General features: G+C 44.8%; 1 protein-coding gene across 1 annotated transcript; it reads right to left on the reverse strand.

Moving 5' to 3' along the window:
* Positions 1-636: 636 nt before the first annotated feature.
* On the reverse strand, positions 637-2,363 carry LOC123152588 (protein DETOXIFICATION 49-like). Its single transcript, XM_044572095.1, has one exon. The coding sequence runs from the start codon at positions 2,297-2,299 to the stop codon at positions 731-733; it is 1,569 nt and encodes a 522-aa protein (XP_044428030.1). The 5' UTR covers positions 2,300-2,363; the 3' UTR covers positions 637-730.
* Positions 2,364-144,179: the final 141,816 nt, after the last annotated feature.

Below are 144,179 nucleotides of genomic sequence, written 5' to 3' on the forward strand. Positions count from 1 at the left end.
ACTGGAGACTTTGGAACCTTGTTGACACTTTTTGTCATTTGGTTAATAAGATGGCCGTATGCATCACTCTGATGCAGAGGCCGAGGAGCCCCCTTTTAAAAAAAGTGGATTTCCTAGATTATTTTTAGTTTTTTTGGTCCAGTCCATTTTTAAAGGTTTTTTGTTTTTCTATATACTTGCCGGGAGAGGCAGGAGCACACAACATTGCAATTATTTGTTATTTTACATTCTTCACGGGGTAATGACATTTTTTGGGCTTGTCCGATGGGAGGCATTTGGCTGGCCCACTGCAGGCCATCTTTTTTTATTTGACTTCACTGCAGGCCATCTGGCTGCACGTGGTTACCTAAAAAAAAGAACTGGCTGCACGTGGAGTATTGTATATATATACTTCCTCTGTAAACTAATATAAGAGTGTTTAGATAACTAAAGTAGTGATCTAAACGCTCTTATATTAGTTTACGGAGGGAGTATATATAGCAAACTAATAAATCGTTCGTTCGCTCGAACCAATCGTTCGATCTGCCGAACGTCAGTTCGTTATCGGGGACCAATATAAAAGCAAAGGAACCCAGGCAATTGTGCATTATGCTCCCTCAATTCAACGAGATAATTCTGCTGCCTATTGTTCCAAATCCTAAAAATGCCAATGGACAACTGAAAATTAAAGGTGAAAACGAAAAAAAATACTAATATATAGGAGTATAAATGTAAAGTACTCTATGCATATTCAACTTAGCACAGTCACCACGAGCAAGCCGTTGCCCGCCATCACTCTGTCTGCGTCTGCATGGCAGCTTTTGACGTCGCCATGGGCCTCCGCGCCGGTCAGCTCGCGCGCGCGAACGGCCTGATCTTCCCAGTCCGTGCGCTGCACCGCTCGCAGCATCAGGGCCGCGCACACCAGCTGCGCCGCCAGCATGCCGGCCCACATGCCCCGGAAGTCGAGCCGTGCCGGCCAGAACGCCAGCGCCAGAGCGGCCGGCATGCCGACGCCATAGAAGGCTGAGGCGTTGATCCTCGCGGCCTTTCCCGGCCGCGCGCTGCCGCGGAGCACCCCGCAACCCGCTGTCTGCGGGCAGTTGCCCAGCTCGGCGGCGCCGAGAATGGGCAGCGCCACGGACGTCAGCCGCAGGATGGCCGCATCTGCGGTGAACATCCGCGCCCATACGCCCCTCACGGACGCCGCGAATGCGCACGCCACGAGGCCCAGCGCGGCGCCACAGGCGAGGCCGACACGTGCCGCAAGGCGCGCACGCTCCGGCCGACCCGCGCCGAGCTCATGCCCGACGCGCGTGGACACGGCGCAGCTGAGGGAATGAGGGAAGATATACACCAGTGACGTGGTCTGTATGAGTATTCCCATAGCTGCCACCGCCGCTTTCGGGTCGGCGAGCACGCCGCAAAGCATGACCATGATCTCGTACCACCACCACTCCAGGCATACCGACATGCAGCTGTGAATGGAGAGCCTCACCAAGCGGCCCCATTCCAGAGCAGGTTCCTCCATCGGTGACAAACATGCGCCATCTTTGCCATCGCTGCCGCCATTGCCATGCGTTAGTCCGGAGAAGTACACGTAGGTCACGAGGAACAGCAAGAAGTTCAGGTTGGTGCAGACGGCTCCGAGGGCGACGCCGCGGATACCGAGGTGGAGACCCTGCACGAGGATGCAGTTGATGGGAACGTGGAGCAGGAGCGCGGCGGCGGCTGCGTACGTGATTGGGAGCGTGATGGCCTGCGCGCGGAGGTACACGCGGATCGGGTGGAGGAAGGACTGCACGAGGAGGTCTGGCAGCGAGCACATGATGAAGTCGTAAGCAGCGGCCGCAATGTCGGGGTCCTGCCCTGTAGCGACGAGGATGCGGTGCATGGCGACCCAGAGCAGGCTGACGGGGATGGACGCGACCAGGAGCAGCGAGACGGTGCGGCGGAGCGCCGCGGCGAGGACAGACGTGCGGCCGGCACCGAACGCCTGGCCGCACACCGGGTCCATACCGGCAGCCAGCCCGGAGAGCACCGAGTAGCCGGTGATGTTGGCGAAGCCGAGCGCGAGGGAGCCGCCAGCGAGTGGCAGGCGGCCGAGCCGGCCAAGAAAGATCATGGACACTAGGGAGCGCGCGTACATGAGCAGCCCCGCGCCGACCATCGGCACGGCGAGCCGCACGATGGAGGCCACCTCGGCACTCGCGCCGCCGCCACCGCCGCCTCGCGCTTTCTTTGGCCGGTCATGCAGCACGGGTGGCTGGAGCAGAGCCTCGTGGACGCATCGTGCTTGCTGCTGGGAGCAATGGCACATTGCAAATTTGCAGTGTGTTGCGTGCGTGCGTGTTGTTTTGGCAGCAGGGTGCGTGCCAGATGCTAGCTCAGTCAGGGCTTTGCTTGCGTACCTATCCATGGTGGCTTTGGATCGTATATATAAACCGTTGTGCTGACATCCTTTGAAAACTTTCGGTGTGTTTCCGTCCCATATTTTTGTGTGGGGCCTACAATATTACGGTTTGCTAAATCTCAATCGAGCGAGACTTAGCCATCGAATTTCATTAACCTGTGGGTCATCGAGGTTTCCATGTGTTAGTTTCTTCTTTTCTTTGAGGGGTAATGCGTGTTTCTTTAGGGGTCGAATGGTATGCTTATGACTAGTATGTTTTTTTTTCGAGAATCGTGACTAGCTTGTCTAGGGCTGTTTCTATCGTAGCAGATGGTGGGCTATCGCTTGGGGTCATTGTCCATCCATCCTGGCCTTTTTTATGTGGGCTATAGGTTGTGGCTTGCTGTGTTATTTTTATTTTATTTTTCATTTTCGTTTTTCTCATAGTTTATCCGCGTAACTGTTTGGATTCTCTAATGTAAATGTTTACTCTCCTTTTGCTAAAAAAAATGTTTATTCTCCTCTAAAATTATATTTAAATGTTTACTCAAAAACTAAGGTTTTCCCCTATGAATTAATATAAGGAGGAAAAGCAGGAAAAAAATATAGCGGTTGGTAGTTCGTAGGGCATCTCTGATATTGTTTTTAGGTGGCATTTTCTTTGTTCTTTTTATTTTTTAGACGCATAATATTTGATATATTGAAACTGCACTAACCTTTTTGTGCAACTAACCATATTAGAATGTCATCTTGTATTTTATTTTATGATAATTTATCAAAATACAACTAATCTATGATACTCCTACATGTTTTTCTTGTATCTTTTTTTTGCAACTCTATTTTTTATGCATTGTATACTTACATATTTACTATGTACCCCCTCCATTCACAAATATAAGATGTTCTTAAATGTATTTGTTCACTCATTTTAGTCCATATGTTCTATTCAAAATATCCAAAACATCTTATATTTATTTGAGTATACCAAATTAGTTTATCTATCTGTTGTTTCTTAAGTAGGGAATTCCTTCATCTCGGGTGAGGTAGGTAATCTGCCATAATTTATTTCCTTTTACTTATACTCCCGTTATGATGGAAATAGAAAAAATTGATGATAGGAATACTCGAGAGCCAGTTGTTAATGTCTTATAGCCCACAATGTGAACAATCGGAGTATTATTTATAAAATTCTAAATAAGACTAACATATAATGTGTGTGTGTGTGCTAGCAGCGTTTGATGCTAGGGGTGGCTGGATGATGGCATTTTAATTTATTTTTGATTTTTTGTCTTCTTTGTACTGTTGCATGAGAACAATATGCAAGACGATCTTCAGGAGGAAATGTTTCTAGTTGCATGTCCACCTCTCGACATGCAGTTGCCCTCAATGGCTTTGAGTTACATATTCGTCCTCGACACGCAACTGCCCTTGATGGTCGCCAGTTGCATGTCCGCCCCCTTGACACACAACTACAACTGGCACAACACAACTGTAACTTATGTGCGAGGGGGTGGTGGTGCATTTTTTCTCAATTTGCATGTCCTCCCTCTTGATAGGCAACTTCCCTTGCTGGCATCTAGTCGGATGTCCACACTTTACACGTAGCTACATCCGATGGTAGCCAGTTGAATGTCCACCCTCGCACGCAACTGCTTCCAACTGTGTGCGTGCAGCATGTGGCCCTAAGGGAAGGCCCAATGCACACCTACAAACTCACAACAAGGCTATATATGGAGCTTGGTGGGATTAGTGGCACAAAATATCAAGAACATTGAAATCCAAGATATTGTAAATGTTGAGATCAATCCAAAGGACTCAAAATGCAAAGCAAGTGATCACAAATATAGAGGAGGGCATTAAAGAAACACACGTGGTGGGATAGTGGGGCTTGTGCAACAACAGAGATGAGCAATATAAAATTGCCTAATGAATACTAACTTGTGTTGCACAAACACAAGGAGAGACTCTAGCTTGATTGCACATTTGGGCATGATTCACCACTTGGCAGCAACCTACATATGCAAGCAAAATGTTTTCCTATACCATGTATCCTCATGCACAAGTATATCTTTTCATGCTCAACTCTTTGCTTATAAGATTGACCATTCTTTCTTGCTTAAAAGTTTTTTTTTGCTTTTTCTCTCCCATTCCAATATTCTTATTGAGCCTCAATCAAATATACAAGATAAGTATCACAAGATATGCACATGAGTAAGCTGTCGTATGATATATCAAATGATGCAACAATATGTTATCATATCTATGGTGCTCAAGTTTTCGTGAAGCCCGGAATACTCGAAGATTTAGTCTCAATAGGTATAATAGTGATCGGAAATATGGTGGGGCTGTCATAATGGAAAGGAAGGAAAACTTTGTGACGGTATGGATACCTTCCTCACACTTAACCTTTCACGAAATCGGGGGTAATCGACCTTGCTTCCGGTTGAAGGTGGTCTCAAAGGATGGAGCGGCCGTCGATGGTTGTGGAAGTTCGTGTGTTGATGTAGTCAATGGCGTAATAAAAGTTAATGAAGATTTGACCCAATGGTCACTTTTGATGAAGTGGCGTTGGTGATTCGGTGGCACGAATGTGATGGCGGCTGGAGGGGTTGCGATGTCGATGGAGAACCTCAAAATGTTTTCGGCCAAAAGATGTGGAAACCTAGATGAGGGTCTCGGGCACGTCAATAGCTTCAAACCAAGCCAAAGAGCGTTCAAATCAGAGTCTGGAGCGAAAAGTTAGGGCCTAAACGGTGAAGAAGGGCAATGCTGAAATTTCGTTCACACTCTTTGTTTGCGTGGAAGTTCTGGGGGTAGGGGCGGAAGTTTTGGGGGTCGCGGATGATGTCTGGGTTTGACCAGGAAATTTTAGTGTCAACTCTCTGTTTAGCCGAGAAATTCCTGGGTCTGGAAGTTCCGGGAGTGCATGGAAGTTTCGGGGTTCGCGGAAATACGTCTGAGACGAACCCCAAATTTCATATCTAAGAATGGGGTCGGGAAAACGTGATTCAAGGGAAAATTGAAGGGGGTAAAGGAAAATTTGGGGCTAAGGAATGCCAACGGAGGTAGATCCACTTGCTAAACACTACACCCACCGAAAGGAATCAACAACAACTCACTAGAACATCAAATTACAAGAATTTTTTTGGGCCTATTTATGGGAATTTTTTTGAATTGGGAAGAAAAATTCGAACAACAGGCTAGAAAAGTGGGCAGCTAGGGGTCCAAATTCGTGGCAACCTTGCTCTTTTCCAAGATGATGTAGGGCAAGCCTCTAGGGTGGCCCGTTCTTCATTAATTGGAGTGGATTCGAGGAAGAAAATGAAGAACATGAGGATAAACATGAAAATCAACACACATAGATGCAAATAAAGGCACACGTAGATTGATCCATGACCCAAGTCATCCAAACAATGAGATTGAACAATATAGTTCTTCTCCAAGTCCTAGAACAAGGAGGGCTTGATGATTCTATGATGGGAATCCTTATCCAGAAGTGGAGGTCTTGTGTGTACATAATTATGCTACTGTTATGATTGTGTTATCATTTTTCTATTTTCTTGTGTGTACACAATTATGCTACTGTTATGATTGTGTTTTAGTGTTTCAATTAGTGTTTGTGCCAAGCAAAGCCTTTGAGGTGATTTGGGTGATAGTTGCTTTGATTCTATGCATTAACAGAAACTTTTGCGTCCAGTAGCAGAAGTGATGTGTTCTGCTGGAACGTTTAAAATTCTGAATTTTTTACACATAATTAATATAAAAATTGCCCATGTTGTCCTAATTTTTCAGAATTTTTGGAGTGACAGAAGTATGGTCAATTTTCAGATTACTACGGACCGTTCTGTTTTTGATAGATTTTGTTTTCGTTGCGTTGTGTGCTTTGATACGCCTCCTCGTATCTACTTTTCCAAACTCTTTTGTCCTTGTTTTGGACTCTAATTTGCATGATTTGAATGGAACTAACCCGGACTGATGTTGTTTTCAGCAGAATTGCCTTGGTGTTATTTCTGTGCAGAAATAAAAGTTCTCAGAATGACCTGGAAATTCACGGAGAACATTTTTCGAATAAAAAAATATTGGCGAAAGAATCAACCAGAGGGGACCCGCCAGCTGTCCACAAGGGTGGGGGGCATGCCCCCTGCCTTGTGGCTCCCCTGGACCTCCACCGACCTCAACTCCAACTCTATATATTCACGTTCGGAGAAAAAAAATCAAAGAGAAGGATTCATCGCGTTTTATGATATAGAGCCGCTGTCACCCCTTGTTCTTCATCGGGAGGGCAGATCTGGAGTCTGTTCGGGGCTCCGGAGAGGGAAAATCATCGCCATCGTCATCACCAACCTTTCTCCATCACCAATTTCATGATGCTCACCGCTGTGCGTGTGTAATTCCATGGTAGGCTTGCTGGATGGTGATGGATTGGATGAGATTTATCATGTAATTGAGTTAGTTTTGTTAGGGTTTGATCCCTAGTATCCACTATGTTCTGAGATTGATGTTGCTATGACTTTGCTATGCTTAATCCTTGTCACTAGGGCCCGAGTGCCATGATTTCAGATCTGAACCTATTATGTTTTCATGAATATATTTGTGTTCTTGATCTGATCTTGCAAGTTGTAGACACCTATTATGAGTTATGATCTGCATACCCCAAGGTGACAATAATTGGGATTCTTTCCGGTGATTACCGTAGTTTGAGGAGTTCATGTATTAACTAAGTGCTAATGCTTTGTTCCGATTCTCTACTAAAAGGAGGCCTTAATATCCCTTAGTTTCCATTAGGACCCCGCTACCACGGAAGGGTAGGACAAAATATGTCATGCAAGTTCTTTTCCATAAGCACGTATGACTATATACGGAATGCATGCCTACATTATATTGATGAATTGGAGCTAGTTCTGTGTGACCCTAGGTTTAACTGTTGCATGATGAATGCCATCCGACATAATTATCCATCACTGATCCACTCCCTACGAGTTTGTTTCTGTTGGGGAACGCAGTATTTCAAAAAAATTCCTATGATCACGCAAGATCTATCTAGGAGATGCATAGCAACAAGACGGGAGAGTGTGTCCGCGTACCCTCGTAGACCGAAAGTGGAAGCGTCCAGTAACACGGTTGATGTAGTCGAACGTCTTCACGATCCAACCGATCCAAGTACCGAACGTACGGCACCTCCGTGTTCAGCACACGTTTAGCACGATGACGTCCCTCGAGCTATTGATCCAGTTGAGGACGAGGGAGAGATCTGCCAGCACGACGGCGTGGTGACGGTGATGATGAAGTTACCGGCGCAGGGCTTCGCCTAAGCACTATGATGATATGACCGAGGTGTTAAACTGTGGAGGGGGGCACCACACACGGCTAAGAGATTGTCTGTTGTGCCTTTGGGGTGCCCCCTCGCCTCCGTATATAAAGGGGGAGGAGGAGGAGGTGGCCGGCCAAGGGGGGCGTGCCATGGGGGGAGTCCTACTAGGACTCCGTTCCTAGTAGGATTCGCCCACGTTTCCTATTCTGAGAAGGGTAAGGAGGGAAGGAGAGGGATAGGGAAAGGAAGGGGGGCCGCGCCCCGACCCCCTAGTCCAATTCATACTGCCCTTGGGGGGAGCGCGTGCCACCTTCTGGCCTTCCCTCTCCTACTCCCTTAAGGCCCATTAGGGCCCATAACTTCCCCTGGGGGTTCCGGTAACCCCTCCCCGATAAATATCCGAAACGTATCGAAACCTTTTCAGTGTCCGAATACCTTCGTCCAATATATCAATCTTTACCTCTCGACCATTTCGAGACTCCTCGTCTTGTCCGCGATCTCATCCGGGACTCTGACAAACTTCGGTCATCAAATCACATAACTCACAGTACAAATCGTCATCGAACGTTAAGCGTGCGGACCCTACGTGTTCGAACGTAGACATGACCGAGACACATCTCTGGTCAATAACCAATAGCGGAACCTGGATGCTCATATTGGCTCCTACATATTCTACGAAGATCTTTATCGGTTAAACCGCATAACGACATACGTTATTCCCTTTGTCATCAGTATGTTACTTGCCTGAGATTCGATCGTCAGTATCATCATACCTAGTTCTATCTCATTACTGGTAAGTCTATTTACTCATTCCGTAATGCATCATCCCGTAACTAACTCATTAGTCACATTGCTTGCAAGGCTTATAGTGATGTGTGATACGTCTCCAACGTATCTATAATTTTTGATTGCTCCATGCTATATTATCTACTGTTTTGGATGTTTATGGGGTTTATTATACGCTTTTATATCATTTTTGGGACTAACCTATTAACCCAGAGCCTAGTGCCAGTTTCTGTTTTTACCTTGTTTTAGGGTTTCGAAGAAAAGAAAAATCAAACGGAGTCCAATTGACCTGAAACTTCACGGAACTCATTTTTGGAAGGAAAGCATCCCGGGGGACTTGGAGTCTACGTCAAGGAAGCTTCAAGGAGGCCATGAGGTAGGGGGGCGCGCCCACCCCCTCTGGGCACGCCCTCCACCCTAGTGGGCCCCTCGTGGCCCCCCTGACGTACTTCTTCCGCCTATATATCTCCATATACCCTAAAACTACTGGGAAGCATAATAGATCGGGAGTTCCGCCGCCAGAAGCCTCCGTAGCCACCGAAAGCCAATCTAGACCCGTTTCGGCACCCTGCCGGAGGGGGAATCCTTCTCCGGTGGACATCTTAATCATCCCGATGCTCTCCATGACGAGGAGGGAGTAGTTCTCCCTCGGGGCTGAGGGTATGTATCAGTAGCTATGTTTTTGATCTCTCTCTCCTGTTCTTGAGGTGATACGATCTTGATGTATCGCGAGCTTTTCTATTATAGTTGGATCTCATGTTTCCCCTCCCCCTCCACTCTCTTGTAATGAATTGAGTTTCCCCTTTGAAGTTATCTTATCGGATTTTGTCTTTAAAGATTTGAGAACACTTGATGTATATCTTGCCGTGCGTATCTGTGGTGACAATGGGATACCATGTGATTCACTTGATGTATGTTTTGGTGATCAACTTGCGGGTTCCGCCCATGAACCTATGCATAGGGGTTGGCACACGTTTTCGTCGTGATTCTCTGGTAGAAACTTTGGGGTACTCTTTGAGGTTCTATGTGTTGGTTGAATAGATGAATCTGAGATTTTGTGATGCATATCGTATAATCATACCCACGGATACTTGAGGTGACACTGGAGTATCTAGGTGACATTAGGGTTTTGGTTGATTTGTGTCTTAAGGTGTTATTCTAGTATGAACTCTAGGGCTGCTTGTGACACTTATAGGAATAGCCCAACGGATTGATTGGAAAGAATAACTTTAAGGTGGTTTCGTACCCTACCATAATCTCTTCGTTCGTTCTCCGCTATTAGTGACTTTGGAGTGACTCTTTGTTGCATGTTGAGGGATGGTTATGTGATCCATTTATGTTAGTATTGTTGAGGGAACTTGCACTAGCGAAAGTATGAACCCTAGGCCTTGTTTCAACACATTGCAATACCGTTTATGTTCACTTTTATCACTTGTTACCTTGCTGTTTTTATATTTTCAGATTACAAAAACTATTATCTATCCATATACCACTTGTATCAGCATCTCTTCACCGAACTAGTGCACCTATACAATTCACCATTGTATTGGGTGTGTTGGGGACACAAGAGACTCTTTGTTATTTGGTTGCAGGGTTTCTTGAGAGAGACCATCTTCATCCTACGCCTCCTATTGATTGATAAACCTTAGGTCATCCACTTGAGGGAAGTTTGCTACTGTCCTACAAACCTCTGCACTTGGAGGCCCAACAACGTCTACAAGAAGAAGGTTGTGTAGTAGACATCAAGCTCTTTTCTGGCGCCGTTGCCAGGGAGGTTAGCGCTTGAAGGTATATCTTTAGATCTTGCAATAGAGTCTTGTAGTTTCTTGTTTTATCACTAGTTTAGTGTATAATAGAAAACTACAAAAAAATGGAATTAAGGTTACCTCATATGCTTCAACTATTTAATATCTATCATGAAAATAAGGATTCCGATAATTGTGCTCAAGTGCTAGAAGAAGAATGCATTAGAATGTTTGGCATTAAATATTTGAATGATGAGCATGATTGAAATGTTGTTAGTATGAATTCCTTGAATATCCATGATGCTAATGATATGCAAAGCCACAAGCTTGGGGAAGCTATGTTTGATGAAGATGATATTTTTTGTCCCCCAAGTTTTGATGAGGAAATTTATTATGATGAAAGAATGCCTCCTATCTATGATGATTATTGTGATGACACGTATGCTTTAAAGAATAATAATAACCATGAAACTTGTCATATTGATCTTAATTTTCAATCACATGATAGTTATTTTGTTGAGTTTGCTCCCACTATTATTCATAAGAAGAATTTTGCTTGTGTGGAGAGTAGTAAATTTTCTATGCTTGTAGATCATGAAAAGAATGCTTTAGGTGCTGGTTATATAGTTGAATTCATTCATGATACTACTGAAAATTATTATGAGGGAGGAATATATGCTGGTAGGAATTGCAATAATATCAAGTTTCCTCTCTATGTGCTTAAAGTTTTGAAGTTATGCTTGTTTTACCTTCCTATGCAAGTTGATTCTTGTTCCCACAAGTTGTTTGTTCACAAAATCCCTATGCATAGGAAGTGGGTTAGGCTTAAATGTGATAGTCATATTCTTCATGATGCTCTCTTTATGTGAGCATCATTGAAATCACCATGCCTAGCTAGGGGCGTTAAACGATAGCGCTTGTTGGGAGGCAACCCAACTTTATTTTTGTTCCTTGCTTTTTGTTCCTGTTTAGTAATAAATAATTCATCTAGCCTCTGTTTAGATGTGGTTTTATGCTTTTAATTAGTGTTTGTGCCAGGTAGAACCTTTGGGAAGACTTGGGGAAAGTCTTGTTGATCATGCTATAAAAAACAGAAACTTTAGCGCTCACAAGAACTGCTGCCATTTTTTATTGGAGAGTTCTATTTAGTTAATTCTTTTTGCAGATGATTAATAGATAAATTAATCAGGTCCAGAAATTTATTTGAGAACTTTATGAGTTCAATAAGTATACGTTTGATCCAAATTACTACAGACTGTTCTGTTTTTGACAGATTCTGTTTTTCATGTGTTGTTTACTTATTTTGATGAATCTATGTCTAGTAAAATAGTTTATAAACCATATAGAAGTTGGAATACAGTAGTTTTAAAACCAATATAAATAAATAATGAGTTCATTACAGTACCTTGAAGTGGTGTTTTGTTTTCTTTCGCTAACGGAGCTCACGAGTTTTCTGTTAAGTTTTGTGTTGTGAAGTTTTCAAGTTTTGGGTAAAGATTCAATGGACTATGGAATAAGGAGTGGCAAGAGCCTAAGCTTGGGGATTTCCAAGGCACCCCAAGGTAATATTCAAGGACAACCAAGAGCCTAAGCTTGGGGATGCCCCGGAAGGCATCCCCTCTTTCGTCTTCGTTCATCGGTAACTTTACTTGGAGCTATATTTTTATTCACCACATGATATGTGTTTTGCTTGGAGCGTCAATTTTATTTTGTTACGATTTGCTTTCTGTTATTTAGAACAATGTTTTGCATCTTTTATTTCAATAAAAGTGGCATTAATAGTCTTTACTATGCCTATGTTACAAGTCTTCATGTTGCTGTTTGAAAACAGGAAGTTTACCGCTGTTGCAATAATTCCCTAGAAAAGTCAGAATGTTATAAACTGTTGAAACCTTTTGAATATTAAGCTATGATAAATTTTCTACAGTGGAAATTTTCTTTCATAATTTTTGGAGTTAGGGAAGTATGGATCTTGCTGCACTCTTTACAGACTATCCTGTTTAGGCAGATTGCTGTTATGTTTGCATTGTTTGCATATGTTTGCTTATTTAATGATTCTATTTGAGGATAGGACTATTAAATATGCACAGGCATTTAGTATGAAATGTTGAATAATAATTTTAGTGATTTTCTGTAGTATAGTATGATAAGGTTTTTGCAATGGTTTATACTAACTTATCTCACGAGTCCTTGTTGAGTTTTGTGTGGATGAAGCTTTTGAGATTTAGGGAGACCATGATATGAGAGGAATTAAGGAGACACAAAAGCTCAAGCTTGGGGATGCCCAAGGCACCCCAAGATAATATTTGAAGAATTCTCAAGCGTCTAAGCTTGGGGATGCCCCGGTTGGCATCACACCTTTCTTCTCCAACAACTATCGGTTAGTATCGATTGATCCTAAGTTTTTGCTTCTTCACATGATGTTTGCTGTTCTTAGATATCATTTTATTTTGTTTTGCTTGCTGTTTGAATAAAGTATCAAGATCTGAAATCCTTAAATGTTAGAGAGTCTTCACATAGTTTCATAATTATTCAACTACTCATTGATCTTCACTGATATCTTTCGGAGTAGTTTGTTGTTGCTGTAGTGCTTCACTTATATCTTTTTAGACCACGGTGGTGGTTCTGTTTTATAGAAACTATTGATCTCTCATGCTTCACTTAGATTATTTTGAGATTCTTAATAGCATGGTAATTTGCTTAAAATCCTAATATGCTAGGTATTCAAAGTTAGTAAAATTTTCTTAAGAGTGTTTTGAATACAAAGAGAAGTTTGATGCTTGATGATTGTTTTGAGATATGGAGGTAATAATATCAAAGTCGTGCTAGTTGAGTAGTTGTGAAATTGAGAAATGCTTGTGTTGAAGTTTGCAAGTGCCGTAGCATGCACGTATGGTAAACGTTATGTAACAAATTTGAAACATGAGGTGTTATTTGATTGTCCTCCTTATGAGTGGCGGTCGGGGACGAGCGATGGTCTTTTCCTACCAATCTACCCCCCTAGGAGCATGCGCGTAGTGCCGAGGTTTTTGATGACTTGTAGATTTTTGCAATAAGTATGTGAGTTCTTTATGACTAATGTTGACTCCATGGATTATACGCACTCTCGCCCTTCCATCCTTGCTAGCCTCTTCGGTACCGTGCATTGCCCTTTCTCACATTGAGAGTTGGTGCAAACTTCGCTGGTGCATCCAAACCCCGTGATATAATACGCTCTTTCACACATAAACCTCCTTATGTCTTCCTCAAAACTACCACCATACCTACCTATTATGGCATTTCCATAGCTATTCTGAGATATATTGCCATGCAACTTTCCACCATTCCGTTTATCATGACACATTCATCATTGTCATATTGCTTAGCATGATCATGTAGTTGACATAGTATTTGTGGCAAAGCCACCGTTCATAATTATTTCATAAATGTCACTCTTGGTTCATTGCATATCCCGGTACACCGCCGGAGGCATTCATATAGAGTCATACTTTGTTCTAGTATCGAGTTGTAATCATTGAGTTGTAAATAAATAGAAGTGTGATGATCATCATTTTCTAGAGCATTGTCCCAAGTGAGGAATAAAAAAAGGCCATAAAAAAGAGAAGGCCCAAGAAAAGAGAAAGACCATAAAAAAGAGAGAGAGAAGGCCCAAAAAAATGAAAAATGAAAAAGAGAGAAAAATAGAGAAGGGACAATGCTATTATCCTTTGCCACACTTGTGCTTCAAAGTAGCACCATAATCCTCATGATAGAGAGTCTCTTGTTTTGTCACTTTCATATACTAGTGGGAATTTTTCATTATAGAACTTGGCTTGTATATTCCAACAATGGGCCTCCTCAAGTGCCCTAGGTCTTCGTGAGCAAGCAAGTTGGATGCACACCCACTTAGTTTCTTTTGTTGAGCTTTCATACATTTATAGCTCTAGTGCATCCGTTGCATGGCAATCCCTACTCCTTGCATTAACATCAATCGATGGGCATCTCCATAGCCCATTGATTAGCCTCGTTGATGTGAGACTATCTCCTTTTTGTCTTCTCCACATAACCCCCTCATCATATTCTATTCCACCCATAGTGCTATATCCATGGCTCGCGCTCATATATTGCATGAAAGTTTATGAGTTTGAGATTACTAAAGTATGAAACAATTGCTTGGCTTGTCATTGAGGTTGTGCATGATGAGAGCATTCTTGTGTGACGAAAATGGAGCATGACCAAACTATATGATTCTGTAGGGATGAACTTTCTTTGGCCATGTTATTTTGAGAAGACATAATTGCTTAGTTAGTATGCTTGAAGTATTATTATTTTTATGTCAATATGAAATTTTGTCTTGAATCTTTTGGATCTGAATATTCATGCCATAATTAAGAAGAATTACATTGAAATTATGACAAGTAGCATTCCACATCAAAAATTCTATTTTTATCATTTACCTACTCGAGGACGAGCAGGATTAAGCTTGGGGATGCTGATACATCTCCAACGTATCTATAATTTTTGATTGCTCCATGCTAAATTATCTACTGCTTTGGATGTTTATGGGCTTTATTATACACTTTTATATCATTTTTAGGACTAACCTATTAACCCAGAGCCCAGTGCCAGTTTCTGTTTTTACCTTGTTTTAGGGTTTCGAAGAAAAGGAAAATCAAACGGAGTCCAATTGACCTGAAACTTCACGGAACTCATTTTTGGAAGTAAAGCATCCCGGGAGACTTGGAGTCTATGTCAAGGAAGCTTCAAGGAGGCCACGAGGTAGGGGGCGCCCCCTCCACCCTCGTGGGCCCCTCGTGGCCCCCCTGACGTACTTCTTCCGCCTATATATCTCCATATACCCTAAAACTACCGGGGAGCACAATAGATCGGGAGTTCCGCCGCCAGAAGCCTCCGTAGCCACCGAAAGCCAATCTAGACCCGTTTCGGCACCCTGCCGGAGGGGGAATCCTTCTCCGGTGGCCATCTTCATCATCCCAGTGCTCTCCATGACGAGGAGGGAGTAGTTCTCCCTCGGGGCTGAGGGTATGTACCAGTAGTTATGTGTTTGATCTCTCTCTCTCTCTCTCTCTCTCTCTCTCTCGTGTTCCTGAGGTGATACAATCTTGATGTATCGCGAGCTTTGCTGTTATAGTTGGATCTTATGTTTCTCCTCCCCCTCTACTCTCTTGTAATGAATTGAGTCTCCCCTTTGAAGTTATCTTATCGGATTGAGTCTTTAAAGATTTGAGAACACTTGATGTATGTCTTGCCGTGCGTATCTGTGGTGACAGTGGGATACCACGTGATTCACTTGATGTATGTTTTGGTGATCAACTTGCTGGTTCCGCCCATGAACCTATGCATAGGGGTTGGCACACGTTTTCGTCGTGATTCTCCGGTAGAAACTTTGGGGCACTCTTTGAGGTTCTATGTGTTGGTTGAATAGATGAATCTGAGATTGTGTGATGCATATCGTATAATCATACCCACGGATACTTGAGGTGACATTGGAGTATCTAGGTGACATTAGGGTTTTGGTTGATTTGTGTCTTAAGGTGTTATTCTAGTACGAACTCTAGGGCTGTTTGTGACACTTATAGGAATAGCCCAACGGATTGATTGGAAAGAATAACTTTGAGGTGGTTTCGTACCCTACCATAATCTCTTCGTTCGTTCTCTGCTATTAGTGACTTTGGAGTGACTCTTTGTTGCATGTTGAGGGATGGTTATGTGATCCAATTATGTTAGTATTGTTGAGGGAACTTGCACTAGCGAAAGTATGAACCCTAGTCCTTGTTTCAACACATTGCAATACCGTTTATGTTCACTTTTATCACTTGCTACCTTGCTGTTTTTATATTTTCAGATTACAAAAACTATTATCTACTATCCATATACCACTTGTATCACCATCTCTTCACCGAACTAGTGCACCTATACAATTTACCATTGTATTGGGTGTGTTGGGGACATAAGAGACTCTTTGTTATTTGGTTGCAGGGTTTCTTGAGAAAGACCATCTTCATCCTACGCCTCCTACGGATTGATAAACCTTAGGTCATCCACTTGAGGGAAATTTGCTACTGTCCTACAAACCTCTACACTTGGAGGCCCAACAACATCTACAAGAAGAAGGTTGTGTAGTAGACATCAATGTGCATTACCGAGAGGGCCCAGAGATACCTCTCCGATACACGGAGTGACAAATCCTAATCTCAATCTATGCCAACTCAACAAACACCATCAGACACACCTGTAGAGCATCTTTATAATCACCCAGTTACGTTGTGATGTTTGATAGCACACAAGGTGTTCCTCCAGTATTCGGGAGTTGCATAATCTCATAGTCAAAGGAACATGTATAAGTGATGAAGAAAGCAATAGCAATAAAACTAAATGATCATTAAGCTAAGCTAACGGATGGGTCTTGTCCATCACATCATTATCTAATGATGTGATCCCGTTCATCAAATGACAACACATGTCTACAGTCAGGAAAGTTAACCATCTTTGATTAACGATCTATTCAAGTAGAGGCATACTAGGGACACTCTGTTTGTCTATGTATTCACACATGTACTAATTTCCGGTTAATACAATTGTAGCATGAATAATAAACATTTTTCATGATATAAGGAAATATAAATAACAACTTTATTATTGCCTCTGTGTCATATTTCCTTTAGTCTCCCACTTGCACTAGAGTCAATAATCTAGATTACATAGTAATGATTCTAACACCCATGGAGTCTTGGTGCTGATCATGTTTTGCTCATGAGGGAGGCTTAGTTAATGGGTCTGCAACATTTAGATCCTTATGTATCTTGCAAATCTTTATGACTCCCTCCTTGACTTGATCACAGATGGAATTTAAGCGTCTCTTGATGTGTTTGGTTCTCTTGTGAAATCTGGATTCCTTCGCCAAGGCAATTGCTCCAGTATTGTCACAACAGATTTTCATTGGACCCGATGCACTAGGTTTTACACCTAGATCGGATATGAACTCCTTCATCCAGACTCCTTCATTTGCTGCTTCCGAAGCAGCTATGTACTCTGCTTCACACGTAGATCCCGCCACGATGCTCTACTTGGAACTGCACCAACTTACAGCTCCACCATTCAATATAAACACGTATCCGGTTTGTGACTTAGAGTCATCCGGATCAGTGTCAAAGCTTGCATCGACGTAACCATTTACGACGAGCTCTTTGTCACCTCCATATACAAGAAACATATCCTTAGTCCTTTTCAGGTATTTCAGGATATTCTTGACTGCTGTCCAGTGATCCACTCCTGGATTACTTTGGTAACTCCCTGCTAAACTTATAACAAGGCACACATCAGGTCTGGTACACAACATTGCATACATGATTGAGCCTATGGATGAGGCATAGGGAATGAATTTCATTTTCTCTCTATCTTCTGAAGTGGTCGGGCATTGAGTCTGACTCAACTTCACACCTTGTAACACAGGCGAGAACCCTTTCTTTGATTGATGCATTTTGAACTTCTTCAAAACTTTATCAAGGTATGTGCTTTGTGAAAGTCCAATTAAGTGTCTTGATCTATCTCTTTAGATCTTGATGCCCAATGTATAAGCAACTTCACCGAGGTCTTTCATTGAAAAATTCTTATTCGAGTATCCTTTTATGCTATCCAGAAATTCTATATTATTTCCAATGAACAATATGTCATCCACATATAATATTACAAATGCTACAGAGCTCCCACTCACTTTCTTGTAAATACAGGCTCCTCCAAAAGTCTGTATAAAACCATATGCTTTGATTTTACTATCAAAGCATATATTCCAACTCCGAGAGGCTTGCACCAGTCCATAAATGGATCGCTGTAGCTTGCACACTTTGTTAGCACCTTTTGGATCGACAAAACCTTCTGGTTGCATCATATACAACTCTTCTTTAAGACATCCATTAAGGAATGCAGTTTTGACATCCATTTGCCAAATTTCATTATCATAAAATGCGGCAATTGCTAACATGATTCGAACAGACTTAAGCATCACTACCGGTGAGAAGGTCCCATCGTAGTCAACTCCTTAAACTTGCCAAAAACCTTTCGCAACTAGTCGAGCTTTGTAGACAGTAACATTACTGTCAGCGTCAGTCTTCTTCTTGAAAATCCATGGCTTGCTGATCATCGGGCAAGTCAACCAAAGTCCACACTTTGTTCTCATACATGGATCCCATCTCAGATTTCATGGCCTCAAGCCATTTTGTGGAATCTGGGCTCATCATCGCTTCCTCATAGTTCGTAGGTTCGTCATGGTCAAGTAACATGACCTCTAGAACAGGATTACCGTACCACTCTGGTGCGGATCGTACTCTAGTTGACCTACGAGGTTGGGAGTAACCTGATCTGAAGTTTCATGGTCATCATCATTAGCTTCCTCACTGATTGGTGTAGGAATCACCGGAACTGATTTCTGTGATGAACTACTTTCCAATTTGGTAGAAGGTACAATTACCTCATCAAGTTCTATTTTCCTCCCACTCACTTCTTTCGAGAGAAACTCCTTCTCTAGAAAGGACCCATTCTTAGCAACGAATATCTTGCCTTCGGATCTGTGATAGAAGGTGTACCCAATAGTCTCCTTTGGGTATCCTATGAAGACACATTTCTCCGATTTGGGTTCGAGCTTATCAGGTTGAAGCCTTTTCACATAAGCATCGCAGCCCCAAACTTTAAGAAACGACAACTTAGGTTTCTTTCCAAACCACAGTTCATATGGTGTCATCTCAATGGATTTAGATGGTGCCCTATTTAACGTGAATGCAGCCGTCTCTAAAGCATAAACCCAAAACGATAGCGGTAAATCAGTAAGAGACATCATAGATCGCACCATATCTAATAAAGTACGGTTATGACGTTCGGACACACCATTACGCTGTGGTGTTCCAGCTGGCGTGAGTTGCGAAAATATTCCACATTGTTTCAAATGAAGACCAAACTCATAACTCAAATATTCACCTCCATGATCAGATCATAGAAACTTTATTTTCTTGTTACGATGATTTTCCATTTCACTCTGAAATTCGTTGAACTTTTCAAATGTTTTAGACTTATGTTTCATTAAGTAGATATACCCATATCCGCTCAAATCATTTGTGAAGGTCAGAAAATAACGATACCCGCCATGAGCCTCAACACTCATCGTACCGCAGACATCAGTATGCATTATTTCCAATAAGTCAGTTGCTCGCTCCATTGTTCCGGAGAACGGAGTCTTAGTCATCTTGCCCATGAGGCATGGTTTGCAAGCATCAAGTGACTCATAATCAAGTGATTCCAAAAGCCCATCAGCATGGTGTTTCTTCATGCACTTTACACCAATATGACCTACACGACAGTGCCACAAATACGTTGCACGATCATTATTAACTCTGCATCTTTTGGCTTCAGTATTATGAATATGTGTATCACTACAATCAAGATTCAACAAAAATAGACCACTCATCAAGGGTGCATGACCATAAAAGATATTACTCATATAAATAGAACAACCATAATCTCTGATTTAAATGAATAACCGTCTCGCATTAAACAAGATCCAGATATAATGTTCATGCTCATCCCTGGCACCAAATAACAATTATTTAGGTCTAAAACTAATTCCGACGGTAGATGTAGAGGTAGCGTGCCGATGGCAATCACATCGACTTTGGAACCATTTCCCACGTGCATCGTCACCTCGTCCTTAGCCAATCTTCGTTTAATCCATAGCCCCTGTTTCGAGATGCAAATATGAGCAACAGAACCAGTATCAAATACCCAGGTGCTACTACGAGCATTAGTAAGGTACACATCAATAACATGCATATCAAATATACCTTTCACTTTGCCATCCTTCTTATCCGCGAAATACTTGGGGCAGTTCCACTTGCAGTGACCAGTCCCTTTGCAGTAGAAGCACTCAGTCTCAGGCTTAGGTCTAGAATTGGGCTTCTTCCCTTGAGCAGCAACCAGATTACTGTTCTTCTTGAAGTTCCCTTTCTTCCCTTTTCCCTTTTTCTTGAAACTAGTGGTCTTGTTAACCATCAACACTTGATGGTCCTTCTTGATTTCTACCTCTACAACCTTTTGCATTGTGAAGAGCTCGGGAATTGTCTTTTCCATCCCTTGCATATTATAGTTCATCACGAAGCCTTTATAGCTTGGTGGCAGTGATTGAAGAACTCTGTCAATGATACTATCATCAGGAAGATTAACTCCCAGCTAAGTCAAGTGGTTGTGGTACCCAGACATTCTGAGTATGTGTTCACTGACAGAACTATTCTCCTCCATTTTGCAGCTATAGAACTTGTTGGAGACTTCATATATCTCAACTCGGGCATTTGCTTGAAATATTAACTTCAACTCCTGGAACATCTCATATGCTCCATGACGTTTAGAACGTCTTTGAAGTCCCGGTTCTAAGCCGTAAAGCATGGCACACTGAACTATCGAGTAGTCATCAGCTTTGCTCCACCAGAAGTTCATAACTTCCGGAGTTGCTCCTGCAGCGGGTCTTGCACCTAGCAGTGCTTCCAGGACGTAATTCTTCTATGCAGCAATGAGGATAATCCTCAAGTTACGGACCCAGTCCGTGTAGTTGCCACCATCATCTTTCAACCTAGCTTTCTCTAGGAACACATCAAAATTCAAAGGAATAGTAGCACAAGCCATTGATCTACAACAACATAGACATGCAAATACTACAGGTACTAAGTTCATGATAAATTAAAGTTCAATTAATCATATTACTTAAGAACTCCCACTTAGATAGACATCCCTCTAGTCATCTAAATGACCACGTGATCCATATCAACTAAACCATGTCCGATCATCACGTGAGATGGAGTAGTTTTCAATGGTGAACATCACTATGTTGATCATATCTACTATATGATTCACGTTTGACCTTTTGGTCTCAGTGTTTCGAGGCTATATCTGCATATGCTAGGCTCGTCAAGTTTAACCCGAGTATTCTGCACGTGCAAAATTGGCTTGCACCCGTTGTATGTGAACGTAGAGCTTATCACACCCGATCATCACGTGGTGTCTCAGCATGACAAACTGTAGCAATGGTGCATACTCAAGGAGAAAACTTGTACCTTGAAATTTAGTGAGGGATCATCTTATAATGCTACCACCGTACTAAGAAAAATAAGATGCATAAAGGATAAACATCACATGCAATCAAAATATGTGACATGATATGGCCATCATCATATTGTGCCTTTGATCTCCATCTCTGTCGGTGTCAAAACCGGCGGATCTCGGGTAGGGGGTCCCGAACTGTGCGTCTAAGGCGGATGGTAACATGAGGCAGGGGACACGATGTTTTACCCAGGTTCGGGCCCTCTTGATGGAGGTAAAACCCTACGTCCTGCTTGATTTATTCTTGATGATATGAGTATTACAAGAGTTGATCTACCACGAGATCGGAGAGGCTAAACCCTAGAAGCTAGCCTATGGTATGATTGTATGTTGTCCTACGGACTAAAACCCTCCAGTTTATATAGACACCAGAGGGGGCTAGGGTTACACAAGGTCGGTTACAAAGGAGGAGATATCCATATCCGTACTGCCTAGCTTGCCTTCCACGCCAAGTAGAGTCCTATCCGGACACGAGATGAAGTCTTCAATCTTGTATCTTCATAGTCCAACAGTCCGGCCAAAGGATATAGTCCGGCTGTCCAGAGACCCCCTAATCCAGGACTCCCTCAGTAGCCCCTGAACCAGGCTTCAATGACGATGAGTCCGGCGTGCAGTGTTTTCTTCGGCATTGCAAGGCGGGTTCCCCCTCCGGATACACCACAGAAGAGTTTGGATACAAGGATAGTATCCGACCCTGCAAAATACGTTCCACATACCACCGTAGAGAGAATAATATTTCCACAAATCTAATCTGCTGACACGTTTTGGCAACATGACATCATGCCATGGCTCGGTGATTATTCGAACCGTTTTTCTTTAACTAGCCCCGCACATAACGCGAGGCAGTTTCTTGACACGTCTTGTCAAAGCAGAGATCGTGTCCCCCTTATTACGGGATTCTCATCAATACGGGCGTGGGTAACCTAACCGCACCATCAATTACGACACTTGGGGGATAAGCGAGTTTTACTAGGCTAGTGGGGGCGCATAGTTTCGGCCGCCCTTATAAGGGGATAAGGTTTAACCTTTCTCTACCCACGCCTTCTTCCTCCTTGCTCATCCATTCTTGCACACTCTAGCTCCAATGCCCAAGTACACATCCTTCCCCTCAACCTTCTCCAAACATGTCCAGAGCGGGAGGCAAATGGATGGCTTCCTCCGTTACGAAGGGACACATCAAGAAGCTGCGCGGAGCCGGATACTTAGCCGTGAATATCGCGCATCGGCTGCCCGGTGCGGGGCAGATTGTTACTACCCCGGAACCTCACGAGAGGGTAGTTTTCCTCCACCACTTCCTCCGTGGACTGGGGTTTCCCCTCCATCCATTCATCCGTGGTCTTATGTTCTACTACGGGCTGGACTTTCATGATCTAGCCCCGAACTTCATCCTCAACATTTCGGCGTTCATCATCGTGTGTGAGGCTTTCCTCCGCATCCGGGCCCATTTCGGCCTATGGCTGAAGACCTTCAATATCAAGCCGAAGGTGGTGGGAGGCCAATAAGCAAAATGCGGTGGAGCCATGGTGGGCAAGATGCCCAATGTTATATGGCTTGAAGGCTCCTTCGTGGAGACCATAAAGGGGTGGCAATCGGCGTGGTTCTACATCACCGAGCCGCGTGACACCAACTGGGTGGTGATACGTCCATTTTGCATCATGCTTTTATATCGATATTTATTGCATTATGGGCTGTTATTTCACTTTATGTCACAATACTTATGGCTATTCTCTCTTATTTTACAAGGTTTACATGAAGAGGGAGAATGCCGGCAGCTGGAATTCTGGGCTGGAAAAGGAGCAAATATTAGAGACCTATTCTGCGCAACTCCAAAAGTCCTGAAACTCCACGGAACATCTTAAAATAAATAAAGAAAAATCCTCGCCAAAGATGAAGGCCAAGGGGCCCACACCCTACTCACGAGGGTGGGGGGCGCCCCCCCTCCTAGGGCGCGCCCCCTACCTCGTGGGCCCCCTGGTGGCTCTCCGACGTCCATCTTCTCCTATATGAAGTCTTTTGATGAGAAAAAAAGAAGGAACCTTTCGGCGAGACTCCGCCGCCACGAGGCGGAACCTTGGCAGATCCAATCTAGAGCTCCGGTAGAGCTGTTCTGCCGGGGATACTTCCCTCCCGGAGGGGGAAATCATCACCATCGTCATCACCAACGTTCCTCTCATTGGGAGAGGGCAATCTCCATCAACATCTTCACCAGCACCATCTCATCTCCAAACCCTAGTTCATCTCTTGTATCCAATTCTTGTCTCAAAGTCCGGGATTGGTGCTAGTAGGTTGCTAGTAGTGTTGATTACTCCTTGTAGTTGATGCTAGTTGGTTTATTTGGTGGAAGATCATATGTTCAGATCCTATATGCATATTATTACCCCTCTGATTATGAACATGAATATGCTTTGTGAGTAATTACGTTTGTTCCTGAGGACAAGGGAGAAGTCTTGCTATTAGTAGTCATGTGAATTTGGTATTCGTTTGATATTTTGATAAGATGTATGTTGTCTAGCCTCTAGTGGTGTTATGTGAACATCGACTACATAACACTTCACCATTATTTGGGCCTAGAGGAAGGCATTGGGAAGTAATAAGTAGATGATTGGTTGCTAGAGTGACAGAAGCTTAAACCCTAGTTTATGCGTTGCTTCGTAAGGGGTTGATTTGGATCCATATGTTTCATGCTATGGTTAGGTTTACCTTAATACTTTTGTTGTAGTTGTGGATGCTTGCAATAGAGGTTAATCATAAGTGGGATGCTTGTTCAAGTAAGAACAGCACCCAAGCACCGACCCACCCACATATCAAATTATCAAAGTATCGAACGCGAATCATATGAATGTGATGAAAACTAGCTTGACGATATTCCCATGTGTCCTCGGGAGCACTTTTCCTATTATAAGAGTTTGTTCCGGCTTGTCCTTTGCTACAAAAAGGATTGGGCCACCTTGTTGCACTTTATTTACTCTTGTTACTTGTTACAATTTATCTTATCACGAAACTATCTGTTACCACTTATTTCAGTACTTGTAGAGAACACCTTGCTGAAAACCGCTTATCATTTCCTTTTGCTCCTCGTTGGGTTCGACACTCTTACTTATCGAAAGGACTACGATAGATCCCCTATACTTGTGGGTCATCAAGACTCTTTTCTGGCGCTGTTGCCGGGGAGTGTAGCGCCTTTGGTAGGTGGAATTTGGTAAGGAAAAATTTATATAGTGTGCTGAAATTTACTGTCACTTGCTACTATGGAAAGTAATTCTCTGAGGGGCTTGTTCGGGGTATCTTCACCCCATCCAGTAGAGCAAAGAGTTGATCCTCAACCTACTGAACCTATTGAAAATGAAACTACTTTTGAATTTCCTTCGGGTATGATGGAAAAACTGCTAGCTAACCCTTTTACAGGAGATGGAACAAAGCATCCTGATGAGCACTTAATATATGTGGATGAAGTTTGTGGATTATTTAAGCTTGCAGGTATACCCGATGATGTTTCTAATAAGAAGGTCTTCCCTTTATCTTTGAAGGGAGACGCATTGATATGGTATAAGCTATGTGATGATATGAGATCATGGAACTATAAAGGATTGAAATTGGAATTTCATCAAAAGTATTACCCTATGCATCTTGTTCATCGTGATCGCAATTATATATATAATTTCTAGCCTCGCGAAGGAGAAATCATCGCTCAAGCTTGGGGGAGGCTTAAATCAATGTAATATTCATGCCCCAATCATGAGCTCTCAAGAGAAATGATTATTCAAAATTTATATGCTCGGCTTTCTGATAATAATCGCACCATGCTCGATACTTCTTGTGCTGGCCCTTTTATGATGAAGACTACTGAATTCAGATGGAAATTATTGGATAGAATTAAACACAACTCTAAAGATTGGGACCTCGACGAAGGTAAGGAGTTAGGTATGACACCTAAGTTTGATTGTGTTAAATCTTTTATGGACACCGATATTTTCCGTAAGTTTAGCACTAAATATGGACTTGACTCTGAGATAGTAGCTTCTTTCTGTGAATCTTTTGCTACTTATGTTGATCTCCCTAAGGATAAGTGGTTTAAATATCATCCTCCCATAGAAGTAAAAGTAGCTGCACCTATTAAAGTTGAAGAAAAGACTGTCACTTATAATGATCCTATTGTTCCTACTTCTTATGTTGAGAAACCACCTTTCCCTGTTAGAGTAAAGGATCATGCTAAAGCTTCAACTGTTGTTCATAAAAGCAATATTAGAACTTATACACCTCCTGAGCAAGTTAAAGTAGAACCTAATATTGCTATTGTTAAAGATCTCTTGTCTGATAATATTGATGGGCATGTTATTCAGTTCGAAGGTGAAACTGCTAGAATTGCTAAACCTTGCGCTAAAGATAAACATAGACCTGTGGTAGGCGTGCCTGTTATTTCTGTTAAAATAGGATATCATTGTGTCGGATTTCGAGTTCCGGCAGACCCTTGAGGTTCGAACACTGGGGTGCGCGCGGAGATTTCGCCTCCTACCTACCTGCACCCCTCCGCCATGCTAGGATCTAAACTAAGGAAAGAACAACACAAGAGACACAGGGTTTATACTGGTTCGGGCCACCATTGTGGTGTAATACCCTACTCCAGTGTGTGGTGTGTGGATTTCCTCTTGGGCTGATGATGATGAACAATACAAGGAAGAACAACCTCACGAGGGTCTGTTCTTGGCTGAGGCGATGAACTGCTGGGAGGAGTTCAGCCACCTTTCTCTCTCTCTCTCTGCTCTCCTTTGGCCGACCCCTTTGCTGTGTGGGTGGTTGGTCCTATTTATAGAGGCCCCGGTCCTCTTCCCAAATATTGAGCGGGAAGGGAGCCAACAATGGCGGGCTAATTTGAAGGGGGACAGCAAGTATCAGGTATCCTGACAAAAGTAGTCTTCGCCTGCGCAAAGCTCTGGTGATGACGCCGTCTTGGGCTCCACGGTGACCTCCGTCTCGTAGTCCTCCTGGTCTTGGTCTCATTGCACCGAAATGGCAACCTTTTCCTGATGCCTCGGTACTCCGCGGCTGTGATTGCCCCCTTTGCACCAAAGAGGAAAGGAGGACGCTGCGCCGGCTGGCACCCGCCTGGCGCCCTGAGTTGTCACGGCTTGCGTCATGGGCACCTCGTGAGGTACCCCGCCTCGATCTCTCCGCCTCCTCGTGAGCCATCCTGACGAGGCCGTGCTTGAGGAAGCTTTGCGTCATCCGCCCCGCAAGGCTTGGCCCCTCGCGAGGGTCTTGGGTTTGTGTTGGTGAAGATGGGCCGTGCTGGGCCCCCCTTTGAGCCACGCCACAGGCCGCAGGCAGGCAAGTCTGGGGACCCCCGTTCCCAGAACGCCGACAGTAGCCCCCGGGCCCAAGGCGCGCCCGGACTTGGCCGTGCAGGGAGGCGGAAGGGCAAGAGCGAAGTGCCGCGGGCCCTAACAGCCTGCGGCCTTGGGCGCCGCGTGGCGGTTGACTGGACGTGGGCGCCTCAGCAACCGCGCGAGTTGATAAAGGAGTGGCATCTGCCTAGGCCCTGCTTCTTGCTTTCTCCGGTTGCTGCTCAGATCCCCTTTCTTGCGCCTCTCCTTCCTTCCTCCGAGATTTCCAGACATGCTCTGACCGCGCGGCCTAGGGAGCCATGGCACCTCGTCAGCCCCCGGCCGCAGCTTGGTACTCGTCTGCCCTGGACTCGCCGAACGTGTCAGAGGCGGGCCCTGCCCGGTTGCGCCGGATGGCGACGGCGTGGGGCATCGACGTGGAGAAGGTGTTCAAGGCCGGCTCCACCACCCCTGAGGGTCAAAGGAGCACCTTATATCCGCTCTTCGTAAGTGCCATTATTGCTGGCCTGGTGCCTCCCTTCTCCAAGTTCTTATTCTCTGTCCTCCGCCATTACAAGCTACAGGCTCTGCATCTCCATCCCAACTCCGTCCTCCTCCTGGCAATCTTTTCTTATTATTGCGAAGCACATGTTGGGGTGCAGCCCTCAGTGGCCTTGCTGCGCCACTACTTCTACCTCTGGACCTTTCGTGGGACCGCTTCCGCGTGCGCGAGCTTTGTCGCGTCTGGCTGCGCCATTACCATCTCGAACTCTGGGAAGAGGATTGAGGGCTTCAGGAGCAAGTGGATCTTGGTGGATGCTGGGCGCATCCACCCTCGGCTGATCCTGCCCATGGAGCAGCCCACGAGCTCCAGCGACTGGGGTCGAGCGGAACTCACGGATCCCCGCGCGAAGATGGTGTTGGAGAAGATGGACGCAGATCTGAGGCCGACCGACATGGCGGCGGCGAAGCTGACCGGCGCGTCGCTGCTGAGGGAGTTCCTGGAGCACCGGCTGGCTCTGCTTCGGCAGTACTCGCTTCCAATGTGGAGGCCCCGTCCGAACCCCGCGGCCTTGGCCGACGGAGACCTGGCTGCGGTTCTCCAATCTCTGGTTGGGGGCAATGTGGCGAGGCTGGAGGGCGCTCCTAGGCCCTTGTTCCTCTGCAACGACTGGGAGCGGGTGGTGAAGTCCATGCCCGTCTTCAACGGGGATGGGCCAGTGCCCCTGGAAGCTCCGAGGAACCGGTGGACGTGCCCTCTGGCGACTCCAGCGAAGAGGAAGAGGGAGGGGAGTGCGGCAAAGGGCCTGACTCCGATGCGACTGATGGAGAGTCGACGGCTCCCCTCCCCCGGCGCAGGTCCCGCGTTCTCCGCCTCTCTTCAAATGATGACGACGAGGATGACGACGAAGATGATGACGAGCAGGACGGCGGGAGCTCGCCCCCGATCCCGAAGAAGGACAGGACCGGGCTGATCTCCCGCGGGTCTCCCCCGGCCCCGGGGCGAACCGTAGACGCACCTTCTGCCTCCAAGCTTCCCGAGGTCGACCCTTCCAGCCGACTTTCAGGCTTCAAATTTGGCCGGAGGCCGCTTGAGCTCACTGGCGATGACCCGTAAGCATTCGATTCTTGTCTTTATCTCTTGCTCTGCTTCTGAGGCTTGACGTCCGCATCTTTGGATAGGTTGGCACCCGCAGCAAAGAAGCAGAAGGGGGCTCCTGAGGTTCCATCTGTGGCGGTGCTTCTGCCCGCGAAGGAAGGTGACCGCGACACATAGGCTTCTCCTGCCCGGTCGTCCTCGCGAGGTTTGGCTGAGCCGGCTGGGGCGAGCTCAGCCCCCACGGCCCAAGTGGCTCCCGAGGTGCTCTTGCCTGCCGCCGCCACTACAGCTGTCGGGGCGTGGCAGACTCTGCCTCAGGATGTTGCGGCTGCGCTGCCGCCTTATTCTCCTACTCCATCGGCCGTTGTCCCTCCGACTCTTTCTGCCATTCTGGATCGTGCTATTGCTGAGCTGGACCGACTGCGGCAGGATCTTCTTGGCGCCGACCCCCGCTTGGTGGCCGGGCGTTTGGAGCTGGCTTCTAGATGGGTTCGCTCCGACGCCTCGGTTCGGGCGGCGTTGGTCCAGGCCTCGACGGCATGCGACAAGGAGAAGCAGGCCGTCCTGGAGGCGAAGGCTGCCCGTGATGTAGCCTTGGGGGAGGTGGTCGATGTCCGCGGTCGCTGCAAGGTGCTGGAGAATGAGCTGCAAGGCCTGCGGGATCGGCTCGCGGAAGAGGTCCGCCTTCGCCAAGAGCAGGAAGAAGGCGTGAAGGCTCGCGAGGCAGCCGTCAAGGGCCGGGAGGCCAAGCTCAGGAAGTGCAGTGACCGCCTAGGCGCGCTGGAGCAGGAGTTGGGGGCGAGGAAGGCCGAGCTGGACGACAAGGCCCTGGTTCTTGCCGAGGACCGCGCGGCCTTCACGGAGTTGGAGGCGAAGGCTCGCTCCTCGCTGAGGACGCTTTACGATAGCGGCTTGGAGAGCCCGCTGGCTGGCGCCGAGGACGGCCCCGCCAAGCTGCTTCCCTTCCTGGTTCACGCTCTTGAAGATGTCGCCCTTGGCCTTGGCCCCACGGCCGAGGCCGAGGCGCGTGTCCTGTCTTCTGCAGCACTGACGCGGGTCCTCACCCACATCTACCTTCGCGATCCCGGTGTCGACCTCGACAGCCTGCTGGAGCCAGTGAGCGGTGAGCATGCCGCTGCCGCTGCCGAGGCTATGAAGGGTCATGCGGAGGTTCTGCTGGGGAAGTTCCGGGCCTTCAGCACCAAGCCGGAGTAAGGCGCTGCCGACCCCGCTGCTCCGTGAGGCGAACCTGCTCCGCGCTGCTCCCCCGCCGCCAAGTGACTCCGCCGTGGCTCCTGTCCTGCTTTTAATTCCTGCACACGTATCATGCCTCGGGGAGGCGTTTAAACTTGCGTTTGGCATTGAAATAACAGTGGGGACTGTAATATTTGCTTTTGAATTCCTTGAAATTAGCGCTTTTCCTTCCTACTTGCTTACGCTCTACGCCGGCAGAGCCCGGCCCCACGCGTACCTCACCCAACAATAGTCCCGACCGGAAACCAGGACGGGACCAAGGAGTGAGGGGCTACGTGACAAGTTAGGCTCCTGAGTCGCGATGCTCAGGAGTCCCCCTTGGCGCACGAACAACAAGTAGGGAGGTGTGATGCGGGTGGATCCACCGTTCTACGTCTGCAGGGCCCGGCCGCGCGCGTGCCTCACCCAGCGATGGTCCCGACCGGAAACCAGGACGGGGCCACGGAGTGAGGGGCTACATGACTAGTTAGGCTCCTGAGTCGCGATGCTCAGGAGTCCCCCTTGACGCTCAAACGGCCTTCATACCTTGGCTCCGCTCGGGGAGAGACATGCGATGAACCAGGCCCGGGGGGACCTGGCCGGGCGGCGTGCGTTTGGGTGTGACCCAGGCGCAGCCCCCGTGCCCAGCCCCCTCGCGCGGCACTCCCGAGGGGAGGCATTACGATGAGGCTAGACACTGAGCTCTGCGCTCCCTGAGGTTGATGCGGCCCGGGGGCCACCCTCAGTTGTTTATCACCAGCGCGGAGCATAGTGCTACCGTATGTGTACGGGCATAGCCGCTCCTCGGCAGTGTCGTCAGCCAGTGCGGAGCATGGTGCTTCCACTGGTACGTGGGAGGGGGGCCCCTCCGGGAGGAGCCCCCGGGGCATGTACAGCCCCGCCCTGACACGTGGCTGGCACGGTAGGGCCTGGCGAGGTGTATCTGGGCACCCATGAGCCAGCGCGGGACTCATGGGGCCCTACCTCTAGGCGGGTTGCGCCTGGCACTGGGCCTTATCTTGTGATGTGTCCCTGCAAATTTGGTTAGATGTTAGCACTCTACGTCCTCGGGTCCCGGCCCTCGAGCTGGTCTCAGCCGTTGCTGGTATGCCAGGTCGCGATGCCATGGACAAGGCCAGAGGGTGAGGGCTGGAGAGCCAGTAAGAGCCCTGAGTCGCGATGCTCAGGTGCCCCCCCTTTAACGTGCAAGCGGTCGGCATGGAGGAGAAGAGGTGTCGTGGACCGGCGTCAAATAATCAAGCATGGTGGGCCTAACGCATGATCGGAAATAAACGCAAACAGGATACATGCCACTGGGCCTGGCCCGAGCGGCTTGGGGATCATGCAGCCTGAGGGGCACCCCCAACAAGGTAAGCTAACAACATGGAACAAAGGGATACACGCCGCAGGGACGGACCCACGCGGCCTGGGAATAATGCAGCCCTGGGGGCGCTCCCAGCTGGAAGTAAAACTCGAAAGATGTCACCTGATGATGTTGAGGACGAAGGGGTGTTGGTGTAGCAGGCTCGGGGGGCTGCAGGAGCCAATCCTCACGAGCCCCAAGGCCCAGGGGCCTCGGGAGGCTCCAGAGGCGCTGGCGGCTCCTTGCGGGCCATCTCCATCTCTGCCAGGGCTGCGGAACGCCTGGCCTCTCGTACCTCCATGATGCCCCTCATGAGGCGCTGGTACGCGTCAGCCGCGTTCGGCAAGCCGTAAGGCATGCGAACGTAGCTGTGGGGTGGACCTCCGCAGCGCCCCACTCGCGAGGGTCAGAGGCGCTCCAGAGAGACGACTCGGTTGAGCCCTGGAATGTCGATGCAGACGCGCAGCCCACCATCCTCGCCTGGATGGGGGGCCGCTGCTGGTAGGTGGCGGGCGCCTCTCATGACTCTTGACTCCTGTAGCTCCTGAATGGCCTTGCTGAGGAACTCCTGTGGGTCTGGATCTCCTTGCCTTGCTCCTTCTTGAGGGAAACGTTCTTCAAAACATGCCTCCATGTGGTGCCCAAGCGCCTCCCTCGTGACCCTAGCTAGGTCGGTGGCCCCCCAGGGGAGAGCCCCCGAGCCCTGCCTGAGGAGGGCGCCGGACGCGCTTTCCTATGCGATGGAGGGAGGTTCCCCCTGGGCAGGCGCGGGCCTAGAGGGGCCTGCCTCCTGAGTGGCCGAGCCGGACGATGTCTTATTCTTCTTGGGGGTGGTCTCGGGAGGCCTCCTACTTCCACGACCTGGTCTTCCAGTGACGCGGCCTGAAAGGCTCGTTCCAGGGAACACACCGCGTCCTTCTCTTCACAGGGCACCGTGATGACTCCGCCGCTTCCTGGCATCTTGAGGACGTTGTAGCCATGGTGAGTTACGGCCATGAACTTGGCCAGCGCTGGGTACCCAAGGATGGCGTTGTACGGCAGGCGAATGTGAGCGACGTCGAAGTCGATGAGCTCGGTGCGGTAGTTGTCACGTGCCCCGAAGGTGACAGGGAGGCGGACCTGCCCAATCGGGACCATGGCGCCGTCAGTGATACCGGAGAAGGGCTTGGTTGGCTGAAGTTGGCTGTAGGGCACTTGGAGGTTGTTGAACGTCTCCACGGACAAGCCGTTGAGCCCTACCCCGCCATCGATGAGGGTCTTGGTGACCACCACGTTGCTGATGATTGGGGAACAAAGCATCGGGAGGACTCCGGCTGTTGTCGCACACTTGAGCTGATCTGCTGAGCTAAACATGATGGCGCACGCTGACCACCTGAGAAGGCGTGTGGCTTCGAGTCTGGGGAGTACTGCGTTCACTTCGCGGGCGAACTGCTTGAAGATGCGCTGAGAGGCTGGGGCTTGTGCTCCGCCCAAGATGCAGGCGATCGCGCGCAGCTCCTAAAAGCCCCCAGCCTCCTCGTCCTGATGGCGGTCCTCGTTTCTCCTTGGCTGCGGCGGTAGCGGTGGGAGGCCTGCGTTGCCTAGCGGGCGATCCTCGCGAGGCTGATCCCTCCAGTCTCCCTCGCGAGGCTAATCCCTCCATCCTCTCTCACGAGGCGGGTCTTGCCAGCGATCCTCGCGAGGTTGGTCGCGCCACCCTTGGCGCGGCCCACGGTCTTTCCAGCGTCCTGCGTTTCTTCCTCCTCCTCGACCGTAGCCCCGGTCACCGCGGTCGGGGCGACGGCCGATCCTTCCTTCACGCACGGCTCGGAGTTCTTGGCATTCGTTGGTGTTGTGGGTGTGGAGGTCGTGATACACGCAGTACCCGCTGCCCTTGGGAGGTTCGGGCTGATCTCTGCCCCGCTTGGTGTCTGGTTCTGCCGCGACACTGCAGCCCCCTTGCACTTCACATCCTTGGCCTTGAGCTTCTTCTCTTCTGGGTCTGTGGCAGGCAACTCGAGGAGGGAGAGACGCCCCTCCTCAGCCCTGGCGCACTTGTTTGCCAAGTTGAACAGCTCGAAGGAAGTGCACAGGTCTTCATGCATCGCCAGCTTCTCCTTCATCTTGACATTGCGCACTCCGTCGGAGAAAGCTGAGATGATGGCCTCCTCAGTCACCTTGGGGATCTTGAGGCGCGCGTTGTTGAAGCGCTGGATGTACTTCTGCAGGGTCTCCCCGGGTTGTTGCTTGATGCGGCGCATGTCGCTCACGACGGGTGGCCGGTCGCGAGTACCTTGGAAGTTGGCGATGAAGCGGGTGCGCATCTCTTCCCAGGAGGAGATTGTGCCCGGAGCCAGGTTCAGGAGCCAGGTGCGGGCCCCGTCCTTGAGCGCCATGGGAAACCAGTTCGCCATGACCTTCTCATCTCCGTTGGCAGCTTCGATGCCCAACTCGTAGAGCTGGAGGAACTCCGCAGGGTCGGCCGTGCCATCGTAGCGAGGAGGCAGGTCTGGTTTGAACTTGCCGGGCCACGCGACGCTGCGTAGTTCGGTGGTGTAGGCGCGGCAGCCTGCTGTGGCCACGGGAGGCCTTAGGTGACGGAGAGCCTGGTCTTGCATGTCCCCACGCGCTGGAGCAGGGGGATGGTCGCGACGTGCTGGAGCAGGGAGCGCCCGGGCAGCTTCTGGCGGGCGAGGGACTTCTTGGCAGCTCTGTTCTTGCTGCGCTGGCACCTGACGGAGCGGGTTCCGCCCAGGGGCCATGCGCCTTGGAGCCATGGCGTCTTCTTGAGGAGGAGGCGGCCGGGGTGCCGCCGGAGCCTCTTCGCCCGCGCGGGGCGGGGTGCGTTGCAGCGGAACGGACGACGCGAAAGAGCCCCATGCAGCACAGACGAGCTCGGCGACGCGGTCGAGCCATTCTTCGTAGACGTCGTCGACGGGACGGTAGCGCAGGAACTCGTTTGCCGCGATGAATGCAGCCCGAGCCTCCATGGGCGCGCGGAGCACGCGGGACGAAGATCCAGCTGGGGAGTTGCGGTGCGGCCGTCTTGCCGCACGAACGGATGCTGGGACGATGCTTGCCGCTCGTCCCCCGCCGGGCCGGTGGCGGCGTTGACGGTAGGTGACGGGGAACGGCATGGATGCCCGCCGACAGGGGCTGTCTGGGCGACGCGGGAAGCGAGTGCAGCCCGGCGCTCGGTGCGGGCCCGACGAGCGTCAGACATGGCCGTGACGGTCGGAGGAGAATGGGGCGGTGGAAGACGAATTCCGGCGCACCCCTACCTGGCGCGCCAAATGTCGGATTTCGGGTTCCGGCAGACCCTTGAGGTTCAAACACTGGGGTGCGCGCGGAGATTTAGCCTCCTACCTACCTGCACCCCTCCGCCATGCTAGGATCTAAACTAAGGAAAGAACAACACAAGAGACACAGGGTTTATACTGGTTCGGGCCACCGTTGTGGTGTAATACCCTACTCCAGTGTGTGGTGTGTGGATTGCCTCTTGGGCTGATGATGATGAACAAATACAAGGAAGAACAGCCTCGCGAGGGTCTGTTCTTGGCTGAGGTGATGAACTGCTGGGAGGAGTTCAACCACCTTTCTCTCTCTCTGCTCTCCTTTGGCCGACCCCTTTGCTGTGTGGGTGGCTGGTCCTATTTATAGAGGCCCTGGTCCTCTTCCCAAATATTGAGCAGGAAGGGAGCCAACAATGGCGGGCTAATTTGAAGGGGGACAGCAAGTATCAGCTATCCTGACAAAAGTAGTCTTCGCCTGCGCAAAGCTTTGGTGATGACGCCGTCTTGGGCTCCACAGTGACCTCCGTCTCGTAGTCCTCCTGGTCTTGGTCTCGTTGCACCGAAATGGCAACCTTTGCCTGATGCCTCGGTACTCCGCGGCTGCGCTTGCCCCCTTTGCACCAAAGAGGAATGGAGGACGCTGCGTGGGCTGGCACCCGCCTAGCACCCTGAGTTGTCACGACTTGCGTCATGGGCACCTCGTGAGGTACCCCGCCTCGATCTCTTCGCCTCCTTGTGAGCCAGCCTGACGAGGCCGTGCTTGAGGAAGCTTCGCGTCGTCCGCCCCACGAGGCTTGGCCCCTCGCGAGGGTCTTGGGTTTGTGTTGGTGAAGATGGGCCGTGCTGGGCCCTCCTTTGAGCCACGCCGCAGGCCGCAGACAGGCAAGTCTGGGGACCCCCGTTCCCAGACCGACACATTGTTATCATGGCTTATGTGATATGGGTGCTAGTGCTAGTGTTATAACTTATGACTTTTATAAAGAAGTCAAGCATGAAATTGCACCTGCTGAATTAGAAGATATTGATGTCATAATTAAACTTGCCAATAGATATACTATTTCAGCGATGGGAATTGTTAGAGATGTTGAAGTCTTGTGTGGGAAAACTAAATATCCTGCTGATTTTCTTGTTCTTACTTCTCCGCAAGATAGCTTTTGTCCCATTATATTTGGTAGACCCTTCTTGAACACTGTTAATGCTAGGATAGATTGCGAAAAGAATGTTGTTACTATTGGCTTGGATGATATGGTTCATGAGTTCAATTTCTCTAAATTTAGTAAACAACATCATGAGGAAGAATTACCTAGTAAGGATGAAATTATTGGTCTTGCTTCTATTGCTGTACCTCCTAGTGATCCTTTAGAACACTATTTGCTAGACCATGAAAATGATATGTTCATGAATGAAAGAAGGGAAATAGATGAAGTATTCTTTAAACAGGGACCTATTCTGCAACACAACTTGCATGTTGAAATTTTAGGGGATCCTCCTCCACCCAAGGGTGATCCCATGTTCAAGCTTAAACCGTTGCCTGATAATCTCAAATATGCTTATCTTGATGAAAAAAAGATATATCCTGTTATTATTAGTGCTAACCTTTCAGAGCATGAAGAAGAAAGATTATTCAAAACTCTGAAGAAGCATCATGCTGCTATTGGATATACTCTTGATGATCTTAAGGGCATTAGTCCCACTCTATGTCAACATAAAATAAATTTGGAAGCAGATGCCAAACCAGTTCGTGATCCTCAACGACGTCTGAATCCTAAAATGAAAGAAGTGGTAAGAAAAGAAATACTCAAGCTTCTGGAGGCAGGTAAAATTTATCCTGTTGCTGATAGTCAGTGGGTAAGTCCTGTCCATTGTGTCCCTAAGAAGGGAGGTATTATTGTTGTTCCTAATGATAAATATGAATTGATTCCACAAAGAATTATCACAGGTTATAGGATGGTAATTGATTTCCGCAAATTAAATAAAGCTACTAAGAAAGATCATTACCCCTTACCTTTTATTGATCAAATGCTAGAAAGATTATGCAAACATACACACTATTGCTTTCTAGATGGTTATTCTGGTTTCTCTCAAATACCTGTGTCGGCTAGAGATCAATCAAAGACTACTTTTACATGCCCTTTTGGTACTTTTGCTTATAGACGTACGCCTTTTGGTTTATGTAATGCACCTGCTACCTTTCAAAGATGCATGGTGGCTATATTCTCTGACTTTTGTGAAAAGATTTGTGAGGTTTTCATGGACGACTTTTCCGTCTATTTGATGATTGCTTGAGCAATCTTGATCGAGTTTTGCAGAGATGTGAAGAAACTAATCTTGTCTTGAATTGGGAAAAGTGCCACTTTATGGTTAATGAAGGTATTGTCTTGGGGCACAAAGTTTCTGAAAGAGGTATTGAAGTTGATAAAGCCAAGGTCGATGCTATTGAAAAGATGCCATGTCCCAAGGACATCAAAGGTATAAGAAGTTTCCTTGGTCATGCTGGTTTTTATAGGAGGTTCATTAAGGACTTCTCAAAAATATCTCGGCCTCTGACTAATTTATTGCAAAAAGATATACCATTTGTCTTTGATGATGATTGTGTAGAAGCTACTTAAGAAAGCATTAGTCTCTACACCTGCTGTTCAGCCACCTGATTGGAATTTACCCTTTGAAATTATGTGTGATGCTAGTGATTACGCTGTAGGTGCTGTTCTAGGGCAAAGAGTTGAGAAGAAATTATATGTTATTCATTATGCTAGTAAGACTCTAGACAATGCTCAAAGAAATTATGCTACTACTGAAAAAAAACTTTTAGCAGTTGTATTTGCTTGTGATAAGTTCAAACCTTATATTGTTGATTCTAAAGTAACTATTCACACTGATCATGCTGCTATTAAATACCTTATGGAAAAGAAAGATGCTAAACCTAGACTTATTAGATGGGTTCTCTTGCTACAAGAATTTGATTTGCATATTGTTGATAGAAAGGGAGCTGAGAACCCCGTTGCAGACAACTTGTCTAGGTTAGAGAATGTTCTTGATGACCCACTACCTATTAATGATAACTTTCCTGATGAACAATTAAATGTTATAAGTACTTCTCGTAGTACTCCATGGTATGCTGATTATGCTAATTATATTGTTGCTAAGTTTATACCACCTAGCTTCACATACCAGCAAAAGAAAAAGTTTTTCTATGACTTGAGACATTACTTTTGGGATGACCCACATCTTTATAAAGGAGTAGATGGTGTTATTAGACGTTGTGTACCTGAGCATGAACAGGAACAGATCCTACGCAAGTGTCATTCCGAGACTTATGGAGGATACCACGCTGGAGATAGAACTGCACATAAGGTATTGCAATCTGGTTTTTATTGGCTCACTCTCTTCAAGGATGCCCGTAAGTTTGTCTTGTCTTGTGATGAATGTCAAAGAATTGGTAATATTAGTAGACGTCAAGAAATGCCTATGAATTATTCTCTTATTATTGAACCGTTTGATGTTTGGGGCTTTGATTATACGGGACCTTTTCCTGCCTCTAATGGATACACACATATTATAGTTGCTGTTGATTACGTTACTAAGTGGGTAGAAGCTATTCCAACTAGTAGTGCTGATCATAACACTTCTATTAAAATGCTTAAAGAAGTTATTTTTTCGGGGTTTGGAGTCACTAGATATTTAATGACTGATGGTGGTTCACACTTTATTCATGGTGCTTTCCGTAAAATGCTTGCTAAATATGATGTTAATCATAGAATTGCATCTCCTTATCACCCACAGTCTAGTGGTCAAGAAGAGTTGAGCAATAGAGAGCTCAAATTAATTTTGCAAAAGACTGTTAATAGGTCTAGAAAGAATTGGTCTAAGAAACTTGATGATGCATTATGGGCCTATAGAACTGCATATAAAAATCCTATGGGTATGTCTCCGTATAAAATGGTTTATGGAAAAGCATGTCACTTACCTCTCGAACTAGAACATAAGGCATATTGGGCTATTAAAGAGCTTAACTATGATTTCAAACTTGCCGGTGAGAAGAGGTTATTTGATATTAGCTCACTTGATGAATGGAGAACCCAGGCATATGAAAATGCCAAGTTGTTTAAAGAAAAAGTTAAAATATGGCATGACAAAAGGATACAAAAGCATGAGTTTAATGTAGGTGATTATGTATTGCTATACAACTCTCGTTTAAGATTTTGTGCAGGAAAACTTCTCTCTAAATGGGAAGGCCCCTATGTTATCGAGGAGGTCTATCGTTCCGGTGCCATAAAAATCAACAAATTCGAGGGCACAAATCCGAAGGTGGTAAACAGTCAAAGAATCAAAATTTATATCTCAGGTAATCCCATAAATGTTGAAACCAATATTATTGAAACCGTAACCCCGGAGGAACACATAAGGGACACTTTCCGGAACGTTTCAGACTCCGAAAAGGAATAGGTATGTGGTACGGTAAGTAAATCGACTCCAAAACAATTTTTAAGGCAATATATCTCCGTTTTGGAATATTTAGAAAAATAGAAAAATAAGTAGCAGTCCGGGAAGGACACGAGGGCCCCACGAGGGTGGTGGGCGCGCCCTACCCCTCTAGGCGCGCCCCCCTACCTCGTGAGCACCTCGTGTGCCTTCCGGACTTCTTTTTCTTGCACGATACGTATTTCGGTCGGTAAAAATTCATTATATATTCTCCCGAAGGTTTTGACTCCCGTATCACGCAAATTTCCTCTGTTTTTGTTTTCGAGCTGTTGCTGCTGCAGATTGGAGCAAGATGTCTTCTCAAGAGTCAATCGGGGAGAGCCGGGTATCTAATCCGGCACCGGAACCAAGGGCAAACAGTGACGTTGACCACTTTGGGCTAGCAACGGAGGAAGAGATGGAGGCTGACTTAATGAGAGTAGATGCCATGGAGGATCAAGAAGTCACCTCTCGCCTCCGAGCTGGGTTCACGATGGGGGAACTACAGAGCTCAGCTATTCCAAACTCGGTTATACCTTCTAACGTTAGATTTCTTTCTTATGAAAATATGAAGAGGAGTGTCACTTGTTCTCCCGCAGCTATGCAACACCCTTGGGTGCAAGGAGCTTTAGCTGTCACAGGAAAGCTTCGTAAGGAAATAATGGACCTCAAACAGCAAGTCAATAAGCTCGAGGAGGAGAACCGCATCCTGAGGGGAATCATCGCCAAGAATATTACACCGACAGCAAAGAAGGAGACATAATCACATGGGTATGGGCACTCCCCTTGGCAACTGCCAAGCTTGGGGGAGGTGCCCCGGTATCGTATCACAATCACAACTCCTATCTTTATCGTTTTTCTTAGTTCGATCCTATTAAAAGTATCTTGATCTAGTAGAATAAAGTTTATGGCATGATCTAGTTTTGAGTTTGGCTTTATGATCTCTATTTGTAATCAAGTCCGTGAGCTATATAATAAAGATTAGTGTTGAGTCAAGGGCTTGATTATTTTGCCATGATCTTGGGTGAATAAAAGAAAGAAGAAAAAGAAACAAAAAGTTCATATTGATCTTATTGAGAGTAATGACTTCACATAGAAAGAGTATGATGATTAAAAGTTGTTGGGATTTGGCACACATAGCTTTGGTCATTGTTGCAATTAATAGGAAGTCATAAGGAAAGAGAGGTTTTCACATATAGATATATTATCATTGACATCTTTTATGATTGGGAGCACTCATTAAAATATGACATGCTAAAGGGTTGATGTTGGACAAGGAAGACAACGTAATGAGTTATGTCTTTCTTATATCTGAGATAAAGTATGTTTTCATGGATCCTCTAACTTGTTGAGCTTGCCTTTCCCCCTCATGCTAGCCAAATTCTCAGCACCAAGTAGAAATACTACTTGTGCTTCCAAATACCCTTAAACCAGTTTTGCCATGAGAGTCCACCATATCTACCTATGGATTCAGTAAGATCCTTCAAGTAAGTTGTCATCGATGCAAAGCAATAAAAATTGCTCTAAATGTGTATGATTGATTGGTGTGGGAGAAATAAGATTTATACGATCTTGTGATGTGGAAGTAATAAAAGCGATGGACTGCATAATAAAGGTTCATATCACAAGGGGCAATATAAAGTGACGTTCTTTCGCATTGAGATTTTATGCATCCAACCATAAAAGCGCATGGCAACCTCTGCTTCCCTCTGCGAAGGGCCTATCTTTTACTATTATATTCTACCTTATGCAAGAGTCATGGTGATCTTCACCTTTTCTTTTTCATTTTATCCTTTGGCAAGCTCATAATGTTGGAAAGAACATGATATATATATCTAATTGGATGTAGGGGAGCATGAACCATTATTGTTGACATTACCCTTGAGGTTAAAGGTTGTGGGGCAAAACTATAAGCCCCTATCTTTCTCTGTGTCCGATTAAAACTCTGTAACCACAAGTATTGCATGAGTGTTAGCAATTATGAAGGACTAGATGATAGTTGAGTATGTGGACTTGCTTTTTAGCTCTGACATAGACTCTTTTCGATGTTATGATAAATTGCAATTGCTTCAATGATTGAGATTATAGTTTGTCGGAGCCCAATAAGGTTTATGATTTATACTTTTGCATTGTGAATAAATCATCACTTGAACATAAGTAATCATATGACAAAATCTATATATGTTGTTGTTATGAGAATAATCATGATGCCTTCATGTCCGTATTTTATTTTTATCGACTCCTCTACCTCTAAACACGAGGACATATTTATTGTTATTGGCTTTTCGCTTGAGGACAAGCGAGGTCTAAGCTTGGGGGAGTTGATACGTCCATTTTGCATCATGCTTTTATATCGATATTTATTGCATTATGGGCTGTTATTTCACTTTATGTCACAATACTTATGGCTATTCTCTCTTATTTTACAAGGTTTACATGAAGAGGGAGAATGCTAGTAGCTACAATTTTGGTTGGAAAAGGAGCAAATATTAGAGACCTATTCTGCGCAACTCCAAAAGTCTTGAAACTCCACGGACATCTTAAAAAAATAAAGAAAAATCCTTGCCAAAGATGAAGGCCAGGGGACCCACACCCTGCTCACGAGAGTGGGGGCGTGCCCCCCCTCCTAGGGCGTGCCCCCTACCTCGTGGGCCCCCTTGTGTCTCTCCGACATCCATCTTCTCCTATATGAAGTCTTTCGATGAGAAAAAAATAAGAAGGAACCTTTCGGGACGAGACTCCGCCGCCACGAGGCGGAACCTTGGCGGATCCAATCTAGAGCTCCGGCAGAGCTGTTCTGCCGGGGATACTTCCCTCCCGGAGGTGGAAATCATCACCAACGCTCCTCTCATCGGGAGAGGGCAATCTCCATCAACATCTTCACCAGCACCATCTCATCTCCAAACCCTAGTTCATCTCTTGTATCCAATTCTTGTCTCAAAGTCCGGGATTGGTGCTAGTAGGTTGCTAGTAGTGTTGATTACTCATTGTAGTTGATGCTAGTTGGTTTATTTGGTGGAAGATCATATGTTTAGATCCTATATGCATATTATTACCCCTCTGATTATGAACATGAATATGCTTTGTGAGTAATTACGTTTGTTCCTGAGGACAAGGGAGAAGTCTTGCTATTAGTAGTCATGTGAATTTGGTATTCGTTTGATATTTTGATAAGATGTATGTTGTCTAGCCTCTAGTGGTGTTATGTGAACGTCGACTACATAACACGTCACCATTATTTGGGCCTAGAGGAAGGCATTGGGAAGTAATAAGTAGATGATGGGTTGCTAGAGTGACAGAAGCTTAAACCCTAGTTTATGCGTTGCTTATAAGGGGCTGATTTGGATCCATATGTTTCATGCTATGGTTAGGTTTACCTTAATACTTTTGTTGTAGTTGCGGATGCTTGCAATAGAGGTTAATCATAAGTGGGATGCTTGTTCAAGTAAGAACAGCACCCAAGCACCGGTCCACCCATATATCAAATTATCAAAGTATCGAACGCGAATCATATGACTGTGATGAAAACTAGCTTGACGATATTCCCATGTGTCCTCGGGAGCGCTTTTCCTATTATAAGAGTTTGTTCCGGCTTGTCCTTTGCTACAAAAAGGATTGGGCCACCTTGTTGCACTTTATTTACTCTTGTTACTTTTTGCTCGTTACAATTTATCTTATCACAAAACTATCTGTTACCACTTATTTCAGTACTTGCAGAGAACACCTTGCTGAAAACTCCTTATCATTTCCTTCTGCTCCTCGTTCGGTTCGACACTCTTACTTATCGAAAGGACTACGATAGATCCCCTATACTTGTGGGTCATCAGGTGGCGGCCCCCGAGTTTCGGTCCGGAATCCCCACGCGGCTCACTTCCTAGAAAGGGAAGGGCCTATCCTGGGGTTCATTGGTGGAGCTGGACGGACTCCAGAAATGTATACGAAATATGGCAAGCAAGAAGCTCAAGCTTGTCAACATAGTCCAGGTCATGCTATTCTACCGGATCCTCCCGCGTGAACAACGGGATTTCAACTTGTGGGAGTTCGACCCGGCCCAGCACCAGACTCTGAGCGAGCTCTTCGACACGACGCACAAGGACGTCTGGAGGGTGCTGTTTAAGGGTGCCGAGGTCCCTCCCTCTCTCACCGAGGACCGCGGGCTAAGTGCGAAGCGCCCTGCGAATCCGGTAAGTTTTGTACATCTAGTAGGAGTTTTACTTCCCATAGCTTAACCACGCGCGGGGTCTGAGCTCCCATGCCTTTGACAGGACTGGGTGGGGGCATCGGAGAAGATCAACTGTCCGGCCCCTCTACCCGAAGACACTGCGGATGCTCTCCTGATGGAGATGCTGACTCCGGCTCCTTATAAGGAGCCAGAGAAGACCAAGAAGGCCAAGGGAACCCGAAAGAGTTCCCGGCGCCAGGTGGTATCGGACTCATCGTCCGATAACTCCACGACGCACTCCTCCCCGAAGACGAGGAGGAAGATGCCCCCCCACCAGTCGGGGGAGACAAGAAAAGGAAGGCCGCCCCGACCGGGGGGGGGGGGGGCGAAGGGTCCAAGAAGGGGAGGACCCTCCTCCCGGACTACTCCACGACCGCCGCCGAAGGCGAAGATGAGTGGCTGCTCAGGACCAAGCCCCTGGCGAAGTCGTAAGTATTCGGATACTAGAGTAACTCATAGCATACCTTTGAAGCACTGCTTCTCCTAACATCAAATATGATTATGCAGACCGCCCCAAGCCCGTATCGACGTATCTTCATCGGGCGGCTCCTTGGACTTGTCGGATATGGATAGCGATCCACTTCTGACCGCCACCTCCCCTTGCCCTACGGACAATGCCGAGGTGCTATCTCGAGAGGCACCGGGTCGAGGGGAGACAGTCCCGAAGGCGCCTCAAGGCGACCTTCCGGACTCCGGGAGCAGAGGGGGTAAGGCTCCCGAGGGCTCCAAGTTCGGCCTTTAGCTGAACACTACGCCGGAACCCCCAGTGGTTCCGGACTCGGGCAGGCGGCCTCCTTCCAAAAGGGGCAAGACGCCTATGCCGGTGACCTCTGTCCATCCAGAGGCACCGAACAATCTGCTGGGAGCGCTTCGCAGCGCTTCCATCGACGAAGAGCACCGCACTATTATGAGTGCAGTGATCCAGAAGGTTCAGTCCGCCAAGAGCGGACTGACTGAAGCCTGTGCCAGCCTTCTAACAGGCTTTGAGGTAAGTATTTGAAATATAGGAAAAATATTACCGCATAGACAGTAGCCCCTGATGCTCTGTTTGGTGTTCAAAAAGAAAAGTCGAATAGAGGATCAACTAATATCTGCAGGAGTCTAATATAAGTATGTCTATATGCGTATGCAGGCTTCGCTGCTGACCTCTGCTGCACTGACTGCGGAGGTAGCCGTACTGAAGCAGGACCTCGAAGGGTCCAAGAAAGAGCTCGGCCTTGCCAAGAGGCAGCTCGAGGATAACAAAGGTAAGTAGTACCTAGTCTATGGATATATATAAAAAGAATGCGATTGCAAAATGACAGGATCATCTTAAATTTGCCATGGGCCACGACCGAGGTGGCGATCCTGAAGCAAGCGCTATCCGAGGCCAAAAACATAGCGGCCAAGGAGCGCACCGAGCGGGAAAGGCAGGAGGCACGGGTTGGCGAGGTGCAGCAAGAGCTCCACGCTCTCGTGACGAAGCACGAGGCGTTGGAGCTTGACTTGAAGACACGAGAGTCCGAGCTTGCCGCGGCCCTCGAGAGCGCAAAGAATGCCAAGGCTGAGGCCCAAAAGGCCCTCCAGGAGATTGATGCGATGAAGAAGATAGCGGCGGGTAAGGCATTCAATATGCAAAGCAAGCATGTGAAAGTAAATTACTTGTTACTTACCGGAGTCCGGAGCTCTCTAGGAGCATTCGCAGATTTGCCCCGCAGCGTGTCGGATGCCACATAGTTTCACCAGGCCAAGGAGGGAAGCTCAACGGAGAAGCTGCTCTGGTCTCAGTATACTAGGACCGAACACCCGATGCCTCTGAGCGACCAGCTGAAGCAACTGGTCAAGCTGCACAAGGTGGCTGAACATGCCATGAAGGGCTTTATAGTCCAGATGTGGCCTGGCGACGCCCTTCCCAATAGCTACTTCGGCCTGGTGAGGTGGCTTGTGGATGCCTGCCCACGGCTGGAAGTCATCAAGCGGTCCGTCTGCATCTAAGGTGCACGCCGGGCTTTCGCCCGTGCGAAGGTGCACTGGGCTAAGATGGACGCCGTGAAGCTGGTGAAGGAGGGGCCGCCGCAGGGCAAGGAGCATCGCCACCCCGAGATGTACTATGAGGGTGTCCTGAAGGGTGCCCGTCTTGTAGCGGACGAGTGTGCGAAAGATGTAATATTTGAATAAACTTGCTCGTGTAATCCTGTATTATGAAAACTTGTTCATATGCGCTATGCAACGCTTGTCTGAATTTAAAATATTACCTTCTGTTCGGCTGTTTATCAAATCTGAGAGATGGCTAGTCGTCGGCTTCTGCCCCCACGCCACGAGTGCTGGGGTGTTCGGGATAAACCTGAGCACTCTTGTTCCCATTTTTGGGTCCTTCGAGGGAGATGCTCAGCACAACGAACAAGGCAATCGGACTATAATGCGTCATCACTCTCACTTAGCCATAGAATTCTATAATTTTAAATTTCAGCGAAGTCCCTAGTATTCGGAAGGCCGAATTCGGGGCGCAATACACGCCTTAAGCCGGACAGGGCCGACTCCTCGCTCTAAGCGGCATAAGTCTTTAGGGACTTGTAACCGCTCGAACAGTGACCAGTCTCTCGCCTTATTATGACAGTCAGTTTTAGCTTTCTCTATTGAGGTGCTTAGCCCAGCAGAACTGGGGCACAATCGCAGTAGTTCTCCCAGTGCTACTTTAGCCGATATAGCGGAACGTAAGGTACCAAAACATGGGAGCCGGACAAACCCAACTATTGACCCAAGACATGATTCGGAGCTGATGCATATAATGCTATAAGTTCGGGGTGCTGCACTGTCGAAAGTGTTCGGACTTCTCACGCCGTATTATGGGGTATGCTTAAGCCCCTAGCGTATTGGCCATAGTAGAGTGTACGGGTGCTAGATGTCATGAATGAACATATATATATATATATAGAAAGGAAGAATGCAATAATAGTCTTAATGCTATGCACTGTTTATTCAAAAAGTTGCGTTAAAGCAGAATGATACAAGTAGTACGATAAGCAAAAAGTAGGACTGTTTGACATGTCCCTTCCAAGGGCAAGCTGAGGAATAGTATTAAAGCAAATATTTCACTCGTTATCATAATCCACCTGGGAGTTCCGTGGTGTGACATAGCTTTCTGCCTCCTTGGTTGCTGCATCATGTGTTCGGCAATCATGCTGCCGGACAGGGTTTCCAGAGATTAAAGTACTGAAAGAGAAAAATAACAAAGTGGGAAGCCCCTAGTGCGGTTTAAGCCACGACTTGGAGCGTGCCACAGTCGTTGCCCCCTCCCCGCCTGTGCCCATGGTATTTTTAATGCGTAATTATGTACGCGTGGCACGGATTTTGCCGTTTGGCTGGGACCGGGGTGGGGGCCGAATTGCTATGCGAGCTCGAAACATGCCAGGCGGTCCTGTTGCCGATTACTCCGGGTGCGCTTGAAGGTGTCCGGGTCCTTAATCGCCGAACTAGTGGATTGCCTTAAGAGGCTGCTTTGCACTTCTGCTGCGAGGGCCGTAGTGTGCTCCTCCGTGCGGAGAGAGCGCTCTGTGTTTCCATTGACCGTGATGACCCCCCGAGGTCCTGGCATCTTGAGCTTGAGATATGCGTAATGCGGTACCACATTGAATCTTGCAAATGCGGTTTGCCCGAGCAGTGCATGGTAGCCACTATGGAACGGGACTAAGTCGAAGATTAACTCTTCGCTTTGGAAGTTATCCGGAGATCCAAGACTACTTCCAGTGTTACTGAGCCTGTGCAATGGGCCTCTACACCTGATGCGACGCCTTTAAAGGTCGTTTTAGTGGGTTTGATCCTTGAGGGGTCTATACCCATTTTGTGCACTGTGTCCTGATAAAGAAGGTTCAGGCTGCTGCCGCCATCCATAAGGACTCGAGTGAGGTGAAATCCGTCAATGATTGGGTCTAAGACCAATGCGGCGAATCCACCATGACGGATACTATTGGGGTGGTCCCTGCGGTCGAAGGTGATCGGGCAGGAAGACCATAGGTTGAACTTTGGGGCGACTGGCTCCAACGCATATACGTCCCTGAGCGCACGCTTCCACTCCCTCTTGGGGATGTGGGTTGCGTATATCATGTTCACCGGCCGCACTTGTGGGGGGAACCTCTTCTGTCCTCCGGTGTTCGGCTGCCGGGGCTCCTCCTCGTCATAGCCATGTGACCCCTTATCTTTGTTTTCAGCATTTATCTTGCCGACCTGCTTGAACACCCAACAATCCCTGTTGGTGTGGTTGGCTGGCTTGTCGGGGGTGCCGTGTATTTGGCACGAGCGATCGAGTATACGGTCCAAACTGGACGGGCCCGGAGTGCTTCTTTTGAATGGCTTTTTCCGCTGACCGGGTTTAGAGCCTTTGAATCCGGCATTGACCGCCGTATCCTCGGTATTGTCGCTGTTAATGCGGCGCTTATGTTTGTTGCGACGTGACCTTCCGTTGTCGTCCTTGGTATATGATATGTCTCCGTCGTATCTATAATTTTTGATTGTTCCATGCTAATATTATTCAACTTTCATATACTTTTTGGCAACTTTTTATATTATTTTTGGGACTAACATATTAATCCAGTGCCCAGTGCCAGTTCCTGTCTGTTGCATGTTTTTGGTTTCGTAGAATATCCATATCAAACGAAGTCCAAACGGGATAAAAATGGACGGAGCTTATTTTTGGAAAATATGGAAAATTCGGAAGGAAAATCAACGCGAACCAGTGCCCGAGGTGGTCACGAGACAGGGGGCGCCCCCTAGGGCGCGCCCCTACCCTCGTGAGCCCATCATAAGGCGGTTGACGCTCTTCTTTTGCCGCAAGAAAGCTAATATTCGGAAAAAAATCACGGCGAAGGTTTCAGGCCAATCGGAGTTACGGATCTCTATATATATATACGAAACGGTGAAACAGAGTCAGGAGAGAACATAGAGACAGAGAGAGACAGAGAGACAGATCCAATCTCGGAGGGGCTCTCGCCCCTCCCGTGCCATGGAGGCCATGGAGCAGAGGGTAAACCCTTCTCCAATCTAGGGAGGAGGTCAAGGAAGAGGAAGAAGGAGGGGGGCTCTCTCCCCCTCGCTTCCGGTGGCACTGGAGTGCCACCGGGGGCCATCATCATCACCGCGATCTACACCAACACATCCGCCATCTTCACCAACATCTCCATCACCTTTCCCCCTCTATCTACAGCGGTCCACTCCCGCAACCCGCTGTACCCTCTACTTGAACATGGTGCTTTATGCTTCATATTATTATCCAATGATGTGTTGCCATCCTATGATGTCTGAGTAGATTTTCGTTGTCCTATCGGTGGTTGATGAATTTCTATGATTGATTTAATTTGCTTGTGGTTATGTTTCTGTCCTTTGGTGCCCATCATATGATTGCGCGCGTGGATCACACCATAGGGTTAGTTGTATGTTGATAGGACTATGTATTGGAGGGCAAGAGTGACAGAAGCTTCAACCTAGCATAGAAATTGATGCATACGGGATTGAAGGGGGACCAATATATCTTAATGCTATGGTTGGGTTTTTACCTTAATGAACATTAGTAGTTGCGGATGCTTGCTAATAGTTCCAATCATAAGTGCATAGAATTCCAAGTCAGGGATAACATGCTAGCAGTGGCCTCTCCCACATAATACTTGCTATCGGTCTAGTAAAGTAGTCAATTGCTTAGGGGCAATTCCGTAACTCCTACCACCACTTTTCCACACTCGATATATTTACTTTATAGTTTCTTTATCTAAACAGCCCCTACTTTTTATTTACGTACTCTTTATTATCTTGCAAACCTATCCAACAACACTTACAAAGTACTTCTAGTTTCATACTTGTTCTAGGTAAAGTGAACGTCAAGCGTGCGTAGAGTTGTATCGGTGGTCGATAGAACTTGAGGGAATATTTGTTCTACCTTTAGCTCCTCATTGGGTTCGACACTCTTACTTATCAAAAACTGTTGCGATCCCCTATACTTGTGGGTTATCAAGACCTTTTTCTGGCGCCGTTGCCGGGGAGCAATAGCGTGGGGTGAATATTCTTGTGTGTTCTTGTTTGCTTTATCACTAAGTAATTTTTATTTGTTGTTCTTAGTTGTTTTCTATCTTTAGTTATGGGTAGGAAACGCAAAATACCAAAAAAATTAGTTGTACCTACTGAACCAATGGTTGAAGAACCACTCAAAATCTATCACACTGCTGAAGCCTATTACTTGGATCATCTTCAATCCCTATGTGCTCGTGCTGAAACCCCAACTAGCTTAGTTGAGGGAAAATCTTTAGATGAGCATGCTTGTTATGTGCGACACCAAATATATAAAAAAGGGAAACTTTTACTGGATCAAATTCATCGTTTGCAATGCTATGCTTGGAATTTATGTGAAATATATGATTATACTTGTTGTTCTTAAGACCCTAAGAAACACCTTCCCTACCAATGTTTGTTTAGTGATAATGGAATCGTATCCTCTTATGCTAAGGGTGTTTATAGTTACTATGATGTTCAACAAATTGAAGAATTTGTTGCTTTCAAGGGTGCTTACAAAATTGCTTCTTTGATTGAAAAGTACGATGCTACTCTTTACAAATCTGAAAATTTTGCCATATTTAAATATTGTTATGATAATTATGCTTCTAATGCCTATGTTGAACCATATATTGAGTACTACTCCGCTGTCCAAGAAGAGACTAATATTTTGCAGGAGTCTATGGAAGAAGAACTTGATGAAACTGTGAGCTCATTGGATGAAAAAGATGATGAGGAGAGCAGAGAACAAAAGGAGGAAGAGTGGATTAGCTACCCGTGCCCACCTTCTAATGAGAGTAACCCTCCAACTCATACATTGTTTAATTTCCCTTCGTGCTTACCGGAGGATGATTGCTCTGATGATTGTTATGATCCCATTGATTCTTTTGAAATATCCCTTTTTGATGATGCTTGCTATGCTTGTGGCCAAGATGCCAATATGAATTATGCTTATGGAGATGAACTTGCTATAGTTCCTTATGTTAAACATGAAATTGTTGCTATTGCACCCACACATGATAGTCCTATTATCTTTTTGAATTCTCCAAACTACACTATATCGGAGAAGTTTGCCCTTATTAAGGATTATATTGATGGGTTGCCTTTTACTGTTACACATGATGATTTTAATGAATATAATATGCATGTGCTTGCTGCTCCTACTTGCAATTATTATGAGAGAGGAACTATATCTCCACCTCTCTATGCTTCCCACATGATAAAATTGCAAGAAACTGTTTATACTATGCATTGGCCTTTACTAGGTGTGCATGAATTGTTCTTTTATGACATGCCGATGCATAGGAAGAGAGTTAGACTTCGTCATTGCTTGATATATATTGCTTTGTGCTCACTACTAAATTACAAATCATTGTTAATTAAAATTGGCTTTGATATACCTTGGAATCCGGGTGGATTCACTACTTGAGCACTATATGCCTAGCTTAATGGCTTTAAAGAAAGCGCTGCCAGGGAGACAACCCGGAAGTTTTAGAGAGTCATTTATTTCTGTTGAGTGCTTTCATATAGTTTAAAAACAACAAAAATAAATAAGGGAATCCAAAACTTTTCAAAAAGGAAAGTGAAAGTGAGAAAGACAAGCACTGTTGAAGTGGGAGAGCTCCTTGAACTTTGTTCATGCTCACGGCAACTTTGTGAATCTTGATTACAGAAACTTTTCAATAAAAATAATTATCCCCTTGTAAAATTCCATTTTATTATAAAAATAATGTGCCAAGGTTTGCCTTTAGGATGTTTACGATGCTTGTTGGTTTGTGTGGTGGAGGACAGAAACTTTGGCTGTAGTGCATGAATTTTAGTTTTTTAATGGAACGTAAAATGGTTCTGATTCTTTTTCCACTGTCTTGCTGTACAAATTTTTTATTTTTCCTAATTTTGGCAGAAGTTTTCAAGTAACAGAAGTATGGTGAATGTTCAGATTTCTACAGACTGTTCTGTTTTAGAAAGATTCTGTTTTTGATGCATAGTTTGCTTGTTTTGATGAAACTATCAATTTATATCAGTGGATTAAGCCATGAAAAAGTTATACTACAGTAGACACAATGCAAAAACAAAATATGAATTGGTTTGCAATAGTACTTATAGTGGTGATTTGCTTTATTATACTAACGGATCTTACCGAGTTTTCTGTTGAAGTTTTGTGTGGATGAAGTGTTCGATGATCGAGAAGGTCTCGATGTGAGAAGAAGGAAGAGAGGCAAGAGCTCAAGCTTGGGGTTGCCCGAGGCACCCCAAGTAAATATTCAAGGAGACTCAAGCGTCTAAGCTTGGGGATGCTGGGGAGGCATCCCTTCTTTCTTCAACAAGTATCGGTATGTTTTCGGATTCGTTTCGTTCATGCGATATGTGCAATCTTGGAGCATCTTTTGCATTTAGTTTTCATTTTTATTTTATGCACCATGCTGGTATGAGATAGTCCTTGGTTGATTTATAGAATGCTCTTTGCACTTCACTTATATCTTTTGAGTATGGCTTTATAGAATGCTTCATGTGCTTCACTTATATCATTTGAAGTTTGGATTGCATGATTCTCTTTACATAGACAACCGCCATTTGTAGAATGCTCTTTTGCTTCAATTATATTTGTTAGAGCACGGGCATATATTTTGTAGAAAGAATTAAACTCTCTTGCTTCACTTATATCTATTTAGAGAGATGACAGGAATTGGTCATTCACATGGTTAGTCATAAAATCCTACATAAAACTTGTAGATCACTGAATATGATATGTTTGATTCCTTGCAATAGTTTTGCGATATAGAGATGGTAATATTAGAGTCATGCTAGTGGGTAATTGTGGATTGTAGAAATACTTGTGTTGAGGTTTGTGATTCCCTTAGCATGCACGTATGGTGAACCGTTATGTAACGAAGTCGGAGCATGATTTTTTTATTGATTGTCTTGCTTATGAGTAGCGGTCGGGGACGAGCGATGGTCTTTTCCTACCAATATATCCCCCTAGGAACATGCGCGTAGTACTTTGTTTTGATGACTAATAGATTTTTGCAATAAGTATGTGAGTTCTTTATGACTAATGTTGAGTCCATGGATTATACACACTCTCACCCTTCCACCATTGCTAGCCTCTCTAGTACCGTGCAACTTTCGCCAGTACCTTAAACCCACCATATACCTTCCACAAAACAGCCACCATACCTACCTATCATGGCATTTCCATAGCCATTCCGAGATATATTGCCATGCAACTTCCATCATCATCATATACATGACTTGAGCATTCATTGTCATGTTGCTTTGCATGATCGTAAGATAGCTAGCATGATGTTTTCATGGCTTGTCCGTTTTTTGATGTCATTGCTACGCTAGATCATTGCACATCCCGGTACACCGCCGGAGGCATCCATATAGAGTCATACTTTGTTCTAGACATTGAGTTGTAATATCGAGTTGTAAGTAAATAAAAGTGTGATGATCATCATTATTAGAGCATTGCCCCAGTGAGGAAAGGATGATGGAGACTATGATTCCCCCATAAGTCGGGATGAGACTTAGGACTTTACAAAAAAATAAAAGAGGCCCAAGAAGCCCAAATAAAAAAAGAGGCCAAAGAAGCTCACCAAAAAAATAAAAAAATGAGAGAAAAAGAGAGAAGGGGCAGTGCTACTATCCTTTTTCCACACTTGTGCTTCAAAATAGCACCATGTTCTTCATATAGAGAGTCTCTTGAGTTATCACTTTCATATACTAGTGGGAATTTTCATTATAGAACTTGGCTTGTATATTCCGATGATGGGCTTCCTCAAATGCCCGAGGTCTTCATGAGCAAGCAAGTTGGATGCACACCCACTTAGTTTCAGTTGGAGCTTTCATACATTTATAGCTCTAGTGCATCCGTTGCATGGCAATCCCTACTCACTCACATTGATATCTATTGATGGGCATCTCCATAGCCCGTTGATACGCCTAGTGGATGTGAGACTATCTTCTCCTTTTTGTCTTCTCCACCATCATATTCTATTCCACCTATAGTGCTATGTCCATGGCTCACGCTCATGTATTGCATGTAAGTTGAAAAGGTTTGAGAATGTCAAAAGTATGAAACAATTGCTTGGCTTGTCATCGGGGTTGTGCATGATGTGAGTATTTTGTGTGGTGAAGATGGAGCATAGCCAGACTATATGATTTTGTAGGGATAACTTTCTTTGGCCTTGTTATTTTGAAAAGACATGATTTCTTTATTAGTGGGCTTGAAGTATTATTGTTTTTATGTCAAATGATAGACTATTGCTTTGAACCACTCATGTCTTAATATTCATGCCATGATTAGACATATGATCAAGATTATGCTAGGTAGCATTCCACATCAAAAATTATCTTTCTTATCATTTACCTACTCGAGGACGAGCAGGAATTAAGCTTGGGGAAGCTGATACGTCTATGTCGTATCTATAATTTTTGATTGTTCCATGCCAATATTATTCAACTTTCATATACTTTTTGGCAACTTTTTATATTATTTTTGGGACGAACATATTAATCCAGTGCCCAGTGCCAGTTCCTGTCTGTTGCATGTTTTTGGTTTCGCAGAATATCCATATCAAACGGAGTCCAAACGGGATAAAAACGGACGGAGCTTATTTTTGGAAAATATGGAAAATTCAGAAGGAAAATCAACATAGACCAGTGCCCGAGGTGGTCATGAGGCAGGGGAGCGTGCCCCCTACCCTCGTGAGCCCACTGTAAGGCGGTTTACGCTCTTCTTTTGCCGCAAGAAAGCTAATATTCAGAAAAAATCACGGCGAAGGTTTCAGGCCAATCGGAGTTACGGATCTCCATATATATACGAAACGGTGAAACAGAGCCAGGAGAGAACGCAGAAACATAGAGAGACAGAGAGACAGATCCAATCTCGGAGGGGCTCTTGCCCCTCCCGTGCCATGGAGGCCATGGACTAGAGGGTAAACCCTTCTCCCATCTAGGGAGGAGGTCAAGGAAGAAGAAGAACGAGGGGGGCTCTCTCCCCCTCGCTTCCGGTGGCACCGGAGTGCCACCGGGGGCCATCATCATCACCACGATCTACACCAACACCTCCGCCATCTTTACCAACATCTCCATCACCTTCCCCCCCTCTATCTATAGTGGTCCACTCTCCCGCAACCCGCTGTACCCTCTACTTGAACATGGTGCTTTATGCTTCATATTATTATCCAATGATGTGTTGCCATCCTATGATGTCTGAGTAGATTTTCGTTGTCCTATCGGTGGTTGATGAATTGCTATGATTGATTTAGTTTGCTTGTGGTTATGTTTCTGTCCTTTGATGCCCATCATATGATTGCGTGCGTGGATCACACCATAGGGTTAGTTGTTTGTTGATAGGACTATGTATTGGAGGGCAAGAGTGACAGAAGCTTCAACCTAGCATAGAAATTGATGCATACGAGATTGATGGGGGACCAATATATCTTAATGCTATGGTTGGGTTTTTACCTTAATGAACGTTAGTAGTTGCGGATGCTAGCTAATAGTTCCAATCATAAGTGCATAGAATTCCAAGTCAGGGATAACATGCTAGCGGTGGCCTCTCCCACATAATACTTGATATCAGTCTAGTAAAGTAGTCAATTGCTTAGGGGAAATTCCGCAACTCCTACCACCATTTTTCCACACTCGCTATATTTACTTTATAGTTTCTTTATCTAAACAGCCCCTACTTTTTATTTACGTACTCTTTATTATCTTGCAAACCTATCCAACAACACCTACAAAGTACTTCTAGTTTGATACTTGTTCTAGGTAAAGTGAAAGTCAAGCGTGCGTAGAGTTGTATCGGCGGTCGATAGAACTTGAGGGAATATTTGTTCTACCTTTAGCTCCTCGTTGGGTTCGACACTCTTACTTATCAAAAACTGTTGCGATCCCCTATACTTGTGGGTTATCAGTATCCGAAGTACCATGGTTCTTTGATATGTTATTGCTGCGAGCCAACCAGCTGTCCTCTCCCGCACAGAAGTGGGTCATGAGTGTCGTGATGGCTACCATAGATTTCGGCTTTTCCTGGCCAAGGTGCCGGGCGAGCCATTCGTCGCGGATGTTGTGCTTGAAAACTGCTAGGGCCTCTGCATCCGGACAGTCGACGATTTGATTTTTCTTTGTTAGGAACCGTGTCCAGAATTGCCTGGCCGATTCCTCTGGCTGTTGAATTATGTGGCTCAAGTCATCGGCATCTGGTGGTTGCACATAAGTGCCATGAAAGTTGTCGAGGAATGCGGCTTCCAGATCTTCCCAACAGCCAATGGACTCTGCTGGCAAGCTGTTGAGCCAATGCCGAGCTGGTCCTTTCAGTTTGAGTGGGAGGTATTTGATGGCGTGTAGGTCATCACCGCGGGCCATGTGGATGTGCAAGAGGAAATCATCGATCCATACCGCAGGATCTGTTGTGTCGTCGTATGATTCTATATTTATGGTGTTTGAAACCCTCTGTGATTTGATGATCCATTACTTTGTCTGTGAAGCATAAGGGGTGTGCGGCGCCTCTGTACTGGGCTATATCGCGATGCAGCTCAAATGAGTCTTGCCCATTGTGTTCGGCCCGGCCGGACTTACTTTTACTGTATCCGGCGTGACGATTATCGTCTCGCATAGTGGCGCGCCCTCGTGATCCGTAGATCGATCTTGCATGTTTTTCTTTGTCCTCCAATACGTCTCGCAGGTCTGGCGTATTTCCCCATGCCTTTTTATTTGAATGGCGTCGGGGTGCGGGCTGAGCTTTTGGCTGGAATGCCTCTCTGTCGCGGCCACGAGGTGGCCGGTCAGCCGCGTCATACGCCGGGGATGTAGGTTTCAGTGCTTCCTCCTCCAGTCGGGGTAGCAACCTGCATCTTGGAGGGGCGTTCGAGTTTATATTGCTCGGCTGCCAGGACTTTAGTCCATCTGTCAGCTAGCAAATCTTGATCAGCTTGAAGCTGCTGCTTCTTTTTCTTAAGGCTATTTGCCGTGGCTATAAGCCGGCGCTTGAAGCGCTCTTGTTCGACGGGATCCTCTGGCACGACGAATTCGTCATCGTCGAGGCTTGCCTTGTCTTCGGAGGGAGGCGTGTAATTATCATCCTCCGCCTCTCCAGCCACCGCTCTCTCAGGAGGGCTGGCTTCTCCATCCTCCTGCTCTAAATCTTGCTGGAGGGGATTGTTATTGCCTTCAGCACTGTCCGGAGTGCTATTATCTCCGGTGCCGGTATCAGCGCTATTGCCTTGGCGGGACTTAGAGCGGCGCCGCTGACGCCGGCGCTTGGGTTGCTTCTTGGAGGGGTCATCCTCCGATGTCCCGTTGCCATTGCCTTCTTTGGGTGTGTCCACCATGTATATGTCATATGATGAGGTGGATGTCCAGTGCCCTGTGGGCAGTGGTTCCTCTTTGCCTCCCACATCTTCGTCCATACCGTCAATGTCTTCGGAGTCGAAGTCGAGCATGTCGGTTAAGTCATCGACAGTGGCTACTAAGTGGCTGGTGGGTGGGCGGCGAATTTCTTCGTCCTCCACATCCCGATCCCGCCGGATGTAGTTCGGCCAGGACTCTCCTGACAGGGAGAGAGACCTTAATGAGTTCAGTATGTCTCCAAAGGGCGAGTGCTGAAAAATATCCATGGAGGTAAACTCCATGATCGGCGCCCAATCGGATTCGATAGGAACGGGCACAGGAGGTTCGGAGTCCATGGCCGGAGAAGGATCTGGCACTTTGGCAACACGGCTCTCGTGAAGGGTAAGGTCAATATTCGGCTCGACCGCCACGGAGGATACGGCCTCCATTGCGGGGTCTATCCACCCGTCCATGGATGGCGCAACTGGCTTCGAATTGAGGGTCGGAGTGGCTGCCGGTGCGATTTCTTGAACACTGTCCAATGTTAGAGCTAGATCGTACTCATCGGGACCGCGTGGCGCACAAGGCAGGGGCTCGAATCCGTCGAAGATCAAGTCTCCACGGATATCGGCCGTGTAGTTTAAGCTTTCAAACCTGACCTGGTGGCCAGGGGCGTAACTTTCGATCTGCTCCAGATGGCCAAGCGAGTTGGCCCGCAGTGCGAAGCCGCCGAACACAAAGATCTGTCCGGGGAGAAAAGTCTCACCCTGGACTGCATTGCTATCGATGATCGTAGGAGCCATCGAGCCTAACGGCGACACCACAGAGGAACTCTCAATGAAAGCACCAATGTCGGTGTCAAAACCGGCGGATCTCGGGTAGGGGGTCCTGAACTGTGCGTCTAAGGCAGATGGTAACAGGAGGCAGGGGACACGATGTTTTACCCAGGTTCGGGCCCTCTTGATGGAGGTAAAACCCTACGTCCTGCTTGATTTATTCTTGATGATATGAGTATTACAAGAGCTGATCTACGACGAGATCGGAGAGGCTAAACCCTAGAAACTAGCCTATGGTATGATTGTATGTTGTCCTACGGACTAAAACCCTCCGGTTTATATTAACACCGGAGGGGGCTAGTGTTACACAAGGTCGGTTACAAAGGAGGAGATATCCATATCCGTACTGCCTAGCTTGCCTTCCACGCCAAGTAGAGTCCTATCCGCACACGGGACAAAGTCTTCAATCTTGTATCTTCATAGTCCAACAGTCCGGCCAAAGGATATAGTCCGGCTGTCCGGAGACCCCCTAATCCAGGACTCCCTCAATCTCCAAAGCACCATCATGATCTCCATCATCACTGGCTTCACACCTTGATCTCCATCGTAGCATCGTTGTCGTCTCGCCAACTATTTCTTCTACGACTATCACTACCGCTTAGTGATAAAGTAAAGCAATTACATGGCGATTGCATTTCATACAATAAAGCGACAACCATAAGGCTCCTGCCAGTTGCCGATAACTTTTTACAAAACATGATCATCTCATACAACAATTTATATCTCATCACGTCTTGGCCATACGACATCACAACATGCCCTGCAAAAACAAGTTAGACGTCCTCTACTTTGTTGTTGCAAGTTTTACGTGGCTGCTACAGGCTTCTAGCAAGAACCGTTCTTACCCACGCATCAAAACCAGAATGATTTTTTGTCAAGTGTGTTGTTTTAACCTTCAACAAGGACCGGCTGTAGTCAAAATCGATTCAACTAAAGTTGGAGAAACAGACACCCGCCATCCACCTATGTGCAAAGCATGTCCGTAGAACCAGTCTCATGAACGCGGTCATGTAATGTCGGTCCGAGCCGCTTCATCCAACAATACCGCCGAATAAAAGTAAGACGTTGGTGATAAGCAGTATGACTATTATCGCCCACAACTCTTTGTGTTCTACTTGTGCATATAACATCAACGCATAGACCTGGCTCGGATGCCACTGTTGGGGAACGTAGTATTTCAAAAAAATTCCTACGATCATGCAAGATCTATCTAGGAGATGCATAGCAACAAGACGGGAGAGTGTGTCCACGTACCCTAGTTGATCGAAAGCGGAAGTGTTTAGTAATGCAGTTGATGTAGTCGAACGTCTTCATGATCCAACCAATCCAAGTACCAAATGTACAACACCTCCGTGTTCAGCACACGTTCAACACGATGACGTCCCTCGAGCTCTTGATCCAGTTGAGGATGAGGGAGAGTTCCGTCAGCACGACAGCATGGCGACGATGATGATGAAGTTACCGGCGAAGGGCTTCACCTAAGCACTACGACGATATGACCGATGTGTTAAACTGTGGAGGGGGGCACCGCACATGGCTAATAGATTGTCTTTTGTGCCTTTGGGGTGACCCCTGCCTCCGTATATAAAGGGGGGAGGAGGAGGTGGCCAGCCAAGGGGGGCGCGCCATGGGGGGAGTCCTACTAGGACTCCGTTCATTGTAGGATTCGCCCCACTTTCCTATTCCAAGAAGGGGAAGGAGGGAAGGAGAGGAAGAGGAAAAGGAAGGGGGGCACCCCTCCCCCTAGTCCAATTTGGACTGCCCTTGGGGGGAGCACGCGCCACCTTGTGGCCTTCCCTCTCCTACTCCCTTATGGCCCATTAGGGCCCATAACTTCCTCGAGGGGTTCCCGTAACCCCTCGGTTCCCCGATAAATATCCGAAACATCCCAAAACCTTTCCGGTGTCTGAATACCTTCGTCCAATATATCAATGTTTACCTCTCGACCATTTCGAGACTCCTCGTCATGTCTGTTATCTCATCCGGGACTCCGAACAAACTTCGGTCATCAAATCACATAACTCATAATACAAATCGTCATCGAACACTAAGCGTGCGGACCCTACGGGTTCGAGAACTATGTAGACATGACCGAGACACATCTCCGGTCAATAACCAATAGCGGAACCTGGATGCTCATATTGGCTCCTACATATTCTATGAAGATCTTTATCGGTCAAACTGCATAACAACATATGTTATTCACTTTGTCATCGCTATGTTACTTGCCCGAGATTCGATCGTCGGTATCATCATACCTAGTTCTATATCATTACCGGTAAGTCTCTTTACTCGTTCCGTAATGCATCATCCCGTAACTAACTCATTAGTCACATTTCCTGCAAGGCTTATAGTGATGTGCATTACCGAGAGGGCCCAGAGATACCTCTCCGATACACGGAGTGACAAATCCTAATCTCGATCTATGCCAACTCAACAAACACCATCGGAGACACCTGTAGAGCATCTTTATAATCACACAGTTATGTTGTGAAGTTTGATAGCACACAAGGTGTTCCTCCGGTATTTGGGAGTTGCATAATCTCATAGTCAAAGGAACATGTATAAGTCATGAAAAAAGCAATAGCAATAAAACTAAATGATCATTATGCTAAGCTAACGGATGGGTCTTGTCCTTCACATCATTCTCTAATGATGTGATCCCATTCATCAAATGCTAACACACGTTTATGGTCAGGAAAGTTAACCATCTTAGATTAACGAGCTAGTCAAGTAGAGGCATACTAGGGACACTCTGTTTGTCTATGTATTCACACATGTACTAAGTTTCCGGTTAATATAATTCTAGCATGAATAACAAACATTTATCATGATATAAGGAAATATAAATAACAACTTTATTATTGCCTCTAGGGCATATTACCTTCAGTTTCATATTGATCTTTACTAAGTTAATTTTACGTTGCCACTGTTACGATTGTTACGAAACTGCTACTGTTACTTTTGCCACCGTTACCGTTACTTCCATACTACTTTGCTGCAGATATTAAGTCTTTCATGTGTGGTTGAATTGACAACTCATTTGCTAATACTTGAGCATATTCTTTGTCTCCCCTTGTGTCGAATCAATAAATTTGGGTTGAATACTCTACCCTCGAAAACTGTTGCGATTCCCTATACTTGTGGGTTATCAGGACCTTTTTTCTGGCGCCATTGCCGGGGAGCATAGTTCTATTCTCTGAGTCACTTGGGATTTATATCTGTTGATCACTATAAGGAGTCTGAAAGACAACAAAACCAAGATCTATCCCTCTACTGCGAGGGGAAGTAAGGAACTGCCATCTAGCTCTGCACTTGATTCACCTTATGTTTTGAGTAAACTTGCGACACCTACACCTGCTATTGATTCTAATATGTCGCATGTTATTGATGATGCCACTTCTGCTATGCATGATGCTTATGATGATACTACTTCTATGCTTGATAATACTGTGCCACTAGGTGAATTTCTTGATGAACAACTTGCTAGGGCTAGAGAGAATGAAATTACTGAAACCGATGATATTATTGAAATTGAAGATTATGATTCTCCCCTATATATGAATTGCCTAAGGTACCTGAGGGTTATATTACAGATGAAGAAACTGCTAGAGACTTTTTTGCTTGCAATGATAGAGAGGATCTTAAGAAACTGTTAGCTAAGTTGAAAGAAAAATCTATGAATGCTATAATGCAATATGATCCTAAGTTTGCTACTTCACCTATCTTTGTTGTTGATAAGGATTATGAATTCTCTATTGATCCTAAGTTAATTACTTTGGTTGAATCTGATCCTTTTCATGGTTATGAATCTGAAACTATTGTGGCGCATCTTACTAAATTGAATGATATAGCCACCCTATTTGCTCATGAGCAAAAAACTCGCTATTACTATATTCTTAAGTTTTTTCCTTTCTCACTAAAGGGTGATGCTAAGATATGGTTTAATTCTCTTGCTCCTGGTTGTGTGCTAGTCCCCAGGATATGATATATTACTTCTTTGAAAAATATTTTCCTGCTCATAAGAAACAAGCTGCTTTACAGGAAATATTTAAATTTCTCTAAATTGAAGAAGAGAGTCTCCCACAAGCTTGGGGGATCCTTCTCTAATTACTTAATGCTTTGCCTGATCATCCTCTTAAGAAAAATGAAATACTTGATATCTTTTATAATGGACTAACCGCTGCTTCTAGGGACCACCTAGATAGTTGTGCTGGTTGTGTTTTGAGGGAACGAACTGTTGAGCAAGCTGAATTGCTATTGAATAATACATTGAGTAATGATAATGATTGGACACTTCCAGAACCACCTCCTAAGCCAACTTCGAAGAAAAGATGTATTCTATTTCTTAGTCCTGAAGATATGCAAGAGGCAAAGAAATCTATAAAAGAAAAAGGTATTAAAGCTCAAGATGTTAGGAATTTACCACCTATTGAAGAAATACATGGTCTTAATGCTCCGACATAGGTAGTAGAGGTAAATTCTCTCTATAGATTTGATGAGGGTGATATTCCTTATAATAAGTCTGCTAGTCAATGCTTGGATGAGTTTGATAATTTTATTGCTAAACAAGAAAACTTCAATGCTTATGTTAGTAGACAATTGAAACGTAATGCTTATATGCTTGAACGCTTGGGTGATTTATGTGTAGAACTGTTAATGATCTTAAGCTTGCTAGTAAACATGCTTCTATGGTAAAAACTCAAGTAGAACAAGTACTTAAGGCACAAGATGATTTGCTCAATGAGATGAATAGTAAGAATAATGATCATGCTGTTAGAGTTATGACTAGAGGTGGTAAAATGACTCAGGAACCTTTGTATCCTGAAGGTCATCCTAAGAGAATTGAGCAAGATTCTCAGAGAATTAATACTGATGCACCTAGTCCTTCTAATAAAAATAAAAGGAAAACTGATAGGACTTTGCATGCTTCTAGTGAACCTACTATAGACACACCTGAGAATCCAAATGATATTTCTATTTCAAATGCTGAGACACAATCTGGTAATGAGCATGAATCTAGTGATAATTTTAATGATGATGTTCATATTGATGCTCAACCTAGTAATGATAATGATGTGGAGGTAGAACCTGCTCTTGATCTTGATAACCCACAATCAAAGAATCAACGTTATGATAAGAGAGACTTCGTTGCTAGGAAACATGGTAAAGAAAGAGAACCATGGGTTCAAAAACCCATGCCCTTTACATCTAAACCATCCAGGAAAAAGGATGATGAGGATTTTAAGCGCTTTGTTGAAATGCTTAGACCTATCTTTTTGTGTATGCATTTGATTGATATTCTGAAAATGTCTCCTTATGCCAACTATATGAAAGATATTGTTACAAATAAAAGAAATATACCGGAAGCTAAAATTTCCACCATGCTTGCTAATTATACTTTCAAGGGTGGAATACCAAAGAAACTTGGAAATCCAGGAATACCAACTTTACCATGCTCCATTAAAAGAAACTATGTTAAAACTGCTTTATGTGATCTTGGAGCCGGTGTTAGCGTTATGCATTTCTCTTTATATCATAGACTTGAATTGAATAAGTTGACACCTACTGAAATCTCTTTGAAAATGGATGATAAATCAACTGCTATATCGATTGGTATTTGTGAGGATGTGCCTGTTGTGGTTGCAAACGTTACTGTTTTAACGGACTTTGTTATTCTTGATATTCCTAAGGACGACAGTATGTCAATCATCCTTGGTGGACCCTTTTTGAATACTCCAGGGGCTCTTATTGATTGCAATAAGGGCAATGCCACTTTTCATGTTAATGGTAATGAGCATACGGTACACTTTCCTAAGAAACAACCTTAAGTGAATAGCATCAATTCTATTGGAAAACTTTCAACTATTGCTATTGGAAGTTTTGAATTACCTCTTCCTACTGTTAAAAAGAAATATGATATTCTTATTGTTGGGGACATGCATATCCCCGTTGAGGTAACCTAGTGTTATTCGAAAATTCTTCGGTTTCATGTCATTCAGAAGAAGTTTGTTAATAAGACTTGATCAACCATGTTAATGGATTCCTTTTGATAGGCAGGAGATGGATGAATTTAGAAAGCACAACTCTCTGTACCTACTTTTTACTGTCTGCTATTTAGAATAAATAAAGCAAAAATAGTATTATTTGTCTGTTTTCCGAATTATCCGTGCAATAAAAAATGTCCCAAAACTGAAAGTTCTCCAAATGCCCTGAAAATTTAGTATGATTTTGTATAGAATATTTTAGAATTTCTGTACTAAGAATGCACCAGGGGGATGCACCAATGGACCACAAGGGTGGAGGGCGCACCCTACCCCCTGGACGCGCCCTTGCCTTGTGGGTCCCACGTGGGCCCCCCTCACTTATTCCAGCACCCATCCACTTCGTCTTCCTCCAAAAAAAATCATCCCGTTGCTCAAACTCGTGTTCTTGCTCATCTTGCTGCCATTTTCGATCTCCTTGTGCAAAGCTCGATTTGCAAAACTGTTTTGGGGGATTGTTCTTCAAGAAAAGAAATGATTAAAAGATGGTTGAGAGGCTCTTCAAGCCGGGGTTCAAAGGAAAATGAAAATGAAGAGAAGAAGAAGCCCAAGTATAACCTTCCTCGCACCATGGAGGTTCGACTGTGTAAATGGCCAAGTGATGCATTCTTGGAGGCGGCCACAATTTATGAGGATTTCTATTATTTGGCAGAGAATGCAGGCATCACCGACTTCCTCCTTGATAAGTGTGATCAATACTTCCACTTTCATGCTAGGAAATCACCACCCATAGTAGAATTTTATTTATATGATGAGCATAAGGAAATGACGCTTTATGATTTTTGCGATGTTTGCAAAATACCTTATGAGGGTGGCTTGGATGACCCATGCCCTAGAGATGTTGAGAATTTCCTTGCTGAGACTACTGTGGGGGAAGAGAGAGGGGTATCGAAAGCGAGAGTAGCTAGCTTACATTTTCCTGTTTTACGATATTACTCATTATTTGCGGGGAGATGTTTAATTGGTCGTGGAGAGAGTGGAGGCCTTAGTGCCCCAGACCTCGCTATTTTGCGCCATGCTTTCGTGATAGAATTTTTAGTTTGGGCGCTATTGTTGCTCAACAGTTGAGTTTAAACCATTCGAGGGGTCCTATTTTTGGAGGTGTCTATGCCCCATGCCTTGCTAGACGCTTCGAGATACCCATTAGGCACGATGAGGAAGAGGAGATGTTGCTACCCAGTAGATACTTAGATTATAACAGTATGGTAGAACATGATTTTATTAGTGATGATAAGGACAAGAGACTCATTTATAACCTAGTATTCAGCCAGAAAACTTGTTAGATTATTACTTTGCCTGCACCTTCTTTGGTCGATATTCATTCTTACAGGTACCTCATTTTGCCCGAGGACATTTATGCATACTGGGAGCGGACGCGATCTCTAGTTCCTGAGCCAGAACCATCACCTGGTCTGTATTAGGAGTCTATTTATCAGTGGGAGCCACAGGAGCTCGCTAACCAGTGGAACCCTCAGGATCCTCCTCAGTACCCAGGAGAGGGCTACTTTGATCCATGGGCATAGACCAACTTAGACTAAAAGCCTAAGTTGGGGGAGTATGTATTTCTCACTGACATTACATTCATGTTCGCACACTTATTCCAGTTGTCGGTGTTCATACTTTTTCATTGTATTATCCATGCTAGTTTATTTTATTTTTCTCACTTTCTTCTTGTGTGTTTGAAAAACCTTGAGAAAATCCAAAAAATTAGTTGGAATTTACTTTTATTTTCCTTTCCATGTTTATTTAGTAGTAGTATTAAAGAAAACCCAAAAAGATTTCTCGTTCTTCTTTTACTTGTTGGGAGCTTTCCCGTGTAAATAGTTTCTCTCGTTCTTGTTTTTACCTTCTTCAGAAAAACAAAAACTCCAAAAATATTTCAGTGTGTTTCTTTGAAATTCCTTTTCCTTTCTTTGGGTCGAGAGTAATTCCATTTTAGGCTTGCTGGACGGTGATGGGTTGGATGAGATTTATCATGTAATCGAGTTAGTTTTGTTAGGGTTTGATCCCCAGTATCCACTATGTTCTGAGATTGATGTTGCTACAACTTTGTTATGCTTAATGCTTGTCACTAGGGCCCAAGTGCCATGATTTCAGATCTGAACCTATTATGTTTTCATGAATATATTTGTGTTCTTGATCCGATCTTGCAAGTTGTGGACACCTATTAAGAGTTATGATCCGCATACCCCAAGGTGACAATAATTGGGATTCTTTCCGGTGATTACCGTAGTTTGAGGAGTTCATGTATTCACTAAGTGCTAATGCTTTGTTCCAGTTCTCTATTAAAAGTAGGCCTTAATATCCCTTAGTTTCCATTAGGACCCCGCTGCCACGGGAGGGTAGGACAAAAGATGTCATGCAAGTTCTTTTCCATAAGCACGTATGACTATATATGGAATACATGCCTACATTATATTGATGAATTGGACCTAGTTCTGTGTCACCCTAGGTTATAACTGTTGCATGATGAATGCCATCTGACATAATTATCCATCGCTGACCCATTGCCTACAAGTTTGTTTCATATTGATCTTTGCTAAGTTACTTTTCCGTTGCCACCGTTATGATTGTTACAAAACTGCTATTGTTACTGTTGCCATCATTATTGTTACTTCCATACTACTTTGCTACTAAATACTTTGTTGTAGATATTATGTCTTTCAGGTGTGGTTGAATTGACAACTCAGCTGCTAATACTTGAGAATATTCTTTGGCTCCCCTTGTGTCAAATCAATAAATTTGGGTTGAATACTCTACCCTCGAAAACTGTTGCCATCCCCTATACTTGTGGGTTATCATGCTTATTTTGATAAATTTATGGATTGTATCGGGGGGGGGGGGGCATAACGCAATAGTTATAATGCAATAATAAGATATGAATGGGTTTGCAACAGTACTTAAAGTAGTGATTTGCTTTATTATACTAATGGATCACATGTGGTTTTGTTGAGTTTTGTATGATTGAAGTTTTCAAGTTTTGGGTGAGATCACAATGGATGAAGGAATAAGGAGCGGCAAGAGCCTAAGCTTGGGGATTACCGAGGCACCCCAAGGTAATATTCAAGGACTCCCAAGCAACTAATCTTGGGGATGCCCCGAAAAGAATCCCCTCTTTCTTCTAACGACCATCGGTAATTTTACTTCGAGCTATATTTTTATTCGTCACATATCATGAGTTTTGCTTGGATCGTCTTGTATTATATGAGTATTTCCTTGTTTTGCTTTTTAGTTTGTCACAATCATCCTTGCTGAACACACTTGTTTGAGAGATCCACACACTTATCATGATTTGTTAGAATACTCTATGTGCTTCACTTAAATCTTTTGAGCTAGGCAGTTGCTTTTGTGCTTCACTTAAATCTTTTGAGCTAGGCAGTTGCTTTTGTGCTTCACTTAAATCTTTTTGTGCACGTCGGTGGTTATATTTTAAAGAAATGCACTCTCATGCTTCACTTATATTATTTCGAGAGTTGATATGGTTAATATTTAAATAAATACACTCTCATTCTTCACTTATATTATTTTGAGAGTTGAATTTTTTTGAAGAAATATTTGCACTCTCATACTTCACTTATATCTTTTTGAGAATTAATGATAGCAATGGCAATTGGTATAAGACATGGATTTGGTCCCTAAAGTGATAGATACCCAAGGGGGATATAATAAAAACTTTCATATAGACCATTGGATATAACAAACTTGATTCCTTGCAATAGTTTTGCGATATGGAGATAGTAATATGTGAGTCATGTTGGTGAGTAATTGTGCTTTAGTAAGAATATTGGTGTTTGTGATTCCCTATGCAAGCATGTAAAATCGATAGTCATACAATGAAGTTATATCCTACTTGTAGTACATTATTGAGTGTTAATTATGTTTATTGCGCATTTATGACCTTTTTCATTTATAGGTTGGTCGCTTCTCAATCTATTTGCTAGCCTTCACTTGTACTAAGCGGGAATGCTGCTTGTCTATCAAACTCCTTTAACCAAAGTTGTGCCAAATAAGTCCAGCATACCTACCTATATGCGGTATTTCATGCCGTTTCAAGTAAATTTGCATGTGCCAACTCGAATTTTCAAAATGAATTTCCGTTTTGTGTGCCCGTACCGCTCATGAAGCGGCAGGGGGTAGCCAATATTTTCCATGTTCGGTATTTTATTCTCACGATAAGTGTTTATTCACTTGCCATTGCACGAGAGTGTGGCAGGTAATAGGGATGCATGTCCCGAAGTGAATTTTTTTAATATGATGTTAATAATAAATTCCTTGGGAAGTTATGGTATGGAAGGCACCCATGGATACGGCTAGCCATGGCTTGTGAAAGAAAGGTGGAAAGGAAATAACTTTTATTTTTGTTTGGGAACCGCTTATAATGTGTCTAGCATGGAATATATTGGGATTTCTCGATCGTTTTCGTTGGCAGGAAAAGCATGCCTCTCAAATAATTTTTATCTCTAAACTTAAGCTTTGAGCTCTGGCACCTCTGCAAATCTCTGCTTCCCTCTGTGAAGGGCCTATCTATTTACTTTTATGCGATTTCATTTTTATTTGAGTCTCCATCTTCTCTTACAAAGCACCAACTAGGGAACACTATTGTCATACTTGTGTATTGGATGTAGCTAATATTTGAGTGTGTTTCATGAATGGATCAATGATTGAGCATAATGGGCTAGCTAGGGATAACTTTCTTTAGCATTGATATATTGAAAGACATGGTTGCTTGTTGATATGCTTGAGTATTGATGTTCTAATATCAAATTATAGACTATTGCTTTGAATCATTCAAGTCCAAATATCCGTGCTACAAAAGAAAAGAATATATGATGAATATGTTAGGTAGCATTTGCTACTTCTTGAGCTTGCATTGATTTTTCCTATGAAGAGGAAAGGGAGATGCAACAAAGTAGAGATAAGTATTTCCCTCAATTAAGAACCAAGGCATCAATCCAATAGGAGGTACACGCAAGTCTCTAATAGATGCACCTGCACAAACTAACAAACACTTGCACACAACGCAAAAAAGGGGTTGTCAATCCCTTCACGGTCACTAGCAAGAGTGAGATCTCATAGAGATAGGTATAAAAAATAAGCAAAAGTGTAAAATAATGTAAATATAAATAAATTGCAGCAAGGTATTTTTGGGTTTTGCTCTTATAGATCTGGAAATAATATGATGAAAATAGACCCAGGGGCCATAGGTTTCACTAGAGGCTTCTCTCTTGAAGAAAGCATATGGTGGGTAAACGAATTACTATTGAGCAATTGATAGAAAAGCGCATAGTTATGACGATATCTAAGGCAATGATCATGAATATAGGCATCACGTCCGTGACAAGTAGACCGAAATGATTCTGCATCTACTACTAGTACTCCACACATCGACCGCTATCCAGCATGCATCTGGTGTATTAAGTTAACAAGAACGGAGTAACGCCTTAAGTAAGATGCCATGATGTAGAGGGATAGATCCAAACAATATGGTAAAACCCCAACTTTTTATCCTTAATGGCAACCATACAAATATGCGCCTCGCTACCCCTTTTGTCACTGGGTGAGGACACTGCAAGATTGAACCCATCACAAAGCACCTCTTCCATCGCAAGAATGGTCAATCTAGTTGGCCAAACCAAATCAATAAATCAGAGAGAAATACAAAGCTATCTTAATCATGCATAAAAGAGTTCAGAGAAGACTCAAATAATAATCATAGATAATCTGATCATAAACCCACAATCCATCGGATCTCATCAAACGCACCGCAAAAGAAGATTACATCGAATAGATCTCTAAGAACATCGAGGAGAACATTGTATTCAAGATCAAAGAGAGAGAAGAATCCATCTAGCTACTAGCTATGGACCCATAGGTCTGTGGTAAATTACTCACATATCATCGGAAGGGCAGCAAGGTTGGTGTAGAGGCCCTCCGTGATCGAATCCCCCTCCAGCAGCGTACCGGAAAAGGCCCCAAGATGGGATCTCATGAGTACAGAAGCTTGCAGTGGCAGAAAAGTACTTTTGGTGTGCCCCTGGTCTATGGGGAATATTTGGGTATTTATAGAGCTGGAATTAGGGTTAGGGGAGTCCCGAGGGGCCCACAAGCCTGGGGGCGCCCCCAAGGCATGCCTCCAGGGCTTGTGGCCCTATCATGGCTCCTCTAGCCTCCCCCCGAAGCTTCATGGTTTTCTTCTGGTCCAAGAAGATCCTCAAAAAGTTTCGTTCCGTTTGGACTCCGTTTGGTATTGATTTTCTGTAAAAGACAAAAACAAGGAAAAATAGCAAGTGGCACTGGGCACTAGGTTAATAGGTTAGTTCCAAAAAATGATTAAAAAATAGCATATTAATGCATATAAAACATCTAAGATGGATAATATAATAGCATAGAACAATAAAAAATTATAGATACGTTGCAGACATATCAAGCATGCCCAAGCTTAATTCCTGCTCGTTCTCGAGTAGGTAAATGATAAAAATATAATTTTTGATATGGAATGCTACCTAACATGTTTATCAAGTAATCTTTCTTATTGTGGTATGAATATTCAGATCCATAAGATTCAAAAAAAAGTTTAATATTGACATAAAACCAATAATATTTAAAGCATACTAATAAAGAAATCATGGCTAAACAAAGTTATCCCTACAAAATCACATAGTCTTGTCATGCTTTATCTTCATCACACAAAGTATTTATCATGCACAACCCCGATGTCAAGCCAAGAAATTGTTTCATACTTTGACGTTCTAAATTTGTTTCAACTTTTACGCTATACACGAGCATGAGCCATGGATATAGCACTATGGGTGGAATAGAAGGTGGTAGTAGACAAAAAGGAGAAAGAAATTCTCACACCAACTAGTCAAATTAATAGGCTATGGAGATGCCCATCAATTGATGTCAATGAAAAGAGTAGGGATTGCCATGCAATGGATGCACTAGAGCTATAAGTGTATGAAAGCTCAAAATAAAACTAAGTGGGTGTGCATCCAACTTGCTTACTCACGAAGACCTAGGGCAATTTGAGGAAGCTCATCATTGGAATATACAGGCCAAGTTCTATAATGAAAAATTCCCACTAGTAATATATGAAAGCGACAAAATAGGAGACTCTCTATCATGAAGAACATTGTGCTATTTTGAAGAACAAGTGTGGAAAAAGGATAGTAACATTGTCCCTTCTCTCTTTTTCTCTTATTTTTATATATATTTCTCTTATTTTTCTTTTGGGCTTTTTTTAATTTTGGGCTCTTTGTCCTCTTTTTTATTTTAAGTCTGAAGTCTCATCCCGACTTGTGGGGGAATCATAGCTTCCATCATCCTTTCCTCACATGGGACAATGCTCTAACAATGTTCATCACACTTTTATTTACTTACAATTCAAGAATTACGACTTGATACTAGAACAAAAATATGACTCTATATGAATGCCTCCAGCGGTGTACCGGGATGTGCAATGAACCGGTGCGACATGTATAAAAAATATGAACGGTGGCCAAGCCACAAATATTATGCCAACTATATGATCATGCAAAGCAATATGGTAATGATGGTTCGTGCCATAATAAAATGGAACGGTGGAAGTTGCATGGCAATATATCTCGCAATGGCCATGGAAATGCCATAATAGGTAGGTATGGTGGCTGTTTTGAGGAAGGTATAAGGTCGGTTTAATGCACCGGCAAAAGTTGCACGATACTAGAGTGGCTAGCAAAGGTGGAAGGGTGAGAGTGCATATAATCCATGGACTCAACATTAGTCATAAAGAACTCACATACTTATTGCAAAAAAATATTATCCTTCGAAACAAAGTACTAATACGCGTGCTCCTAGGGAGATAGATTGGTAGGAATAGACCATCACTCGTCCCCGGCCGCCACTCATAAGGAAGAAAATCAAAAATAAATCATGCTCCAACTTCATCACATAACGATACGTGCATGCTTCAGGAATCACAAACCTTAACACAAGTATTTCTATCAACCCACGATTACCAACTAGCATGACTCTAATATCACTATCTTTATACCTCAAAACAATTCCAAAGAATCAAACTTCTCATATATTCAATGATCTACATGAAAGTTTTAATTATATCCCTCTTGAATACCCATCATATTAGGACCAAATTCATAACCTAAGCAAATTCCCATAATATTTTTAAGACTCAAAATAATATTAATAATGAGTGTTCATCAAAATCTTGAAAATAAAACCACTGTCGTGCTCTAAAAAGATATAAGTGAAGTACTGATACGTCTCCATCGTATCTATAATTTTTGATTGTTTCATGCCAATATTATACAACTCTCACATACTTTTGGTAACATTTTATATGACTTATTGGACTAACCTATTAATCCAGTGCCCAGTTCCAGTTCCTGTTTGTTGCGTGTTTTTTGTTTCGCAGAAAATCCATATCAAACGAAGTCCAAACATGATAAAAATTTGCAGAAAATTATTTTGGAATATATGTGATTTTTGGGGCTTGGAAACAACGCAAACGGAGGCCCACAGTGCCCACAAGACACAAGGGCGCGCCCTGGTGGGTTGTGCTCTCCTTGGATGTTGGTTGGGTCTCTACTTCGGGCGCAAGGAAGCTTATATCCGGAAAAAATCGTGTTAAAATCTTAGTGCAATCGGAGTTACGGATCTCCCGGAATATAAGAAACGGTTTTGGGCAAGATCTAAAGAACGGGAAACACAAGAGAACAGAGAGGGAGATCCAATCTTGGAGGGTTGCTAGAGTTGCGGATGCATGCTAGAGTTCCAATCATAAGTGCATATGATCCAAGTAGAGAAAGTATGTTAGCTCATGCCTCTCCCTCATGTAAAATTACAAGAATGATTACCGATACTTGTTATCGATTGCCTAGGGACAAATGACTTTCTTGTTGACAAATGTTATCCACTTTTATTACCTTGCAATTTATTTGTAGTTTTATTCTCGCAAAGTACTCATAGTTTTATTCTTGCAAAATAGTTTCATACTTGTTCTAGGTAAAGCAAACGTCAAGTGTGCGTAGAGTTGTATCGGTGGTCGATGGAACTTGAGGAAATATTTGTTCTACCTTTAGCTCCTTGTTGGTTTCGACACTCTTATTTATCGAAGAGGGCTACAAACGATCCCCTATACTTGTGGGTTATCAAGATCTTTTTTTGGCGCCGTTGCTGGGGATCAATAGCATGGGGTGAATATTCTCGTGTGTGCTTGTTTGTTTTATCACTAAGTAAGTTGTTCTCTATCTTTAGTTTTGGATATGGAACACGAAACACCAAAAACATTAGTGGTACTTGCTACTCATGGAGATGGGGAACCTCCTAAAACCCTCAATGCTCGTTATGTGAAAAATATTGTGCACTACTTTGATAATCCTAAGAAAACTCCATTCAACTTGATAATGGGAGTAACGTTGGATCAACATGAATTCTTTAGGGATTATCGCTTGACACAAAAGGGAAACTTTTATGGGATCAAATTGATATGTTGCATTGGTATGCTTGGAATTTATGCCAGCGATATGATTATACTTGCTGCTCTAGGATGAACACTCCACACCTTCCCTTTTCATGCAAATTTATTGATAATGAAACCTTGGCTTCTTATGCCAATGGTAGATATGATTATTATGATGTGGAACGAATAGAAGAATTTTTTGCTTTTAAGGGTGCTTATGAAATTGAATCTTTGTTTTTAAAGTATGAAGCTTTTGATGATGATGTTTATAGACCTGAAAATTTTGCCATCCTTAAATATTTCTACGATGATTATAAATATAATTATGATATTTATGAATTTATTGAGAAATTCTCCGCTATTCGAGAAGAGATTAATATTTTGTAGGAGTCTATGGAAGAAGGAATTGATGAAACTGTGAGCTCATTGGATGAAAAATATGATGAGGAGAGCGAAGAACAAAAGGAGGAAGAGCGGATTAGCTACCCATGCCCACCTTCTAATGAGAGTAACTATTCAACTCATACATTGTTTAATTTCCCTTCTTTCTTACTGAAGGATGAATGCTATGATAATTGCTATGATCCCGTTGATTCTTTTGAAATATCCCTTTTTGATGAACTTGATGCTTGCTATGCTTGTGGACAAGATGCCAATATGAATTATGCTTATGGAGATGAACTTGCTATAGTTCCTTATGTTAAGAATGAAATTTTTGCTATTGCACCCATACATGATAGTCCTATTATCTTTTTGAGTTCCCCAAACTATACTACATCAGAGAAGTTTGCTCTTTTTAAGGATTACATTGATGGGTTGCCTTTTACCATTGCACATGATAATTTTGATGAATATAATATGCATGTGCTTGCTGCTCTTACTTCCAATTATTATGAGAGAGGAACTACATCTCCACCTCTTTATGTCTCCAACACGATAGAATTGCAAGAAACTACTTATGCTATGTATTGGCATTTACTTGATGTGCATGAAATGTTCTTGAATGACACGCCGATGCATAGGAAGAGAGACTTCGTCATTGCATGATATATGTTGCTTTTTTCTCACTACTAAATGTCAAATCATTGTTAATTAAAATCAGCTTTGATATACCTTGGGATCTAGGTGGATCCATCACTTGAGCACTTTATGCCTAGCTTAATGGCTTTAAAGAAAGCACTGCCAGGGAGACAACCCGGAAGTTTTAGAGAGTCATTTATTTCTGTTGAGTGCTTTTATAAAGCTTAAAAACAAAAAATATATAGGGGAACCTTAAAACTTTTGCAAAAAGTGAAGCGATTAGAAGTTATGCATTGGAGAAGTGAGGGTCGACCTTGAACACTTGTGTTCGTGCTCATGGAAACAATGTATAATTTTTTTATGAAAGTTCTCACAAAAATATCTATCCCCTTGTACAAATCCTTAGTATTTTAAAATTATTGTGCCAAGATTTTCCTTTAGGATGAATAGATTGCTTGTTGGTATGTGCGGTGCAAAAACAGAAACTTTGGCTGTAGTGCGTGATTTTACATTTTCTACTAGAACATCGAAAGTTTCTGAAACTTTTTGCACAATATTGCTATATAAATTGTTTATTTATTTGCTATTTTTTCAGAATTTTTGGAGCACCAGAAGTATGGTAGATGTTCGTATTGCTACAGACTGCCCTGTTTAAGACATATTCTGTTTTTGATGCACTGTTTTGCTTGTTTTGATGAAATTATCGATTCTATCGGTGGTATAAGCCATGGAAAAGTTATAATAGAGTAGCTACAATGAAAAAACAAAATATGAATTGGTTTGCAACAATACTTAGAGTAGTGATTTACTTTTTTATACTAACGGATCTTACCGAGCTTTCTGTTGAGTTTTGTGTGGATGAAGTGATCAAAGATGGAGGAGGTCTCGATATGAGGAGAAGGAGGAGAGGCAAGAGCTCAAGATTGGGGATGCCCAACGCACCCCAAGTAAATATTCAAGGAGACTCAAGTGACTAAGATTGGGGATGCCCCGGAAGGCATCCCATCTTTCTTCAACAAGTATCGGTATGTTTTCATTCTCGTTTCGTTCATGTGATATGTGTGAATCTTGGAGCGTATTTTGTGTTTATTTTTTATTTTTTATCTTATGCACCATGCCGGTATGATATAGTCCATGGTTTATTTATAGAATGATCATTGCACTTCACTTATATCTTTTGAGTATGGCTTTATAGAATGCTTCATGTGCTTCACTTGTATAATTTGAAGTTTGGATTACCTATTTCTCTTCACATACAAAACTGTTATTTGTAGAATCCTCTTTTGCTTCACTTATATTTATTAGTGCATGGTCTTTTATAGAAAGAATTAAACTCTCATGCTTCACTTATATCTATTTAGAGAGTCAAAAGGAATTGGTCAATTACATGGTTAGTCATAAAATCCTACATAAAACTTATGGATAGCTGAATATGATATGTTTGATTCCTTGCAATAGTTTTGTGATATAGAGATGGAATATGTGGGAGGTACTAGTAAACGATTGTGGTTAGTAAGGATATTGGTTTTAAGGGTTGTGATTCCCGAATCATGCACATATAGTCTCTCGTTATGCTATGAAGTTGGAGCATGCTTTATTATCGATTGTCTTCCTTATGAGTGGCGGTCGGGGACGAGCGATGGTCTTTTCCTACCAATCTATCCCCCTAGGGGCATGCATAGCAGTACTATGCTTCAAGGGCTAATAAACTTTTGCAATAATTATATAAGTTCTTTATGAATAATGTGAGCCCATGAATTATACACACTCTTACCTTTCCGCAATTTGCTAGCCTCTACGGTACCATGCATTGCCCTTTCTCACATCGAGATGTGGTGCAAACTTCGCAGGTGCATCCTAACCCCGTGATATGATACGCTCTATCACACATAAGCCTTATTATATATTCGTCAAAATAGCCACCATACCTACCTATTATGGCCTTTCCATAGTCATTCCAAGATATATTGCCATGCAACTTCCACTGCTTCTATTTTGATGACTTGAGCATTCATTGGCATATTGCTTTGCATGATAGTAAGATAGCTAGCATGATATTTCCATGGCCTGTCCATTTTTTGATATCGTTGTTATGCTAGATCATTGCACATACTGGTACACTTGTAGCAATCCGACCCGAGACGATCAAATCTGTGTGTATAAGTGTCATCCCTGGATCGATAATTGTGACACACACAGTACTCGAGGATTTATAGTAGAGTGCAATCAGACACTTATTACACCGAATGTCTCAAAGAGAGTACTTATTACATTAATATGGCTGAAGGCCATCTAAAATAAGATAACTGCGGAAGCTTCAAGGGTAAATGAGTCCATCAACTCCAACGGCATAGCTAAGTGCATGACAACGACCTATCGCACCTTACTCTTCATCTGAAAACTCTGCAACATAATACGTTGCAACCTGGGTACGTCAACACATGAAATATGTTGGCAAGATAACACTATAGAGCAATGAACAAGTAACAACTATAACTATATGCATATATGGCTGGTGGAGGCTGTATGGTTATTTTTGTAGAAAGCTAGTTTTTCCCTACAACAAAGGAATATATTTTATTTAACTACAAAGTTTTTTGAAAACATTAAGAATGGTAACCCAATCTCAATCCCAAATTAACAAATCAATAACCCCACAGTTTAATTAAGTAAAGTGATGAGATCAACATAGTAATTCAAGCACCAGATACTCAAGATGTCCATAACCGGGGACACGGCTAACCATGATTAGTTTATACACTCTGCAGAGGTTTGTGAACTTTTGCCCACAAGACTCGATCTCCTCCGTTGTATTTCTCACACTACATGACGTTTGAGAAACGGATGACCGAGACACAGTCTTTCCGAAGAGGTCCCCTTAACCGATAGATAGGACGGTACACCTACAATCCCCTACATCTGCTAGCTCATCATGGATAGGTTTCCCACAACTTACTCAACTATGCCAGAGCCCATAATGTCTTGTGGCTTCACACAGAAGTTTCCAGCATGAATAACATAATGATCGCTTTGAGCCTGTGTCGGGGATATACCCCGCGGTGTAACCCGGCTGGATGTATGACCCGGATGGATCTTGGCGACTCACTGGTGACCCGCCCAGAGCTTGGCGATTCACGGGTTACCCGTCCGACCTTGGTGGCTCATTAGTAACCCGGCGGGCGGGTCATGCGGACGACAAGGCCCGATGGACCAGAAGGCTATTCATGGAAGTCCGACTCAAGCTATGGTGGGCCGGTTTAAGAGGAAAGCATAAGGAATATTCCCTTACAAAGGAAGCAAGACTAGGACTCTACTTGTAATAGAGTAATCCTAATCCTAATAGGACTAGTCATGTAAGCCGCCCCTTCAACATATATAAGGAGGGGCAGGGCTCCCTAAGAGGGATAGGTTCCACAATTTTCATAAGTCTAGATAGACGGACAAGTCAATAGCTCTCAAGATAGAGCACCCCTCTAATCGTGATGATCATCAATACTAATGAAGCAGGATGTAGGCTTTTACCTCCACCATGAGGGGCCGAACTTGGGTAAAATCTCGCGTCTCTCGATTCCTACCAACCTCGTTCAAGCTACCACATAGATGCGTTGGCCTCACGACTAAGTCCTCATACTAGGACATCTGCCGTGACAATTCCGCGACTCTTGGCGCCCACCGTGGGGCCTGCGCACGGTGGTGATGAGTTCTTGAAGGGATCCCATCCAGGGATCGAGGAGTTCATAATTTTCTAGATGAAGAAAGACTCAACTCGGAGGGATGCGCATCAGCCTCGAGTTTCATCAGTTCAAGAGGGATTCGCCGAGTCCGTGTCAGGGATTCTTTTGGTGGCAGCGTTTCTTCGACGATCTGTCAATCACTGGTTGCACAAAGACGGATGAGAAATCTCTGTTGCAGTTATTCTATCGAAACCGTCAAGTTGCATTTGCTGCTCCGCGCCTCCACACGTGATATGCCGAAGGATCAAGTCCCAAAGCAAACAGTGGTAATATGTCGCTGTTAATTTCTGGCGTGATGACCAAGTCAAATAGAAGCAATCATCAAGTACTACTACGATTACGTCTCATGTGAAGCAAGTCACGGGCAGTCAACCAAGATAAGTCACTGTTGAATCTGTCAGATCGCCAGGATTAATCAATATTTGAGGCCTCAAGATTCCTCAAGGAAAAAGTGCTAGTTTGAGCATGTTTCGCTAACAAGTGATGGATTAATACCCTTCTGCAAAGTACTACTGGTACAGCCTGCGTGAAGAGTCCAAAGTAGCCAAGCCAAGTTGGCATCATCAGGAAGTAAATCATGACAAAAAGCGGGACCACGACTCGGGCGTGGGTTGATCCAACGGACCACGACTCGGAAGTAGGGATGGACGTGGTCTCCGCCTCGTCTATGGCCTCGCCTCGCAAGTGACTCTCTGCCGCTGTGCCGGGTTTCAGCCACCCCGTCTCCAGCCAAGCTTTGAATGGTTTCCACCGATGTCGAACCGCCCAGACGACGAGTTGACTCTGCCGCCTAGGCTGCCTGTTCCCGGCTGCCCCGGCCTCTACTCAAACCGCTGCCACGCGCCGAGTTGTCGGCTTTTCGCTATCTCCACAGTAACCCGTCGTGTTGCACCTCTGCTGTGGCTCCACCATTGCTGACTGCTACTGCTGCCCCTCATCTTGAGCCGGCCAGTGCTGAGCCACCCCGCATCATGCTGGCCCTACTGCTTTGAGTCGCCTGGCCTCCTCCGTGAGTCGGTCTCGTCTTCACTGATTCAATGAGTCGCCGTCACTCCTGCATTGAGCCATCATGGCACTATTTCTCTGGTTGTTTCAGCAAGAAGACTGCTGCATCTGGACGTGAAAATCAACGCGGCAGTGCATAAAGGAACATGGGCTACGGTGCTAGGGCTACATCAGAATATGTTTTTGATCCCTAGTATCCACGTTCATCCGATAAACAATATCAGGTGATATCCTTTCTATGAGTTTTATCAGTACATATTAAATTGTTTGAGAGCAATTACTCTTGCCTATATCTTTTTTATACAGGACAAGTGCTCACTATGAAAGTGATGCCCTACCGCGGACGGCGCACGCTAGCTGTTCTACACCGGCATCTACGCGTGTCACACTGATAAACAGGAACACAAACCGCCGCCCCCGCAGTCCGGATTACATCAACAATGCCACGGCCGACTCTCTTGTCTGGTCTAGCTTATAACACCGCGGCCGACTCATCTGTCTGTGCCGCCTCTGATGTTGTGGTCATCTTTACCGTCCGTCTCTCACGATCTGGTCTACATGAACACAATGGATCACTCCTGTATGCACAAATTGCTTAACAAGCACGCGCAAGTCGCCGCTCCTGTTTCCCGGTCTATTTCAACAATTCTGATGCAAGCCATAATATGTTATCAGCCTCCGCCTACACCGGATGACTCAAGAGACAGGCGCACAAGTCGCCATCACTGTAGTTTGATTAACTTCAACAGCCAGCTGGGATGAACCGCTGGCTAGATTACTGACACAAATCATATGGGGTCATTTATAACCCGCCACGGTCGACCTCAAGTTTCCGTGGATTCATATCACATTATCAACACCAAGGATATATATAATGAGTGTTGCGAAGATCATTAACTTGCCACCTTGCTTCCAGCTTTGACATATGACATCGTTTCACTGTTCAAGCTATATGCCGGTTCATATCACAGTCAAGTATGGAGAGTCTCAAGCCAACTCCTCGAGTCATCTTTAGACTCGGGGGCTACAATGATATGACTCAGTAAAATGACTGACAGTTTAAAGCAAGTCAAGAACTCTGGGTCAGTGGAGGGAAGATAACCCGGTTCCGAAGGCTGCTGTTATATTGATGAAAATTTAAAATTCGTCAAAAAAAATTCTGGCTCAAAATGAAGATTCCGGTTTAAAATCCGGTTCAAGGGAAATCTGTCTCCTACAAAGTTTTGAAGCTCTCAATATTCGGTTTAAAACTCCGGTTTAAAAATAAAATTCATCTCTAACAAGTTTGAGTTCTCAGAAAAATTAAAGGTTGCCAAAAAGAACTTGCTGCCATGATGCGCAGTTCAAACATGGGTATCCTGCTTTATTGCCTTATCTTATTATGGTCACATGGGGGCTTCCTAATTACCCTTTGATCCGGCTTATACGTCATGCTTACAAAACACTTGGGGGCTTGCTATCCAGGCTAAAGGGACCAAAGAGAGTCTGTTGCAAAAGCACAACTCAAACATAGGTGCCCATTGAGCACAGCTCAAGAATATTGCTTGGGGGCTCTTTGTTCTAAAGGACAAGAGTTTTTATGACCCTTGTAATAGGCTTAAAATCCAGGCTTGGAAGCCAGGTGTATTCACCTAAAACCCCAGGTTATCCTGCCTTTTTAAGTCTGCCACTCCGCCCAGGTAATCCTGGAACGACCCGCCGTACTTTTGACAAGTCAATCTTATACATACCCTGAACTTGTCAAAGTTAAAACAACAATTGATTGTGTGAGGTCTAGCTTACAGGGTTTAAAAGGTTTAATTCAGCGGTTGTGCGGCCCATGAAAGCACTTGAGATTTAGGCTTGGCGGCCTATGAAAGCCTTGTTTTTCTGATTTATTATTTCTATTTGAACATTTTTGAGTTCATCCTTGTTTAAAACAATTCATGCCATGTAGCCTTAATCTTTATGACTCATATTTGAGCATATTTGGGGTTTTGGTAACCCGTCCTGATAAAGGGCGTTAAGTTGCCAGGATATATTTTCCTTGAGCAATCAAAATAATGCTATAGCATGCCTATGGGTCAATACTTGAATAGCCAACATGGCTGGATTTTTATTATGGTTATCAATAACCAATATTATGATTGAGGTTTTCAAAGTCGCTTCAGCACAATGGATATAATTTATTTTACAATGGAAGGAATAGTCCCGAGTCGCTGCAGGCTAACAACCCGACACTTGGGGCTACATTACTCAAGTTGAGATTACATCAAATATGCAAGTCCCATGTCACTGCCAACATGCACCATGGCACTTGGGGGCTAATGCAAAGTCAATTTTTGCTCACCTTATTGAAGACCCGACTCATCACATTGTAATGAGCCGGTCCTTGGGTTCTACCAATTGCTCCTGCTAAAAATTCAAGGTACACAAGTTAAATCCATTATTTTTAATGGTACATTGCTCAGTTGGTAAAGCACAAGGATCTTAACCTTGTGGATGTGGGTTCAAGCACTACAATAAAGGCCACATCATATGATGTTATTTTCAAATTAAGTATATATAAAGTCTGTGACGCCCCCGATTCAATCGTACACTAATCATGCACGCAAATGTGTACGATCAAGATCAGGGACTCACGGAAAGATATCACAACACAACTCTACAAATAAAATAAGTCATACAAGCATCATATTACAAGCCAGGGGCCTCGAGGGCTCGAATACAAGTGCTCGATCATAGACGAGTCAGCGGAAGCAACAATATCTGAGTACAGACATAAGTTAAACAAGTTTGCCTTAAGAAGGCTAGCACAAACCGGGATATAGATCGAAAGAGGCGCAGGCCTCCTGCCTGGGATCCTCCTAACTACTCCTGGTCGTCGTCAGCGGGCTGCACGTAGTAGTAGGCACCTCCGGTGTAGAAGGGGTCGTCGTCGACGGTGGCGTCTGGCTCCAGGGCTCCAGCATCTGGTTGCGACAACCAGGTAGAAGGGAAAAGGGGAAAAGAGGGAGAAAGGCAACCGTGAGTACTCATCCAAAGTACTCGCAAGCAAGGAGCTACACTACATATGCATGGGTATATGTGTAAGGAGGCCATATCAGTGGACTGAACTGCAGAATGCCAGAATAAGAGGGGGATAGCTAATCCTGTCGAAGACTACGCTTCTGGCAGCCTCCGTCTTGCAGCATGTAGAAGAGAGTAGATTGTAGTCCTCCAAGTAACATATTCAAGTAGCAACTCAAAGTAGCATCTCCAGTCGCATCACATAGCATAATCCTACCCGGCGATCCTCCCCTCGTCGCCCAGTGGAAAAGCGATCACCGAGTTGTCTGTGGAACTTGGAAGGGTGTGTTTTATTAAGTATCCGGTTCTAGTTGTCATAAGGTCAAGGTACAACTCCAAGTCGTCCTGTTACCGAAGATCACGGCTATTCGAATAGATTAACTTCCCTGCAGGGGTGCACCACATAACCCAACACGCTCGATCCCATTTGGCCGGACACACTTTCCTGGGTCATGCCCGGCCTCAAAAGATCAACACGTCGCAGCCCCACCTAGGCTCAACGGAGAGGCCAGCACGCCGGTCTAAACCTAAGCGCGCAGGGGTCTGGGCCCATCGCCCTGAGCACACCTGCACGTTGCGTACGCGGCCGGTGAGCAGACCTAGCAACCTCCATTACAAAGGAAGTTGCATTAACGCAGTCCAACCCGGCGCGCGCCGCTCAGTCGCTGACGTCATGAAGTGCTTCGGCTGATACCACGACGTCGGGATACCCATAACTACTCCCGCGTAGATGGTTAGTGCGTATAGGCCAGTAGCGAGACTCAGATCAAATACCAAGATCTCGTTAAGCGTGTTAAGTATCCGCGAATGCCGAACAAGGCCAGGCCCACCTGTCTCCTAGGTGGTCTCAACCTGCCCTGCCGCTCCGCCACAAAGTAACAGTCGGGGGGCCGTCGGGAACCCAGGCCCACCTCTACCGGGATGGAGCCACCTGCCCCTTCAGCCCCCAACTCCGAACAGTATCACAGATAATGTAACTGTGTAAAGTATATCGTATATGCCCGTGATCACCTCCCGAAGTGATCACAACCCAGTAGTATAGCATGGCAGACGGACAAGGGTGTAGGGCCACTGATGGAACACTAGCATCCTATACTAAGCAGTAGGATAGCAGGTAAAGGTAACAACAATAGTAGCAAGGACAGGCTATGCAGCAGTATAGGATTAACTGAAAGCAGTAACATGCTACACTACTCTAATGCAAGCAGTATAGAATAGAATAGGCGATATCTGGTGATCAAGGGGGGGGGCTTGCCTGGTTGCTCTGGCAAGGAGGGGGTCATCTTCGATGTAGTCGAACACACGGACATCGGCAGCGGTCTCGGAGTCTACCGGAAAGGAGTAGCGGAGGGGGAACACAATAAATAACAGAGCAATCAAATGCAACACAAAGCAAGACGCGGCAATACGCGGTGCTAGGTATGTCCTAACGCGGTATTATGTGATATCGGCGAAAGGGGGAAACATCCGGGAAAGTATTCCCGGTGTTTCGGGTTTTCGGACAGATGAACCGGAGGGGGAAAGTTGCGTGTTTGATATGTTAGGGGTGTGTGGTGGACGAACGGACTGCGTATCCGGGTTCGTCTCGTCGTTCTGAGCAACTTTCATGTTGAAAATATTTTAATCCGAGTTACGGATTAAAAGATATGATTTTCTAAAGATTTTATTAATTTCTGGGATTTAATTAATTATTCAATTTAATTCAAAAAGGGATTTATGACATCATCATGATGTCATGCTGACGTCAGCAGTCAACATGGGTTGACTGGGTCAATCTGATGGTGGGACCCGGTTGTCATTGTCTAAGACTAACTAATCAGGTTTAGTTAGTCTAACTAAAATGATTAGGTTTAATAACTACAATTAATTAGGTTAACTAATCAGGATTAATTAAGTTAATTAATTCTTTAATTAATTAATTAATATTTTAGTTATTTTAGTTATTTATTTATTTACTTTTTTTAAGCCTTTTTTTTATTTTCGTTCTGGGGTGGGGCCTGCTTGTCATAGGGCCAATGGCCTTAGCGGGCATGGGCGTGCGGGTGCTGGCGTGCGCCCGAGCGGTTGCAGCGGGCGACGGGCGCCGCGTGCAGGGGGTACGGGCGCAACCCGAGGGAGCTGGGCGCGCGCGGCGCACGCCGGCGCCGGCGGCCAGGCCAAGGAAGGCGGCGGAGGAACGACTGCGGTGGCGGGCAAGGCCCGGGGCGAAGGCCTCGACAGCGGGCATGTGAAACCAGGGCGCGAGCGGCCCACGACGAGCGTGCCGGCCGGCGGGGAGTGGCGCTAGGCGGCGGGCTCGGTAACAGCGGAGCTAGCAGCAGCAACAACAAATCGAGGGGGAGGACGAAGGGGGATCGTGGTGCTGCTCACAGCGTTGCGGGGGAGGCTCGATGAGGCCGGGGACGACCGGAGTCGGGCGGATCGACGCGGAGGAGCTGTGTTGGCCGAAGATGAAGACGAGGTTGATGCAGACGTTGCGGTGGCTCCCTGCTGGATCCAGTGGGTGAAGACGACGAGGCGGACGATGACGGAGCTCGCGGGCCAGCTTTCAGGGGCGCCGGGACGATGGAGAGCGCGAGAACGGAGGTGGGGGCGGGATCGGGCCCCTGGGCGCAGGCGGGCACCCAGATCGAGCGGGGGATGAGCGGCTCGGGCGCCGCGGCAGCGCCAAGGCGGTGGTGTTCCGGGCGGTGGCGGCGGCGGTTTGATCCCCCGATCCAATCGGGGAGGCGCAGAGGAGGGGAGAGGGGGAGGCGACAGCAGCCTGGCGGCACCAGCGACGGGCGCCGTCGTCGAGGTCGTGGGACGGCACAGGATCGGGGTGCGAGGATGAGGACGAGGGCCGGCGAGGCGGCTCCGGCGTCGGCGGTTGGCGCCGGGTCGGGGCGATCCCGATCCAGATCGTGGGGGTGAAGGGGGCGAGTGGGGGCGAGGGGAGTGGGGTTGGGATCATGCGGGGGGAGGAGTGGGGTGACTCGGGGGTTAGGGTTTGGGGTACGAGGCCATATAGGCCAGGGGAGGTTAGGTGGGTCAGTTGGGCTGGCCAGCTGGGCCGGAGCCCAGTGGAGGGGAAGTTTCCTTCTTTTGTTTTTGTTTTATTTTCTTTATTTTCCTTTTACGGTTTTACTTTAGTTACATTTATTTTAGTTTTAGCAAAATATACACTTAGCACCTAAATTAGTATTTCAACTTAGTCCACGGTCACAAAAAGGTTTAACCCCCAAATAAAATAGTCTAGTATTTTATAAAATTCAAAAGGCACTTATCTAGTTGTTTTAGCTACTGCTTAAACCATTTTAGTGCATTCAAACATTTTATAAAAGTGTGGTTTCTCCACTAGTATTATCCATGATTTATTTGACACCTTTTGGACATTTTAGTCTTCATGTTTGAAAACTTTTGTTATTTGCCCAATTCCAAATTTGATTTTTAAACGTTTTGATCTAACATGTGTTTAGCAACAGCAGCAAGGGTGACATGGCATCATTAGCAGGGTTTTACTGTAGCCTAACTACCCGGGCGTCACAATTCTCCTCCACTACAAGAAATCTCGTCCCGAGATTTAGGAGGGGAGTAAGGTGGAGAGATTGGTTACGAAATTCTAACGGATCTTCTCGGTGTTGGTTGCTCTTCTCAAAGAGGTCAATCCAATATATTGATGCCTTCATACTTCTGCTTCAGGTCAAAATGATGAAGTCGTCATCCTGTCTTCGGGATCTTCATCATACTTACGAAAAGGTTATGGGGGAAGACTCGGGAAGGGCGGGCCTTACTAGGTTGACTATTTGGTACATAACTCAGGGAATGGGGTAGGAAGTAACTCTCGAATTGAACTTAAGAAAATATCGAGAGTAAAGTAAGAAGGTACCATGAGAAGTTTCAAACGGATAGGCCATTGTTCGATGTCTGAAACAACATGCGAAAGGGGTCCAGAGCAATGAGATTGAGTATTGCGTCTGCTACCAAAATAGATCACTTGGGACGGTGGCCCGTGAATTACATACGAGGCCGCACGCGAGGAACAACCTTGGGAAGAGGGGGTGCAGGAGAGTCAGGTTTCGATCCTGTGGAACTGTGGGTTATGGGCCCATCATGTGGTTGAAAGTAGGAAGGGGGCCGACATTTTGCACGGTCATGATAGTAAGGCGTGTCAAAGGGTAGCCTGTCAGATAGGTCGGCAACAACATCGATACCAAGGGCGAGGGACGAAGAGAACCATTTCCTGCTCGTTGAACGAGGCGGACCAATAGGCAAAGTTCTCGTCCATCGGTGGCTACCGGAATGTCATCAACAATAGTAACAGGGTTACACCAGACAAGATGGTACGCCGAGGTGTTTACATGAGCAGGGATATTACTGCTTATATTATATAGATCACAAGAAGGTTTAAACTAACCAAGGGAAAGGAAAAGTGATTATTATGTTTAAACAGAACAATGGAAAGGAAAATGTGTTTAAACACATCTTTTAGGGGTAAATCCTTCCCAAGGACAAGCAAAGCATGATATCCATGTCAGGATATAATGTAGAAAACTCTTTAGGTAGGGGAGAGGATTTTTCATGACATTACCCATAGAGCGGTGTTTGGATAATTGGGCAGGAAATATTTAGCATTGGGCTTCAATGTACTTGTTGAAAATCAGAGTACCACAAACATGCTTCGAGATAGCATCGACATGGTCTTCGAGCAAAGGTCAGACTTTGGAAACATGAAGGATCCATCAGGAATAACTTGTAGAATAAGTCTTACAATTTCCTCCAGGAAGAATGGTTATCCTTGCAAAAGAAATTATAACGATAGGTCCTCCAGCCGAGGGGGTGCTAGGCATGACATCATGTTACCGGGTCATCAAAGGATCAATATCATAACTCTTGGAAAGTTGCCCTAACCATCATATCTGACGGAGATTCAGGTAAGACTGGTGTCAGGATACCTCAGGCTCAGGATGCCTGAGAAGAAAGGTGCAACACCAATTGACGGGATGACACTGTAAGATTCTCGGGGTATGAACTATGAAGTGACTTCCGTTAACAAGAGTTCATCATTAACCCAAGGAGAGAACAAGGAGGTGTCTGGTGAATTCAACGGCAATTCACCGAGATTCTCAAAAGATGGATTTCCACCATTAAGTGAACAAGGAGATAACATTTGTCAGATCAAATGATATAAGGAAGTATGCTCGAGGAAAACATACACAATTAAACATTGGTTGAAATGGGCACCCGAAATATGGGTTGGGTTGCACGACCAATGTCAGAATGGTGATTCAATTAGCGAAGGACTTAGAATGAACTATCACCCATTCACTTCAAAGCAATGGGGTTGCTAGAAGTTTTGAATTCACATGTCATAGCTCCATTGTCGGTATTCCGGTTAGAAATATCACGGGGACCAAGAAAATAATGGTGATGTTAATAAGTATCACTGGTATCAAGAATTCTTAAGGGTGGTGAATTTCCCACGACATCCTTGACATAAAAGATGGTAATACTCGAAGGCAAAGAAGAACAGATGCGGGATAGTAAGGGTCTCCTGGTATAACACAAAACACGAATAAGTTTGTGTTGAACGGAAGGCAATAAAGGGGTCGATGATAACACAAACCATCGAGGGGCAAGGACGGTATTTCTCATCATGAATTCAATTGATATCCAGGAAGGAGTCAAGATGTTGATGATGATCACGACAAATTTGTCGAGAGGCTCCACGAAGATGTAATGGATCGGCGATGACATCAAGTCAAAGGAATGATGAAGCGAAAGGTTAATGGAACCGAGGGTACGACACAAACTCGGAATCAAGTTTGCTGTTCAAGGAGAAATTGATATGACGAGGAAGATCGATGTAAGATTAACTCACCGTCGAAATTTGTGCTCCGGGAAGGACCAAGTAGCACAATTAAAATTAGCACGGTAATGATGTAGTCGAACAGGCTAGAAATGACGTGATCGGTTACAAACTCGTAAGTAAAGAAAATTACTAAAAGTTGTTGAACCGTAGTGCGGACTCGGTTCAGTTATCGGTGTCTTTTGAGTGTCTAATAACGCAGAGCCCGTGAAAAATTGGAATCCGTGAGAATGTAGTACTTGATGAAGAACTCATAAGAAGTTCTGCAGTTCCATGATAATTTCGAGATACCAGGGGGTAATACTCGACGACAATTCAAAGTAGAGGTTGGACTAGGGCATTACTCTACATAAGACCAGTGCTTAACTTGCACGAGAAATGGTATTTAAAGGAGAACATGGTCAGAAACCACGATCATAAATGATTGAACCACGGATACAAGATGAACTTATAACAAGGGGGTAACTATTTTTACGAGCAGCTTCCATGATAAGTTATACATCGTGTCCATGGGCATGAGCGCAAGGTTCAAGGTCGACTCCCACTTCTCCAATGCATAACCTTTCATTTACTTCTCGCGTTCGATGAAGTTGCAGTGTTGAAATTTTATCTGGTGAAGCGCCAGAAGAGTATGACTTGTGAAAACTTTCGGGTTCACACGGTTTAGAGAAGGCATATGTTCAACCCATAGGGGCTTCTTAGAAGCATATACCACAAGTTTCAAGAGTAAATAACACAAGCCCGAAAGCAGAGCATGGTTGGCCAAGGAGAGGATACAACTTAACAAAGGCATTATGTATCAGGGGAAGAACTCACAAAGTGATCAAATGTGAAGGACACTGGCGGATAACAATCCAACAAAGGACTTGATGGTCCACAAAGGATCTGATACGAGTATCGGTACTCAACTAGAGGAAGAAGAATGCAAGGAGATCAGATTATAGAAACAACTGACTAACTCATTTGTCAAATGCAAAGGAGATATGATTTCCAAATCAAGGGATCAGAAGCAATGCTCTGATTAGGGATGGATAAGTTGAATAGCCTTATGGTACAATCAACGACAATTGGATTGGTCGAGAACCAATTCCAGTTAAAAGAATGGCAGCTCAGCCGAAAAAGTAACTTATAAGGATCAAACATGATTGCGTGTATTCGCAAACATATTGAGTCAACAGACTCAAAAATGATAATGACAAGGAATGTCAATAAGACTACGAGAGTTATGGGATTAACCATAATGCAAGCAAGCAAGAATTTCAAGAGCCAAAGGCTCCAGAGGATTTTCGGAAGATCGAATATTATTTTGAAGACTTTTGTGAAACACAAGAACAACTGGGGATGAGCGGATACTCGGCAAGCGCGAGTAATTATCCGTAGGGGTATTCATGCAGCAAGGAACTGCCGGGCAGTAAGCGTAAAGAATTCTCGGAATACCGAAGAGTATTTCAGGACATTTTGTCATAACAAGAGCAACTGGGGATGACAATATGAATGATAGGTGTAAGTAGTTATCCAGAGGGATTTATCGATGGAAGTGAATTGCAAAAGCGATGGCACATAGTCTCGAGAGCACATCGTAGAGTATCTTCGGAATCTTCTGGTGCAGCAGGCGGTCATCGGTAACAAGTGGCTCTCCGGGAGAAAGTACTAGCGAGAACCTAAAGTTAGTTTTGTTTTTAGCAAAATCATTTAACCCGAATAGAAGAGAGCTCAGAGTCCCAGAGTAAAGGTCGAGGAGTAAAAGATCCTAATACCACCCAATTCGCGACGTGGGCCCATGGGCCGCACAGCCAAGTTAGTAAAACAATTTTCATCGACTAGACTCAACTTCGGCCAAGGAGTTCGAAAGGGGGATTCCTACAGGCAGTCGGCTCTGATACCAACTTGTGACGCCCCCGATTCAATCGTACACTAATCATGCACGCAAATGTGTACGATCAAGATCAGGGACTCACGGAAAGATATCACAACACAACTCTACAAATAAAATAAGTCATACAAGCATCATATTACAAGCCAGGGGCCTCGAGGGCTCGAATACAAGTGCTCGATCATAGACGAGTCAGCGGAAGCAACAATATCTGAGTACAGACATAAGTTAAACAAGTTTGCCTTAAGAAGGCTAGCACAAACCGGGATACAGATCGAAAGAGGCGCAGGCCTCCTGCCTGGGATCCTCCTAACTACTCCTGGTCGTCGTCAGCGGGCTGCACATAGTAGTAGGCACCTCCGGTGTAGAAGGGGTCGTCGTCGACGGTGGCGTCTGGCTCCAGGGCTCCAGCATCTGGTTGCGACAACCAGGTAGAAGGGAAAAGGGGAAAAGAGGGAGAAAGGCAACCGTGAGTACTCATCCAAAGTACTCGCAAGCAAGGAGCTACACTACATATGCATGGGTATATGTGTAAGGAGGCCATATCAGTGGACTGAACTGCAGAATGCCAGAATAAGAGGGGGATAGCTAATCCTGTCGAAGACTACGCTTCTGGCAGCCTCCGTCTTGCAGCATGTAGAAGAGAGTAGATTGTAGTCCTCCAAGTAACATATTCAAGTAGCAACTCCAAGTAGCATCTCCAGTCGCATCACATAGCATAATCCTACCTGGCGATCCTCCCCTCGTCGCCCTGTGGAAAAGCGATCACCGGGTTGTCTGTGGAACTTGGAAGGGTGTGTTTTATTAAGTATCCGGTTCTAGTTGTCATAAGGTCAAGGTACAACTCCAAGTCGTCCTGTTACCGAAGATCACGGCTATTCGAATAGATTAACTTCCCTGCAGGGGTGCACCACATAACCCAACACGCTCGATCCCATTTGGCCGGACACACTTTCCTGGGTCATGCCCGGCCTCGGAAGATCAACACGTCGCAGCCCCACCTAGGCTCAACGGAGAGGCCAGCACGCCGGTCTAAACCTAAGCGCGCAGGGGTCTGGGCCCATCGCCCTGAGCACACCTGCACGTTGCGTACGCGGCCGGTGAGCAGACCTAGCAACCTCCATTACAAAGGAAGTTGCGTTAACGCAGTCCAACCCGGCGCGCGCCGCTCAGTCGCTGACGTCACGAAGTGCTTCGGCTGATACCACGACGTCGGGATACCCATAACTACTCCCGCGTAGATGGTTAGTGCGTATAGGCCAGTAGCCAGACTCAGATCAAATACCAAGATCTCGTTAAGCGTGTTAATTATCCGCGAATGCCGAACAAGGCCAGGCCCACCTGTCTCCTAGGTGGTCTCAACCTGCCCTGCCGCTCCGCCACAAAGTAACAGTCAGGGGGCCGTCGGGAACCCAGGCCCACCTCTACCGGGATGGAGCCACCTGCCCCTTCAGCCCCCAACTCCGAACAGTATCACAGATAATGTAACTGTGTAAAGTATATCGTATATGCCCGTGATCACCTCCCGAAGTGATCACAACCCAGTAGTATAGCATGGCAGACGGACAAGGGTGTAGGGCCACTGATGGAACACTAGCATCCTATACTAAGCAGTAGGATAGAAGGTAAAGGTAACAACAATAGTAGCAAGGACAGGCTATGCAGCAGTATAGGATTAACTGAAAGCAGTAACATGCTACACTACTCTAATGCAAGCAGTATAGAATAGAATAGGCGATATCTAGTGATCAAGGGGGGGGGCTTGCCTGGTTGCTCTGGCAAGGAGGGGGTCATCTTCGATGTAGTCGAACACACGGACATCGGCAGCGGTCTCGGAGTCTACCAGAAAGGAGTAGCGGAGGGGGAACACAATAAATAACAGAGCAATCAAATGCAACACAAAGCAAGACGCGGCAATACGCGGTGCTAGGTATGTCCTAACGCGGTATTATGTGATATCGGCGAAAGGGGGAAACATCCGGGAAAGTATTCCCGGTGTTTCGGGTTTTCGGACAAATGAACCAGAGGGGGAAAGTTGCGTGTTTGATATGTTAGGGGTGTGTGGTGGACGAAAGGACTGCGTATCCGGGTTCGTCTCGTCGTTCTGAGCAACTTTCATGTTGAAAATATTTTAATCCGAGTTACGGATTAAAAGATATGATTTTCTAAAGATTTTATTAATTTCTGGAATTTAATTAATTATTCAATTTAATTCGAAAAGGGATTTATGACATCATCATGATGTCATGCTGACGTCAGCAGTCAACATGGGTTGACTGGGTCAATCTGATGGTGGGACCCGGTTGTCATTGTCTAAGACTAACTAATCAGGTTTAGTTAGTCTAACTAAAATGATTAGGTTTAATAACTACAATTAATTAGGTTAACTAATCAGGATTAATTAAGTTAATTAATTCTTTAATTAATTAATTAATATTTTAATTATTTTAGTTATTTATTTATTTACTTTTTTAAGCCTTTTTTTTCCGTTCTGGGGTGGGGCCTGCTTGTCATAGGGCCAATGGCCTTAGCGGGCATGGGCGTGCGGGTGCGGGCGTGCGCCCGAGCGGTTGCAGCGGGCGACGGGCGCCGCGTGCAGGGGGTACGGGCGCAACCCGAGGGCGCTGGGCGCGCGCGGCGCACGCCGGCGCCGGCGGCCAGGCCAAGGAAGGCGGCGGAGGAACGACTGCGGTGGCGGGCAAGGCCCGGGGTGAAGGCCTCGACAGCGGGCATGCGAAACCAGGGCGCGAGCGGCCCACGACGAGCGCGCCGGCCGGCGGGGAGTGGCGCTAGGCGGCGGGCTCGGTAACAGCGGAGCTAGCAGCAGCAACAACAAATCGAGGGGGAGGACGAAGGGGGATCGTGGTGCTGCTCACAGCGTTGCGGGGGAGGCTCGATGAGGCCGGGGACGACCGGAGTCGGGCGGATCGACGCGGAGGAGCTGTGTTGGCCGAAGATGAAGACGAGGTTGATGCAGACGTTGCGGTGGCTCCCTGTTGGATCCAGTGGGTGAAGACGACGAGGCGGACGATGACGGAGCTCGCGGGCCAGCTTTCAGGGGCGCCGGGACGATGGAGAGCGCGGGAACGGAGGTGGGGGCGGGATCGGGCCCCTGGGCGCAGGCGGGCGCCTAGATCGAGCGGGGGATGAGCGGCTCGGGCGCCGCGGCAGCGCCAAGGCCATGGTGTTCCGGGCGGTGGCGGCGGCGGTTTGATCCCCCGATCCAATCGGGGAGGCGCAGAGGAAGGGAGAGGGGGAGGCGACAGCAGCCTGGCGGCGCCAGCGACGGGCGCCGTCGTCGAGGTCGCGGGACGGCACAGGATCGGGGTGCGAGGACGAGGACGAGGGCCGGCGAGGCGGCTCCGGCGTCGGCGGTTGGCGCCGGGTCGAGGCGATCCCGATCCAGATCGTGGGGGTGAAGGGGGCGAGTGGGGGCGAGGGGAGTGGGGTTGGGATCGTGCGGGGGGGGGAGTGGGGTGACTCGGGGGTTAGGGTTTGGGGTACGAGGCCATATAGGCCAGGGGAGGTTAGGTGGGTCAGTTGGGCTGGCCAGCTGGGCCGGAGCCCAGTGGAGGGGAAGTTTCCTTCTTTTGTTTTTGTTTTATTTTCTTTATTTTCCTTTTACGGTTTTACTTTAGTTGCATTTATTTTAGTTTTAGCAAAATATACACTTAGCACCTAAATTAGTATTTCAACTTAGTCCACGGTCACAAAAAGGTTTAACCCCCAAATAAAATAGTTTAGTATTTTATAAAATTCAAAAGGCACTTATCTAGTTGTTTTAGCTACTGCTTAAACCATTTTAGTGCATTCAAACATTTTATAAAAGTGTGGTTTCTCCACTAGTATTATCCATGATTTATTTGGCACCTTTTGGACATTTTAGTCTTAATGTTTGAAAACTTTTGTTGTTTGCCCAATTCCAAATTTGATTTTTAAACGTTTTGATCTAACATGTGTTTAGCAACAGCGGCAAGGGTGACATGGCATCATTAGCAGGGTTTTACTGTAGCCTAACTACCCGGGCGTCACAAAGTCCCACCTCAGTATTATCTTACTGAGTCGGCCCTTGAGGGCTACACGTTGCTGTTCAAATCCACATGATCCTATCTACAAAGTCCCTGCTCATTATTGCATAATGACCCGGCCCTTGGGGGCTACACTGCTTGAAGTTGTTATGGGCATTAGGCAATTACAAGTCCCAAGTTGCTGCAAGCATGACAACCCGGCACTTGGGGGCTACATATATGGAATATTCAGTTTTTACTAGTGATTGAGATGAGCAACAAGGATTTCTTCAAAAGTGGTAGTATTTATATTGAAGCAAGTCTTAAATCATCACTTTTCTCTGCTCAAGACTTGAGGGCTACAGGTAATATGGATATAAGGGAGAAATATCTCCAGATTCTTAGTTTTGAGCAAACCAGATTGACCCGGTGTCTGCAACAATCATGACCTGGCGTCACCAAAAATTATGACCCGGTGTCGGTGACAATTACGACTCGGCATCGTCTGTTTTATAACCCGGCAATTTTGGTAATGATAAACCAGCTAGTTTTACATCTTCAAGCCGGTTGAAAATCAGATGAGTATTTCAAGACCAATATTTTTGTTAAGCATTGGGAGCTGAATCAAATATTCTTCACAATATATTTCTGTGAGAAGCCAATGTCAGCAAATTGATTATGAAGCGGGTCTATTGACCCGGACTTTCCACAAGAAAGAAATGACAAGGACTTAAGGATGATTAGGTGCCGGCTTACAAGAATTTTTAACTTGGAGCACAACCTATCAAATTTGTTCTTGTGTTTATTTTGCAGGATCAGTTTAACATGGATAAATCCAAATTAAACTGGGGGCTTATGTCGGGGATATACCCCACGGTGTAACCCGGCTGGTTGTATGACCCGGATGGATCTTGGTGACTCACTGGTGACCCGCCCGGAGCTTAGCGATTCACAGGTAACCCGCACGATCTTGGTGGCTCATTAGTAACCCGGCGGGCGGGTCAGGCGGACGACAAGGCCCGGTGGACCAGAAGGCGGTTCATGGAAGTCCGGCTCAAGCTATGGTGGGTCGGTTTAAGAGGAAAGCATAAGGAATATTCCCTTACAAAGGAAGCAAGACTAGGACTCCACTTGTAATAGAGTAATCCTAATCCTAATAGGACTAGTCATGTAAGCCGCCCCTTCAACATATATAAGGAGGGGCAGGGCTCCCCAAGAGGGACAGGTTCCACAAGTTTCATAAGTCTAGATAGACAGACATGTTAGTAGCTCTCAAGATAGAGCACCCCTGTAATCGTGATGATCATCAATATCAATGAAGCGGGATGTAAGCTTTTACCTCCACCGTGAGGGGGCCGAACCTGGGTAAAATCTCGCGTCTCTTGATTCCTTCCAACCCCGTTCAAGCTACCACATAGATGCGTTGGCCTCACGACTAAGTCCTCACACTAGGACATCTACCGTGACAATTCCACGACAGCCTGGGTGGCAAACCATAGGAAAAATCACACGGATACCCCGGGATTCTCCTTGGACAACACTAGATTTCCCCAGGTGCCCACAAACCAATCCACCCAGATGTTTGTTAAAGTAGCCACCTTAAGTAATCCCTTAGTTCATAATAATACTCACAACTGTCATGAATCACTCAAACCAAACCACGTTACGAGCATAGCATAGCAACGTATAATAAGCGTAACGTAGTAACTCCCAAGGTTTGAATGAAAGGGCAATAGGTACTACCTCAACAACTATTTCCCAAAACCCACATGTTAAACAGATCCTACTCATGCAATGTTTGAGGATTGAAACTAATGCAGAAAAACTGGGTAATAAGAGATATGATCAAAGTGTTACTTGCCTAGCTGACGATCAGAAAACCCTAGTGATTCGTAGTAGCATGCTTCGCACTCCAAAAACTTTATTGTGAACAAACAATAGCATACATAAGCATGCAAGCATAAGATGCAAGGGTAAACCTCAAGAGAAAATATCCAAACTGAAAGTTCAACTGAAGAGTTTTTATTTGCAAAAAGAATCAAATGAATCGGAGCTACAAAACACAAACTACGATCAAAAGAAGTTCAAATCCAAATCTGCTTGCAACCAAATTTAAATTTGTCAATACCATGTTCAAGTTGATTATCTGGAAAGAGGGGAATAAGAAGAATATTTTGGCGTTGGTTTCACTGGATTTGGACGAACGAGCAAAAAGTTACGAGGGTTTGAAGATCAGGGACTAATCTGTGAGAAAAGTATTCGCGGAAAGGTCCCTAGCCAAAAATAAAATTAAAAGAAAAACCTAACGAACGAACGTTCGCTATGAAACCCTAACGAACGAAAATGTTCTCTACCGCGGATTAACGGACGAACGTCCACAAATTAGATCCGACCGAAAAAACCGAGAAACCCGAAAAAACCGGTCGGTCTTTTACCGGTTAACATCGGCGGTGGCGAAATCCGGCAACTCCGGTGAGGCAAAGCGGCTGCGGCGGCGTGGGTTGGGGTGGAGAGGAGGAGGCGGCGGGGTGGGGCGGTTATAAAGGGGGGGGGCTTTCCTTTGGCGAGGGGGCGGCCATGGGAAGTCTGGCTCAGACTCCCTCGGCGTCCGTGCGGCGGCAGGATTCCTCCCACCCGGGAGGGAGGCGGCGGCCTGGTGGGCCGGCTGGGCCTTCGGCCTGGTCAGTTCGATTTTTTTAATAAATTTCCCCTGAAAGAAAAATCCTAAAAAAATATAAAAAATACTAAAAATAACAGAAACAATTTTCACCTTCTAAATCTAATATTTAGAACAATGTGAACATTTTTCTGGCCTAAAAATGCAATTTTCAAACATGCATACTTTTCCTAATTCAAATAAAATAGCAAATAAAATCCAAATAAAATATAAATTTGATTTTAAAATTTCTCCTCCAATATTCCTTGGAGAAAAATATGAGAAATACTTTTCCTAAGTCATTTTATCTTCTCTCTTTTATTACAAATAATTGGAGAAAAATATTAAAATCAAATTTGATCGTCTTTTCAAATTTGAGAAAATTCAAATATGAAAATTTGTGAAATCTCCAACTCTCTCCTTGGATCCTTGAGTTGCTTAAGATTTCTAGGATCACCACCAAAATGCAAATAAAATATGATATGCATATGACGACCTATGTATAGCATCCAAATTGAAAATTGGGATGTTACAACACTGCCAGAGGCATTCATATAGATTCATACTTTGTTATAGGTATTTGATGTCTACTATGCAACTTTATTCTTGTAGACTCGTGTTGGGCCTTCAAGCATAGAGTTTTGTAGTACAATATCAATTTTCCCTCAAGTGGATGACCAAAGGTTATCAATCTGTGGGAGGTGTAGGATGAAGATGGTCTCTCTCAAACAACGCTGCAACCAAATAATAAAAAGTCTCTTGTGTCCCCAACACACCAAATACAATGGGAATTTGTATAGGTGCACTAGTTCAGCAAAGAGATGGTAATAAAAGCATAGTAATGATAGTAGATATTGATTTTTGTGATAGGAACAATAAAAAACAGCAAGGTAGCAAGTAACAAAATTGAGCACAAACGGTATTGCAATGCTTGAAAATGAGGCCTAGGGTCCGTACTTTCGCTAGTTCAATCTCTCAACAATGCTAATATAATTGGATCATATAACCGTCCCTCAACATGCGATGAAGAATCACTCCAAAGTTCTTATCTAGCGGAGAACATAAGAAGAAATTGTTTGTAGCTATTCTTTCCGATCGATCTATCCAAGAGTTCATATTAAAATTGTAGCGACCCGACCTCAGATGGTCAAGTCTCTGTGTTCAATGTCATCCTTGGATCGGTAATGCTGACACACACAATACTCGAAAGATTTATAACAGAGTAGTAATCACACACTTATTACATCGAATGTGTCAAAAGAGAACTTATTACAATAAATATGGCTTAAGGCCATCTAAACAAGGAAACAACGGAAGGCTTGGAAGATAAAGTGAGTCCATCAACTCCAATGGCATAGCTGAGTGCACGACAGATGACCTAGCACACCTTACTCCTCGTCTGAAAAGTCTGCAACATGATATGTTGCAGCCTGAAACGGGTCAGCACATGGAATATGCTGGCAATTTAGCACAGTAGAGCAATGAACAGATAAAGGCTATCACTATATGCATATTTGGCTGGTGGAGGCTCTATGGTTACAATGTTTTTGTGAAAAGCCAATTTTCCCTACTACAAAGGAAAATACTTTTATTTAACTATCATGGTAGTTGAAACATTGAGAATGGTACCCCCATCTCAATCCCAATTAAAAATAATTATCAACCCAACAGATTAATTTAGAGTGATGAGACCAAATCAATAATTCAAGTACCAGATACTCAAGATGTCCATAATCGGGGACACGACAAATTATGATTAGTTTGTACACTCTACAAAGGTTTGCGCACTTTTCCCCACAAGACTCGATCTCCTCCGTTGCATTTCTCGCACTACATGGTGTTTGAGAAACGGATGACCGAGACACAGTCTTTCAGAAGAATTAACTCTAACCCCGGGTAGACAGTACCAACCTACCACCGGAAGAGGTCATGCAACCTACTCAACTATGCTAGAGCCCATAATAGCGTGTGGCTGCACACGGAATTTTCGAGCATGAAAAATCTTACGATCCCTTTGAGCCTGGGTGGTGGACCATAGGAGAATCACACGGTGTAACCCCGGGATCTCCTAGGACAACACCGGTATATCCCCAGGTGCCCAAACCAACAATCCACCCAGATGTGTATTAAAGTTGCCACCTTAAGTTGAATCATAAATCAAACACTCACATCTGTCATAAATACACTCAAACCGAATCCACGTCTACGAGCATAACATGGCAATTTAAGCATAACATAGAAGTAACTCCAAAGGGTTTGATAATAAAACTAGTAATAGGTTCTACCTCATCATCTACTTCCCCATACCCATATGTTAATCAAAACCTAATAATGCAATGTTTGAGGATGGAAACTAATGCATAAAACTGGGCATGAAAAGAGTATGATCAACGTGTTACTTGCCTTGCTGACGTTCTGCAAATCCTAGAGACTCGTAGTAGCACGCTTCGCACTCCGGGAATTCTATCGCAACAAACAAGAGCATACATAAGCAATCGAGCAAAGATGCACGGGTAAAAATCAAATAAGAAGATCGAATCTGAAAACTCAACTGAAGAGATTCGATTTGCAAAAAGAATCAAATCAAATGGAGCAACGAAACTCAAACTACGAAAGAAACAAGATCGGTTTGCTAAACTGGATTAAAGTCAAATTTTACAGTACCAAAATCTTGTTCAAGTTGGTTAAACAGAAAGAGGGCTTCGAGATGAAGATCTAGGCACTTGTTTCCCCTGATTTGGATAACCGAGCGAAAAGATAAACTAAAACGAAGATCAGGGCAGAAATCGCGATCGAAAATAATCGCTAAAAAGCCCTGGAAAATAAAACGAGACGAACAGGCTAACGAATGAATGTTCGCTGTCTACGGTTAACTGACGGACATCGTTCGTTAAAACGAACGTACGGACAAACATCCGCTTTTTAACTAAACCGAAGAAAAACCGAACAAAACCGATCTAAAAAAATTAGATCTAGGGTTTCGAAAATAAAAACCTGCGATTTTTCCCGAGAAAAACCGGACAGCGGCGGCGGCTACCTCAGCGGCGGGGCGGGGACGGCAAACGGCGGCGGCGCGGTGGATCGGGGCGGGGCGCGGCGGTAGGGTTAGGGCGCGGGGTGCGGCGGCTTGGGCCTCGGGGTCGCGAGCTGGCGGCTTATAAAGCCCCGGCCGGAGGACTCTGGCTCGGGCACGGCCCGGTTAGGTCGGTGCATTTTTTTTAAAATATCCTCACATAGAAAAACAAATAAAATAAGTACTAAACGGAGTCCAAAAATCCTGAAATAAATGTTCACGACCCTCTAATAATATTCCGGACAAAGTGAACATTTATTTGGGCCTCTAATGCAATTTTGAAAAACGCATAATTTTTCCTAATTCAAATAAAATAGCAACAAAAGCCCAAAAGAAAATTTTATTTGATTTTAATATTTTTCCTCCAATATTCCCTTTATTTTGGAGAAGCCATATTATCTCCTCTCATATATTTTAATATGAAATATTTTTTGGAGAGAAAAATAATTAAAACCAAAGTGATCCTTGTTTCGATATTTGATAAAATTCAAATATGAAAAACATGAAATCCCCAACTCTCTCCGTGGGTCCTTGAGTTGCTTAGAATTTCGAGGATAACAAAGAAAAAATGCAGTAAAATATGATATGCATGAATGATCTATGTATAACATTCCAAATTGAAAATTTGGGATTTTACAAACCTACCCCCCTTAAGATGAATCTCGCCCTCGAGATTCGGGTTGGCTAGAAAATAGGTGTGGGTGGTCTTTGCGTAAATCGTCCTCTCGTTCCCAGGTAGCTTCATCCTCGGTATGGTGGCTCCACTAAACTTTGCAAAACTTGATAACCTTGCTGCGTGTAACTCGGCTGGCAAACTCGAGAATCTCGACCGGTTTCTCCTCATAGGTCAAATCATTATCCAACTGAATTGCTTCTAGGGGCATTGTATCTCTCAGAGGGATATGGGCCATCTCTGCATGACACTTCTTCATCTGGGAAATGTGAAACACATCATGAACTCCTAACAGTCCTTCGGGTAACTCCAACTTGTAGGCTACCTCTCCCATACGTTCCAAAACATGGTACGGTCCTACAAATCTTGGGTCTAACTTTCCCTTAACACCAAAATGCTTAACTCCTCGGAGTGGTGACACACCAAGATATGCTCTGTCTCCGATTTCATAGACTACCTCCTTGCGTTTTGAGTCTGCATAGCTCTTCTATCTGGACTGAGCTACCTTCAGTCTATCTCGAATCAGTTTAAGCTTCTCTTTGGACTCCTTGACCAAATCTGGTCCAAACAACCGGCGGTCTCCAAATTCATCCCACATCAACAGTGTTCGACATCTTCTTCCATATAGGGCTTTGAACGATGTCATCTTCGAACTGGCTTGGTAGCTGTTGTTATATAAGAACTCCATGTAAGGCAAATTATCATCCCAACTAGATCCATAATCTAGCACACAAGCTCTCAACATGTCCTCCAGAATCTGATTGACTCTCTCGGTATTTCCATCTGTCTGCGGATGAAAGGCTCTACTAAACTCTAGCCTGGTTCCCAAAGTCTGGTGCAGCTAATGCCAAAACTTTGAAGTAAATTGTGTTCCTCTATCTGATACGATGGTCCTCGGAACTCCGTGCAGACATACGATCCTGAGGATATATATCTTGGCCAACTTTGCACTCGTATAGGTGGTTTTCACTGGGATAAAGTGAGCTACTTTGGTCAAGCAATCCACTACTACCCAGATAGAATCATATCCCGATCGGGTCCTGGGTAATCCGGTGATAAAATCCATGCCAAGCTTATCCCACTTTGATTCGGGTATCGGCATAGGCTGAGTAATCCTGCTGGCTTCTGATGTTCTGCCTTCACTCTCTGACATACATCACATATGGCTACATACTCGGCAATGTCCTTCTTCATTCCAGTCCACCAGAAACGCTCCTTCAAATTCAAATACATCTTGGTGTTTTCGGGGTGTATCGAGCATGGCGAGTCATGAGCATCCTGCAGTATCAACTTCCTGATCTCGGCATTATTGGGCACATAAACACGGTCCTCAAACCACAAGGTGTCGTGCTCATCTTCACGAAAACCTTTGGCTTTTCCTTTGTTCATTTTCTCCTTTATTTCAGCAATTTCTTTGTCATCCTTCTGTGCTTCTCAAATATTTCCCAATAATGTTGACTGAACTTCCATCGTTGCAACAAAACCTCTAGGAACAATCTCCAAATGAAGTTCCCTGAGATCCTCTGCTAACTCCTTTGGCAATTCCCTGCTTACGAGGGTATTTATATAACTCTTCCGGCTCAAAGCGTCTGCTACGACATTGGCCTTGCCTGGATGATAATGCAACTTCATATCATAATCCTTTATAAGCTCCAACCATCTCCTCTGCCTGAGGTTCAGCTCCTTCTGCGTGAAAATGTACTTCAAACTCTTATGGTCCATGTACACATCACAATGGTTTCCAATAAGAAAGTGTCTCCAGGTATTGAGTGCATGCGCTACAGCTGCTAACTCTAAATCATGTGTGGCGTAATTCAACTCATGCATTCGAAGTTGTCGTGAGGCATATGAAACAACTCTTCCATCCTGCATTAGTACTCCTCCAAGTCCTAAGCGAGAGGCGTCACAATACACTTGGAAATCCTTGCGTATATCTGGCAGAATCAGCACCGGGCTATGGTTAGGCGTTTCTTCAACTCCTGGAAACTTGCTTCACATTCTTTAGTCCAATGGAACTTGGTGTCCTTCTTCAACAACGCCGTCATGGGCTTCGCAATCTTATAAAAATTCTCAATGAATCTCCGGTAATATCCCGCGAGTCCAAGAAAACTGCAGATCTCTCCAACTGAGGTGGGTGCCAACCGTTCAGTGACTGACTTAACCTTGGTGGGGTCTACTGCTATACCTTCTCCTGATATAACATGTCCAAGGAATCCAACTTCCTTCAACCAAAACTCACATTTGCTGAATTTAGCGTATCGCTGATGTTCCCTGAGCTTCTCGAGAAGTAAAGGCAAATGTTCCTTGTGCTCCTCTTCATTCTTCGAGTACACCAAAATATCATCAATGAACACCACAACAAACTTATCCAAGAACTCCATGAACACCTTATTCATCATACACATGAAATAGGTAGGGGCGTTAGTCAATCCAAATGACATAACCGTTTACTCATAGAGCCAGTACCTTGTGGTGAAAGCTGTTTTTGGTATATCCTTTTCTCGAATCTTCAACTGGTGGTATCCTGATCGAAGATCGATCTTGGAAAAGGCTTTAGCTCCTTGCAGCTTGTCAAACAAATCATTGATCATCGGTAGTGGGTACTTGTTCTTGATCATTACTTCATTCAATGCCCGATAATCAACAACCATTCTCAGAGACTTATCCGTCTTCTCAACCAAGAGCACTGGGCTCCCCATGGTGACGAACTTCGTTGAATGTAACCTTTCTCCAATAACTCCTTAATCCGCTTCTTGATCTCCTCTAGATCATTTGCGGGCATCCAGTATGGTCTCTTCGATATTGGTCCGGTGCCTGGCAACAGCTCTATCAAAAACTCAATATCAGGATCTGGCGGCATGCTTGGTAATTCCTCTAGAAATACGTCCGGGTAATCCTTCACTACAGGCACTTCCTCTTGAACAACTCCCGTGAGAGAATTTACGTGAGTCCTCTTTGGTACATGCCTGGATACATACTTAATCTTTTTTCCCTCCGGGGTAGTGAGCAGAATTGACTTGCTAGTGCAATCAATGTTTCCTCCATACTTCGATAGCCAATCCATTCCCAATATCACATCCAATCCTTGGGATTCCAAAATTATTAGGTCTGAGGGGAAAACATGGCTGCCAATGGTTAAGGGTATTCGGTCGCACCATCGGCTAGCCATATACTCTGCATCGGGTGAGCTCACTAACAAAGGTGTCCTAAGGGCTAAGGTGGGTAACTTGAACTTTTCCACAAATCCCCTTGAAATGTATGAATGTGATGCACCAGTATCAAAAAGAACGAGAGCGGTAAATGACTTAACCAAAAACTTACCAATAACTGCATTTGGCTGCTCTTCAACCTCCTCCACGTTTACGTGGTTCACTTGTCCCCTGTTGAAAGGGTTGGGCTTCTTCCCAGAGCTTCCATTTCCATTGCCATTCTTCGACTCTGGACAATCATTGGAATAGTGTCCGGTCTTCCCGCACTTGAGACAGGTAATGTGACTATGGTCCTTCTTGGCGGGTGTGGTTGGGTTAGAGCGGTTTTGATTGCTGCCTGCTCCATTCCCATTCCCATTCTTGGGGCCACTGTGGTTATGCGAACTTCCTGCATTGTGGGTATGGCCTCCATGGTTATGGGTATATCCTCCCAATTTCTGGATGAAACGGGGCTTCTGCTGAGCTCTAGAATTGTACTTCCCTTGTCCATACTTCCTCTTGCGGCTCTCTATCTGCTGCTGCTTCCCTTCAATCATAAGAGCCTTATCTACCAACTCCTGGTAGTTGTTAAATGTTGCCACCATTAACTGCATGCTCATCTCACCATTTAGCCCTTCCATAAACTTCTCCTGCTTCGCGGCATCCGTGGCCACATCATCAGGGGCATAGCGAGATATCTTACTAAACTCATCTACGTACTGAGCCACAGTATGATTTCCCTGGCGCAAGTTGCGAAACTCACGCTTCTTCATGCTCATAGCTCCAGTTGAGACAAGGGATGTGCGGAATGCTTGCTGAAACTCCTCCCAAGTGACATTGACTATGGGAAAAGTGGCTATGTAATTTTCCCACCATGCGGCCGCGGGTCCATCCAATTGGTGTGCGGCAAAATGCACCTTCTCAACATCTGCGCAACCGGCAGTGGTTAACTCCCTTCCAATCCTGCGTAGCTAGTCATCCACAACTATGGGCTCAGTGCTACTTGAAAACACCGGCGGCTGTAACATCAGAAAACGGGCTAAGTTGTCAACTGGAGGTGGTGGCGGTGGGTTGTTGTTGTTGTTGTTGTTGTTATTGTTGTTGTTGTTGTTGTTGTTGCTGCTGTTATTGTTGTTGTTGTTGTTGTTGTTGTTGCCCTGATTCTGAACTAGTAGCTGCATCAGTGTATTCTGCTGCTGGATCAACTGAGTGAGCTCCGATGGAAAGGCAAATCTGGGGTCATGTCTCAGAGGCATCTGATGGGTTTAGAGGGAGAGATTAGAATAGAATGAGGTCTAATGAGAAAGCACTACTGAGGGAGTCCTGGATTAGGGGGTCTCCGGACAGCTGGACTATCTCTATTGGCCGGACTGATAGACTATGAAGATACAAGATTGAAGACTTTGTCTCGTGTCCGGATGGGACTCTACTTGGCGTGGAAGGCAAGCTAGGCAATACGTATATGGATATCTCCTCCTTTGTAACCGACCTTGTGTAACCCTAACCCTCTCCGGTGTCTATATAAACCGAAGGGTTTTAGTCCGTAGGACAACAATCACAACATACAATCATACCGTAGGCTAGCTTCTAGGGTTTAGCCTCTCTGATCTCGTGGTAGATCTACTCTTGTAACACCCATATCTTTAATATTAATCAAGCAGGACGTAGGGTTTTACCTCCATCAAGAGGGCTCGAACCTGGGTAAAACTTCGTGTCCCTTGCCTCCTGTTACCATCCGGCCTAGATGCATAGTTCGGGACCCCCTACCCGAGATCCGCCGGTTTTGACACCGACATTGGTGCTTTCATTGAGAGTTCCGCTATGCCGTCGCCATTAGGAAGGATGTCTCGTCCCGTCTTTAAAGACGGCACTATCACTGAGGGAGCTCTGGCTATCGGCCAAACTCTCCGACTAGGTGGTTTTCTAAGGACCGCCTTTTCGGCCGCTGCGCCGATGATGACTTCTCGGGTCATCGAAAGCAATTTTCACATCAACTCGGAATTCGCCGAGCAGTTAGATCCAATGGAGCTCTCTTCCCTGAACGAGCTCTTGGATCGCATCGCCGCCCTGGGAGTCGCTACAGACTACGATCAGATTGGGCCTAAACCTGATCTAAGAGAAATTAACTCTCCACAGGTCACCCATCACGTTGCAGTGGTGGAAGAACAATGCGGCAAAACTTCATCTATCTTAAGGACTAGCTACGTCCGGATTCCCGATCCCTCCAAGCCAGATACCCGCGGAGGGGAGGATGTCACACAAAGCGTGAACCTAGAATCAGGAAGCGGGCCAGATTTATCGGAAAACATCCAAGAATCCAAACTTTCGAGTTCAGAAACTCCTTGGCAACTGAGCCTCAGATTGGGTGAGGATTCGGATTTAATTCCACCCACCCACCCAAATGTACGCGATCTATCCCAAATTAGGCAAGAGCCAGCAGAAACAGTACACCATTACTGGGTCAGATTCCTCCTGGTCAAGAACAGGATAAAGGACTGCCGCAAGGAAGATGCAATTTCACTCTTCTACAATAATTGCACGGACAAGGGAATCCTCAATGCCATAAGTCATCGCGAAATTACACGCTTTGCCGACTTGGTGTCCATAGTATGAAAGTACTATGCTATGGAAAGCGCCTGGAAAACCGAAATAAAATTTTGGGATAATCCGGCCCTGAATACAAACCCAGTCCGAAATAAAAGGGTGCATTATCACAATACACCTGGGTTAACTACCAAAAAGCAAAAGCCCTCTACGGGGCAAGGAACCGTACTGGAGGGATGGCTCAACGAACCCTGCAAAATTCATAGTACATTAGATGCGGTACCAACGCATAGCCTTAGAGCATGCTGGATACTCCGGCAGGTGGCCAAAAGTGGTGAGGATCTACTCCTCCCAAAAACCATAGAGCACCACCCCGAGGACAATAGTACGGTCTTGACAGTCTTCGAGACCTTCACGTCAAATAAAGACGGAAGCAAACACTCCGTAGCATGTCCGAAATCTGCCACATAGCAGAACAAATCCTTGGAGCGACACGGCTATTACCTTCAATGCCAGTGATGAACCTAAATTCCGAACAGCCCGAGTACCAGCCGCACTGGTCCTCAGTCCAATCGTGGACGTCTTTCTACTCACCAAGGTACTCATGGACGGCGGCATCGGATTAAACCTCATCTACGAGGAAACTCTGCAAAAGATGGAAATAGACTGGAGCCCAAAGCAGCACAACCTTTAGAGGAATCATCCCCAGTCGGGAAGCACGTTGCGCCGGAAAAATCACACTAGATGTGGTATTCGGCACGCCAGATAATTACAGGTCCGAAGAAATTACATTCCAAGTGTCCCCGTTCAGCAGCGGATAACACGCTCTATTAGGGCGGGAGGCGTTTACAATCTTCCAAGCCATACCCCATTATGGGTACATGAAGCTCAAAATGCCCAGGCCCAACGAAATCATCACTCTTGTTAGTGATCCGGACATAGCACTCCGCACCGAAAACAAGACAGCTGCACTGGCCCTTGAGGCACTATCTGAAGCCCTAGCGGCCGAAGAACTAACCGCGCTGCGCTCCACAGTGAACAGGGACGACGTGATACTCGATAAAAGATCCAAGTCCACCTCCTTTAAGCCGGCGGACAAAATAGTCAAATTCCAAGTCCATCCAACGGACCCTACAAAAACAGCTTCCATCGGGGCACAATTAAACCCTGATGTTGACGCCGCACTGCGAGAGTTCCTACGCGAGAACTGGGACATTTTTGCCTGGCACCCTTCAGACATGCCAGGAATCCCACGCAGGCTGGCTGAACACAGCCTAAATATCCTAAAAGGATTCAAGCCAGTCAAGCAGGCTCTTCGACGTTTCTCCGAGCCTAAAAGACAAGCCATGGGAGAGGAACTAGCCAAGCTATTGGAAGCCGGATTCATCAGAGACATAAAACATCCAGATTGGCTAGCAAACCTGGTGATGGTGCCAAAGAAGGACAAATCCTGGCGCTTGTGCGTCGACTTTAAGGACCTTAATAAGGCCTGCCCAAAGGATCCCTTCCCCCTCCCCCGCATCGATCAAATCATCGATGCTACCGCAGGACACGATTCATTGTGTTTCCTCGACGCATACTCCGGCTACCATCAAATCAAAATGGCAGAGCCAGACCAAGCCGCAACGGCATTCATCACACCATACGGCCCATTCTGCTTCAACACAATGCCCTTCGGGCTAAAAAACGCCGGTGCAACATATCAGCGCATGATTCAGACATGCCTGGCAAACCAGATCGGCAAAACAGTGGAGGCATACGTGGATGACGTGGTCGTTAAAACCAAGCATGTCGACACCCTAGTAGACGACTTGAGGGTCACATTCGACAACCTCCGAACATATGACATCAAGCTCAATCCGGAAAAATGCGTTTTCGGCGTACCAGCAGGAAAGCTCCTGGGATTCATCGTCTCCAATAGAGGTATTGAAGCTAATCCGGCCAAATCCGAGCGTTGTCATAGTTGGCTACCCCAACTGACCTCAAACAAATACAAAAATTAACTGGATGCGTGGCGGCTCTAAGCCGCTTTATCTCCCGCTTGGGAGAAAAGGCATTACCCCTTTATCGCCTCCTACGGCGCACCGAACACTTCGAGTGGACGGATGCCGCCACGGCCGGACTGAACGAAATAAAAGCCATATTGGCAACAAACTCAGTCCTGGCCGCGCCAAACACTGGCGAACCAATGCTATTATACATTGCGGCAACTCATCAAGTAGTAAGCGCAGTGCTTGTCATCGACCGAGAAGCAGACGGACACAAATTCCCCCTTCAAAAGCCAGTTTACTACGTGTCCACAGTCCTTACCCCATGCAAATCACGGTACCCGCATTATCAAAAGATAGCGTACGCGGTATTTATGGCATCCCGGAAGCTGCGACACTACTTTCAAGAGTGTTCGATAACAGTAGCCTCGGAAGTACCACTTAACGATATTATAAACAACCGCGACGCGACAGGCCGGATTGCCAAATGGGCCATTGAGCTCCTCCCGTTCGACATAACTTACAAACCACGGCGAGCTATTAAATCGCAAGTTTTGGCTGACTTCGTCGCTGAATGGACGGAAGCCGAACTCCCTAAAGAGTACGGCACATATTCAAACTGGATCATGCACTTCGACGGATCCAAAATGTTGGCTGGTTTGGGGGCTGGCGTCGTTTTGACGTCCCCAACAGGAGACACCATTCAATACGTACTGCAGATAATGTATACAGACTCCAACAACGCAGCCGAATATGAGGTCCTTCTCCATGGTCTCCGGATGGCAGTATCCATGGGCATTCAACGCCTAGAGGTGCACGGGGATTCAAACCTCGCGATATCCCAAATAAATGGAGACTTTGATGCCAAGGATCCAAAAATGGCGGCTTATCGCAATGCCGTCCTAAAAATGTCAGCTCGGTTCGAAGGGCTCGAATTTCACCATGTGGCTCGGGAAAACAATCAGGCGACGGATATCCTCGCCCGCATTGGCGCCAAACGCGACGCGGTCCCTCCCAACATTTTTCTGGAAAGGATTTTCAAGCCATCCATAGCATGGGAAGGAGACACCGGTAACAACAATCCAGACCCGGCCAAAATACCCGATACCGAACTCCCTAACACAATCGGAGGCTCCGCCACCGAAATAACACAATCAGCCCACGAAATAATGGCCATTATTGCCCCGTGGACAGAACCATTCCTGGCCTACTTAACTAGACAGGAACTCCCGGAGGACCAAAATGAGGCACGCTGCATAGTGCGGCGATCAAAGGCCTATAGGGTCCACGAGGGAGAATTTTACAAAAAAAGCGCTACCGGAGTCCTTCAACGGTGCATCTCCGAAGAGGAAGGACGGAACCTTTTGGCAGAAATTCACGCCGGACTCGGCGGTCATCACGCTGCAGCCCGGGCTCTTGTGAGCAAGGCCTTCCGTACAGGATTCTATTGGCCAACGGCCCAGGCAGATGCACAGGACTTAGTCCAGCGTTGCGCCGGTTGCCAGCTCTTTGCAAATCAAAGCCATATGCCACCCACCGCCCTCCGAACAATCCCCATTACATGGCCCTTTGCGGTCTGGGGGCTTGACATGGTTGGACCCCTTAAAGGTGGAACCCATAAGAAAAAATACTTATTGGTCATGGTGGATAAATTCACCAAATGGATAGAGGCCAAACCGGTTAAAATAGCCGAATCCGGACCGGTGATAGACTTCATATCCGGGGTTGTACATCGCTACGGCGTCCCCCACAGCATCATCACTGATAACGGCACGAACTTCACGGCCGACGAGGTAAAACTCTGGTGCAGCAAAATGGGCATCAAGCTCGATTATGCTTCAGTCTACCACCCACAAACCAACGGTCAAGTCGAACGAGCAAATGGTCTTATAATGAGCGGCATTAAACCCAGACTAGTGCGCTCCTTAACAGAGTCTGACACGCACTGGGTAGAGGAGCTCGACTCCGTACTCTGGGGGCTGCGGACCACGCCGAATCGTAGTACCGGATACACACCATTTTTATGGTGTACGGCGCAGAGGCAGTCCTGCCCTGTGACATAATTCATGACTCACCTCGAGTGCGCATGTACGAAGAAAGAGAAGCCGAGCTCGATCGGCAGGACAGTCTGGACACCTTGGAGGAAGAGCGCGACGTAGCCAAAGCCCGTTCCGCATTTTACCAGCAACAGGCTCGCAGATACCAAAGCAGAGAAGTACGAGCCAAAACTTATAACATTGGCGAACTAGTTCTCCGGCAGCCGGATAAGAAAAAGAACAAGCTAGAGCCCAAATGGGAAGGTCCCTCCATCATCAACCAAGTTCTGACCGGCGGAGCGTACCGACTACGGGATGCACGACTAGTCGACTCGAGTCGAACCCATGGAACACAGCCAGGCTCCGAAGATTCTACGCCTAGCACCGGACTTTATGTTAGTCCCCTCCCTTTGTCCATTTTCTGCATATGCATCGTCTGTCTTATTTTCCTTTCTTTCTTTTATTCCTCTAGACCTTCACGGGTCACCTTGTGCCTCACTTGTACATTACAGAGGCGCTAGCCGCACTATCTACACCTGGGGGCTTCTTTCACAGAAGCTTAAATTATTTACCTGGGCATCACGCCCAACACATGTGTTATACTTCCGCATGTACCTTTTTTTTCACCATTATATGCATCGATATGACTTAAGTTTTGGCCAAGCTGGGTTGCCTGGCTCTTGTATTTATGCCCTACGTTCCCGTTAATTCGGCTAGGGCATAAGGGGAGCACCTCTGTGATTGTTACCGCCGGGTCAGCCGGACGTGTACCTCAGACTGGGTGACCAAAAGCTAGCGTTCTTAAGAGAATATTCGGTCAGTGAACAAAAAGATGACTTTTATTTATTAACCATATCTGCCCCCAGAAGTTTTTACTGCGCTTCTTGTCGCAGTCCGGACATGCACTTTAGGGCATGCCTACCCAGGGAAAGGAACCCTTAACGGAACTATTCTCTCTGGAAGATGTTTCTTACTACCCATGTAATATAACATAACTAGTTGGGCACTTGTCTGATAAAGCACTAATGACCCCTACGCCTGGTCTCCACGCATGCCCCGGTTCTTATATAACCGAGAGGGTATTCGGATACACTCCGGACTGTCGGGTCCCGAGGTTGAAGCGAAAAGGTCCGCCACGACAAACGATCTACAATCCGGCTAGAAGACATCATATATGTCACTTTACAATTACATAGTCAATTTGACTGGTTGAATTCCTCTTCAATGCCCTCCAATAGGCTGTCTAGTCTACAATCCTGTTGAGAATACTTTGCGGCCAACTCTACTTGGCCGTACACTAAATTCACAGGGATCTCCTTGCCGTTAGGCCCCACAGGTCCGACTTCGGCCATGTGGTTTGGGTCAGCCTTCGTGTACCTTGTCTTCACCATTGCCCAAGCCTCCCTGGCGCCCTGACGGCACGCCGATATCTTCCATAATCGGAAACGCTGCTGTGCTCCCTTCAGCTTTTCTGCAAGCTCTCCAAGGCCTTCGGGTATCGGACGGCCACAAGGCCTGGGTAATGCCTTGCATCACCTGCCGAACTCGTTCATGCAACTGTGCGAGCTCGGGAAGAAGATCAGCCGTTGAACTAGGCATCTCCTCGGCAGGACGTCCTGTCAGCATACCTACAGACATAACCTTGTCAGCCAGCTTCCTCGCCGAACTCTTTTTCAAAGTTCGTTCAAGCACTTACTAAATATGCCGCGTCGAAGCCGCCGATTCTCCTTAACAGAATCCAACAGTTGGGCACGAACATCTTTCAGTTCCATGCCCAGCTTGGTGTTGGCATCTTGGAGATCATTCTTCTCCTACCTCACCCTTGTTAGCACGCTCTCACCAGCCTTCAGCTGGCGTATGAGCTGCTGCTTATCTGGATTCACTCCAGCGTCATCTGCAATTTTATCATCAGATTTGCATATAAATCCGCACTCTAATATGATACTTATCATTTGACGGATATGTTAGCAGTGGGGGTCTCCTTGGGCTCCCCTGTGGCGGACAGTGCGGCCTGAAGTTGGGCTTTGCACTCTTCCAGCTCCTGGGACAGTTGAGTATTCTTTTCTGTAAGAACCTACATAACAAATGATCCTTAAATCAGTTATCCTAACTATTTCAAGTCTCAGGGGCTACTGATATATATAATCATCAAATTTTCTCACCCTTATGTCTTTTACATACTGCTCCGTGGCTCTGGCTAGACCATTTTGAGCGGCACGGAGGTGCGCATCTCCCGAGTTGAAGGCATCAAAAGCCTCTTGGGAGAAACAAGCGTCATGAAGAATAGTCCGGCGACGCCTATGGTTCATGGCACTTTCCACCTGGATGGGGTGGCGGACAGTCTATCCGTATCCTCTATCGGAGGAGCACCCGGTGCATGCCTTGTACTCATTCCCACCCCTGAGTCCGGCCTTGGAGCCTGGCTTGTAGAGGCACGGTTGGTAGCCTCTCCGGGTATAGTCCGGCGAGTGCTCTTTCTCCTGAAAAGAAGGCATGGGCGTTAATATACCTCTGTAAATAATGTCTTGCAATAAAGACGGCATGCTATACCGCTGCGCCGGTGCCTCAATCCGGACTGCGGATCTTTTCAGCCTGCCTGGCCTAGCGGCCCCTTGTTGGCTAGTTGGCATAGGCTCGGCCTTCAGCCCCGAGGACCTCCCCTGCAAGACATGGCTGTTATACGGCAATAAAAAAAAGAGCACAAGGACGGATCCCTTTTTAAGTGCTGGGATTTCGGTCTCAGTCACCTGTGAGGTTGGAACTAGCCCAAGGTAATCGGCCGTAATGGCCACCAAGGTCTTGTCATTACTCCCTTGGTAAAAAAAACCCGTCGATCAGCTCCACGGATATGTCCGGATCCTCCTGGGAGGCCGGGTCAAGGGACCGTCCAGGGTCCTCGGACTATGGAGGAGGGCTGTTTATCTCCTTTACTGCCTGGTGCAGCTCCTGCGATAAAATCGCTAGCATGAATACTTAAACTATGGGAATACAAAACGAACAGGCAAGAAAAATCTCCGCTTACCCAGCTCGGAGGATTGTACATGGAAAATCCACCCTTTGGGTTGATACGGAGGAATTCCTCCTCTTCTCCCTTGTACAAAGTGGACAAGATCTTTATTAGATCAGTAGCCGATCCCGGCCCTTTGCGGCCGTGGCGGGTGGCGTCATCCTCCCCGTTGAAGTCCCACATGGGGTGGCCTCTGTACTGGAGCGGCTGCACCCCCCACCCCCCCCCCGCATAATGCATATAGCCATGACCTCGATCATGGTCAATCCAGATCGAGCTAAAGAGCTTATCCGGCTCATCAGATAAAGAATGTCCCGATCGTCTTCCTCTAGGGGGCTCTGTGGACGCCAGCTCTGGCGCTTCTTTAAAGGGGCGTTGTCAAACTCAAGAAGGCCGATCCGAATAGGGTCCAGAAGAGGGACATCTTCTATATAAAACCATTCTGAAGGTCAGTCTTCGGACGTCTTCTTCGGGGTCCCTGATAGGTATCCGGTCCCAGCGATACGCCACACTTCAGCTTCGCCCACTTGATATATTGACCCCTTCTTAGAACGGGGCACAAGGCAGAACAACTTCTTCCATAGAGCGAAATGAGCCTCACAGCCCAAAAATAACTCGCAAAGGGCTACGAATCCCGCGATGTGCAGCAGGGAGGCAGGCGTAAGGTTGTGCAGCTGGAGGCCATAGAACTCTAGAAGCCCTCGGAGAAACGGATGGATTGGGAATCCGAGCCCTCTTACCAGATAAGGGACAAGGCACACCTGCTCTCCCTTGGAGGGATTGGGACGACTCTCCGCTTGCTCTCCGCCATTATAGGTGGCAAGCCCGGCTCGAACTGGGACCAGGTACGCCGGCGGAAGAAATCCCTTGGACTAAAGCATCACCAATTTGTTGTGTGGGATGGAACATCTCTCCCAATCTCCAGGCTTGGAACTAGGGGTGCGAGAGGAGGAGCTGCGTCGACCGGCCATGGTGGAATGGATCTCTGTCGGGCACGCTCTGATGAAGACTCGGCAAGGGAGGATGATGTGATTTGGATCTGAATCCTCGTCTTTTTAAATAGGCGGCTCATTTACATAGCTAGGGGGTAAATGTGAAAACACCCTGGCTCTTCGCATTCGCTCGACACGTGGAAAGAGGCCATTATTGGGCGTAGAACCCAAGAAGTACGAATCATCACAAGGAACCAGACATTATTTCGACAGGTACACAGAATTTGGAGAAGGAACCCGCCTTGCAATGCCGAAGACAACTGCCCGCCGGACTCATCGTCATTGAAGCCTGGTTTGGGGGCTACTGAGGGAGTCCTAGATTATGGGGTCTCCAGACAGCCAGACTATCTCCATTGGCCGGACTGATAGACTATGGAGATACAAGATTGAAGACTTTGTCTCGTGTCCGGATGGGACTCTACTTGGCGTGGAAGGCAAGCTAGGCAATACGTATATGGATATCTCCTCCTTTGTAACCGACCTTGTGTAACCCTAACCCTCTCCGATGTCTATATAAACCAAAGGGTTTTAGTCCATAGGACAACAATCACAACATACAATCATACCGTAGGCTAGATTCTAGGGTTTAGCCTCTCTGATCTCGTGGTAGATCTACTCTTGTAACACCCATATCTTCAATATTAATCAAGCAGGACGTAGGGTTTTACCTCCATCAAGAGGGCCCGAACCTGGGTAAAATTCGTGTCCCTTGCTGTAACACCCCGGATGTAATTTACCTTATATGTACTCCAACTCTTGCCTTTTCCGGCACTAAGTTATTTTATTTTCCCCGGGTTCGGGTTTTTGTCTCCGTGTGTTGTTGCCATTGCCATGCATCTCATATCATGTCATCATGTGCATTGCATTTGCATACGTGTTCTTCTCATGCATCCGAGCATTTTCCCCGTTGTCCGTTTTGCATTCCGGCGCTCCTATCTCCTCCGGTGGTCCTTTGTACCTCTTTTCGTGTGTGGGGGTTAAACATTTCCGGATTGGACCGAGACTTGCCAAGCGGCCTTGGTTTACTACCGGTAGACCGCCTGTCAAGTTTCATACCATTTGGACTTCGTTTGATACTCCAACGGTTAGCCGAGGGACCGAGAAGGCCTCGTGTGTGTTGCAGCCCAACACCCCTCCAAAGTGGCCCAAAATCCACCAAAACCCTCTCCATCATCTAGAGCGTTCGATCACGATCGCGTGGCCAAAAACCGCACCTCATTTGGACTCTCCTAGCTCCCTCTACATCTATAAATAGTTCTTCCCCGAAATTCCTGGGCAAACCCTAGCCCCCTCCCTCTCCTCGCGTGCCAGACAAAAATCCAGCCGTCGGACACGTCCGCTTCCTCCGCCGCCGCCAACCAGGAGCCGACACGTGGCAACCGGCGCCCGCCGCCGCCGCGGCCCGCCCTCTCCACTGCGCCACCGGGCCGCGCCCCGCGTCGATCCTTTCCGCCCGCGCGCCGCCCTTCTTCCCCCATGCCGGCGCCGAACCCCGCCGCCACCGCGCCGAACCTCGCCGGCCGGAGCAGCTCCGTCGTGGCTGAGCCGTCCCGCCTCCGTCCTCCTCGTCGTCCTCGCCGGCGACCGAGCTCCGGCGACCGCACCGGCCTGCACCACGCCGGCCCTCTCCGGCGAGCCCCTCGCCCCTGATCCGGCTTACCTTCCTCCGTGACCTCGAACTCCGGCAGCTACAGTAACTCCGGCAGACTCGGTTTCCGTGCGATCTGGATCTGAGATCTAGACTCAGTTGACTTTCTCCCTGAAACCTAGTTATTTTGCGTTTTTCGTCATGCCGTAACTTTGCATCTATAACTTCGTTTTGCGCGTGTAGGATATCAAAATGTTCGTCTCAGAGAGTACATCATTTCATATCATTGCATTATTTTCATTTGAGCTCATCTTGATGCCCGAAATGCTGTGGGAAGAGAGCTATTTGAGTTAATTGTCAGATCTGCTGCACCAAATAGCTATTTGTCATTTTTGCCATGATTAAGGTGTGCATGATATGCTCCTGAGCTCTACATGTGTTTTGTTATATGCCATGCCATCTTTAGAGAGGTGCTTACCATGTATTTTTGTGATATGTGTGGTGACTAGCACAAGCTTGCAAAGTAGTGCATTCGTTAATGCTGATTTCAGGGACTTAGAATTTCACTAAGTCCTTGATCTGTTTTATCAATATGCCATATGTTCATGTTGTTTACTAGTGATCCGTGCCTCTTTTGATGATGATCAGTAAGGATGATTTGTTAATATTGTGGTGCTCTACCCATCCATGTCCTTATTTGCATTTATGGAGCACTGTAGTTTGAGTCAATCGAGCTCTACTTTTGCTATTTCGTGAATCCTGGCAGATTATTTACTTGTTAGCGATTTTGCCGAGGATGTTGTTGTTGATCCGTGCAGGCTATATTGTTGTTCTTGCCATGTCTAGCTTCTATAACATGTATTCTTGATGGGTGTATGCTTAGTTTGTCATTCCATGCTCTGTAGTGAGTGCATCGAGCTCGTGAACATGCCTACTCGTTAACATATTTGCATGCTCTAGTTTTTCACTAAGTCTGTGACCTGATTATGTTTTTGCCATGTTCACATGCTTGCAATTGTATTCTTTGATCCCTTTTGCCTCAAGGTCACTAAGGGACTTTCGTTAAGTGCTTTGAGTAGCTTCATTTCATGCCTTACTTTGCCATGTTAAGTTCCTGTAGCATATAGTTTTCATGCTCCAAAGTGTGCTACCTGATCTGAAATTCCAGACTTGTGTTAATTTCACTAAGTCTGAAACATGTTTGTCATTTGCACTTTTGCCATGCTTGTTTGAACCTGTTAATGGATGAATTGGCCGTAGCTCAGTGTTCATCTTTTGTCAAGCATTATGAGTGGATCCCTGCCATGTATTTTGTTGCCATGTTTGAGTGCTGTAGCATAATTATCTTGATGCATTTAGATGGCTACTTGCTGTTTATCGCAGACCGGTGCCATATTTGTTTTGCTTGCCATTTCCAAACCGTGCATTCGATTCCGGTGATCTTTAAATCGATTTCAACAAAAATCACCTCACCTTTCCAGTGGCACTCTTGGATTTCCAAGTTGAGGCCAGATTCTATCATTCCTTGTCAAATATTGCATATGCATCACATACCGCATCCCGCATAGCATACCATATTTGCATCATGTTGTTGGAGCATTGCACGTGGTTGATTGTGTTCCTTTTGCTTGTTTGTCTTGTTTGGGTAGAGCCGGGAGACGAGTTCGCTAATGAGGAGCCCGTTGAGTTTGCTTACGAGGATCAAGTCAACTCTGACAACCTTGCAGGCAAGATGATCATACCCTCGAAATCACTTCTATCTTTGCTTGCTAGATGCTCGCTCTTTTGCTATGCCTATGCTATGATACCTACCACTTGCTTATCATGCCTCATAAATTTCCATGTCAAACCTCTAACCCACCATGTCCTAGCAAACCGTTGATTGGCTATGTTACCGCTTTGCTCAGCCCCTCTTATAGCGTTGCTAGTTGCGGGTGAAGATTGGAGATCGTTCCTTGTTGGAACATTGTTTATTGTTGGGATATCACTATATTATCTTGTTATCTTAATGCATCTATATACTTGGTAAAGGGTGGAAGGCTTGGCCTTTTGCCTAGTGTTTTGTTCCACTCTTGCCGCCCTAGTTTCCGTCATATCGGTATTATGTTCCTGGATTTTGCGTTCCTTACGCGGTTGGGTGATAATGGGAACCCCTTGATAGTTCTCCTTGAATAAAACTCCTCCAGCAATGCCCAACCTTGGTTTTACCATTTGCCACCTAGCCTCTTTTTCCCTTGGGTTTCCGCAGCCCAAGGGTCATCTTTATTTAAACCCCCTGGGCCAGTGCTCCTCTGAGTGTTGGTCCGAACTAGGCAGCCTGCGGGGCCACCTCGGGGAAACTCGAGGGTTGGTTTTACTCGTAGCTTAACCTATCTGAGTGTGCCCTGAGAACGAGATATTTGCAGCTCCTATCGGGATTTGTCGGCACATTCGGGCGGTGTTGCTGGACTTGTTTTACCATTGTCGAAGATGTCTTGTAGAATCGGGATACCGAGTCTGATCGGAATGTCTCGGGAGAAGGAATATCCTTCGTTGACCGTGAGAGCTTGTGATGGGCTAAGTTGGGACTCCCCTGCAGGGATTTGAACTTTCGAAAGCCGTGCCCGCGGTTATGGGAAGATGGGAATTTGTTAATGTCCGATTGTAGATAACATGAACCTTAACTTAATTAAAATGAATCAACTGCGTGTGTTACCGTGATGGTCTCTTCTCGGCGGAGTCCGGGAAGTGAACACGGTGTTGGAGTAATGTTTGCCGTATGTTGTTCTTTAGTTCATCGTTCGTGCTTTGCCTTCTCTTCTCGCTCTCTTTTGCGAACAGGTTAGCCACCATATATGCTAGTCGCTTGCTGCAGCTCCACATATTACCTTGCCTTACCTATAAGCTTAAATAGTCTTGATCGCGAGGGTGCGAGATTGCTGAGTCCCCGTGGCTCACAGATTACTTCCAAACTAGATGCAGGGCCCGATGACTCCATTCCAGATGATGCACTTGAGCTCAAGTGGGAGTTCGACGAAGACTCACACCGTTACTATGTGTCTTTTCCTGATGATCAATAGTGGTGCCCAGTTGGGGCGATCGGGACCGTGTCGCATGTTGGGGTTGATCTTTTATTTTGGTACCGTAGTCGGACCATGAGTGTATTGGATGATTGTAATGTTATTCATGTACTTTGTGTGACGTGGCGAGTGTAAGCCAACTATGTACCTTTTTCCCCTATTATCTATTTACATGGGTTGTTGTGAAGATTACCTTACTTGCGACATTGCTTTCAATGCGGTTATGCCTCTAAGTCGTGCTTCGACACGTAGGAGATATAGCCGCATCGAGGGCATTACACTTGCCTCTTGTTACCATCTGGCCTAGACGCACAGTTCGGGACCCCCTACCCAAGATCCGCCTGTTTTGACACCGACAACTACCCATATGCACATGAGACAAACACAATCATATCACACCAAATCAATATCAAGCAAGGGAATACAATCGATCTAACTATCGTTACAGTGCTCGGACTACTAATATATACATGGGGGAATACTACTAATCATATGGTGCTCTACTAGAAATTTTGATCGGTGGAAGACTCCATGATATTCGCTCCAGCTTCGTCTTCATAGTCATCATCACTACCATCGGGGTCAGAGTCGGTGTCGTCGATGATGATGTACTCTTCAGAACGAATCTCCTTGGGTTCATCGTCTTCTCCTCTTGGCGCGGGGTCTCCCATAAAAACTCCTAGCTTCCTTGTCAGGTCGTCATTCTTCTCCACTAGTATTGCAATTTCTTCCTCATATCCGTCACGTGTAGACTTGAGTTCCTCTTCTAGCTCCATGATCCTGGTCATCGCCTTCTTCAAATATATCATGCTTGCGCACATCTGGTTCTCCTGGCGGTGAATGTGATGATTTAACTCATAGATGAAGGCTGGAATGGACCTGTCCTTCCTGGTGCTGATCATCTCCCATTGCTCATCTCGACGCCCACATATCTGGTAGATAGTGTCTTTAAGATCCTTGTGATAAACTTCGCCGATGAGTCCCATGGCGATGTGGGCTGACATGGTCTTTCCTAGACTCCAAGTTGGTGCAAAAGGAAAATTCTATGGCTCAGTGACTGGCGTGAATGTCCTTCCTGGAACTTGAACTCGAATCGTCCAACATTCCTTTTCTGGTAGTGTGGCGGTGTAGGTCCGGGTAAAGTTTGGTATTCCAATGTTCAGGTACCTAGTGACTTCCTTCAAGTGTCGTCCAAAAGGTGTGCCTTCATCCGGCTATGTAAACTTGTTCCTTGAGTCCACCATCCTAAAGAGTAGAAAATGGAGAGGAGTCACAAATGAGTAGAGATGAGTGACCTATGGCTCATCGTAATGGTCGTGTCCTACATTTAGCGTGTGCTCTGATACCATCTTGTAGCGACCCGACCACGGATGGTCAAGTCTCTGTGTTCAGTGTCATCCCTAGATCGGTAATGCTGACACACACAGTACTCAAAGGATTTATAACAGAGTAGCAACCACACACTTATTACATCGAATGTCTCAAAAGAGAACTTATTACAATAAATATGGCTTAAGGCCATCTAAACGAGATAACAGCGGAAGGCTTGGAAGGTAAAGTGAGTCCATCAACTCCAACGGCATAGCTAAGTGCACGACAAACGACCTAGCGCACCTTACTGATGTCTACTACACAACCTTCTTCTTGTAGACGTTGTCGGGCCTCCAAGTGCAGAGGTTTGTAGGACAGTAGCAAATTTCCCTCAAGTGGATGACCTAAGGTTTATCAATCCGTGGGAGGCGTAGGATGAAGATGGTCTCTCTCAAGCAACCCTGCAACCAAATAACAAAGAGTCTCTTGTGTCCCCAACACACCCAATACAATGGTAAATTGTATAGGTGCACTAGTTCGGCGAAGAGATGGTGATACAAGTGGTATATGGATGGTAGATAATAGTTTTTGTAATCTGAAGTTATAAAACAGCAAGGTAACGAATGATAAAAGTGAGCGTAAACGGTATTGCAATGCATTGAAACAAGGCCTAGGGTTCATACTTCCGCTAGTGCAAGTTCCCTCAACAATACTAACATAATTGGATCACATAACTATCCCTCAACATGCAACAAAGAGTCACTCCAAAGTCACTAACAGCAGAGAACAAACGAAGAGATTATGGTAGGGTATGAAACCACCTCAAAGTTATTCTTTCCAATCAATCCATTGGGCTATTCCTATAAGTGTCACAAACAGCCCTGGAGTTCGTACTAGAGTAACACCTTAAGACAAAAATCAACCAAAACCCTAATGTCACCTAGATACTCCAATGTCACCTCAAGTATCCGTGGGTATGATTATATGATATGCATCACACAATCTCAGATTCATCTATTCAACCAACACAAAGGACCTCAAAGAGTGCCCCAAAGTTCTACCGGAGAATCACGACGAAAACGTGTGCCAACCCCTATGCATAGGTTCATGGGCGGAACCCGCAAGTTGATCACCAAAACACACATCAAGTGAATCACGTGGTATCCCATTGTCACCACAGATACGCACGGCAAGACATACATCAAATGTTCTCAAATCTTGAAAGACTCAATCTGATAAGATGACTTCAAAGGGGAAACTCAATTCATTGCAAGAGAGTAGAGGGGGAGGAGAAACATAAGATCCAACTATGATAGCAAAGCTCGCGATACATCAAGATCGTGCCAAATCAAGAACACGAGAGAGAGAGAGAGATCAAACACATAGCTACTGGTACATACCCTCAGCCCCGAGGGAGAACTACTCCCTCCTCGTCATGGAGAGCACCGGGATGATGAAGATGGCCACCGGAGAAGGATTCCCCCTTCGGCAGGGTGCCGGTATAGGTCTAGATTGGCTTTCGGTGGCTACGGAGGCTTCTGGCGGTGGAACTCCTGATCTATTGTGCTCCCCGATGTTTTTAGGGTATATGGAGATATATAGGCGGAAGAAGTACGTCAGGGGGGCCACAAGGGGCCCACGAGGGTGGAGGGTGCGCCTAGAGGGGGTGGGCGCGCCCCCTACCTCGTGGCCTCCTCGTAGGTCCCCTGACATGCGCTCCAAGTCTTCTGGGCTTCTTCTGGTCCAAAAATAAGTTCCGTGAAGTTTCAGGTCAATTGGACTCCGTTTGATTTTCCTTTTCTATGATATTCTAAAACAAGGTAAAAACAGAAACTGGCACTGGGCTCTGGGTTAATAGGTTAGTCCCAAAAATAATATAAATTGTATAATAAAGCCCATAAACATCCAAAGTTGATAATATAATAGCATGGAACAATCAAAAATCATAGATACGTTGGAGACGTATCAGCATCCCCAAGCTTAATTCCTGCTCGTCCTCGAGTAGGTAAATGATAAAAACAGAATTTTTGATGTGAAATGGTACCTAACATATTTATCCATGTAATTCTCTTTATGGTGGCAAGAATATTCAGATCCATAAGATTCAAGACAAAAGTTTAATATTGACATAAAAATAATAATACTTCAAGCATACTAACTAAGCAATCAAGTCTTCTCAAAATAACATGACCAAAGAAAGCTATCCCTACAAAATCATATAGTCTGGCGATGCTCTATCTTCACCACACAAAATACTTAAATCATGCACAACCCCGAGGACAAGCCAAGCAATTGTTTCATACTTTTGATGTTCTCAAACTTTTTCGATTTTCATGCAATACATGAGCGTGAGCCATGGACATAACACTATAGGTGGAATAGAATGGTGGTTGTGGAGAAGACAAAAAGGAGAAGATAGTCTCACATCAACTAGGCGTATCAACGGGCTATGGAGATGCCCATCAATAGATATCAATGTGAGTGAGTAGGGATTGCCATGCAACGGATGCACTAGAGCTATAAGTATATGAAAGCTCAACAAAAGGAACTAAGTGGGTGTGCATCCAACTCGCTTGCTCACGAAGACCTAGGACATTTTGAGGAAGCCCATCATTGGAATATACAAGCCAAGTTCTATAATGAAAATTTCCCATTAGTATATGAAAGTGACAAGATAAGAGACTCTCTATCATGAAGATCATGGTGCTACTTTGAAGCATAAGTGTGGTAAAAGGATAGTAGCATTGTCCCTTCTCTCTTTTTATCTCATTTTTTTTATTTTTTTATTTGGGCCTTCTCTTTTTATGGCCTCTTTTCTCTTTTTTTATTTGGGCTTATTTGGCCTCTTTTATTTATTTATTTTCGTCCGGAGTCTCATCCCGACTTGTGGGGGAATCATAGTCTCCATCATCCTTTCCTCACTGGGACAATGCTCTAATAATGATGATCATCACACTTTTATTTTCTTACAACTCAAGAATTACAACTCGATACTTCGAACAAGATATGACTCTATATGAATGCCTCCGGCGATGTACCGGGATATGCAATGACTCAAGAGTGACATGTATGAAAGAATCATGAACGATGGCTTTGCCACAAATACGATGTCAACTACATGATCATGCTAAGCAATATACCAATGATGAATGTGTGATGATGAACAAAATGGTGGAAAGTTGCATGGCAATATATCTCGGAATGGCTATGGAAATGCCATAATAGGTAGGTATGGTGTCTGTTTTGAGGAAGGTATATGGTGGGTTTATGATACCGGCGAAAGGTGCGCGATACTAGAGAGGCTAGCAATGGTGGAAGGGTGAGAGTGCGTATAATTCATGGACTCAACATTAGTCATAAAGAACTCACATACTTATTGCAAAAATCTATTAGTTATCGAAACGAAGTACTACGCGCATGCTCCTAGGGGGATAGATTGGTAGGAAAAGACCATCGCTCATCCCCGACCGCCACTCATAAGGAAGACAATCAATAAATAAATCATGCTCCGACTTCATCACATAACGGTTCACCATACGTGCATGCTACGGGAATCACAAACTTCAACACAAGTATTTCTCAAATTCACAACTACTCAACTAGCATGACTCTAGTATTACCATCCTCATATCTCAAAACAATCATCAAGTATCAAACTTCTCATAGTATTCAATGCACTTTATATGAAAGTTTTTTTTTATTATATCCCTCTTGGATGCCCATCATATTAGGACTAAATTCATAACCAAAGCAAACTACCATGCTGTTTAGGACTCTCAAAATGATATAATTGAAGCATGAGAGTTCATCTATTTCTTCAAAATAAAATTACCACCATGCTCTAAAAATATATAAGTGAAGTACTAGAGCAAATGACAAACTACTCCGAAAGATATAAGTGAAGATCAATGAGTAGTCGAATAATTATGCAACTATGTGAAGACTCTCTAACATTTAATAATTTCAGATCTTGGTATTTTATTCAAACAGCAAGCAAAACAAAAGAAAATGACATCTAAGAATAGCAAACATCATGTGAAGAAGCAAAAACTTAGGATCAACCGAAACTAACCGATAGTTGTTGAAGAAGAAAGGTGGGATGCCAACCGGGGCATCCCCAAGCTTAGATGCTTGAGACTTCTTGAAATATTATCTTGGGATGCCTTGGTCATCCCCAAGCTTGAGCTTTTGTGTCTCCTTAATTCCTCTCATATCACGGTCTCCCTAAATCTCAAAAGCTTCATCCACACAAAACTCAACAAGGACTCGTGAGATAAGTTAGTATAAACCATTGCAAAAACCTTATCATACTCTATTGTAGCAAATCACTAGAATTATTATTAAACATTGCATACTAAATGCCTCTGCATATTTAATATTTCTATCCTCAAATAGAATCATTAAAGAAGCAAACATATGCAAACAATGCAAACATAACAGCAATCTGCCTAAACAGGACAGTCTTTAAAGAATACAGCAACATCCATACTTCCCTAGCTCCAAAAATTATGAAATAAAATTCCCACTGTAGTAAATTTATCAGGGCTTAATATGAAAAAGGTTTCAACATTTTATCACATACTGACGTTTCTAGGGAATTATTGCAACAGCGGTAAACTTTCTGCTTTCAAACAGCAACATGTGGACTTCTAACGTAGGCATAGTAAAGGCTATCAATGCCACTTTTATTGAAATAAAAGACACAAGACATTGTTATAAATAATATCAAGAAAATATAAATAAAATAAAATGACGCTCCAAGCAAAACGCATATCATGAGGTAAATAAAAATATAGCTCCAAGTAAAGTTACCGATGAACGAAGACGAAAGAGGGGATGCCTTCCGGAGCATCCCCAAGCTTAGGCTCTTGTCTATCCTTGAATATTACCTTGGGGTGCCTTGGGCATCCCCAATCTTAGTCTCTTGCCACTCCTTATTCCATAGTCCATCGAATCCTTACCCAAAACTTGAAAACTTCACAACACAAAACTTAACAGAAAACTCGTGAGCTCCGTTAGCGAAAGAAAACAAAACACCACTTCAAGGTACTGTAATGAACTCATTCTTTATTTATATTGGTGTTAAACCTACTGTATTCCAACTTCTCTATGGTTTATAAACTCTTTTACTAGCCATAGATTCATTAAAATAAGCAAACAACACACAAAAAACAGAATCTGTCAAAAACAGAACAGTCTGTAGTAATCTGGATCAAACGTATACTTCTGGAACTCATAAAATTCTCAAATAAATTGGTTGACCTGAGTAATTTGTCTATTAATCATCTGCAAAAATAATTAACTAAATAGCACTCTCCAATAAAAAATGGCAGCAATTCTCGTGAGCGCTAAAGTTTCTGTTTTTTACAGCAAGATCAACAAGACTTTCCCCAAGTCTTCCCAAAGGTTCTACTTGGCACAAACACTAATTAAAAGCATAAAACCACATCTAAATAGAGGATAGATGAATTATTTATTACTAAACAGGAGCAAAAAGTAAAGAACAAAAATAAAGTTGGGTTGCCTCCCAACAAGCGCTATCGTTTAACGCCCCTAGCTAGGCATGATGATTTCAATGATGCTCACATAAAAGATAAGAATTGAAACATAAAGAGAGCATCATGAAGAATATGACTAGCACATTTAAGTCTAACCCACTTCCTATGCATAGGGATTTTGTGAGCAAACAACTTATGGGAACAATAATCAACTAGCATAGGAGGGCAAAACAAGCATAACTTCAAAACCTTAAGCACATAGAGAGGAAACTTGATATTATTGCAATTCCTACAAGCATATATTCCTCCCTCATAATAATTTTCAGTAACATCATGAATGAATTAAACAATATAACTATCACATAAAGCATTCTTTTCATGATCTACAAGCATAGAAATTTTATTACTCTCCACATAAGCAAAATTCTTCTCATGATTAATAGTGGGAGCAAACTCAACAAAATAATTATCATGTGAGGCATAATCCAATTGAAAACTAAAATCATGATGACAAATTTCATGGATATCATTATTATTTATAGCATACAAGTCATCACAATAATCATCATAGATAGCAACTTTGTTCTCACAATCAATTGGAACCTCTTCGAAATAGTGGATTCATCACAAAATAAAGTCATGACCTCTCCAAATCCACTTTTATCAATATAAGCATCATAAATAGGAGGCATGATTTCATTATAATAAATTTGCTCATCAAAACTTGGGGGACAAAAAATATCATCTTCATCAAACATAGCTTCCCCAAGCTTGTGGCTTTGCATATCATTAGCACCATGGATATTCAAGGAATTCATACTAACAACATTGCAATCATGCTCATCATTCAAATATTTAGTGCCAAACATTTTAATGCATTTTTCTTCCAACACTTTGGCACAATTTTCTTTTCCATCATACTCACAAAAGATATTAGAAAGATGAAGTATATGAGGCAAACTTAATTCCATTTTTTGTAGTTTTCTTTTATGAACTAAACTAGTGATAAAACAAGAAACTAAAATACTGGATTGCAAGATCTAAAGATATACCTTCAAGCACTCACCTCCCCGACAACGGCGCCAGAAAAGATCTTGACGTCTACCACACAACCTTCTTCTTGTAGACATTGTTGGGCCTCCAAGTGCAGAGGTTTGTACGACAGTAGCAAATTTCCCTCAAGTGGATGACCTAAGGTTTATCAATCCGTGGGAGGCGTAGGATGAAGATGGTCCCTCTCAAGCAATCCTGCAACCAAATAACAAAGAGTCTCTTGTGTCCCCAACACATCCAATACAATGGTAAATTGTATAGGTGCACTAGTTCGGCGAAGAGATGGTGATACAAGTGGTATATGGATGGTAGATAATAGTTTTTGTAATCTGAAATTATAAAAACAGAAAGGTAACGAATGATAAAAGTGAGCGTAAACGGTATTGCAATGCGTTGAAACAAGGCCTAGGGTTCATACTTTCGCTAGTGCAAGTTCCCTCAACAATACTATCATAATTGGATCCCTCAACATGCAACAAAGAGCCACTCCAAAGTCACTAACAGCAGAGAACAAACGAAGAGATTATGGTAGGGTACGAAACCACCTCAAAGTTATTCTTTCCAATCAATCCGTTGGGCTATTCCTATAAGTGTCACAAACAGCCCTAGAGTTCGTACTAGAATAACACCTTAAGACACAAATCAACCAAACCCTAATGTCACCTAGATACTCCAATGTCACGTCAAATATCCGTGGGTATGATTATATGATATGCATCACACAATCTCAGATTCATCTATTCAACCAACACAAAGGACCTCAAAGAGTTCCCCAAAGTTCTACCGAAGAATCACGATGAAAACGTGTGCCAACCCCTATGCATAGGTTCATGGGCGAAACCCGCAAGTTGATCACCAAAACATACATCAGTGAATCACGTGGTATCCTAGTGTCACCACAGATACGCACGACAAGACATACATCAAGTGTTCTCAAATCTTTAAAGACTCAATCCGATAAGATAACTTCAAAGGGGAAACTCAATTCATTACAAGAGAGTAGAGGGGGAGGAGAAACATAAGCTCCAACTATGATAGCAAAGCTCGCGATACATCAAGATCGTGCCAAATCAAGAACACGAGAGAGAGAGAGAGAGAGATCAAACACATAGCTACTGGTACATACCCTCAACCCCGAGGGAGAACTACTCCCTCCTCGTCATGGAGAGCACCGGGATGATGAAGATGGCCACCGGAGAAGGATTCCCCCTCCGGCAGGGTGCCGGAATGGGTCTAGATTGGCTTTCGGTGGCTACGGAGGCTTCTGGCGGCTGAACTCCCGATCTATTGTGCTCCCCGATGTTTTTAGGGTATATGGAGATATATAGGTGAAAGAAGTACGTCAGGGGGCCCACGAGGGCCCCCCGAGGGTGGAGGGCGCGCCCCCTGCCTCGTGGCCTCCTCGTAGGTCCCCTGACATGCACTCCAAGTCTTTTGAGCTTCTTCTGGTCTAAAAATAAGTTCCGCGAAGTTTCAGGTCAATTGGACTCCGTTTGATTTTCCTTTTCTGCGATATTCTAAAACAAGGTAAAAACAGAAACTGGCACTAGGCTCTGGGTTAATAGGTTAGTCCCAAAAATAATATAAAAGTGTATAATAAAGCCCATAAACATCCAAAGTTGATAATATAATAGCATGGAACAATCAAAAATTATAGATACATTGGAGACGTATCACTTACTCCTCGTCTGAAAAGTCTGCAACATGATATGTTGCAGCCCGAAATGGGCCAGCACATGGAATATGCTGGCAATTTAACATGGTAGAGCAATAAACAGATAAAGGCTATCACTATATGCATATTTGGCTGGTGGAGGCTCTATGGTTACAATGTTTTTGTGAAAAGCCAAATTTCCCTACTACAACGGAATATACTTTTATTTAATTATCATGGTAGTTGAAACATTGAGATTGGTACCCCCATCTCAATCCCAATTAAAAATAATTATCAACCCAACAGATTAATTTGGAGTGATGAGATCAAATCAATAATTCATGTACCAGATACTCAAGATATCCATAACTGGGGCCACGGCTAATCATGATTAGTTTGTACAGTCTACAGAGGTTTGCGCACTTTTCCCCACAAGACTCGATCTCCTCCGTTGGATTTCTCGCACTACATGGTGTTTGTGAAACGGATGACCGAGACACAATCTTTCAGAAGCATTAACTCTAACCCTGGGTAGACAGTACCAACCTACATCCCCTACATCTGCTAGCCTACCACTTGAAGAGGTCATGCAACCTACTCAACTATGCTAGAGCCCATAATAGCTTTTGGCTGCACACGGAAGTTTCTAGCATGAAAAATCTTATGATCCCTTTGAGCCTGGGTAGCGGACGATAGGAGGATCACAGGGTACAACCCCGGGATCTCCTAGGACAACACTAGTATATCCCAGGTGCCGAAACCAACAATCCACCCAGATGTGTATTGAAGTTTCCACCTTAAGTTGAACCATAAATTAAACACTCACATCTGTCATGAATACACTGAAACCTAATCCACGTCTACGAGCATAGCATGGCAATTTAAGCATAACGTAGAAGTAACTCCCAAGGGTTTGATAATAAAACAAGTAATAGGTTCTACTTCATCATCTACTTCCCAATACCCACATGCTAATCACAACCTAATCATGCAATGTTAGAGGATGGAAACTAATGCATAAAAACTGGGTATGAAAAGAGTATGATCAATGTGTTACTTGCCTTGCTGACGTTCTGCAAATCCTAGAGACTCGTAGTAGCACACTTCGCATTCTGGGAATTTTATCGCAACAAACAATAGCATACATAAGCAATCGATCAAATATGCATGGGTAAAACTCAAATAAGAAGATCGAATCTAAAAACTCAACTCAAGAGATTCGATTTGCAAAAAGAATCAAATCAAACGAAGCAACAAAACTCAAACTACAAGAGAAACAAGATCCGTTTGCTAAACTGGACTAAAGTCAAATTTTACAGTACCAAAATCTTGTTCAAGTTGGTTAAACAGAAAGAGGGCTTCGAGATGAAGATCTAGGCGCTTGTTTCACCCGATTTGGATAACCGAGCGAAAAGATAAACTAAAACGAAGATCAGGGCAGAAATCGCGATCGAAAATAATCGCAGAAAAGCCCTGGAAAATAAAATGAGACGAACAGGCTAACGAACGAATGTTCGCTGTCCGCGGTTAACTGACGAACAGCGTTCGTTAAAACGAACGTACAGACAAATGTCCCCTATTTAACTAAACTGAAGATAACCCGAACAAAACCAATCTAAAAAAATCTAGATCTAGGGTTTCGAAAATATAAACCGGCGGTTTTTCCGGAGAACAACCGGACAGCGGCGGTGGCGGCGGCTACTTCGGCGGCGGGGCGGCAACGGCGGTCGGCGGCGGCGGCGTGGTGGATCGGGGCAGGGCGCGGTGCTAGGGTTAGGGCGCGGGGTGCGGCGGCTTGGGCCTCGGGGTCGCGGGCTGGCGGCTTATAAAGCCCCGGCCGGAGGACTCCGGCTCGGACACGACCCGGTTAGGTCGGTGCATTTTCTTTTAAAAAAAATATCCTGACGCGGAAAAACAAATAAAACAAATACTAAACGGAGTCCAAAAATCCTGAAATAAATTTTCTCGGTCCTCTAATAATATTCCGGACAAAGTGAACATTTATTTGGGCCTCTAATGCAATTTTTAAAAACGCATAATTTTTCCTAATTCAAATAAAATAGCAACAAAAGCCCAAAAGAAAATTTAATTTGATTTCAATTATTTTCCTCCAATATTCCCTTTATTTTGGAGAAGTCATATTATCTCCTCTCATATATTTTAATATGAAATATTTTTCGGAGAGAAAAATAATTAAAACCAAAGTGATCCTTGTGTCGATATTTGATAAAATTCAAATATGAAACCATGAAATCCCCAACTCTCTCCGTGGGTCCTTGAGTTGCTTAGAATTTCGAGGATCGCAAAGCAAAAATGCAGTAAAATATGATATGCATGAATGATCTATGTATAACATTCCAAATTGAAAATTTGGGATGTTACGAAAGTAACACCAAGTTATTCTTTCCGATCGATCTATCAAGAGTTAGTACTAAAATAAAACCTAGTTATTCTTTCTGATCAATCTATCAAGAGTTCGTACTAAAATAACACCAATGCAAATTCAGATTCATAATACTCAATCCAACACAAAGAACCTCAGAGAGTGCCCCAAGATTTCTACCGAAGAAATAAAAGACAAGAATGTGCGTCAAGCCCTATGCATAGATTACCCCAATGTCACCTCGGGAATCCGCGAGTTGAGTGCCAAAACATATATCTCAAGTGAATCAATATGATACCCCATCGTCACCACGGGTATTCATGTGCAAGACATATATCAGGTGCTCTCAAATCCATAAAAGTATTCAATCCGATAAAACGAAATCTCAAAGGGAAAACTCATTCATCACAACAAGATAGAGAGGGGAAAACACCATATGATCCGACTATATTAACAAAGGCCGCGATACATCAATATCGTGACATCTCAAGTACACGAGAGAGAGAGAGAGAGAGAGAGATTAAACACATAGCTACTGGTACAAACCCTCAGCCCCGAGGGTGGATTACTCCCTCCTAATCATGGTGGCCGCCAGGATGATGAAGATGGCCACCGGTGATGATTTCCCCCTCCGACAAGGTGCAGGAATAGGGTCTAGATTGGTTTCTCGTGGCTACAGAGGCTTGCGGTGGCGGAACTTCTGATCTAGGGTTACCCCCAAGGTTTTTGGAATATTTGGCAATTTATAGGGCAAAGAGGCGGTGCAGGAGGCCACTGAGGTGGGCACAACCCACCTGGGCGCGCCTGGGCCCCCAAGCGTGCCCTGTGGGTTGTGCTCTCCTCGGAGCTCCCCTCTGGTACTTCTTTGGCCCACCGGGTGTCTTCTAGTCCAGAAAAAATCTCCAAAAAGTTTTGCTGCGTTTGGACTCTGTTTGGTATTGATTTTCTATGAAGTCAAAAACAAGCAAAAAACAACAACCGGCACTGGGCACTATGTCAATAGGTTAGTCCCAAAAAATGATATAAAGTTGCTATAGAATGATTGTAAAACATCCAAGAATGATAATATAACAACATGGAACAAGCAAAAATTATAGATACGTAGGAGGCATATCAGTATCGAGTTGTAATTTTTATTTCTTTTGAGTTATAAGTAAATAGAAGTGTGATGATCATCATTAGTCATTTTTAGAGCATTGCCCCAGTGAGGAAGGGATGATGGAGACTATGACTCCCCCACAAGTCGGGATGAGACTCCGGACAATGAGAGAAAACATATAAAAAGTAAGAAAAAGAAAAAGGGAAACAAAAGAAAAAAAGAAAAAAAAACAGAAATAAAGAGAGAAGAGGCATGCTAGTTCCACACTTGTGCTTCAAAGTAGCACCATGTTTATAATATGGAGAGTCTCCTATGTTGTCACTTTCATATACTAGTGGGAACTTTTCATTATAGGATTAGATGCACACCCACTTAGTTTTCATATTGAGCTTTCACACACTTATAACTCATAGTGCATTCGTAGCATGGAATCCCTACTCCTTGCATTGGTATCAATTGATGGGCATCTCCATAGCCCGTTGGTTAGCCATGTCGATGTGAGACTTTCTTAATCTTTTGTCTTCTCTATATTTACCCCTATCATCATACTCTATTCCACCTATAGTGCTATATCAATGGCTTGCTGATACGTCTCCAACGTATCTATAATTTTTGATTGTTCCATGCTATTATATTATCTGTTTTGGATGTTAATGGGCTTTATTTTACACTTTTATATTATTTTTGGGACTAACCTATTAATCCAAGGCCCAGTGCAAATTGCTATTTTTTGACTATTTCAGTGTTTCATAGAAAAGGAATATCAAACGGAGTCCAAGCGGAATGAAACCTTCGAGAGTGTGATTTTTGGAACAAATGTGATCCAGAGGACTTGGAGTGGACGTCAAGCAACCAACGAGGTGGCCACGAGGCAGGGGGCGCGCCCTCCCCCCTGGTGGCCCCTTCGTGGCTCAACCGACCTACTTCTTCCTCCTATATATGTTCACATACCCTGAAAACATCCAGGAGCACCACAAAACCCTATTTCCACCGCCGCAACCTTGTGTACCCAAGAGATCCCATCTTGGGGCCTTTTTCGGAGCTCCGCCGGAGGGGGCATTGATCACGGAGGGCCTCTACATCAACTCCATGGCCCCTCCGATGATGTGTGAGTAGTTTACTTCAGACCTTCGGGTCCATAGTTATTAGCTAGATGTCTTCTTCTCTATCTTTGGATCTCAATACAAAGTTGATTCTCTTTGAGATCTATTCGATGTAATCTTGTTTTGCGGTGTGTTTGTCAAGATCCGATGAATTGTGGGTTTATGGTCAAGATTATCTATGAACAATATTTGAATCTTCTCTGAATTCTTTTATGTATGATTGGTTATCTTTGCAAGTCTCTTTGAATTATCAGTTTGGTTTGGCCTACTGGATTGATCTTTCTTGCAATGTGAGAAGTGCTTAGCTTTGGGTTCAATCTTGCGGTGCTCGATCCCAGTGACAGTAGGGGAAACGACAAGTATTGTATTGTTTCCATTGAGGATAAAAAGATGGGGTTTATATCATATTGCATGAGTTTATCCCTCTACATCATGTCATCTTGCTTAAGGCGTTACTCCATTCTTATGAACTTAAAACTCCAGATGCATGCTGTATAGAGGTCAATGTGTGGAGTAATAGCAGTAGATGCAGGCAGGAGTCGGTTTACTTGTCACGAACGTGATGCCTATATACATGATCATACCTAGATATTCTCATAACTATGCTCAATTCTATCAATTGCTCGACAGTAATTTGTTCACCCACTATAATACTTATGCTATCTTGAGAGAAGCCACTAGTGAAACCTACGGCCCCGGGGTCTATTTTCCATCATACAAGTTTCCAATCTATTTTATTTTGCAATCTTTACTTTCAATTTATATCATAAAAACACCAAAAATATTTATCTTATTATTATTATCTCTATCTGATCTCACTCTTGCAAGTGCCCGTGAAGGGATTGACATCCCCTTTATCGTGTTGGTTGCGAGGTTCTTATCGTCAAAATAAAGCTTTTACTAAACATATCGTTGATGCTTTGATGCAATCTAACGAAGAAAAACTTGAGTTGGAAGTTTCTGTCCCTAGAAAACTTTATGATGAGTGGGAACCCACAATTAAAATAAAAATTAAAGATCATGAATGCTATGCTTTGTGTGATTTGGGTGCTTGTGTTTCCACGATCCCAAAAACTTTGTGTGATTTGCTAGGTTTCCATGAATTTGATGATTGTTCTTTAAACTTGCACCTTGCGGATTACACCATTAAGAAACCTATGGGAAGAATTAATGATGTTCTTGTTGTTGCAAATAGGAATTATGTGCCCGTAGATTCCATTGTTCTTGATATAGATTGCAATCCTTCATGTCCTATTATTCTTGGTAGACCTTTCCTTAGAACGATTGGTGCAATTATTGATATGAAGGACGGGAATATTAGATTCCAATTTCCGTTAAGGAAAGGCATGGAACACTTCCCTAGAAAGAAAATTAAATTACCATATTAATCTATTATGAGATCCACTTATGGATTGCCTACCAAAGATGATAATACCTAGATCTATCCTCGCTTTTATGCCTAGCGAGGGGCGTTAAACGATAGCGCTTGTAGGGAGGCAACCCAATTTTATTTTTATTCCTTGCTTTTTGTTCCTGTTTAGTAATAAATAATTTATCTATCCTATGTTTTGGTTGTGTTTTTTGTGTTTAATTAGTGTTTGTTCCAAGTAGAACCGTTGAGAAGACTTGGGGAAAGTCTTTTTGATCTTGCTGTAAAAACAGAAACTTTAGCGCTCACGAGAATTGCTGCCATTGTTTACTGGTGAGTGCTATTTAGTTAATTCTTTTTGCAGATGATTAATAGATAAATTACTCACGTCCAGAAATTTATTTTAGAATTTTTGGTGTTCCATAAGTATTCGAAACCTATAGATTACTATAGACTGTTCTGTTTTTGACAGATTCTGTTTTTCGTGTGTTGTTTGCTTATTTTGATGAATCTATGGCTAGTAATAGAGTTTATGAACCATAGAAAAGTTGGATTACAGTAGGTTTAACACCAATATAAATAAAGAATGAGTTCATTACAGTACCTTGAAGTGGTGGTTTGTTTTCTTTTACTAACGGAGCTCACGAAGATTTTCTTTTAAGTTTTGTGTTGTGAAGTTTTCAAGTTCTGGGTAAAGATTTGATGGATTATGGAACAAGGAGTGGCAAGAGCCTAAGCTTGGGGATGCCCAAGGCACCCCAAGGTAAAATCCAAGGACAACCAAAAGCCTAAGCTTGGGGATGCCCCGGAAGGCATCCCCTCTTTCGTCTTCGTCCATCGGTAACTTTACTTGGAGCTATATTTTTATTCGCGACATGATATGTGTTTTGCTTGGAGCGTCTTGTATGATTTGAGTCTTTGCTTTTTAGTTTACCACAATCATCCTTGCTGTACACACCTTTTGGGAGATACACACATGAATTGGAATTTATTAGAATACTCTATGTGCTTCACTTATATCTTTGGAGTTGGATAATTATTGCTCTAGTGCTTCGCTTATATCTTTTAGAGCACGGCCGTGGTTCTATTTTATAGAAATAATTGATCTCTCATGCCTCACTTATATCATTTTGAGAGTCCTTTAGAACAGCATGGTAATTCACTTTGGTTATAAATTTTGAATGCTAAGAGAAGTTGGATGCTTGATAGATTGTTTTGAGATATAAAGGTGGTAATATTAGAGGTGTGCTAGTTGAGTAATTGTGAAATTGATGAATACTTGTGTTGAAGTTGGCAAGTCCCGTAGCATGCATGTATGGTAAACGTTATGTGAATTTTTTTAAGCATGGGGTGTTTTTTGATTGCTTTCCTTATGAGTGGCGGTCGGGGACGAGCGATGGTCTTTTCCTACCAATCTATCCCCCTAGAAGCATGCACGTAGTGCTTGGTTTTGATGACTTGTAGATTTTTGCAATAAGTATGTGAGTTCTTTATGACTAATGTTGAGTCCATGGATTATACGCACGCTCACCCTTCCATCATTGCTAGCCTCTTCGGTACCGTGCATTGCCCTTTCTCACCTCGAGAGTTGGTGCAAACTTCGCCGGTGAATCCAAACCCTGTGATATGATACGCTCTATCACACATAAGCCTTCTTATATCTTCCTCAAAACAGCCACCATATATACCTACCTATTATGGCATTTCCATAGCCATTCTAGATATATTGCCATGCAACTTTCCACCGTTCCATTTATTATGACACGCATCATCATTGTCATATCGCCATGCATGATCATGTAGTTGACATCGTATTTGTGGCAAAGCCACCGTTCATAAATTTTTTCATACATGTCACTCTTGATTAATTGCACATTCCGGTACACCGCCAGAGGCATTCACATAGAGTCATATTTTGGTCTAAGTATCGAGTTGTAATTCTTGAGTTGTAAGTAAAAAGAAGTGTGATGGTCATCATTATTAGAGCATTGTCCCAGTGTGGAAAGGATGATGGAGACTATGATTCCCCCACAAGTCGGGATGAGACTCTGGACGAAAAAAAGAAGAGGCCAAAAGAAAAAAAAGAAAGAAGGCCTGTTGGGGATATACCCCGCGGTATGACCCGGCCGGAAGTATGAACCGGTCGGACTTGGCGGCTCACAGAGACCCGGCGAGTATGTGGTGATTTACTGATGACCCCAACGTCGGGTTAGATGGATGACAAGGCCCAAGGCCCAAAAGGCTGGTTCATGTTAATGGTGGGCCGACTTAAGAGGAAAGAATAAGGAATATTTTCTTACAAAAGGAAGCAAGACTAGGACTCCACCTGTAATAGAGTAATCCTAATCCTACTAGGACTAGTCATGTAACCCGCCCCTTCAACATATATAAGGAGGGGCAGGGCTCCCAAAATAGGGACAAGCAACAAGAAACAAACTCTAGGGCTAGACACAAAGGAGGAGTCGGCTTGTGCGGCGACTCCTTCATGATGATAATGAGACCTAGCCACAAATAGCATGTAGGGTTGTTACCGGATGATGTTTCCCAGGGTCCGAAGCTGTCTAAATCCTTGTCTTGTGTTGCGTCTCTCAATTCCGATCAACCCCTCTCAAGCTATCACATAGATGCGTTGGCCTCACGACTAAGTCCTCACATTAGGACATCTGCTGTGGCAAATTCACGACAGTTGGCGCCCACCGTGGGGCTCGCACACAATGCTGTTGAGTTCTTGAAAGGATCTTTTTTAGGGTTTGAGAAGTTCGCAATTATCTGGCTCAATGAGAGCCGGCGTAGAAATTCACATCAACAATAAGTTCATCAGTCAAGATTGTAAAGTGTTTTGCGGCGGCGGATATGAGATGAAGACTGTTTTAGGGTTACATGTTGCATGGCTGCCTCACGCGCCATAGTCACAGGTTGATGGACAAGGATTTTTTGCTATGGCACAAAGTCCAGAGGAAATTCTGCATAGCGGCGGCGGGCAAAACCGAAGGCGACTCGTCAATGCTACTTTTCACGGGAAAGCAAAATTGACCTGCCTGTAGCCTGCCGCCCCCACGGCCGTGTTGAACAGCCACCGCGAGTCATCTCTGTATATACGGGAATCTAGCAGAGGAAAACCATCAGTGCTACATCTACATACATCCAAAAATCCAAAGTCTAATTATCATATTAGAACATCTCACGGGGGGTCAAACCAACCACGACCAGGAAAGGACGGGGAGATGGATTCGGACACTGCCACCTCGGTTTCCATCCGCCTCCATCACAAACCGTCGCCGGGTCGTCTCCATGATGCGCGGTCGCCAAGCTGTGTCTACCTCCCTCGGATCTTCATCGCGCCACACCCAACTCAGCCATGGCTGAGTTGCAGTCGCTGCTCATCCGTCGTCTGTGCCACGCCGAGCCGCCCGGGGTCAGTTCTGTCGTCGCCTCCGCAGCGCCGTCGCCGCTGTTGCCAGCCGCGCATCCATAGCTTTGAGCCGCCTCCGGCTGCGCCGCGCCTGCGTCGTCCCGTGACGACCCGTGACGACCCGGTGCCCCGCCGCTGATCGTGAGCTTCCACGGCTCCGTCGTCCGTCTCCTCGGACGCACCCTTGAGTCGGCGGCCCGACCCGCCGCTCCTGCCGTGGCTTTCGCCTCCGAGTCGTTTTGAGCCGCCGGTGCCACCACAAGCCGTCCACTTCCAAACCGCCATGGCATCGCATCGCTCTTCCGCTGAGCCGCCCGATTGCGTCGTCGCCACCTCCTGCTGAAACCATTACTGCCCTAAGTCGCCTCGAGTAAGCCACCTTCAGCTCGTCACGGACTCGCCTCCGCTGAGTCACCGGCCTTTGACCCGCTAGGGGCCTCCTTGAGCCACCCCGGCCAAGTATCCAGCACTTCCGCGCCCTGCTACCTACGGCCTCGTCTCTAAGCGGTTGAGCTGCCAGCGCCCGTCCGCCCCCGTTGGAGATGAGCCGCCTTCGCCGCTGCTTTGGAGCCGCCCCCACGGCCTTGAGGTCGCTGTTCCGAACCACCTCTATTATGAGAGGCCCTGCGTCAGTCACTTGTGCCGCCCTCGCGCCGTGTCTCCGCTGCTGACTCACCTCTGCTTCCACGGCCGTCTCTGAGCCGCCGCTGTGGCCGGTTTTGCGCTGCCTCGCACCGCTCAAGTCGTCGCCGCGACCTCACCTCCGTCGCCGCCTCTAATGCGGCTTGCCTACCCTTGTGGTGCTGCTGCCCACTCTGGTGCCTGACTCTTGCTTGGTTCTTGCTCCAGGTCGGCTGATGGCGGCGGTTTGCTATGACGGTGGTGATGGGTCGGCAACGGTGCGCTTGCTGAATGCTGCTGTCTTTCCGCAGCTATTGTTCAGAGCATGAATGCTTCTGAAGGGAACTTTAAAGTGAGGCTCGCAGCTGCATGAGCATTGTATAAAGCATTGGGCTTTGCTAAAGATATAATACCACTGCAAAAGCTGTGAGGCTCCATGAGGAATCGTTTGCACTTCAGGCCATGAAACTACATCGATCATTATAGCTTCTGATTTGACCAACCGCTGTTTGTTTATATCATTACAAAACAAGCTATGCGGATATGTTTTACGTGGATCAAAAGAAATACCAAAGCACATGGCAGGTTTCTTCACAGACGCGGATGCATGTACCACGAGGGAAACCAATTAAGTATTCCATGAGGTGGTCCAAACAAAGGGGTCTCCTTGCATTAAGACTATATTTGTACATGTCCATCATGAAGAATGGGACTCGACGGGTTATGTGGTTCCTGCACGTGAAGACCTATTTACCCAAGCACGACTATTCATTCAGAAAAATTACACAGTGCTACAGTGATGATGCTAGGATTTGCTGTGGTCAGACGCCGCCCCTGCGGTGGTAAGCCACCCTGTTGAGCCGCCCGGCGCTTCGCGCCTCTGCCATCGTCTCATCCTTGCGGCCTTCTCGGCCTCCATTACTTCTGAGCCGCCGCAGCTATTTGCTGGTCTGCCTGAACCGCCGAGATTATATTAAGCCACCTCTGATGTGGCATATAGGTCGTATGTCATTCACAAACATCAGGTGATATCTATCTAAATTTATCTTGTTAAACACTTATTGTTTTCTATCAAAAAACAATTACTCTGCCCTGTGACATTTTTACACAGGACAATTGTTTCATGCCATTATACCACGGATGTACTTTGGCTGTGCTGCACAGCTGCGCAGACATGTGTGTTGCGGTCCAATTTGCATGAACACGTCGGTCGACTCGCCCGTCCGCCCTTGCGGCCGGTTCACGCGTCCGCACCAGCTTATAACGCAGATGACAACTTGCTCGTCCGCACCGGCTTACAATGCCACGGCCGACTCATCTGTCTACTTCCGCGGCCAACTCGCTTGTGATTGGTTTTAACTTCACCATAGTGATCATCAACTCCGCGACGGATAATTTTTGTCTTGACGTATCAGGTGAAATCCATCCAGTATATTTTTATATTGATTTCTTTAAAAGAGAAATTACTCTCGTTTTCAAGTTCTCCAATGCAGGATAAGTTATATCACTGGGCTGTTGAATGACTCATACCGGTTTACATCACGATCAAATATGGAGAATCTCAAGACAACTCCTTGAGTCGCCTTGAGACTCGGGGGCTATGATGACATGACTCAGTAAATGATTACCAGTTCCCACAAAGCTTTGAAGCTCTCAAATCTGGTTTAAAGTTCCGGTTCAAAAAGAATTAATCTCTCGCAAGTTCGAGTTCTCCAACAAATTAAGGGTTGCCAAAAGAGAACTTGCTGCCATGATGTGCGGTTCAAACATGGGTATCCTGCCTTACGACTTATCTTATTATGGTCACTTGGGGGCTTCCTGATCAAACATAGGTCGTATTCGAATCAAAGAGAACATAGATGTCGGTACCCTTTTTATCGGCACACTACCAAACTCACTAGGGGTCTTCTTGATCGTATTCAATTTATAGCTCAACCCCTTTTGGGTCCGACATGGATCGTATTCGAATCAGCATTGTTAAACAACTCTCAAGGTCATTTGGGGGCTTCCTGTTTAAACATAGGTCATATTCGAACCAAAGAGAACATAGCTGTCGGTACCCTCTTGATCGGCAACGCCAAAGCCACTGGGGGTACATGGTCGTATTCGAATCCTAGCTTAACCCCTTTGGAACGGTTTACTGATCGTATTCGAATTAGAAGCCTTGATTTTCTTTTTGTCTGGATTAAGTTTTTTGAACACAATCTTTTGGGTTTTGAGACTTTTTGCTCATATCTGAAGCATATATATGTGGTTTCTTTTAACCCGCCTTGGCTTTCGACGAACAAGTCGCCAGCATATGACAATATTAATACTTGGAAGGTTTGACTTCTAAGTTTTGGGTTATCACCCTTACTGCACAGGTGTCATAAGCTGGCAGTACGATTCAATATCACAGGTATGATATTGTTTATACATGATAATGTTTAAACCAGCCCTGGCTATGGACTTTAAGCCGCCGATATATTTTGAATTACACCATTGGAATCATGCGTGTATCAAAGATTGGGTTATCACCCTTACTGTGCAGGTCACATAGACCGATAGTGCAAATTCAATATCACAGGATAAGACTACATTTGGGTGGTTACCTGTTACGTCTTAAGCTTGCGTTGGTTTTCCCCGAAGAGGAAGGGATGATGCAGCAGAGTAGCGTAAGTATTTCCCTCAGTTTTTGAGAATCAAGGTATCAATCCAGTAGGAGGCCACGATCAAGTCCCTCGTACCTGCACAAAATGATAGCTACTCGCAACCAACGCGATTAGGGGTTGTCAAGCCCTTCACGGTCACTTACGAGAGTGAGATCTGATAGATATAATATTTTTGGTATTTTTGATATAAAGATGCAAAGTAAAAAAGTAAAGGCAAAGTAAAAAAGCAAAGAAAGATTAAAGTGATGGATATTGATATGATGAGAATAGACCCGGGGGCCATAGGTTTCACTAGTGGCTTCTCTCAAGAGCATAAGTATTCTACGGTGGGTGAACAAATTACTGTTGAGCAATTGACAAAATTGAGCATAGTTATTAGAATATCTAGGCATGATCATGTATATAGGCATCACGTCTGTGACAAGTAGACCGAAACGATTCTGCATCTACTACTATCACTCCACTCATCGACCGCTATCCAGCATGCATCTAGAGAATTAAGTTAAAAACAGAGTAACGCCTTAAGCAAGATGACATGATGTAGAGAGATAAATTCATGCAATATGAAATAAACCCCATCTTGTTATCCTCGATGGCAACGATACAATACGTGCCTTGCTGCCCCTTCTGTCACTGGGTAAGGACACCACAAGATCGAACCCAAAGCTAAGCACTTCTCCCATGGAAAGAACTACCAATCTAGTTGGCCAAACCAAATGGATAATTCGAAGAGACTTGCAAAGATAACCAATCATACATAAAAAAAATCAGAGAAGATTCAAATATTATTCATAGATAGACTTGATCATAAACCCACAAATTCATCGGTCTCAACAAACACACCGCAAAAAGAAGATTACATCGAATAGATCTCCACAAGAGAGGGGAGAACTTTGTATTGAGATTCAAAGAGAGAGAAGAAGCCATCTAGCTACTAGCTATGGACCCGAAGGTCTGAGATAAACTACTCACACTTGATCGGGGGGGGGCTAGGATGATGTAGAACCCCTCCGTGATGACGGTCCTCTTCCGGCGAAGCTCCGGAACAGGCCCCAAGATGGGATCTCATGGATACAGAAAGTTGCGGCGGTGGAATTAGGTTTTTGGCTCCTGTTCTGATCGTTTGGGGGTACGTGTGTATATATAGGAGGAAGGAGTACGTCGATGGAGCACTGAGGGGCCCATGAGGCAGGGGGGCGCGCCCTGGGGGGGCGCCCCCACCCTCGTGACCTCCTCTTTGACCCCCTGGAGTAGGGTCCAAGTCTCCTGGATCACGTTCGGTGAGAAAATCACGTTTCTGAAGAATTTATTCCGTTTGATATTTTGTTTCTCCTAAACACTAAAATAGGCAAAAAAACAGCAATTCTGGGCTGGGCCTCCGGTTAATAGGTTAGTCCCAAAAATAATATAAAAGTGGAAAATAAAGCCCAATATAGTCCAAAACAGTAGATAATATAGCATGGAGCAATCAAAAATTATAGATACATTGGAGACGTATCATGCATCCCCAAGCTTAATTCCTGCTTGTCCTTGAGTAGGTAAATGATAAAAAGAGAATTTTTGATGCGGAGTGCTACTTGGAATAATTTCAATGCAAATCTTCTTAATTGTGGTATGAATATTCAGATTTGAAAGATTCAAGACAAAAGTTTATATTGACATAAAAATAATAATACTTCAAGCATACTAACAAAGCAATTATGTCTTCTCAAAATAACATGGCCAAAGAAAGTTATCCCTACAAAATCATATAGTCTGGCTATGCTCTATCTTCACCACACAAAGTATTTAAATCATGCACAACCCCGATGACAAGCCAAGCAATTGTTTCGTACTCTAACTTTTTCAAAACTTTTTCAATCTTCACGCAATACATGAGCGTGAGCCATGGATATAGCACTATAGGTGGAATAGAATGGTGGTTGTGGAGAAGACAAAAAGGAGAAGATAGTCTCACATCAACTAGGCGTATCAACGGGCTATGGAGATGCCCATCAATAGATATCAATGTGAGTGAGTAGGTATTGCCATGCAACGGATGCACTAGAGCTATAAATGTATGAAAGCTCAAAAAGAAACTAAGTGGGTGTGCATCCAACTTGCTTGCTCATGAAGACATAGGGCAACTTGAGTAAGCCCATCATTGGAATATACAAGCAAAGTTCTATAACGTAAAATTCTCACTAGTATATGAAAGTGACAACATATGAGACTCTCTATATGAAGAACATGGTGCTACTTTGAAGCACAATATATGAGACTCACTATATCATGGTGCTACTTTGAAGCACAAGTGTGGAAAAAGGATAGTAGCATTGCCCCTTGTTTTTTGGGCCTTCCTTTTTTTTCTTTCGCCTTTCTCCTTTTTTTATTTGGCCTTTCTTTTTTTATTTGGGCTTTCTCTTTTTTATTTGGGACAATGCTCTATTAATGATGATCATCACACTTTTATTTATTTACAACTCAAATGATTACAACTCGATTACTAGAACAAAGTATGACTCTATATGAATGCCTCCGGCGGTGTACCGGGATATGCAATGAATCAAGAGTGACAAGTATGAAAAAATTACGAATGGTGGCTTTGCCACAAATACTATGTCAACTTCATGATCATGCTAAGCAATATGACAATGATGAATGTGTCATGACGAACTAGATGGTGGAAAGTTGCATGGCAATATATCTCGGAATGGCTATGGAAATGCCATAATAGGTAGGTATGGTGGCTGTTTTGAGGAAGGTATATGGTAGGTGTATGATACCGGCGAAAGGTGCGCGGGTATTAGAGAGGCTAGCAAAGGTGGAAGGGTGAGAGTGCGTATAATCCATGGACTCAACATTAGTCATAAAGAACTCATATACTTATTGCAAAAATCTAGAAGTTATCAAAGCAAAGTATTACGTGCATGCTCCTAGGGGGATAGATTGGTAGGAAAAGACCATCGCTCGTCCCCGACCGCCACTCATAAGGAAGACAATCAATAAATAAATCATGCTCCGACTTCATCACATAACGGTTCACCATACGTGCATGCTACGGGAATCACAAACTTTAACACAAGTATTCTGTAAATTCACAACTACTCAACTAGCATGACTTTAATATTATCACCTCCATATATGAAAATAATTATCATGCTTCAATCTTTTCTTAGTATTCAACACACTCAAAAGAAAGTTTCACAAATCTTGAATACCAAGCATATTATTATTAAGAAAATTACCATGCTATTAAGAGACTCTCAAAATAATTTAAGTGAAGCATGAGAGATCAATAGTTTCTTTAAAACAAATCCACCACCATGCTCTAAAAGATCTAAGTGAAGCACATAGAGAAAAATTATAACACTCAAAAGGATATAAGTGAAGCACATAGAGCAAAACTACTTAGCTCAAAAGATATAAGTGAAGCACATAGAGCAAAACTACTTAGCTCAAAAGATATAAATGAAGCACATAGAGTATTCTATCAAAATTTAATTCATGTATGGCTCTCTCAAAAGGTGTGCACAGCAAGGATGATTGTGGCATACTAAGACACAAAGACACAAATAATACAAGACGCTCCAAGCAAAACACATATCATGTTGGTGAATAAAAATATAGCTCCAAGTAAATTACCGATGGAAGTGGACGAAAGAGGGGATGCCTTCCGGGGCATCCACAAGCTTTGACTTTTTGGTGTCCTTGGATTATCTTGGGGGTGCCATGGGCATCCCCAAGCTTAGGCTCTTGCCACTCCTTGTTCCATAATCCATCACAAGAATTCACCCAAAACTTGAAAACTTCACAACACAAAACTCAAAGAAGAAAACTCGTGAGCTCCATTAGCGAAAGAAAACAAAAGACCACTTCAAGGTACTGTAATGAACTCATTCTTTATTTATATTGGTGTTAAACCTACTGTATTCCAACTTATCTATGGATTATAAACTATTTTACTAACCATAGATTCATCAAAATAAGCAAACAACACACGAAAAACAGAATCTGTCAAAAACAGAACAGTCTGTAGTAATCTGTAGCTATCGCAAGATCTGGAGCCCCAAAAATTCTAAAATAAAATGATTGACGTGAAGAATTTATCTATTAATCATCTTCAAAAAGAATTAACTAAATATCACTCTTAAAATAAAAATGACAGCAGTTCTCGTGAGCGCTAAAGTTTC

This window comes from Triticum aestivum, chromosome 7A, assembly GCF_018294505.1.
Source record: "Triticum aestivum cultivar Chinese Spring chromosome 7A, IWGSC CS RefSeq v2.1, whole genome shotgun sequence".
Lineage (NCBI taxonomy): Eukaryota > Viridiplantae > Streptophyta > Magnoliopsida > Poales > Poaceae > Triticum > Triticum aestivum.

Excerpts from the sequence above, each read along its gene's own strand:
- LOC123152588 (XM_044572095.1), bottom strand. The coding sequence starts at position 2,299 with ATGTGCCATTGCTCCCAGCAGCAAGCACGATGCGTCCACGAGGCTCTG.